Raw genomic sequence first — 144,179 nt, 5'->3', positions numbered from 1 at the left:
CGTAATACAGAGAGCGTAATACACAGGGCGTAATACACAGAGCGTAATATACAGAGCGTAATACACAGAGCGTAATACACAGAGTGTAAGACAAAGGTTAAGACAGAGCGTAAGACAGAGTGTAAGACAGAGAGCGTAAAACAGAGCATAAGACAGAGCATGACAGAGAATGTGTAACAGAGTGTGGTACAGAGTGCGTGGTACAGTGTGCGTGGTACAGTGTGCGTGGTACAGAGTGCGTGGTACAGAGTGCGTGGTACAGAGTGCGTGGTATAGAGAGTGTGGTAAAGAGTGTATGGTATAGAGAGTTTTGTACAGAGAGAGAGTGTATGTACAGAGAGTGTATGTACAGAGAGCGTGGTACAGAGAGCGTGGTAAAGAGAGCGTGGTACAGAGAGCGTAGTAGAGAGAGCGTTGTACAGAGAGCGCATGGTACAGAGAGCGTAATACAGAGAGCGTAATACAGAGAGCGTAATACAGAAAGCATAATACAGAGAGCGGATTTGTGGGGCGTAACTTTTTGCTGTTCTTTAGACAGTGTCGTTATGTGTCACTCAGAACCACAAAAGTACGGCCCCAGCTCTGAAAATGGCCGTAGTTTTGTAAATGCCATTTTGCGCTGATCATCTCCGCAAAAAGTTTCTGCGAACTCCTTTCAACAGTATGTATGCTTGCATTTTTTTTATGTAAGATGTTTTGCAAATCATTATTTCCTTTTTTCTAGGTCCAATATGGCCAGTGGCGTCTCCCTGCAGCGATGTGCACCACTGTGCATGAAGTAGTTTGGATATGGGGATCTTTTGCAGTTTGAGGTAAGCTATCTTTTCAATTTTACTAATGCTATGTTTTCTCTCTCTTTTCTAGGTCCAACATGGCTCGTGGCGTCTGCCTGCAGCCGTGTGCACTACTGTGCAAAAAGTTGTTCAGACAGGTATGTATATTGGTGTTGTTTTCATTTAGAGGTAAGCCATTTTTTGTTGTTGCTATTCTTATGTTTATTCTCTATTTTCTAGGTGCAACATGGCCCATGGCGTCTCCCTGCAGTAATGTGCACCGCTGTGCACGAATTTGTTACGATATGCTGTTCTTTTGCAGTTTGAGGTAAGCTATCTTTTCTATTTTGCTAATCTTATGTCTATTCTCTCTTGCTCTCTGTACAACGCTCTCTGCACCACACTCTCTGCACCACGCTCTCTGCACCACGCTCTCTGCACCATTTTTGTAGTGTATAAAGAGTGTATGTAGAGAGAGTGTATGTAGAGAGAGTATGTATAGAGAGTGTATGCACAGAGTGTGGAGTACAGAGAGTGTGGTACAGAGAGAGTGGTATGAGAGTGTGGTAGAGTGTAATACAAAGAGTGTAATAAAGAGAGTGTAATACAGAGAGTGTCTTAGAGAGCGTGTCTTATAGAGAGTATATTAAAGTGTCTCTGTGTGTGTTAGAGAGTGCATTTTTAAAGAAAGTGTGTGTAAAGAGTGAAGGTGTAAAAAGAGCATGTGTAGTGAGTGCATGAGAGTGACTCTATGTGTATGCGTGCGTAGAGAGTGTGTCTATAGAGCGCATGTTGTTAAAGATTAGAAGTAAAGAGCATGTGTACTGTTATTAAAAGCAAATCAAAGAAAACCTAATGTACGTTGTGAAAAAGAGATGCTTACATAAGTTATTGAACACACTGCAGCATTTCAATACTTTGTAAAATTAAAAGAGGTGTATAAACGATTTGCTAAATTGCATGTCATCAATTGGCTTTACTGTTATTAAATAATACATATTGTAAATTAGTGCACTGGCTTTACTGTTAATAAATAATACATATTGTAAAGTAGTGCACAGGGATATGGTGTTACAGAGTTGTAATTTGAAATAGATATTTTATGTAAAAAGATGTGAAAAAGTTGACAATGCCTAACGTAAGCAATACAAGTGGAGTTTACAGATCGGTTCTCACCTGCACTCACTTTATCATAATTAGCTATTGCCAACTTATAGTGCACCACACTCTATGCATCAAGCTCTCTGCACCACGCTCTCTGCACCACGCTCTCTGCATCTGCACCACGCTCTCTGCACCATGCTTTCTGCACCACGCTTTCTGTATTATGCTTTATGCACCATGCTCTCTGCAACACGCTCTCTGTTTCACACTTACAGTGTGGTCCAGAGAATGTGGTACAGAGAGCGTAATACAGAGAGCGTAAGACACAGAGCGTAAGACACAGAGCGTAAGACAGAGAATGTGTAACAGAGTGTGGTACAGAGAGCGTGGTACAGAGAGCGTGGTATAGAGAGCGTGGTACAGAGAGCGTGGTATAGAGAGTGTGGTACAGAGAGTGTGAGCCTAATACAAAGAGTATAATAAAGAGAGTGTAATACAGAGTGTGTTTTTTATAGACTATGTCTTAAAGAGAGTGCATTAAAGTGTCTGTGTGTGTTAGAGAGTGTGTGTGTATGCATGTGTAGAGAGTGCATTTATAGAGTGCATGTGTGAAAAAAGTAGATGTAAAAAGTTTGTGTACAGAGTGTATGTAAAGAATATTTAGTGAAAGTGTGTGTTAGAGAGTATTATTAGAGTGGTAGTAGTGTATTATTAGTGTGATAATATAGATTTAGAAAGTGAAAAGATGTAAAAAAGTTGACAATGCCTCACGTAAGCAACCCAATTGGAGTTTGCAGATTGGTTCTCACCTGCACTCACTTTATCATCATTAGCTATTGCCAACTTATAGTACACCACACTCTCTGCATTACACTCTCTGCACCACGCTCTCTGCACCACACTCTCTGCACCACACTTACATTGTGGTCCAGAGAATGTGGTACACAGAGTATGGTACAGAGAGCGTAATGTAGAGAGCATAATACACAGAGTGTAATACACAGAGCGTAATACACAGAGAGTAAGACACAGAGCGTAAGACGGAGCATAAGACAGAGCGTAAGACAGAGCGTAAGACAGAGAGCGTAATAAAGAGAGCATAAGACAGAGAGCATGACAGAGAATGTGTAACAGAGTGTGGGGTACAGAGTGCGTGGTACAGAGTGCGTGGTAGAGAGTGCGTGGTGGAGAGTGCGTGGTACAGAGTGTGTGGTACAGAGTGCGTGGTACAGAGTGCGTGGTATAGAGAGTTTTGTACAGAGAGTGTATGTACAGAGAGTTTTGTACAGAGAGTGTATGTAGAGAGAGTGTGGTACAGAGAGTGTGGTACAGAGTGTGTGGTACAGAGTGTGTGAGCATAATACAAAGAGTATAATAAAGAGAGTGTAATACAAAGTGTGTTTTTTATAGACTATGTCTTAGAGAGAGTGTATTAAAGTGTCTGTGTGTGTTAGAGAGTGTTTGTGTAGAGAGTGTGTGTGTATGTATGTGTAGAGAGTGCATTTATAGAGTGCATGTGTGAAAAAAGTAGATGTAAAAAGTTTGTGTACAGAGTGCATGTGAAGAATATTTAGTGAAAGTGTGTGTTAGAGAACATTAGTAGAGTGGTAGTAGTGTATTATTAGTGTGATAATATAGATTTAGAAAGTGAAAAGATGTGAAAAAGTTGACAATGCCTCACGTAAGCAACCCAATTGGAGTTTGCAGATTGGTTCTCACCTGCACTCACTTTATCATCATTAGCTATTGCCAACTTATAGTACACCACACTCTGCATCACGCTCTCTGCACCAATAATACAAGAGCGTAATACAGAGAGCGTAATACAGAGCATATGACAGAGTGTAAGACAGAGTGTAAGACAGGGCGTAAAAAAGAGAGCATAAGACAGAGAGCATGACAGAGTATGGTACAGAGTGCGTGGTACAGAATGTGTGCTACAGTGTGTGTGGTACAAAGTGTGTGGTACAAAGTGTGTGGTACAAAGTGCGTGGTACAAAGTGCGTGGTACAAAGTGCGTGGTACAAAGTGCGTGGTACAAACTGCGTGGTACAGAGAGCGTGGTACAGAGAGCGTGGTACAGAGAGCAAAGTACAGAGAGCGCATGGTACAGAGAGCGTAATACAGAGAATGTAATACAGAGAGAATAATACAGAGAGCATAATACAGAGAGCATAATACAGAGAGCATAATACAGAGAGCGCATTTGGGGTGCGTAAGTTTTGCTGTTCTTTAGACTGTGTCGTTATGTGTTGCTCAGAACAACAAAAGTACGGCCCAGACTCTGAAAATGGCCGTAGTTTTGTAAATTACATTTTGCGCTGATCGTCTCAGCAAGACGTTTCAGAGTACTCCTTTCAACGGTATGTATGCTTGCTTGTATATTTTTTTTAATGTAAGATTTTTGGCTAATATTTATTTTCTTTTTTCTAGGTCCAATATGGCATGAAGTAGTGATATGCGGCTCTTTTGCAGTTTGAGGTAAGCTCTCTTTTCTATTTTACTAATGCTATGTTTTCTCTCTCTTTTGTAGGTCCAACATGGCTTGTGGCGTCTGCCTGCAGCCGTGTGCACTACTGTGCACGAAGTTGTTCAGACGGGTATGTATGTTGCTGTTTTTTCCGTTTAGAGGTAAGCCATTTTGGTTTTTTTTTGCTATTCGTATGTTTATTCTCTTTTTTTTAGGTCCAACATGTCCCATGGCGTCTCCCTGCAGTAATGTGCACCGCTGTGCACGATTTTGTTACGATATGCTTTTTTTTTGCAGTTTGAGGTAAGCTATCTTTTCTATTTTACTAATCTTATGTTTATTCTCTCTTGCTCTCTGTATAACGCTCTCTGCATCATGCTCTCTGCACCATGCTCTCTGCATCACGCTCTCTGCACCATGGTTGTAGTGTATAAAGAGTGTATGTAGAGAGAGTGTATGTAGAGAGAGTATGTATAGAGAGTGTATGCACAGAGTGTGGCGTACAGAGAGTGTGGTACAGAGAGTGGTCCGAGAGTGTAATACAAAGAGTGTAATAAAGAGAGTGTAAACAGAGAGTGTCTTAGAGAGCGTGTCTTATAGAGAGTATATTAAAGTGTCTCTGTGTGTGTTAGAGAGTGCGTGTGTAAAGAAAGTGTGTGTAAAGAGTGAAGGTGTAAAAAGTGGCTGTGTAGTGAGTGCATGTGTAGAGAGTGCATGAGCCTGACTGTATGTGTATGCATGCGTAGAGAGTGTATCTATAGAGCGCATGTTGTTAAAGATTCGAAGTAAAGAGCATGTGTACTGTTATTAAAAGCCAATCAAAGAAAACATAATGTACGTTGTGAAAAAGAGATGCTTACATAAGTTATTGAACACACTGCAGCATTTCAATACTTTGTAAAATTAAAAGAGGTGTATAAACGATTTGCTAAATTGCATGTCCTCAATTGGCTTTACTGTTATTAAATAATATATATTGTAAATTAGTGCACTGGCTTTACTGTTATAAAATAATACATATTGTAAAGTAGTGCACAGGGATATGGTGTTACAGAGTTGTAATTTGAAATAGATAGCAGTGAGACACGCGTTGGCGTGAAATCTTGTTACAAACTGAAGTGTTCTAATAACGCCCACCCACATTACTCAGTACATTGCTTTGAAATTAGGCTCTGTTTACAAAGTTTACCACGCAGCTGACAGACTTGTATTTTGAAATACAGATGGACATGTTTACATAATAAGCAGTATTTTCTGTAAGGGCAATGTCAGCTGCTTGCCAGAGTTAAGCTCACTTGAGGACTCCTACTTATAAAAGGCACCTTAAGTACACCTTAAGTACTATTATGCAGCGTAGGGGCTTTGCATTAGGACAACACCTCCCATAATGCAGTAGTTTAATGAACTGAGAAACACAATGGTCGTGATAACTTGAAGGCACTTACTTCCCTGGAAATAGAGTGATGTGATTTAACTTGTCCCCTCATTTGAAATTCAGTAAATATAATGACTTAAATACACGTCTAACTAATTTAACTAGATAATATAACTAGATAATATTTTATCGGTAATGTCCGCCCCCCAAAAAAAAACCTACCTCTTTGTTTTCTCATTTTTTTGGCATGTTAGTCCCCATAGAAATGCATTTTAGTAACTGCCACCACATGTGGTTTAAAAAAAGTGTACTAAGGAAGAAACAGAAGTGTAGCATTGGGTATTGTTGAATAGATGTTGAAGGATGGCGTACGAGGAGACGAGTGCTTTACGTAAGGAGTCCGTGGCTACCGCATCTACCCCCCTCCCCCCCCCCCCGCCCAGCACAGCAAAGCTATAGGGCCCTTTCCCGCATTGCTAATTTTACGGCTTAAGCTTTTACGAACACTGGTACTGCTATTTAAGGATATTTTTGGAAGGATTGAAAGAACATGAAGTTATGGCAAGAGTTGCATGATGTGGAACGCTCTTCACAACAAAGTATTGAAATGTGATAGAAAGTGTTTAATAAAATACAAAGTGCACGTACATTCAACAAATAAAAGCTAAAGGTATAACATTGTTACATATATCGAAAGTAAATATATAAGTGAAGTTAAAAAAGGTAAAACGTAAAAAGTCAAGCATTATGTAATTTTCAATGTATGAAGTTACTTACTGTTCAGTAACAGAGATATATCAGCTCTCGAAGTATACGGCCTGGCTACCTTCCAAAAAATGTTCAGATTGTTCGCTCGAGTGCTTCAAATACTGGGAAATAAAAAAATAATGTCAGTTACTTGAATTAAATAAGAAAATAAGTGTGGCATTGGGCACTGTTGAATAATTGTTGACAGATGGCGGACGAGGAGACGGATGCTTTACGTAAGGAGACCGTGGCTTCCGCATCCACCCTCCAACCCCCCCCACGCCCACGCACAGCAAAGCTACAGGGCTGTTTTCGCGAACACTAGTGCTGCTATTTAAGGATTTTCTAGAAAGGATAAGGTCTTTGAAATACACTCCTTTCTTTCACTGCATCTATTAAAGAACATTAGATATGGCAACAGTTGCATGATGTTGAACGCTCTACACAACAAATTATTTTAATGTGCTAGAAAGTGTTTAATAAAATACAAAGTGCACGTAAATTTGACAAATAAAAGCTAAAGGTATAACAGTTACATATATTGAAAGCAAATATAAGTGAAGTTAAAAAAGGTAAAACGTTAAAAGTAAAGCATTATTTTATTTCCAATGTATGAAGTTACTTACAGTTCTGTAACAGAGATAGATATTCTCTTGAAGTATACCGCCTGGCTTCCTTTCAAGAAATGTTCAGAATGTTCGCTCGTGTGTTTCAAATACTGAGAAAGAGAAAAATAATGTCAGTTACTTGAATTAAATAAGATAAAGATGACCACATGTAGTGTAGAAAAACAGCATGTAGGTAAGATAAGTGGATTTAATTTATAAATAAAATCAATGTACACTTGCAAGTATAGTAGCATGCATACAATTTTAAAGATTAGCTGTAAAAATCAGACTACTACATTTTTTTGTCAATTTTTTTGTTATCATCTTTCCAATGTGTCCCTGTGCACTTAGCCAAAGGCCTGTATCCACCCCCCCCACACCCTACCCCCCTGTGCCCCAGAGACGCGCTGGAGAGGGGCGCTCTGGAGGTGGTCACCTTCGGGGATAGGCCCCGAGCAGGGAGGGGGTGCGCGAGCAGGGTGGGGTAGCTTGACTGTTCGTGTGCCGTCACAAATGAGACACGCTTTGGTGCGCAATCTGTTGACAAACAGAACGGTAGTAATAAAGCGCAATTACTTTACTCAGATTTTTACTTTAGGCTCATTTTAAAAATTGTATCCCGCATGTCACCGAGTTAGACTATGAAATACAGATGGGCATTTTTACAGAAAGAGCAGTTGTTTCGCGGAAGAGAATGTCATCAGTTTGCTAAAGTAAAGGTCGCCCCATGACTTCTTGTAATAAGGGACACCGATGTTGGCAGATGGCACACGAGGAGACGGGTGCTTTACGTAAGGAGTCCGGCGTTACAGCATCCCCCTCCCGCTCCCCACAGCAAAGCTACAGGACCCTTTTCCGCATGGCTACTATTTACTGCTTAAGCTTTTACGAACACTGGTAGTACTCTTTATGGAGTTACTACGAAGAATTATATCTTTTAAATACACTCCCTTCTTAACCTGCAGCTACCAAAAAACATGAGATATGGCAAAAGTTGCATGATGTTGAACGCTGTTAGACAACAAAGTATTCAAATGTGCTTCAAAGTGTTTCATAAAATACAATGTGCACGTACATTCTACAAGTAAAAGCTAAAGGTATAACATTGTTATTAATATATAAAGGTAATAAAAAAAAAGTTAAAAAATGTAAAACGGTAAAACTAAAGCATTCTCCGATTCCCAATGTAAGCGGTTACTTACCGTTTTGTAGCAGAGATAGATCAACTCTCGAAGTATACCGTCTGGCTTTCTCCCAAGAAATGTTCAGAAAGTTCGCTCGTGTGTTTTAAATAGTGCGAAAGGTAAAAAAGGTCATTGCTTGAATTAAATAACAAAAGAAGACCACATGTAGTGTTGAAAAACAGCAAGTAGGTAAGATGTTGTCGTGTAGCTGTATGTTAATGTTTGGGTGCGGTGCTTCCTTCTAGCAATGAAAGGGCTGTCTGGCAAGAAGTGTATTCCATTGTGAGTGAAGAGGTGCGAATTCCGTGTGAAGTGGACGCGAAGGCCTGTCCCCCACTGTGCCCTGGAGATGCGCTGGCGAGTGGCGCTCTACTGTGCTACAACATTACAGCATACACCCACCCTCCCCCCACATCCCCAGCCCAGGTACATGGGCATTTTCCGCATAAGAGTGCATGACTTCCTACGAATGCTGGTAGTACTGTTTATGGAGTTTCGATGAAGTATTAGGTCTTTTAAATACACCCCCTTCTTACACTGCAACTACCAAAGAACATGAAATATGGCAACAGTTGCATGATGTTGAACGCTGTTCGACAACAAAGTATCCAAATGTGCTTCAAAGTGTTTTAGAAAATATAAGCAGCACGTAAATTCTACTGATAAAAGGTAAAGGTATAACATTGTTGCAGATATAAAAATGTTCGCTCTTATACTTAAAAATGGCAGTAGCAAGAATTAAATAACAAAAGAAGACCACATGTAGTGTTTAAAAAAAAAGCACGTAGATAAGATGTTGTCGTGTAGCCGTATGTTAATGTTTGGGTGCGGTGCTTCCTTCTAGCAATCAAAGGGCTGTCTGGCAAGAAGTGTATCCTATTGTGAGGCAAGATGTGGCAATTACCTGTGAATTGAATGTGAACGCGCGCGGATGCAACAGACAGTTTCCCACCCCCCTAAAAAAATTTAAAGTGGCACCAAGTTGTCTGGGCATTTACTACAAAGTTGTGCGTCCAGTAAAAATAATATGCAAGTGCACTGTAAATTTTCCTAGAATAAAAACGCAGTATCATCAAAGTGTGTTAAATAATCATGCAGTCTTACCTTAATGTTTGTTTTTCACGGCTTTGTAATTTACATAGAAATTATGCTAGTAACTAAATGAACATGAGCTACATATAGCTTTAAAAACCAAACAAAACGTAATCAAATTGACCGTACTCTTGCAAGCATAACAGTAGGCATTCAATTGGAAACGGTATCTCTGAAATTAAGGCTACGACAAATGTGGCCAAAATATTTTTGTTTAATCTTACCAATATGGCGCTCTGCACGTAGGGTGTATCTGTCTAGCCCCATGTTAATTTGAAGTCGGAACACGTCCCTAATGTTGAAAGGACTTTAAAGATAACTTACCTTAGCCATGCCCTTACACAGAGGTGAAGCAAGGAGTACGCAAGCCGTGGGCCAAGGTAGACCTGTAAATGAAACATAAAAATATATTATAGACGCACAAAACAGAATATAGCTTACTGTACTTGAAAAAGCAACCCAAAAAAACGCAATGATACTATGGCAGAACACAAGATGGCTTACCTGACTCACGCAACCAGCAGATGCTTTAGAGAGGATATATACCCGGGTTGGGGTAGACCTGGAAAAAAATACAAAGGTAAAATAAACATAAGGCGAGTACCAAACATAAGATGTCTTACATAGCTTATAACAGCATTCACTACTACATTAGAGAACGGCTAAACACAACAAATGTTACACAACACGTGCAAAGAGCACAAGAGGGACACAAGATGGCGTAGACCTAGAAATAACGCAAATTAAAAGCATTATAAATGAATAAATGCAATGTAAAACGTAAAAAACTAATTCTGCAATACAGAGACGACCGTAGCAGGAAACACGAGATGTGGTAGACATTAGCGCAAACATCAGGCAATGCATGGCTACGACACGAGCTGACTTTACAAAAGCCAAAAGCATAGTACAGGACCCGGCTAGCAGCAGAACACGCGCAAACATTAGTGATAGCATGGAGACGACACGAGGCAGAGAGGAGCCAGACACGAGCCAGGTGCGAACTCAAAAAAATAACCTGAAAAGTAAATGAGAGGAGCCCATGAAGTCAATTGTTTACTTTACAGAAGGCCAAAGTACAGTAAACGATCGGAATACGAGTAGACCACGCGCAAATAGCAAACGATGCACAGCAACAACACGAGCCAAAAACGAGCCAAGTGCATTATTACATCAACATCACACAAAAGAACTCGATACAATGTAGTGTAAAAAAGAACAAACAAACAATTGAAATATATAAAAATATAGCACTCACCTGTCGGTCGCAGCAGCACGGTCAGTGAAGTGTAGAAATCTCACAAATGTTACACAAAGAGAACATGGACAGTGCATACATATAAAGTTTTTAAAAAAAAGAGGAAACCATCAGTAAACACCATCCAATGCATAGCGACGAAACGAGCCAGACATGAGCCAAACAGGAGCCAAACACGAGCCAGGTGCAAGTTAAAAGTCAAAGAGAGAACTACATTAAAGGAGCACCAAAAACTCGATTGTTGACTTAACAGAAGCCAAAAGCAGAGTACAGGACCCGGATACCAGCAGAACACGCACAAACATTAGTCATAGCATGGAGACGACACGAGGCAGCGACGAGCCAGACACGAGCCAGGTGCGAACAAAAAAAAAAGTAACGTAAAAAGTAAATGAGAAGTAAATGAGAGGAGCCCATAAAGTCAATAGTTTACTTTACAGAAGGCCAAAGTACAGTAAACGATCGGAATACGAGTAGACCACGCGCAAATAGCAAACGATGCACAGCAACAACACGAGCCAAAAATGAGCCAAGTGCATTATTACATCAACATCACACAAAAGAACTCAATACAATGTAGTGTAAAAAAGCACAAACAAACAATTGAAATATATAAAAATATAGCACTCACCTGTCGGTCGCAGCAGCACGGTCAGTGAAGTGTAGAAATCTCACAAACGTTACACAAAGAGAACATGGACAGTGCATACATATAAAGTTTTTAAAAAAAAGAGGAAAACATCAGTAAACATCATCCAATGCATAGCGACGAAACGAGCCAGACACGAGCCAAACAGGAGCCAAACACGAGCTAGGTGCAAGTTAAAAATCCAAGAGAGAACTACATTAAAGGAACACCAAAAACTCGATTGTTGACTTAACAGAAGCCAAAACCAGAGTACAGGACCCGGATACCAGCAGAACACGCACAAACATTAGTCATAGCATGGAGACGACACGAGGCAGAGACGAGCCAGACACGAGCCAGGTGCGAACAAAAAAAAGTAACGTGAAAAGTAAATGAGAGGAGACCATAAAGTCAATAGTTTACTTTACAGAAGGCCAAAGTACAGTAAACGATCGGACTACGAGTAGAACACGCGCAAATAGCAAACGATGCACAGCAACAACACGAGCCAAAAACGAGCCAAGTGCAATATTACATCAACATCACACAAAAAAAACACGATACAATGTAGTATGAAAAAGCACAAACAAACAATTGAAATATATAAAAATATAGCACTCACCTGTCGGTCGCAGCAGCACGGTCAGTGAAGTGTAGAAATGTCACAAACGTTACACAAACACGAACATCCCAATAAATTGGACACAATGCAAAAGACTCAAATACTAGTCAGGTACATTATTAGATCCATATTACAGATCCTTAACTCGCTAGAAAGTAGTGGAGCAACACCAAGAACGCAATATGAAAATCTATGAGAAAAAAATGGGAATTACCTGTATGTCGCATCAAAACAGTCACAAGCTGTAGCCAAGCCGGACCGGACAGTGAATAGCTGCAAATGTACAAAAAATTGTGAAAGACGTCCACAAAAACATAAATGCATTACATCAACAGACAAAAGTGGCTCTTAGCTGTAGAAGTTTCCGGAAGAAATCGGTAACTGAAGTTTACGTGAAAAACGTGCCCCACCCTGCCGTATTAAAATAAGGTACTCCCCGTAATAAACTATGAATCGCACTTTCATCAAATAAATTAAGTACAATTTCAGCAAAACATTCTTAACAAATCAGATTGCAGCTAAGGCAAGACAATAAGTAATACCCAATATAATAAAAAGATACATAAAAATATATTTAAAAAAACCAAACGTACCTGTATGTCGCAGAAACACGGCCATTGAAGTGTAGAAATATCACTAACAGTACACAAACAGAACATGGACAGTGCAGACATATAACGTTTTCAAAAAAAGAGAAAAACATCCGAAATAATAAATTATTATTTTAACATCCACAAACAAAAGTTTCTCTTACCTGTAGAACTTCCCGGAAGCTATGGGTACCTGAAGTTGACGTGAAAAACATGCCCCACCCTGTACTCTAAAAATCAGGAAATCCCCTTAAGAAAGTATTATCAGCACTTTCATCAAAAGCATAAAGTACAAATGTCGGAAAACATTACTAATAAATAAAACTGCATCTATAAGGAAAAACAAAAATAATTACACAATATAATACAAAGATAGACAAAATATGCAAAAATAGCACTTACCTGTATGTTGCAGGAACACGGGCAGCTCGCTAGAATGTAGTGGAACAACACCAAGAACGCAATCTGGAAATATATAAGAAAAAAATCGGAATTACCTGAATGTCGCATCAAAACGGTGAGTGAAGTATAGAAATGTCACAAGCGGTAGCCAAGCAGGACCGGACAGTGAATAGCTGCACATGTAAAAATTATTAAAAGTTGTCCACAAAAAGTAACATAAATGCATTACATCAACAGACAAAAGTTGCTCTTACCTGTAGAACTTTCCGGAAGATATCGGTAACTGACGTTTACGTGAAAAACGTGCCCCACCCTGCCGTATTAAAATAAGGTACTCCCCGTATTAAACTATGAATCGCACTTTCGGCAAACAAAGGAAGTACAAATTTCGCAAACAATTCGTAAGAAATCCGATTGCAGCTATAAGGGAAAAGAATAAGTAATAGACAATATAATAAAAAGATAATATATGTAAAAAAAAAACGTACCTGTATGTCGCAGCAACACGTCTAGAAATCGCACTAACACTACACAAACAGAAGATGGACAGTGCATACATATAAAGTTTTTTAAAAAAATGGAAAAATATCAGAAATAATAAATTATTACTTTAACATCCACAAACAAAAGTTTCTCTTACCTGTCGAACTTCCCGGAAGCTATAGGTACCTGAAGTAAACGTGAAAAACATGCCCCATCCTGTCCGCTGAAAATCTGGTAATCCCCTTAATAAAGTATTATCAGCACTTTCGTCAAAAGCATCAAGTACAAATGTCGGAAAACATTACTAATAAATTCAATGTCATCTATAAGCAAAAACAAAAAAAAAATTCACAATATAATACAAATCCAGACAAAATATGCAAAAATAGCACTTACCTGTAAGATGCAGGAACACGGGAAGTGAAGTCTAAATATCTAACAAACAAGACACAAACATTAAATACTCGCAAAGTTTTACAAAATTAAAACTACAGCAGAAAATAAAACATTATTACATTAATTGTAACACACAAAAGTTGCTCTTACCTGTTGAACTTGCCGGAAGACATCGGTAACTGACGTTTACGTGTAAAACGTGCCCCACCCTCTCGTATTAAAATAAGGTACTCCCAAAAATACATTAATAACAGCACTTTCGTCAAAAACACGAAGTAGAAATATCGTTAAACAATATAAAAAAAAAAAGATTTCAGCTATGAGGCAAAAAAAGAACTAATAGACACTCTAAAATAATACAACACTAATTAGCATGAAAAACATAGTGCAATAACATAGTGAGTGATAGATATGGGATTTAAAAACATACATATACCATCTACAAAAATCCAAACACCATTTACTATAACAATTGTATACAATTATAAAAAAATTTACACTTACCTGTATCTCGTAGCATCAAGGACGATAAATTTCAGAGTCAACTAAAGATATCGCTACATGGAGTTGAAATGTAAAATGTGCACACACAGTCATATTGTTTTCAATACATTACTATCCCCTAAGCACTTTTATCCTAAGGAATCAATTTATAAAACAGGTAAACAATATCTATATATCTTAAAGAAACAAATAGCAATTATTTTTTATCGTCAAAATCTAATGTCAAAAACAGAAACGGCATATACAAACCTAACAAAATGTAGCACTTACCTGTACACCGTAAATCAAGAAATCGCAATTATTTACTTGCAAAAAATATAATGTAAAAAAACAGAAACGCAATCTTCCACCACATAAAAATGTAGCACTTACCTGTCCACGTCACAGCAGCAGGGACGTGAAGTGTATCAAAGTCACGGACGGTACCCAAACAGAACACAGACAAGGAATACCTAAAAAGTGTAAAAAGAAAAACATTATATCGGAAAGAAAAACATTAACATTAACATCACAGAAAAGGTGTTCTTACCTGCCGAAGTTGCCGGAAGTTCTCGCCAACTGACGTGTCTGTGAAAAACGTGCCCCGCCCGCACGTATTCAAAGAAGGTAATCAACGTAATCAACGCTTTACTGCACTTTCGACAAAAACATCAAAAACAAATACATATGGAAATTAATACTAGATAATAAATAAATTAGCAGCTATAAATAAATACTGTATATAATCTAATAAATAAAGCTATAAACACTGTAAAAAAATGTACACTTACCTTAACAGACATACATATAATATCTTCACACAAATGCCAAAAACTTAAAAAATACAAAAGGTATAATATTTGTCGCTAAACTTCACTAACCTGTATATAGTAACAGCATTTATACCAGTAGTGCACACGGCTGCAGGGAGATGCCACGAGCCATGTTGGACCTAAAAAAGAGAGAAAAAACAAATACATTAGTAAAATGGAAAAGATAGCTTACCTCCAACTGCAAAAGAGCCACGTTCCAAAAGTACTCCGTGCACACAGGTGCACATCGCTGCAGGGAGACGCCACGGGCCACGTTGGACCTAGAAAATAGAGAATAAACATAAAATTAGCCAAAAAAAAACAAAATGGCTTAGCTCTAAACAAAAACAACAACAACATACATACCCGTCTGAACAACTTCTTGCACAGGAGTGCACACGGCTGCAGGGAGACGCCACGAGCCATGTTGGACCTAGAAAAGAGTTAAAAAACATTACATTAGTAAAATAGAAAAGATAACTTACCTCCAACTGCAAAAGAGCCTCATATCGGAACCACTCCGTGCACAGCGGTGCACATCGCTGCAGGGAGACACCACGGGCCATGTTGGACCTAAAAAACAGACAAAAAACATTACATTAGTAAAATGGAAAAGAGATCTTACCTCCAACTGCAAAAAAGCCGTGTTCCGTAAGTACTCCGTGCACAGAGGTGCACATCGCTGCAGGGAGATGCCACGGGCCACGTTGGACCTAGAAAAGAGAAAATAAACATACAATTAGCACATAAAAAACAAATGGCTTACCTCTAAATGAAAACAACAAAAACATACATACCCATCTGAACCACTCCGTGCACAGCGGTGCACATCGCTGCAGGGAGACACCACGGGCCATGTTGGACCTAGGAAAGAGTTAAAAAAACATTACATTAGTAAAATAGAAAAGATAGCTTACCTCCAACTGCAAAAGAGCCGCATATCGGAACCACTCCGTGCACAGCGGTGCACATCGCTGCAGGGAGACACCACGGGCCATGTTGAACCTAAAAAATAGACAAAAAAGATTAGATTATTAAAATGGAAAAGAGATCTTACCTCAAACTGGAAAAAAGCCTCATATTGGAACCACTCCGTGCACAGCGGTGCCACCAAGGGCCATGTTGGACCTAAAAAACAGACAAAAAACATTACATTAGTAAAACGGAAAAGATAGCTTACCTCCAACTGCAAAAGAGCCGCGTTCCGTAAGTACTCCGTGCACAGAGGTGCACATCGCTGCAGGGAGACGCCACGGGCCACGTTGGACCTAGAAAAGAGAAAATAAACATAAAATTAGCAAAAAAAACAAAATGGCTTACCTCTAAACATGCAACAAAAACATACATACCCGTCTAAACCACTCCGTGCACAGCGGTGAGCATCGCTGCAGGGAGACACCACGGGCCATGTTGGACCTAAAAAACAGACAAAAAAGTTTAGATTAGTGAAATGGAAAAGAGATCTTACCTCAAACTTGAAAAAAAATGCATAACGGAACCACTCCGTGCACAGCGGTGCACATCGCTGCAGGGAGACACCACGGGCCATGTTGGACCTAGAAAAGAGAGAATAAACATAACATTAGCACAAAAAAAAATGGCTTACCTCTAAACGAAACCAACAACAACATACATACCCGTCTGAACAACTTTGTGCACAGTAGTGCACACGGCTGCAGGGAGACCCCACGAGCCATGTTGGACCTAGGAAAGAGTTAAAAAACATTACATTAGTAAAATAGAAAAGATAGCTTACCTCCAACTGCAAAAGAGCCGCGTTCCGTAAGTACTCCGTGCACAGAGGTGCACATCGCTACAGGGAAACGCCACGGGCCACGTTGGACCTAGAAAAGAGAAAATAAACATAAAATTAGCACAAAAAAAACAAAATGGCTTACCTCTAAACGAAAACAACAAAAACATACATACCCGTCTGAACCACTCCGTGCACAGCGGTGCACATCGCTGCAGGGAGACACCACGGGCCATGTTGGACCTAAAAAACAGACAAAAAAGATTAGATTAGTGAAATGGAAAAGAGATCTTACCTCAAACTTGGAAAAAAACGCATATCGGAACCACTCCGTGCACAGCGGTGCACATCGCTGCAGGGAGACACCACGGGCCATGTTGGACCTAGAAAAGAGAGAATAAACAACATTAGCAAAAAAAAATAAAAAATGGCTTACCTCTAAACGAAAAGAACAACAACATACATACCCGTCTGAACAACTCCGTGCACAGTAGTGCACACGGCTGCAGGGAGACGCCACGAGCCATGTTGGACCTAGGAAAGAGTTAAAAAACATTACATTAGTAAAATAGAAAAGATAGCTTACCTCCAACTGCAAAAGAGCCGCATATCGGAACCACTCCGTGCACAGCGGTGCACATCGCTGCAGGGAGACACCACGGGCCATGTTGGACCTAAAAAACAGACAAAAAAGATTCGATTATTAAAATGGAAAAGAGATCTTACTTGAAACTGGAAAAAAGCCGCATATCGGAACCACTCCGTGCACAGTAGTGCACACGGCTGCAGGGAGACACCACGGGCCATGTTGGACCTGAAAACAGACAAAAAACATTACATTAGTAAAATGGAAAAGATAGCTTACCTCCAACTGCAAAAGAGCCGCGTTCCATAAATACTCCGTGCACAGAGGTGCACATCGCTGCAGGGAGACGCCACGGGCCACGTTGGACCTAGAAAAGAGAAAATAAACATAAAATTAGCACAAAAAAAACAAAATGGCTTACCTCTAAACGAAAACAACAATAAAATACATACCCGTCTGAACAACTTTGTGCACAGTAGTGCACACGGCTGCAGGGAGACACCACGAGCCATCTTGGACCGAGAAAATAGAGAAAAAAAACATAACATTAATAAAATGGAATAAATAGCTTACCTAAAACTGGAAACAAGCATATATACGGTCGGAAGAGGTACTCAGCGACTTCTTGCCAAGACGATCAGCGCTAAATGCCATTTACAATACTACGGCCATTTTCGGACTTGGGGGCGTGGTTTTGAGGTTCTGAGTGACAGACAACGTCACTGTCTAAAGAACAGCAAAACTGACGCCCCCAAATCCGAAAAAGACGGGGCTAAATCGGAGTGACACATCTCTCCTCCAATGGCTGGCCTCCGTTTAGGAAGCCAGCCAATGGAGGATAGACGGGCCAGGGAGGCGGGTTCTAAAGCCCTACTAAGAAACATTAAATCTCCGACCCTAGACTGCGCAAGCGCAGCCTTTAGGTCCGAGACCTAAAAACGACTTTGCTACAGGCAAATGAGTAAAAACAACTTTGCCTCTACAAGAGAGTAAACGAAAAACAAACTATGATAGCTCTGAAAAACAGATCTACAAATGCAGTATTAGTGAATACAAAACTCTTATCTGAAAATAAAAAGTTTTGTACATTACTCATGAAATCGAGTCTTCGAAAACTTTCTCCAAAGAGCTGTTCAAAACAGTGAAAAACTGGCTTATCTTCCAGAAAAACCCCAATATCACTAATCAATCTTTCTGTAATACCTTAGCCTCATTTTTTCAAGCGAAGTTAAAATATGTGTACTACATCTTTACTGCTAATAATCAGCAAGCATTTTACTCTCATGACGATTCTGTTCCCCTCAGTAAAACAGATTTGTCAGATCTATCTTTCTGCCTCCAGGATGTATCCCCCTTCTTCTAGCACTCCCACGATACTGACTTCTTTCTCACAACTTACATCTGAGTAGGTTTAGGGCCACATGTATGAAAGTATCACTTGCGATTACCAATTAGCAATTTTTAAGAAATCGCTGTTCGGTAATCGCAAAATGTAATGTAACAAAAGAGACAGGAAATAGTAATTCCCTATTTCCGATCTCTTAAAAATCGCAAACACAATTAGGGAATCTCTATTTGTAATTGAGACTCCATTTGTTCCTATGGGCCTCAAGGCCCATAGGTGCGAATGGTCTTGCATTACCTAATTGTGATTATCTAATGACCTAATTGGTAATCGGAAATTAGGTAATGCAAAAGCAATGGTGCCCAGGGGCCTAAGGCCCCACTGAAGCATCCCTAACAAATGAAAGGTGCACAAGTAAGGTGCACACATGCCTCTAGGGACATGTGTGCGCCACATGGCACTTTGAAAAATGCAGTTCAGTGCATTTTTCAAAGTTTGCACATGGTTACCATCAACTTGACCCTACCTAATACTATTAAATCGGGCTCCCCATTGTATCTCTGTCCTTTGGAAATAATTCAATTGGCCCCAGACATTACATCCTTACATCTAAACAAAATTTTAATCTGATGTTTAGCTCTGGCTATTTTCCCAAGGAATGTAAAAAAAGCTTCAATGCTGGCACTACTGAAAAAATCTAATCTTGATGCTTTAAATCCTAGCCACTGTAGATCTATCTCATGCCTTCCTTTTCCTGTGAAAATTGTTGAAAAAGCAATGAATCAAGAACTTGCTTCCTTTATTAATAATGGCTGTCTCCTTGAACTGACTCAATTCGGGTTTAGAAGTGAGCACAGTACAAAAGTGGCTCTGATTGCAGCATCTGAAGAAATAAGACTGACTCTGGACAAAGGAGGAAATGCAACTTTGAGCCTGTTAGACCTCTCAGAGGTATTTGACAACATCAAACACAATTTGTTGCTTGAACGCCTTCACTCCATTGGAATCAGAGGAGTGCTGCTTGCTCTCCTAAGATCTTTTCTTTCAGAGCGAGAGCAATTCATCACATTTGATTAATTTACATCCGCCCCCCTCTCCTCCTCCCTTCTCACTACCATGTGGGGTGAGGCAGGGATCCTCCTTAAGTCCTACCCTTTTTAGGTTTCGCCCTGGCCGTAGCACTGCGTAGCAGTGCTCGCCCAGGGCGAAATCTTATGATCCTACAGTGTGGGGCTTTGTCCCGCCTTCTCTTCCATTGGCTAGCTCCATAAATGGAGGCTAGCCATTAGAAGAGATGGTTGTCAATCACTCTTTCCCCGTCCCGATGCGATTCAGGGGCGTTTCTGTGTCTTTTTTTAAGTCCCGCCCTCTCCTCTTCCCATTGGCTGGAATTTTACCTTCCAGCCAATGGGAAGGGGAGAGCACGAAAAACACGCCCCCGAATCCCAAAGTGACCTTGTTTTTAATGTATTTAACATAAATATATCTTTAAAATTTGACGAGGATATAAAACACACCACAAGGTGGAAACATCCCATTCCGCATCTTGCTACATTGGGGAGTAGCCAGGGGGCCCTGGTTCACAAGGTTGTTAATGGGGCCGGAATCAGAGGATCCAGTTATTTATTATTAATCTGAAGGTACTGCTATTGGACTGCAGGCCCACTTTTGAAATGTGCTCCTTTTGTTCTATTTTAAGATTGTCGTTATTTCAAGATGCAAGTCTCGGCCGCCATCCTGCGCTCACGCTGCCACTCTGTTGCCACACTGGCCGCGTGCTCTCTCCACTTGGGCCCCCTCTCACAGTCTGGCCTCTTTTCTTGCCCTCGTTCTTCCCTGTCGCCGCTCACCCACTGGTCACATCTCTTCGCTCTTCAGAAACGTAGCGCTTCGGATAGCATGGCTCCCTTCAAGACCAGAGCGCAGAGCAGTAGAGTTGTCTTGGTCCGTGACATCACACACCTCCTGCCTAAACGGGACGCACGGCGGGCGCTCGTGGAAGATTTTTTAAAAAATTGTCTTTATTAAGCTCGTTCACCAAAGCCACGTATATATTTAGAACAGTACACACATTAGAAGATGTCTGTAGAAACCGAAAATAATAATTAAGCATGTGTCACGGAGACGTGATAATTTAAGCGATCACCGGACCGGACTCCCGTCGACTGGCAGCAAAGCTCTGAGGCGTTCAGACAGTAAGAGTCGCACCGGTGTGGAAGGGAAGAGAAATGGAAAAATCTCCCCCCCCCCCGTCTGTGTTCCGTTGTTGACACCCCCGGGGAGAAGCGCCCTTGCGGCCTCTGTAGGAGGCGCTCTGGGACACTTGTATATATTATTAGAACGAAGTCCAGGAAGAAGCGGTGGCGGGCGCGGGGCTTCTGCGTGAAGTCACGCAGCGTCAGGAAGAGTGAGCTTTGCGCGCCTAAATCGAACCGAGCTTCAGTCCGCAAAGGAACCAGCAGCAAGCTGATAGTGACAGCGGCAGTCCGAGCCATGGCCACTCCTCCCAAAAGAAGCTGCAGGGGCACCGTGGAGCCCAAGAGGATCTCCGTGGAGGGCAATATTGGTGAGAAGGATCGGTGCATGTGTTTAGGGGGTTATGAAGCACCATATTACCACCCATCTGTTAGGGCTAGATTCTGACGGGTTTCCACTGGCCGCAATATGTGCAGATATTTATGCAACAGTGTAATTTGTATTTGTCACTTTCATCTCTAAGATCCCACCCAGACTTTATTTCCCTGACGACTGAATGCACACCACTCTTGTTATATTTTTAATGAATGGGTGCTATGACAGTGATGCTGACTGAACTCGAACTAGCCATGTAAACGTAGTGCAGTGAGTATCAATTTGGGATTTTTCGCTACCGCTTCTAAATCATCCGAGGATGAAATTGATACTTTTCGCTCCAGAGCTTCTTACAGGTTCCCAAGTCTCTACAGAGCACAGTGTAATACAATTTTGACTCTTGTGTGGTGCACCGCTACTAAAGACAACAGTCCTAAGTGCCATACAATATCACGCATTTTTATTTGTAATAATGGTTTTGTAGCCTTGCGATTGTTGTACTTTTAGGCGCTTTACAACTAAATATCCGTTTTAACAGGTTATCGAGAGAGCTTTGCACCTATATTGGTGTGATATTGTATTGTATTTGTAATAATCCCGCACTTGTCGCAGTCCCTGGCAGCTGGTCTGTCACGCCTCGTTTCATTGTTGCATTATTCATGAAAGGGGAGGCTTTGGTAACTTTAATACATCCGTTGTAGTTCAGAATCTCTAAGCCTGTAACCGCCCTGCTCCTGGTGAGTACATGCCTTCTCTTACAGTGCTGCCCGCAGCTTTAAGGAGCTGTGCCCCCTGCCCCAGCACTGAGAGGAGTGAGTGCAGCGGGCACTTTGCAGGGGGAGTCGTCCTGTCAGGATGGGTGCACGCTGTCACGACGACAGCATCTGTCAAGGAGAGTCTCAGAGTAACTTGTTTTACATTGTTTTGGGACCTTTGTTCACCTTGAGTCAGCAACAGACCAATGGGGTGCCCCCTGTGGAGGGAAGTTCCACCCGACTAAAGCGCCTCGCTCGCAGAGGGACAAAAACGCTACAAAAACTTGAAAATTGATTTCCGAATGGAGAAGTGTCGGGGGTCGCTTTCCACCGGGACCTGTCACGGCTCCCTGGAGGAGAAGAAAGGGCAACTGATTCCCAACGGAGGTGGGCACGATGCCGACGTGTGTGCCAACGGGTCTGCCAAGCTGTCCGGAAGGTACCCCCCGCCGGGGCTGCGCCCCGGCGGATGGACTTCACCATGTCCTGCGTGGGCTTCGCCGTGGGCCTAGGCACCGGGACCTGTCACGGCTCCCTGGAGGAGAAGAAAGGGCAACTGATTCCCAACGGAGGTGGGCACGATGCCGACGTGTGTGCCAACGGGTCTGCCAAGCTGTCCGGAAGGTACCCCCCCGCCGAGCGCGCCACCTGGACCCGGCAGATGGACTTCACCATGTCCTGCGTGGGCTTCGCCGTGGGCCTAGGCAACGTGTGGCGCTTCCTGTACCTGTGCTACAAGAACGGCGGAGGTAGGTGTGCGCCCCTGGCGCCTGGAGGCCTTTCTGGCATACTTGTGCCATTTGCAGCGCTTTCTGTCCTACTCGCGTCTCCCTAGTCACGGCTCCTTGGAGCTGTCTCGCACCCTCTGCTCTTGTGCACGAGCCTGTTTTAAACCGTGCACACCCAGCTTCCACCTGTGCATGGGGCATCCTGTACCCCCTCCCTCACTCACAGGGCCGGCGCTAGGCATGGGCAGCGTGGGCAGCTGCCCAGGGCCTCGCACCAGCATGGGGCCACGCACTGGTGATGTGTCCTGTCGGTTCCCTGACGATCCATTTCAGACCCCCCCCTGGCCTCTCAGGGATGGTATCTGGATACATAAGGGAGGGAGACGCTCCCTTCAATTGAAAGGAGACCCATTCACAGACACTGTTGGAGACCCATTGTCCATCATTTTGGCGCCCCCCACAGTTTTAACTTTTAGCCCACAAGCAATTCTTACACCTATCGGACTGAAGGTGTGAGAAATGCTTGGGGGCTCAAAGTTAAAACTGTGGGGGGCGACAAAATGCTGGACAATAGGCCTCCCACAGTGTCTGTGAATGGTCTCGTTGCAAGGGGCCACTTATCTACATTAGAGGGGCGTCGCACATTCCCCTTTAGCCCAGGGCCTCGCAAATCCTAGAACCGGCCCTGCTCACCCAGACTGCAGCAGGCGTTGTTTTTTGATCGGTTTTCCCGCGGTCTGGCCTGCGCGGCATTAACCCAGCTATTTGCCCTGTTTGAATTCCCTCTTCCTGCCTGATAACTGTGCATGCTCTTGAATGGTGCTGCACCAGGGCGTTGGTACCTTTGCCCTGGTAATGGTATCGTGGTAGCATCTGGTACCCATATGTTTCCTCCTATCACAAGCCATTCGTCAGTGAAATAGCGACCGCTGGAAGTTACACTTCAGCAGTGCAGTACATGTGTTCTAGCAGACGCATGTCTCCCCCTAGTGCAATTGTAAGGAATTCTTATTCACACTCTCGCCGCAAAGTCTTCTCGCTGTCCCTCCCTCGCCAGGACAGTGGGCACTGTCTCATGGGGTGAGGGATGGTCATCGGTACAGGACAGTGACGAACGTGCCACCACCACCATACAGGGGTCAGAGACGTGTTTGCCTCAGGGGACAATGTGTTACTGGGCCTGTGCCCACAGAAGGTAGTTATTTGGTTCACTGAACAGTAGGCTCTATGGTCAAAGTGCACCACTGGTTGATACAGAGAGAGAGTGTAGTGTGCCACGAAGCGGTGGGGGCTTGTGTTGTTAGGCGCGGGGAGAGTGGGTGTGTGTGTGTGTGGCTCTGGGTGTGTGTGTGTGTGGCTCTGGGTATGTGTGTGTGTGTGTGGCTCTGGGTGTGTGTGTGTGGCTCTGTGTGTGTGTGTGTGTGTGTGTGTGTGGCTCTGGGTGTGTGTGTGTGTGGCTCTGGGTGTGTGTGGCTGGCTCTGGGTGTGTGTGGCTGGCTCTGGGTGTGTGTGTGTGGCTCTGGGTGTGTGTGTGTGGTAGTAATTGCTGTCTGCTGAGCTCGTCCGTAGGGTACAATAGGTCTCACATTTGCGAGAGATTAAGCTATTGGCAATGTAAATGACAATGCCATTTATTTATCTGTTTTCAAAACCAACACATAAATACAAATTTTGTCATTTACAAAACCAATAGCTCTAACTTTTCCAAAGGCAAAACCGTTGCATTGTAAATGCTTGTTTTATTCATTATGTTACTCCTCTCACCAGTCTTATAAAAACCTGTTACTCCTCTCGCCAGTCTTATAAAAACCTTTGGTTTTTCTGTTCTATCCGATGCAGACGATACTCAGATTGTGGTCTCAGTGGCTAGCGACCCGAGGACACTGCAATTAGATTCCACAACTGTACGTCACATATTGGCAAGTGGATGAACAATAGTTGCCTAAAATTAAATGTGGGAAAAACCAAAGTTCTTCTGTTCGGAAAGAACAACTCTTTCTGGTACCCTAGGTGTTGGCCTCAGGAACCTGGCATCGTACCCACACCTGTCACTAAAGTGAAGAACTTAGGGATCTTATTGGATAACAAACTTTCATTTGAAAATCAGATTAATGCTAGTTCTTCATCTTCCTTCTTCACTTTGAAGATACTAAAAAAAAGTGTTCCCTTTCATTCCACAGGAGTTGCAGAAGACCATGGTCTCTGCTTTCGTATTGTCCAAGTTAGACCACTGCAACACTCTTTTTATTAATCTGCAAAAAAACTTCCAAACAAACTACAGATTGTGCAGAAAACTGCAGCCCGTCTCTGCTAGGAATCCCCAGGCATCAGTCAGATTCACAAGCCCTGATTCAACATCATTGGCTGCCTATGAGGAAGCGCATTGATTTAAAAGCACTCTGCTTAGCGTTTAAGGCACTTCATGACTCCGGTCCTGATTATATTAGAAGCTGTTTCTCATGGTACACTCCTTCCAGGCTATTACACTCATTCAACATAACTGTTCCTAAGTTTAGAAGACCTAACTTGGGCGGCAGAAGCTTCACTGCCTGCAGCAAACTTTGGAATACTCTTCCTTCTAATCTGTAGAAAATGACAGGCTTTCTCCCTTTTAGGAAAGCACTTTACACGTGGCTTTTCAGTCAATAGGCATTTGAATCTGTTCCAAATGAAGAGTCTATAATTTGCTACTTTCCTTCTGCTCTTGGCAGCACCTAGACACCTCTGGGCATTAGTGCACTTTATAAATATCAATTAATTTTATCTACCACTGACACATCTACTTTTGTCTCTGGCACCACCCACTTGCACGGCCCAGCGATGGATTGCAATGAGCAAGGAATCCCATCTACCTACATGAAGGTGGGTTTGATGGGGAGAGGGGGTTCACCTCTTGGAAAATTCTTTAAAAATGATGTCAAATAATACATTTTACAATCCGATTTTGACTCCACTTTGCTGAAAAGCTAAAGGACTTGAGGTGAATCTGTCCTGTCTAATGCCACATTGTGCAGAGTTCTAAGGTGTGATGTGCTTAGCCCTGTACCAGAATGCACATGGGCACGCTATCCAGGGTGGATTGAGATATATTCATCAGTGTTTCAAACGTTTGTGGAGAGAGAGTGTGGGTGTGTGGTGGTTTCATTATAGACATGCTCCTCTTCCAGGAGCTGCATTCTTACATACAGCCCTCCTAATGTATCTCAATCAAAACCTACAATCTTGTTACTCTTGTTGACATGCCCACAATGTACCTCAATTTTACCTAGTAGCTCAATGGATATTTCTTACTGTTTGTAGCATAAAGCTCTAGAGCATATCTGCTATGCCGCCTCAAGCAACCCATTTGACATGAAAGAATTTAATTCACAGATCCACACACAGCTCTACTTGTGCACCTCAAGCCTGACCATCATTACACTGTTGAGACCTTTTAAACTATTCAGGGGTGGGAGCGCACCGGTGACATGCCCCAACGTAATTACCTCTTGCATGATGGTTCATGTAGTTCCTGATTTCTCGCTCAATACTCAGATCAAAGTGTTCATAGCCAGTGCTGCATTATTAATTTCCAATTCGTATCCCTAGACACGTGTTTCATGATTCCTCAATCGTCAGTAGGGAAAAAACAAACAAAGTTCATAGGTTGCAGGACATGCTGCCGTCATCTCTCAGGACCAGTTCCACTCTCAGCATGCAGGCGCAAGCTCCCGAGCTCGTCAGCTCTACGGAATTTTTAAACTATTCGGGGGTGGGAGAGCACCGCTGACATGCCCCAACGTAATTACCTCTTGCATGATGGTTCATGTAGTTCCTGATTTCTCGCTCAATACTCAGTTCAAAGTGTTCATAGCCAGTGCTGCATTATTAATTTCCAATTCGTATCCCTAGACACGTGTTTCATGATTCCTCAATCGTCAGTAGGGAAAAAACAAACAAAGTTCATAGGTTGCAGGGCATGCTGCCGTCATCTCTCAGGACCAGTTCCACTCTCAGCATGCAGGCGCAAGCTCCCGAGCTCGTCAGCTCTACGGAATTCTTAAACTATTCGGGGGGTGGAAGCGCACCGCTGACATGCCCCAACGTAATTATCTCTTGCATGATGGTTCATGTAGTTCCTGATTTCTCGCTCAATACTCAGTTCAAAGTGTTCATAGCCAGTGCTGCATTATTAATTTCCAATTCGTATCCCTAGACACGTGTTTCATGATTCCTCAATCATCAGTAGGGAAAAAACAAACAAAGTTCATAGGTTGCAGGCATGCTGTCGTCATCTCTCAGGTCCAGTTCCACTCTCAGCATGCAGGCGCAAGCTCCCGAGCTCGTCAGCTCTACGGAATTTTTAAACTATTCGGGGGTGGGAGCGAACCGTTGACATGCCCCAATGTATTTACCTCTTGCATGATGGTTCATGTAGTTCCTGATTTCTCGCTCAATACTCAGTTCAAAGTGTTCATAGCCAGTGCTGCAGTATTAATTTCCAATTCGTATCCTTAGACACGTGTTTCATGATTCCTCAATCGTCAGTAGGGAAAAACCAAACAAAGTTCATAGGTTGCAGGGCATGCTGCCGTCATCTCTCAGGACCAGTTCCACTCTCAGCATGTAGGTGCAAGCTCTCGAGCTCGTCAGCTCTATGGAATTTTTAAACTATTCGGGGGTGGGAGCGCACCGCTCACATGCCCCAACGTAATTACCTCTTGCATGATGGTTCATGTAGTTCCTGATTTCTCGCTCAAAACTCAGTTCAAAGTGTTCATAGCCAGTGCTGCATTACTAATTTCCAATTCGTATCCCTAGACACGTGTTTCATGATTCCTCAATCGTCAGTAGGGAAAAAACAAACAAAGTTCATAGGTTGCAGGGCATGCTGCCGTCATCTCTCAGGACCAGTTCCACTCTCAGCATGCAGGCGCAAGCTCCCGAGCTCGTCAGCTCTACGTAATTTTTAAACTATTTGGGGGTGGGAGCGCATCGCTAACATGCCCCAACGTAATTACCTATGCGCGACGCATGCTGAGAGTGGTAATATCCCTGATAAGATGACGGCAGCATGCACAGGTACCTATGAACTTTTTTCCCTACTGAAGAGAGAAGAATCTCAAAACACGTGTATAGGGATACAGGCACTGGCCATGAAACTTGATGAACTTATCCGAAGCAAGCAACCTTGAAAACTACATTTACCATGATGCAATAAGGTAATCCCGTTGTGCATGTCCGCGGCGGGCCCCACCCCCCTTCAATGTTTAAATTGGCTCCCACGGGCCACGAGCTGACGAGCTCTGGGGTGCGTGACGCATGCTGAGATTGGTAATATCCCTGATAAGATGACGGCAGCATGCACAGGAACCTATGAACTTTTTTCCCTACTGAAGAGAGAAGAATCTCGAAACACGTGTATAGGGATACGGGCACTGGCCATGAAACTTGATGAACTTATCCGAAGTAAGCAACCTTGAAAACTACATTTACCATGATGCAATAAGGTAATCCCGTTGTGCATGTCCGTGGTGTGCCCCACCCCCTTGAATGTTTAAATTGGCTCCCACGGGCCACGAGCTGACGAGCTCTGGGGTGCGCGATGCATGCTGAGAGTGGTAATATCCCTGATAAGATGACGGTAGCATGCACAAGAACCTATGAACTTTTTTCCCTACTGAAGAGAGAAGAATCTCGAAACACGTGTATAGGGATATGGGCACTGGCCATGAAACTTGATGAACTTATCCGAAGCAAGCAACCTTGAAAACTACATTTACCATGACGCAATAAGGTAATCCCGTTGTGCATGTCTGCGGCGTGCCCCACCCCCCTTGAATGTTTAAACTGGCTCCCACGGGCCACGAGCTGACGAGCTCTGGGGTGCGCGACGCATGCTGAGAGTGGTAATATCCCTGAAAAGATGACGGCAGCATGCACCGGAACCTATGAACTTTTTTCCCTACTGAAGAGAGAAGAATCTCAAAACACGTGTATAGGGATACGGGCACTGCCCATGAAACTTGATGAACTTATCCGAAGCAAGCAACCTTGAAAACTACATTTACCATGATGCAATAAGGTAATCCCGTTGTGCATGTCCGCTGCGTGCCCCACCCCCCTTGAATGTTTAAATTGGCTACCACGGGCCACGAGCTGATGAGCTCTGGGGTGCGCGACGCATGCTGAGAGTGGTAATATCCCTGATAAGATGACGGCAGCATGCACAGCAACCTATGAACTTTTTTCCCTACTGAAGAGAGAAGAATCTTGAAACACGTGTATAGGGATACGGGCACTGGCCATGAAACCTGATGAACTTATCCGAAGCAAGCAACCTTGAAAACTACATTTACCATGATGCAATAAGGTAATCCCGTTGTGCATGTCCGCAGCGTGCCCCACCCCCCTTGAATGTTTAAATTGGCTCTCACGGGCCACGAGCTGACGAGCTCTGGGGTGCGCGACGCATGCTGAGAGTGGTAATATCCCTGATAAGATGACGGCAGCATGCACAGGAACCTATGAACTTTTTTCCCTACTGAAGAGAGAAGAATCTCGAAACACGTGTATAGGGATACGGGCACTGGCCATGAAACTTGATGAACTTATCCGAAGCAAGCAACCTTGAAAACTACATTTACCATGATGCAATAAGGTAATCCCGTTGTGCATGTCCGCGGCATGCCCCACCCCCCTTGAATGTTTAAATTGACTCCCACGGGCCACGAGCTGACGAGCTCTGGGGTGCGTGACGCATGCTGAGAGTGGTAATATCCCTGATAAGATGACGGCAGCATGCACAGGAACCTATGAACTTTTTTCCCTACTGAAGAGAGAAGAATCTCGAAACACGTGTATAGGGATACGGGCACTGGCCATGAAACTTGATGAACTTATCCGAAGCAAGCAACCTTGAAAACTACATTTACCATGACGCAATAAGGTAATCCCGTTGTGCATGTCTGCGGCGTGCCCCACCCCCCTTGAATGTTTAAACTGGCTCCCACGGGCCACGAGCTGACGAGCTCTGGTGTGCGCGACGCATGCTGAGAGTGGTAATATCCCTGAAAAGATGACGGCAGCATCCACCGGAACCTATGAACTTTTTTCCCTACTGAAGAGAGAAGAATCTCAAAACACGTGTATAGGGATACGGGCACTGCCCATGAAACTTGATGAACTTATCCGAAGCAAGCAACCTTGAAAACTACATTTACCATGATGCAATAAGGTAATCCCGTTGTGCATGTCCGCTGCGTGCCCCACCCCCCTTGAATGTTTAAATTGGCTCCCACGGGCCACGAGCTGATGAGCTCTGGGGTGCGCGACGCATGCTGAGAGTGGTAATATCCCTGATAAGATGACGGCAGCATGCACAGGAACCTATGAACTTTTTTCCCTACTGAAGAGAGAAGAATCTCGAAACACGTGTATAGGGATACGGGCACTGGCCATGAAACTTGATGAACTTATCCTAAGCAAGCAACCTTGAAAACTACATTTACCATGATGCAATAAGGTAATCCCGTTGTGCATGTCCGCGGCATGCCCCACCCCCCTTGAATGTTTAAATTGACTCCCACGGGCCACGAGCTGATGAGCTCTGGGGTGCGTGACGCATGCTGAGAGTGGTAATATCCCTGATAAGATGACGGCAGCATGCACAGGAACCTATGAACTTTTTTCCCTACTGAAGAGAGAAGAATCTCGAAACACGTGTATAGGGATAATGGCACTGGCCATGAAACTTTATGAACTTATCCGAAGCAAGCAACCTTGAAAACTACATTTACCATGATGCAATAAGGTAATCCCGTTGTGCATGTCCGCGGCGAGCCCCACCCCCCTTGAATGTTTAAATTGGCTCCCACGGGCCACGAGCTGATGAGCTCTAGGGTGCGCGACGCATGCTGAGAGTGGTAATATCCCTGATAAGATGACGGCAGCATGCACAGGAACCTATGAACTTTTTTCTCTACTGAAGAGTGAAGAATCTCGAAACACGTGTATAGGGATACGGGCACTGGCCATGAAACTTGATGAATTTATCCGAAGCAAGCAACCTTGAAAACTACTTTTACCATGATGCAATAAGATAATCCCATTGGGCATGTCCGCGGCGTGCCCCACCCCCCTTGAATGTTTAAATTGGCTCCCACGGGCCACGAGCTGACGAGCTCTGGGGTGCGCGACGCTTGCTGAGAGTGGTAATATCCCTGATAAGATGACGGCAGCATGCACAGGAACCTATGAACTTTTTTCCCTACTGAAGAGAGAAGAATCTCGAAACACGTGTCTAGGGATACAGGCACTGGCCATGAAACTTGATGAACTTATCCGAAGCAAGCAACCTTGAAAACTACATTTACCATGATGCAATAAGGTAATCCCGTTGTGCATGTCTGCGGCGTGCCCCACCCCCCCTTGAATGTTTAAATTGGCTCCCACGGGCCACGAGCTGACGAGCTCTGGGGTGCGCGACGCATGCTGAGAGTGGTAATATCCCTGATAAGATGATGGCAGCATGCACAGGAACCTATAAACTTTTTCCCTACTGAAGAGAGAAGAATCTCGAAACACATGTATATGGATACGGGCACTGGCCATGAAACTTGATGAACTTATCCAAAGCAAGCAACCTTGAAAACTACATTTACCATGATGCAATAAGGTAATCCCGTTGTGCATGTCCGCGGCGTGCCCCACCCCCCTTGAATGTTTAAATTGGATCCCACGGGCCACGCGCTGATGAGCTCTGGGGTGCGCGATGCAATCTGAGAGTGGTAATATCCCTGATAAGATGACGGCACCATGCACAGGAACCTATGAACTTTTTTCCCTACTGAAGAGAGAAGAATCTCGAAACACGTGTATAGGAATACGGGCACTGGCCATGAAACTTGATGAACTTATCCGAAGCAGGCAAACTTGAAAACTACATTTACCATGATGCAATAAGGTAATCCCGTTGTGCATGTCCGCGGCGTGCCCCACTCCCTTGAATGTTTAAATTGGCTCCCACGGGCCACGAGGTGACGAGCTCTGGGGTGCGCGATGCAATCTGAGAGTGGTAATATCCCTGATAAGATGACGGCAGCATGCACAGGAACCTATGAACTTTTTTCCCTACTGAAGAGAGAAGAATCTCGAAACACGTGTATAGGGATACGGGCACTGGCCATGGAACTTGATGAACTTATCCGAAGCAAGCAACCTTGAAAACTACATTTACCATGATGCAATAAGATAATCCCGTTGTGCATGTCTGCTGCGTGCCCCACCCCCCTTGAATGTTTAAATTGGCTCCCACGGGCCACGAGCTGACGAGCTCTGGGGTGCGCGACACATGCTGAGAGTGGTAATATCCCTGATAAGATGACGGCAGCATGCACAGGAACCTATGAACTTTTTTCCCTACTGAAGAGAGAAGAATCTCGAAACACGTGTATAGGGATAAGGGCACTGGCCATGAAACTTGATGAACTTATCCGAAGCAAGCAACCTTGAAAACTACATTTACCATGATGCAATAAGGTAATCCCGTTGTGCATGTCCGCGGCATGCCCTACCCCCCTTGAATGTTTAAATAGGCTCCCACGAGCTGACGAGCTCTGGGGTGCGCGACGCATGCTGAGTGTGATAATATCCCTGATAAGATGACGGCAGCATGCACAGGAACCTATGAACTTTTTTCCCTACTGAAGAGAGAAGAATCTCGAAACACGTGTATAGGGATATAGGCACTGGCCCTGAAACTTGATGAACTTATCCGAAGCAAGCAACCTTGAAAACTACATTTACCATGATGCAATAAGGTAATCCCGTTGTGCATGTCCGTGGCGTGCCCGACCCCCCTTGAATGTTTAAATTGGCTCCCACAGGCCACGAGCTGACGAGCTCTGGGGTGCGCGACGCATGCTGAGAGTGGTAATATCCCTGATAAGATGACGGCAGCATGCACAGGAGCCTATGAACTTTTTTCCCTACTGAAGAGAGAAGAATCTCGAAACACGTGTATAGGGATACAGGCACTGGCCATGAAACTTGATGAACTTATCCGAAGCAAGCAACCTTGAAAACTACATTTACCATGATGCAATGAGGTAATCCCGTTGTGCATGTCTGCGACGTGCCCCACCCCCCTTGAATTTTTAAATTGGCTCCCACGGGCCCTGAGCTGACGAGCTCTGGGGTGCGCGATGCATGCTGAGAGTGGTAATATCCCTGATAAGATGACGGCAGCATGCACAGGAACCTATGAACTTTTTTCCCTACTGAAGAGAGAAGAATCTCGAAACACGTGTCTAGGGATACGGGCACTGGCCATGAAACTTGATGAACTTATCCGAAGCAAGCAACCTTGAAAACTACATTTACCATGATGCAATAAGGTAATCCCGTTGTGCATGTCTGCGGCGTGCCCCACCCCCCCTTGAATGTTTAAATTGGCTCCCACGGGCCACGAGCTGACGAGCTCTGGGGTGCGCGACGCATGCTGAGAGTGGTAATATCCCTGATAAGATGATGGCAGCATGCACAGGAACCTATGAACTTTTTTCCCTACTGAAGAGAGAAGAATCTCGAAACACGTGTATATGGATACGGGCACTGGCCATGAAACTTGATGAACTTATCCGAAGCAAGCAACCTTGAAAACTACATTTACCATGATGCAATAAGGTAATCCCGTTGTGCATGTCCGCGGCGTGCCCCACCCCCCTTAAATGTTTAAATTGGATCCCACGGGCCACGCGCTGATGAGCTCTGGGGTGCGTGATGCATGCTGAGGGTGGTAATATCCCTGATAAGATGACGGCAGCATGCACAGGAACCTATGAACGTTTTTTCCTACCGAAGAGAGAAGAATCCCGAAACACGTGTATAGGGATACGGGCACTGGCCATGAAACCTGATGAACTTATCCGAAGCAAGCAACCTTGAAAACTACATTTACCATGATGCAATAAGGTAATCCCGTTGAGCATGTCCGCGGTGTGCCCCACCCCCCATGAATGTTTAAATTGGCTCCCACGGGCCACGAGCTGACGAGCTTTGGGGTGAGCGATGCATGCTGGGAGTGTTAATATCCCTGATAAGATGACGGCACCATGCACAGGAACCTATGAACTTTTTTCCCTACTGAAGAGAGAAGAATCTCGAAACACGTGTATAGGAATACGGGCACTGGCCATGAAACTTGATGAACTTATCCGAAGCAAGCAACCTTGAAAACTACATTTACCATGATGCAATAAGCTAATCCCTTTGTGCATGTCCGCGGCGTGCCCCACCCCCCTTGAATGTTTAAATTGGCTCCCACGGGCCACGAGCTGACGAGCTCTGGGGTGCGCGACGCATGCTGAGAGTGGTAATATCCCTGATAAGATGACGGCAGCATGCACAGGAACCTATGAACTTTTTTCCCTACTGAAGAGAGAAGAATCTCGAAACACGTGTCTAGGGATACGGGCACTGGCCATGAAACTTGATGAACTTATCCGAAGCAAGCAACCTTGAAAACTACATTTACCATGATGCAATAAGGTAATCCCGTTGTGCATGTCCACGGCGTGCCCCACCCCCCTTGAATGTTTAAATTGGCTCCCAGGGGCCACGAGCTGACGAGCTCTGGGGTGCGCGACGCATGCTGAGAGTGGTAATATCCCTGATAAGATGATGGCAGCATGCACAGGAACCTATGAACTTTTTTACCTACTGAAGAGAGAAGAATCTCGAAGCACATGTATATGGATACGGGCACTGGCCATGAAACTTGATGAACTTATCCGAAGCAAGCAACCTTGAAAACTACATTTACCATGATGCAATAAGGTAATCCCGTTGTGCATGTCCGCGGCGTGCCCCACCCCCCTTGAATGTTTAAATTGGATCCCACGGGCCACGCGCTGATGAGCTCTGGGGTGCGTGACGCATGCTGAGGGTGGTATTATCCCTGATAAGATGACGGCAGCATGCACAGGAACCTATGAACGTTTTTCCCTACCGAAGAGAGAAGAATCCCGAAACACGTGTATAGGGATACGGGCACTGGCCATTAAACATGATGAACGTATCCGAAGCAAGCAACCTTGAAAACTACATTTACCATGATGTAATAAGGTAATCCCGTTGAGCATGTCCGCGGCGTGCCCCACCCCCCTTGAATGTTTAAATTGGCTCCCACGGGCCACGAGCTGACGAGCTTTGGGGTGAGCGACGCATGCTGGGTGTGGTAATATCCCTGATAAGATGACGGCACCATGCACAGGAACCTATGAACTTTTTTCCCTACTGAAGAGAGAAGAATCTCGAAACACGTGTATAGGAATACGGGCACTGGCCATGAAACTTGATGAACTTATCCGAAGCAGGCAAACTTGAAAACGACATTTACCATGATGCAATAAGGTAATCCCGTTGTGCATGTCCGCGGCGTGCCCCACTCCCTTGAATGTTTAAATTGGCTCCCACGGGCCACGAGCTGACGAGCTCTGGGGTGCGCGATGCAATCTGAGAGTGGTAATATCCCTGATAAGATGACGGCAGCATGCACAGGAACCTATGAACTTTTTTCCCTACTGAAGAGAGAAGAATCTCGAAACACGTGTATAGGGATACGGGCACTGGCCATGAAACTTGATGAACTTATCCGAAGCAAGCAACCTTGAAAACTACATTTACCATGATGCAATAAGGTAATCCCGTTGAGCATGTCCGCGGTGTGTCCCACCCCCCTTGAATGTTTAAATTGGCTCCCACGGGCCACGAGCTGACGAGCTCTGAGGTGCGCGATGCATGCTGAGAGTGGTAATATCCCTGATAAGATGACGGCGGCATGCACAGGAACCTATGAACTTTTTTCCCTACTGAAGAGAGAAGAATCTCGAAACACGTGTACAGGGATATGGGCACTGGCCATGAAACTTGATGAACTTATCCGAAGCAAGCAACCTTGAAAACTACATTTACCATGATGCAATAAGGTAATCCCGTTGTGCATGTCTGCGGCGTGCCCCACCCCCCTTGAATGTTTAAATTGGCTCCCACGGGCCACGAGCTGACGAGCTCAGGGGTGCGCGACGCATGCTGATAGTGGTAATATCCCTGATAAGATGACGGCAGCATGCACAGGAACCTATGAACTTTTTTCCCTACTGAAGAGAGAAGAATCTCGAAACCCGTGTATAGGGATACGGGCACCGGCCATGAAACTTGATGAACTTATCCGAAGCAAGCAACCTTGAAAACTACATTTACCATGATGCAATAAGGTAATCCCATTGTGCATGTCCGCTGCGTGCCCCACCCCCCTTGAATGTTTAAATTGGCTCCCACGGGCCACGAGCTGACAAGCTCTGGGGTGCGCGACGCATGCTGAGAGTGGTAATATCCCTGATAAGATGACGGCAGCATGCACAGGAACCTATGAACTTTTTTCCCTACTGAAGAGAGAAGAATCTCGAAACACGTGTATAGGGATATGGGCACTGGCCATGAAACTTGATGACCTTATCCGAAGCAAGCAACCTTGAAAACTACATTTACCATGATGCAATAAGGTAATCCCGTTGTGCATGTCCGTGCCTGCCCCACCCCCCTTGAATGTTTAAATTGGATCCCACGGGCCACGAGCTGACGAGCTCTGGGGTGCGCGACGCATGCTGAGAGTGGTAATATCCCTGATAAGATGACGGCAGCATGCACAGGAACCTATGAACTTTTTTCCCTACTGAAGAGAGAAGAATCTCGAAACACGTGTATAGGGATACAGGCACTGGCCATGAAACTTGATGAACTTATCCGAAGCAAGCAACCTTGAAAACTACATTTACCACGATGCAATAAATTAATCCCGTTGAGCATGTCCGCGGCGTGCCCCACCCCCCTTGAATGTTTAAATTGGCTCCCACGGGCCACGAGCTCACGAGCTCTGGGGTGAGCGACGCATGCTGGGTGTGGTAATATCCCTGATAAGATGACGGCAGCATGCACAGGAACCTATGAACTTTTTTCCCTACTGAAGAGAGAAGAATCTCGAAACACGTGTATAGGGATACGGGCACTGGCCATGAAACTTGATGAACTTATCCGAAGCAAGCAACCTTGAAAACTACATTTACCATGATGCAATAAGGTAATCCCGTTGAGCATGTCCGCGGTGTGTCCCACCCCCCTTGAATGTTTAAATTGGCTCCCACGGGCCACGAGCTGACGAGCTCTGAGGTGCGCGATGCATGCTGAGAGTGGTAATATCCCTGATAAGATGACGGCAGCATGCACAGGAACCTATGAACTTTTTTCCCTACTGAAGAGAGAAGAATCTCGAAACACGTGTACAGGGATATGGGCACTGGCCATGAAACTTGATGAACTTATCCGAAGCAAGCAACCTTGAAAACTACATTTACCATGATGCAATAAGGTAATCCCGTTGTGCATGTCTGCGGCGTGCCCCACCCCCCTTGAATGTTTAAATTGGCTCCCACGGGCCACGAGCTGACGAGCTCAGGGGTGCGCGACGCATGCTGATAGTGGTAATATCCCTGATAAGATGACGGCAGCATGCACAGGAACCTATGAACTTTTTTCCCTACTGAAGAGAGAAGAATCTCGAAACCCGTGTATAGGGATACGGGCACTGGCCATGAAACTTGATGAACTTATCCGAAGCAAGCAACCTTGAAAACTACATTTACCACGATGCAATAAATTAATCCCGTTGAGCATGTCCGCGGCGTGCCCCACCCCCCTTGAATGTTTAAATTGGCTCCCACGGGCCACGAGCTCACGAGCTCTGGGGTGAGCGACGCATGCTGGGTGTGGTAATATCCCTGATAAGATGACGGCAGCATGCACAGGAACCTATGAACTTTTTTCCCTACTGAAGAGAGAAGAATCTCGAAACACGTGTATAGGGATACGGGCACTGGCCATGAAACTTGATGAACTTATCCGAAGCAAGCAACCTTGAAAACTACATTTACCATGATGCAATAAGGTAATCCCATTGTGCATGTCCGCTGCGTGCCCCACCCCCCTTGAATGTTTAAATTGGCTCCCACGGGCCACGAGCTGACAAGCTCTGGGGTGCGCGACGCATGCTGAGAGTGGTAATATCCCTGATAAGATGACTGCAGCATGCACAGGAACCTATGAACTTTTTTCCCTACTGAAGAGAGAAGAATCTCGAAACACGTGTATAGGGATATGGGCACTGGCCATGAAACTTGATGACCTTATCCGAAGCAAGCAACCTTGAAAACTACATTTACCATGATGCAATAAGGTAATCCCGTTGTGCATGTCCGTGCCTGCCCCACCCCCCTTGAATGTTTAAATTTGATCCCACGGGCCACGAGCTCACGAGCTCTGGGGTGAGCGACGCATGCTGGGTGTGGTAATATCCCTGATAAGATGACGGCAGCATGCACAGGAACCTATGAACTTTTTTCCCTACTGAAGAGAGAAGAATCTCGAAACACGTGTATAGGGATACGGGCACTGGCCATGAAACTTGATGAACTTAACCGAAGCAAGCAACCTTGAAAACTACATTTACCATGATGCAATAAGGTAATCCCATTGTGCATGTCCGCGGCGTGCCCCACCCCCCTTGAATGTTTAAATTGGATCCCACGGGCCACGCGCTGATGAGCTCTGGGGTGCGTGACGCATGCTGAGGGTGGTAATATCCCTGATAAGATGACGGCAGCATGCACAGGAACCTACGAACGTTTTTCCCTACCGAAGAGAGAAGAATCCCGAAACACGTGTATAGGGATACGGGCACTGGCCATGAAACCTGATGAACTTATCCGAAGCAAGCAACCTTGAAAACTACATTTACCATGATGCAATAAGGTAATCCCGTTGTGCATGTCCGCGGCGTGCCCCACCCCCCTTGAATGTTTAAATTGGCTCCCACGGGCCACGAGCTGACGAGCTTTGGGGTGAGCGACGCATGCTGGGAGTGGTAATATCCCTGATAAGATGACGGAACCATGCACAGGAACCTATGAACATTTTTCCCTACTGAAGAGAGAAGAATCTCGAAACACGTGTATAGGAATACGGGCACTGGCCATGAAACTTGATGAACTTATCCAAAGCAAGCAACCTTGAAAACTACATTTACCATGATGCAATAAGGTAATCCCGTTTTGCATGTCCGCGGCATGCCCTACCCCCCTTGAATGTTTAAATAGGCTCCCACGAGCTGACGAGCTCTGGGGTGCGCGACGCATGCTGAGTGTGGTAATATCCCTGATAAGATGACGGCAGCATGCACAGGAACCTATGAACTTTTTTCCCTACTGAAGAGAGAAGAATCTCGAAACACGTGTATAGGGATACAGGCACTGGCCCTGAAACTTGATGAACTTATCCGAAGCAAGCAACCTTGAAAACTACATTTACCATGATGCAATAAGGTAATCCCGTTGTGCATGTCCGTGGCGTGCCCGACCCCCCTTGAATGTTTAAATTGGCTCCCACAGGCCACGAGCTGACGAGCTCTGGGGTGCGCGACGCATGCTGAGAGTGGTAATATCCCTGATAACATGACGGCAGCATGCACAGGAGCCTATGAACTTTTTTCCCTACTGAAGAGAGAAGAATCTCGAAAAACACGTGTATAGGGATACAGGCACTGGCCATGAAACTTGATGAACTTATCCGAAGCAAGCAACCTTGAAAACTACATTTACCATGATGCAATGAGGTAATCCCGTTGTGCATGTCTGCGACGTGCCCCACCCCCCTTGAATTTTTAAATTGGCTCCCACGGGCCACGAGCTGACGAGCTCTGGGGTGCGCGATGCATGCTGAGAGTGGTAATATCCCTGATAAGATGACGGCAGCATGCACAGGAACCTATGAACTTTTTTCCCTACTGAAGAGAGAAGAATCTCGAAACACGTGTCTAGGGATACGGCCACTGGCCATGAAACTTGATGAACTTATCCGAAGCAAGCAACCTTGAAAACTACATTTACCATGATCCAATAAGGTAATCCCGTTGTGCATGTCCGCGGCGTGCCCCACCCCCCTTGAATGTTTAAATTGGATCCCACGGGCCACGCACTGATGAGCTCTGGGGTGCGTGACGCATGCTGAGGGTGGTAATATCCCTGATAAGATGACGGCAGCATGCACAGGAACCTATGAACGTTTTTCCCTACCGAAGAGAGAAGAATCCCGAAACACGTGTATAGGGATACGGCCACTGGCCATGAAACCTGATGAACTTATCCGAAGCAAGCAACCTTGAAAACTACATTTACCATGATGCAATAAGGTAATCCCGTTGAGCATGTCTGCGCTGTGCCCCACCCCCCTTGAATGTTTAAATTGGCTCCCACGGGCCACGAGCTGACGAGCTTTGGGGTGAGCGACGCATGCTGGGAGTGGTAATATCCCTGATAAAATGACGGCACCATGCACAGGAACCTATGAACTTTTTTCCCTACTGAAGAGAGAAGAATCTCGAAACACGTGTATAGGAATACGGGCACTGGCCATGAAACTTGATGAACTTATCCGAAGCAAGCAACCTTGAAAACTACATTTACCATGATGCAATAAGGTAATCTCGTTATGCATGTCCGCGGCGTGCCCGACCCCCCTTGAATGTTTAAATTGGATCCCACGGGCCACGCGCTGATGAGCTCTGGGGTGCGTGACGCATGCTGAGGGTGGTAATATCCCTGATAAGATGACGGCAGCATGCACAGGAACCTACGAATGTTTTTCCCTACCGAAGAGAGAAGAATCCCGAAACACGTGTATAGGGATACGGGCACTGGCCATGAAACCTGATGAACTTATCCGAAGCAAGCAACCTTGAAAACTACATTTACCATGATGCAATAAGGTAATCCCGTTGAGCATGTCCGCGGCGTGCCCCACCCCCCTTGAATGTTTAAATTGGCTCCCACGGGCCACGAGCTGACGAGCTTTGGGGTGAGCGACGCATGCTGGGAGTGGTAATATCCCTGATAAGATGACGGCACCATGCACAGGAACCTATGAACTTTTTTCCCTACTGAAGAGAGAAGAATCTCGAAACACGTGTATAGGAATACGGGCACTGGCCATGAAACTTGATGAACTTATCCGAAGCAGGCAAACTTGAAAACTACATTTACCATGATGCAATAAGGTAATCCCGTTGTGCATGTCCGCGGCGTGCCCCACTCCCTTGAATGTTTAAATTGGCTCCCACGGGCCACGAGCTGACGAGCTCTGGGGTGCGCGATGCAATCTGAGAGTGGTAATATCCCCGATAAGATGACGGCAGCATGCACAGGAACCTATGAACTTTTTTCCCTACTGAAGAGAGAAGAATCTCGAAACACGTGTATAGGGATACGGGCACTGGCCATGAAACTTGATGAACTTATCCGAAGCAAGCAACCTTGAAAACTACATTTACCATGATGCAATAAGATAATCCCGTTGTGCATGTCTGCCGCGTGCCCCACCCCCCTTGAATGTTTAAATTGGCTCCCACGGGCCACGAGCTGACGAGCTCTGGGGTGCGCGACGCATGCTGAGAGTGGTAATATCCCTGATAAGATGACGGCAGCATGCACAGGAACCTATGAACTTTTTTCCCTACTGAAGAGAGAACAATCTCGAAACACGTGTATAGGGATAAGGGCACTGGCCATGAAACTTGATGAACTTATCCGAAGCAAGCAACCTTGAAAACTACATTTACCATGATGCAATAAGGTAATCGCATTGTGCATGTCCGCGGCATGCCCTACCCCCCTTGAATGTTTAAATAGGCTCCCACGAGCTGACGAGCTCTGGGGTGCTAGACGCATGCTGAGTGTGGTAATATCCCTGATAAGATGCCGGCAGCATGCACAGGAACCTATGAACTTTTTTCCCTACTGAAGAGAGAAGAATCTCGAAACACGTGTATAGGGATACAGGCACTGGCCCTGAAACTTGATGAACTTATCCGAAGCAAGCAACCTTGAAAACTACATTTACCATGATGCAATAAGGTAATCCCGTTGTGCATGTCCGTGGCGTGCCCGACCCCCCTTGAATGTTTAAATTGGCTCCCACAGGCCACGAGCTGACGAGCTCTGGGGTGCGCGACGCATGCTGAGAGTGGTAATATCCCTGATAAGATGACGGCAGCATGCACAGGAGCCTATGAACTTTTTTCCCTACTGAAGAGAGAAGAATCTCGAAACACGTGTATAGGGATACAGGCACTGGCCATGAAACTTGATGAACTTATCCGAAGCAAGCAACCTTGAAAACTACATTTACCATGATGCAATGAGGTAATCCCGTTGTGCATGTCTGCGACGTGCCCCACCCCCCTTGAATTTTTAAATTGGCTCCCACGAGCTGACGAGCTCTGGGGTGCGCGATGCATGCTGAGAGTGGTAATATCCCTGATAAGATGACGGCAGCATGCACAGGAACCTATGAACTTTTTTCCCTACTGAAGAGAGAAGAATCTCGAAACACGGTTCTAGGGATATGGGCACTGGCCATGAAACTTGATGAATTTATCCGAAGCAAGCAACCTTGAAAACTACATTTACCATGATGCAATAAGGTAATCCCGTTGTGCATGTCTGCGGCGTGCCCCACCCCCCCTTGAATGTTTAAATTGGCTCCCACGGGCCATGAGCTGACGAGCTCTGGGGTGCGCGACGCATGCTGAGAGTGGTAATATCCCTGATAAGATGATGGCAGCATGCACAGGAACCTATGAACTTTTTTCCCTACTGAAGAGAGAAGAATCTCGAAACACGTGTATATGGATACGGGCACTGGCCATGAAACTTGATGAACTTATCCGAAGCAAGCAACCTTGAAAACTACATTTACCATGATGCAATAAGGTAATCCCGTTGTGCATGTCCGCGGCGTGCCCCACCCCCCTTGAATGTTTAAATTGGATCCCACGGGCCACGCGCTGATGAGCTCTGGGGTGCGTGACGCATGCTGAGGGTGGTAATATCCCTGATAAGATGACGGCAGCATGCACAGGAACCTATGAACGTTTTTTCCTACCGAAGAGAGAAGAATCCCGAAACACGTGTATAGGGATACGGGCACTGGCCATGAAACCTGATGAACTTATACGAAGCAAGCAACCTTGAAAACTACATTTACCATGATGCAATAAGGTAATCCCGTTGAGCATGTCCGCGGTGTGCCCCACCCCCCTTGAATGTTTAAATTGGCTCCCACAGGCCACGAGCTGACGAGCTTTGGCGTGAGCAACGCATGCTGGGAGTTGTAATATCCCTGATAAGATGACGGCACCATGCACAGGAACCTATGAACTTTTTTCCCTACTGAAGAGAGAAGAATCTCGAAACACGTGTATAGGAATACGGGCACTGGCCATGAAACTTGATGAACTTATCCGAAGCAAGCAACCTTGAAAACTACATTTACCATGATGCAATAAGGTAATCCCGTTGTGCATGTCCGCGGCGTGCCCCACCCCCTTGAATGTTTAAATTGGCTCCCACGGGCCATGAGCTGACGAGCTCTGGGGTGCCCGACGCATGCTGAGAGTGGTAATATCCCTGATAAGATGACGGCAGCATGCACAGGAACCTATGAACTCTTTTCCCTACTGAAGAGAGAAGAATCTCGAAACACGTGTATAGGGATACGGGCACTGGCCATGAAACTTGATTAACTTATCCGAAGCAAGCAACCTTGAAAACTACATTTACCATGATGCAATAAGGTAATCCCGTTGTGCATGTCCGCGGCGTGCCCCACCCCCCTTGAATGTTTAAATTGGCTCCCACGGGCCACGAGCTGACGAGCCCTGGGGTGCGCGATGCATGCTGAGAGTGGTAATATCCCTGATAAGATGACGGCAGCATGCACAGGAACCTATGAACTTTTTTCCCTACTGAAGAGAGAAGAATCTCGAAACACGTGTCTAGGGATACGGGCACTGGCCAAGAAACTTGATGAACTTATCCGAAGCAAGCAACCTTGAAAACTACATTTACCATGATGCAATAAGGTAATCCCGTTGTGCATGTCCACGGCGTGCCTCACCCCCCTTGAATGTTTAAATTGGCTCCCAGGGGCCACGAGCTGACGAGCTCTGGGGTGCGCGACACATGCTGAGAGTGGTAATATCCCTGATAAGATGACGGCAGCATGCACAGGAGCCTATGAACTTTTTTCCCAACTGAAGAGAGAAGAATCTCGAAACACGTGTATAGGGATACGGGCACTGGCCTTGAAACTTGATGAATTTATCCGAAGCAAGCAACCTTGAAAACTACATTTACCATGATGCAATAAGGTAATCCCGTTGTGCATGTCCGCGGCGTGCCCCACCCCCTTGAATTGTTAAATTGGCTCCCACGGGCCACGAGCTGACGAGCTCTGAGGTGCGCGATGCATGCTGAGAGTGGTAATATCCCTGATAAGATGACGGCAGCATGCACAGGAACCTATGAACTTTTTTCCCTACTGAAGAGAGAAGAATCTCGAAACCCGTGTATAGGGATACGGGCACTGGCCATGAAACTTGATGAATTTATCCGAAGCAAGCAACCTTGAAAACTACATTTACCATGATGCAATAAGGTAATCCCATTGTGCATGTCCGCTGCGTGCCCCACCCCCCTTGAATGTTTAAATTGGCTCCAACGGGCCACGAGCTGACGAGCTCTGGGGTGCGCGACGCATGCTGAGAGTGGTAATATCCCTGATAAGATGACGGCAGCATGCACAGGAACCTATGAACTTTTTTCCCTACTGAAGAGAGAAGAATCTCGAAACACGTGTATAGGGATATGGGCACTGGCCATGAAACTTGATGAACTTATCCGAAGCAAGCAACCTTGAAAACTACATTTACCATGATGCAATAAGGTAATCCCATTGTGCATGTCCGTGCCTGCCCCACCCCCCTTGAATGTTTAAATTGGATCCCACGGGCCACGAGCTGTCGAGCTCTGGGGTGCGCGACGCAAGCTGAGAGTGGTAATATCCCTGATAAGATGACGGCAGCATGCACAGGAACCTATGAACTTTTTTCCCTACTGAAGAGAGAAGAATCTCGAAACACGTGTATAGGGGTACGGGCACTGGCCATGAAACTTGATGAACTTATCCGAAGCAAGCAACCTTGAAAACTACATTTACCACGATGCAATAAGTTAATCCCGTTGTGCATGTCCGCGGCGTGCCCCACCCCCCTTGAATGTTTAAATTGGCTCCCACGGGCCACGAGCTGACGAGCTCTGGGGTGAGCGACCCATGCTGGGTGTGGTAATATCCCTGATAAGATGACGGCAGCATGCACAGGAACCTATGAACTTTTTTCCCTACTGAAGAGAGAAGAATCTCAAAACACGTGTATAGGGATACGGGCACTGGCCATGAAACCTGATGAACTTATCCGAAGCAAGCAACCTTGAAAACTACATTTACCACGATGCAATAAGTTAATCCCGTTGTGCATGTCCGCGGTGTGCCCCACCCCCCTTGAATGTTTAAATTGGCTCCCACGGGCCACGAGCTGACGAGCGCTGGGGTGAGCGACGCATGCTGGGAGTGGTAATATCCCTGATAAGATGACGGCAGCATGCACAGGAACCTATGAACTTTTTTCCCTACTGAAGAGAGAAGAATCTCGAAACACGTGTATAGGGATACTGGCACTGGCCATGAAACTTGATGAACTTATCCGAAGCAAGCAACCTTGAAAACTACATTTACCATGATGCAATAAGGTAATCCCGTTGTGCATGTCTGCGGCGTGCCCCACCCCCCTTGAATGTTTAAATTCTCTCCCACGGGCCACGAGCTGTCGAGCTCTGGGGTGCGCGACGCATGCTGAGAGTGGTAATATCCCTGATAAGATGACGGCAGCATGCACAGGAACCTATGAACTTTTTTCCCTACTGAAGAGAGAAGAATCTCGAAACCCGTGTATAGGGATACGGGCACTGGCCATGAAACTTGATGAACTTATCCGAAGCAAGCAACCTTGAAAACTACATTTACCATGATGCAATAAGGTAATCCCATTGTGCATGTCCGCTGCATGCCCCACCCCCCTTGAATGTTTAAATTGGCTCCCACGGGCCACGAGCTGACGAGCTCTGTGGTGCGCGACGCATGCTGAGAGTGGTAATATCCCTGATAAGATGACGGCAGCATGCACAGGAACCTATGAACTTTTTTCCCTACTGAAGAGAGAAGAATCCCGAAACACGTGTATAGGGATATGGGAACTGGCCATGAAACTTGATGAACTTATCCGAAGCAAGCAACCTTAAAAACTACATTTACCATGATGCAATAAGGTAATCCCGTTGTGCATGTCCGTGCCTGCCCCACCCCCCTTGAATGTTTAAATTGGATCCCTCGGGCCACGAGCTGACGAGCTCTGGGGTGCGCGACGCATGCTGAGAGTGGTAATATCCCTGTTAAGATGACGGCAGCATGCACAGGAACCTATGAACTTTTTTCCCTACTGAAGAGAGAAGAATCTCGAAACACGTGTATAGGAATACGGGCACTGGCCATGAAACTTGATGAACTTATCCGAAGCAGGCAAACTTGAAAACTACATTTACCATGATGCAATAAGGTAATCCCGTTGTGCATGTCCGCGGCGTGCCCCACTCCCTTGAATGTTTAAATTGGCTCCCACGGGCCACGAGCTGACGAGCTCTGGGGTGCGCGATGCAATCTGAGAGTGGTAATATCCCCGATAAGATGACGGCAGCATGCACAGGAACCTATGAACTTTTTTCCCTACTGAAGAGAGAAGAATCTCGAAACACGTGTATAGGGATACGGGCACTGGCCATGAAACTTGATGAACTTATCCGAAGCAAGCAACCTTGAAAACTACATTTACCATGATGCAATAAGATAATCCCGTTGTGCATGTCTGCCGCGTGCCCCACCCCCCTTGAATGTTTAAATTGGCTCCCACGGGCCACGAGCTGACGAGCTCTGGGGTGCGCGACGCATGCTGAGAGTGGTAATATCCCTGATAAGATGACGGCAGCATGCACAGGAACCTATGAACTTTTTTCCCTACTGAAGAGAGAACAATCTCGAAACACGTGTATAGGGATAAGGGCACTGGCCATGAAACTTGATGAACTTATCCGAAGCAAGCAACTTTGAAAACTACATTTACCATGATGCAATAAGGTAATCCCGTTGTGCATGTCCGCGGCATGCCCTACCCCCCTTGAATGTTTAAATAGGCTCCCACGAGCTGACGAGCTCTGGGGTGCGCGACGCATGCTGAGTGTGGTAATATCCCTGATAAGATGCCGGCAGCATGCACAGGAACCTATGAACTTTTTTCCCTACTGAAGAGAGAAGAATCTCGAAACACGTGTATAGGGATACAGGCACTGGCCCTGAAACTTGATGAACTTATCCGAAGCAAGCAACCTTGAAAACTACATTTACCATGATGCAATAAGGTAATCCCGTTGTGCATGTCCGTGGCGTGCCCGACCCCCCTTGAATGTTTAAATTGGCTCCCACAGGCCACGAGCTGACGAGCTCTGGGGTGCGCGACGCATGCTGAGAGTGGTAATATCCCTGATAAGATGACGGCAGCATGCACAGGAGCCTATGAACTTTTTTCCCTACTGAAGAGAGAAGAATCTCGAAACACGTGTATAGGGATACAGGCACTGGCCATGAAACTTGATGAACTTATCCGAAGCAAGCAACCTTGAAAACTACATTTACCATGATGCAATGAGGTAATCCCGTTGTGCATGTCTGCGACGTGCCCCACCCCCCTTGAATTTTTAAATTGGCTCCCACGAGCTGACGAGCTCTGGGGTGCGCGATGCATGCTGAGAGTGGTAATATCCCTGATAAGATGACGGCAGCATGCACAGGAACCTATGAACTTTTTTCCCTACTGAAGAGAGAAGAATCTCGAAACACGGTTCTAGGGATACGGGCACTGGCCATGAAACTTGATGAATTTATCCGAAGCAAGCAACCTTGAAAACTACATTTACCATGATGCAATAAGGTAATCCCGTTGTGCATGTCTGCGGCGTGCCCCACCCCCCCTTGAATGTTTAAATTGGCTCCCACGGGCCATGAGCTGACGAGCTCTGGGGTGCGCGACGCATGCTGAGAGTGGTAATATCCCTGATAAGATGATGGCAGCATGCACAGGAACCTATGAACTTTTTTCCCTACTGAAGAGAGAAGAATCTCGAAACACGTGTATATGGATACGGGCACTGGCCATGAAACTTGATGAACTTATCCGAAGCAAGCAACCTTGAAAACTACATTTACCATGATGCAATAAGGTAATCCCGTTGTGCATGTCCGCGGCGTGCCCCACCCCCCTTGAATGTTTAAATTGGATCCCACGGGCCACGCGCTGATGAGCTCTGGGGTGCGTGACGCATGCTGAGGGTGGTAATATCCCTGATAAGATGACGGCAGCATGCACAGGAACCTATGAACGTTTTTTCCTACCGAAGAGAGAAGAATCCCGAAACACGTGTATAGGGATACGGGCACTGGCCATGAAACCTGATGAACTTATACGAAGCAAGCAACCTTGAAAACTACATTTACCATGATGCAATAAGGTAATCCCGTTGAGCATGTCCGCGGTGTGCCCCACCCCCCTTGAATGTTTAAATTGGCTCCCACAGGCCACGAGCTGACGAGCTTTGGCGTGAGCAACGCATGCTGGGAGTTGTAATATCCCTGATAAGATGACGGCACCATGCACAGGAACCTATGAACTTTTTTCCCTACTGAAGAGAGAAGAATCTCGAAACACGTGTATAGGAATACGGGCACTGGCCATGAAACTTGATGAACTTATCCGAAGCAAGCAACCTTGAAAACTACATTTACCATGATGCAATAAGGTAATCCCGTTGTGCATGTCCGCGGCGTGCCCCACCCCCTTGAATGTTTAAATTGGCTCCCACGGGCCATGAGCTGACGAGCTCTGGGGTGCCCGACGCATGCTGAGAGTGGTAATATCCCTGATAAGATGACGGCAGCATGCACAGGAACCTATGAACTCTTTTCCCTACTGAAGAGAGAAGAATCTCGAAACACGTGTATAGGGATACGGGCACTGGCCATGAAACTTGATTAACTTATCCGAAGCAAGCAACCTTGAAAACTACATTTACCATGATGCAATAAGGTAATCCCGTTGTGCATGTCCGCGGCGTGCCCCACCCCCCTTGAATGTTTAAATTGGCTCCCACGGGCCACGAGCTGACGAGCCCTGGGGTGCGCGATGCATGCTGAGAGTGGTAATATCCCTGATAAGATGACGGCAGCATGCACAGGAACCTATGAACTTTTTTCCCTACTGAAGAGAGAAGAATCTCGAAACACGTGTCTAGGGATACGGGCACTGGCCAAGAAACTTGATGAACTTATCCGAAGCAAGCAACCTTGAAAACTACATTTACCATGATGCAATAAGGTAATCCCGTTGTGCATGTCCACGGCGTGCCTCACCCCCCTTGAATGTTTAAATTGGCTCCCAGGGGCCACGAGCTGACGAGCTCTGGGGTGCGCGACACATGCTGAGAGTGGTAATATCCCTGATAAGATGACGGCAGCATGCACAGGAGCCTATGAACTTTTTTCCCAACTGAAGAGAGAAGAATCTCGAAACACGTGTATAGGGATACGGGCACTGGCCTTGAAACTTGATGAATTTATCCGAAGCAAGCAACCTTGAAAACTACATTTACCATGATGCAATAAGGTAATCCCGTTGTGCATGTCCGCGGCGTGCCCCACCCCCTTGAATTGTTAAATTGGCTCCCACGGGCCACGAGCTGACGAGCTCTGAGGTGCGCGACGCATGCTGAGAGTGGTAATATCCCTGATAAGATGACGGCAGCATGCACAGGAACCTATGAACTTTTTTCCCTACTGAAGAGAGAAGAATCTCGAAACCCGTGTATAGGGATACGGGCACTGGCCATGAAACTTGATGAATTTATCCGAAGCAAGCAACCTTGAAAACTACATTTACCATGATGCAATAAGGTAATCCCATTGTGCATGTCCGCTGCGTGCCCCACCCCCCTTGAATGTTTAAATTGGCTCCAACGGGCCACGAGCTGACGAGCTCTGGGGTGCGCGACGCATGCTGAGAGTGGTAATATCCCTGATAAGATGACGGCAGCATGCACAGGAACCTATGAACTTTTTTCCCTACTGAAGAGAGAAGAATCTCGAAACACGTGTATAGGGATATGGGCACTGGCCATGAAACTTGATGAACTTATCCGAAGCAAGCAACCTTGAAAACTACATTTACCATGATGCAATAAGGTAATCCCGTTGTGCATGTCCGCGGCGTGCCCCACCCCCCTTGAATGTTTAAATTGGCTCCCACGGGCCACGAGCTGACGAGCCCTGGGGTGCGCGATGCATGCTGAGAGTGGTAATATCCCTGATAAGATGACGGCAGCATGCACAGGAACCTATGAACTTTTTTCCCTACTGAAGAGAGAAGAATCTCGAAACACGTGTCTAGGGATACGGGCACTGGCCAAGAAACTTGATGAACTTATCCGAAGCAAGCAACCTTGAAAACTACATTTACCATGATGCAATAAGGTAATCCCGTTGTGCATGTCCACGGCGTGCCTCACCCCCCTTGAATGTTTAAATTGGCTCCCAGGGGCCACGAGCTGACGAGCTCTGGGGTGCGCGACACATGCTGAGAGTGGTAATATCCCTGATAAGATGACGGCAGCATGCACAGGAGCCTATGAACTTTTTTCCCAACTGAAGAGAGAAGAATCTCGAAACACGTGTATAGGGATACGGGCACTGGCCTTGAAACTTGATGAATTTATCCGAAGCAAGCAACCTTGAAAACTACATTTACCATGATGCAATAAGGTAATCCCGTTGTGCATGTCCGCGGCGTGCCCCACCCCCTTGAATTGTTAAATTGGCTCCCACGGGCCACGAGCTGACGAGCTCTGAGGTGCGCGACGCATGCTGAGAGTGGTAATATCCCTGATAAGATGACGGCAGCATGCACAGGAACCTATGAACTTTTTTCCCTACTGAAGAGAGAAGAATCTCGAAACCCGTGTATAGGGATACGGGCACTGGCCATGAAACTTGATGAATTTATCCGAAGCAAGCAACCTTGAAAACTACATTTACCATGATGCAATAAGGTAATCCCATTGTGCATGTCCGCTGCGTGCCCCACCCCCCTTGAATGTTTAAATTGGCTCCAACGGGCCACGAGCTGACGAGCTCTGGGGTGCGCGACGCATGCTGAGAGTGGTAATATCCCTGATAAGATGACGGCAGCATGCACAGGAACCTATGAACTTTTTTCCCTACTGAAGAGAGAAGAATCTCGAAACACGTGTATAGGGATATGGGCACTGGCCATGAAACTTGATGAACTTATCCGAAGCAAGCAACCTTGAAAACTACATTTACCATGATGCAATAAGGTAATCCCATTGTGCATGTCCGTGCCTGCCCCACCCCCCTTGAATGTTTAAATTGGATCCCACGGGCCACGAGCTGTCGAGCTCTGGGGTGCGCGACGCAAGCTGAGAGTGGTAATATCCCTGATAAGATGACGGCAGCATGCACAGGAACCTATGAACTTTTTTCCCTACTGAAGAGAGAAGAATCTCGAAACACGTGTATAGGGGTACGGGCACTGGCTATGAAACTTGATGAACTTATCCGAAGCAAGCAACCTTGAAAACTACATTTACCACGATGCAATAAGTTAATCCCGTTGTGCATGTCCGCGGCGTGCCCCACCCCCCTTGAATGTTTAAATTGGCTCCCACGGGCCACGAGCTGACGAGCTCTGGGGTGAGCGACGCATGCTGGGTGTGGTAATATCCCTGATAAGATGACGGCAGCATGCACAGGAACCTATGAACTTTTTTCCCTACTGAAGAGAGAAGAATCTCGAAACACGTGTATAGGGATACGGGCACTGGCCATGAAACCTGATGAACTTATCCGAAGCAAGCAACCTTGAAAACTACATTTACCACGATGCAATAAGTTAATCCCGTTGTGCATGTCCGCGGTGTGCCCCACCCCCCTTGAATGTTTAAATTGGCTCCCACGGGCCACGAGCTGACGAGCGCTGGGGTGAGCGACGCATGCTGGGAGTGGTAATATCCCTGATAAGATGACGGCAGCATGCACTGGAACCTATGAACTTTTTTCCCTACTGAAGAGAGAAGAATCTCGAAACACGTGTATAGGGATACTGGCACTGGCCATGAAACTTGATGAACTTATCCGAAGCAAGCAACCTTGAAAACTACATTTACCATGATGCAATAAGGTAATCCCGTTGTGCATGTCTGCGGCGTGCCCCACCCCCCTTGAATGTTTAAATTCTCTCCCACGGGCCACGAGCTGTCGAGCTCTGGGGTGCGCGACGCATGCTGAGAGTGGTAATATCCCTGATAAGATGACGGCAGCATGCACAGGAACCTATGAACTTTTTTCCCTACTGAAGAGAGAAGAATCTCGAAACCCGTGTATAGGGATACGGGCACTGGCCATGAAACTTGATGAACTTATCCGAAGCAAGCAACCTTGAAAACTACATTTACCATGATGCAATAAGGTAATCCCATTGTGCATGTCCGCTGCATGCCCCACCCCCCTTGAATGTTTAAATTGGCTCCCACGGGCCACGAGCTGACGAGCTCTGGGGTGCGCGACGCATGCTGAGAGTGGTAATATCCCTGATAAGATGACGGCAGCATGCACAGGAACCTATGAACTTTTTTCCCTACTGAAGAGAGAAGAATCCCGAAACACGTGTATAGGGATATGGGAACTGGCCATGAAACTTGATGAACTTATCCGAAGCAAGCAACCTTGAAAACTACATTTACCATGATGCAATAAGGTAATCCCGTTGTGCATGTCCGTGCCTGCCCCACCCCCCTTGAATGTTTAAATTGGATCCCTCGGGCCACGAGCTGACGAGCTCTGGGGTGCGCGACGCATGCTGAGAGTGGTAATATCCCTGTTAAGATGACGGCAGCATGCACAGGAACCTATGAACTTTTTTCCCTACTGAAGAGAGAAGAATCTCGAAACACGTGTATAGGGATACGGGCACTGGCCATGAAACCTGATGAACTTATCCAAAGCAAGCAACCTTGAAAACTACATTTACCACGATGCAATAAGTTAATCCCGTTGTGCATGTTCGCAGCGTGCCCCACCCCCCTTGAATGTTTAAATTGGCTCCCACGGGCCACGAGCTGACGAGCTCTGGGGTGAGCGACGCATGCTGGGAGTGGTAATATCCCTGATAAGATGACGGCAGAATGCACAGGAACCTATGAACTTTTTTCCCTACTGAAGAGAGAAGAATCTCGAAACACGTGTAAAGGGATACTGGCACTGGCCATGAAACTTGATGAACTTATCCAAAGCAAGCAACCTTGAAAACTACATTTACCATGATGCAATAAGGTAATCCCGTTGTGCATGTCTGCGGCGTGCCCCACCCCCCTTGAATGTTTAAATTGACTCCCACGGGCCACGAGCTGACGAGCTCTGGGGTGCGCGACGCATGCTGAGAGTGGTAATATCCCTGATAAGATGACGGCAGCATGCACAGGAACCTATGAACTTTTTTCCCTACTGAAGAGAGAAGAATCTCGAAACCCGTGTATAGGGATACGGGCACTGGCCATGAAACTTGATGAACTTATCCGAAGCAAGCAACCTTGAAAACTACATTTACCATGATGCAATAAGGTAATCCCATTGTGCATGTCCGCTGCGTGCCCCACCCCCCTTGAATGTTTAAATTGGCTCCCACGGGCCACGAGCTGACGAGCTCTGGGGTGCGCGACGCATGCTGAGAGTGGTAATATCCCTGATAAGATGACGGCAGCATGCACAGGAACCTATGAACTTTTTTCCCTACTGAAGAGAGAAGAATCTCGAAACACGTGTATAGGGATATGGGCACTGGCCATGAAACTTGATGAACTTATCCGAAGCAAGCAACCTTGAAAACTACATTTACCATGATGCAATAAGGTAATCCCGTTGTGCATGTCCGTGCCTGCCCCACCCCCTTGAATGTTTAAATTGGATCCCGCGGGCCACGAGCTGACGAGCTCTGGGGTGCGCGACGCATGCTGAGAGTGGTAATATCCCTGATAAGATGACGGCAGCATGCACAGTAACCTATGAACTTTTTTCCCTACTGAAGAGAGAAGAATCTCGAAACACGTGTATAGGGATACGGGCACTGGGCATGAAACTTGATGAACTTATCCGAAGCAAGCAACCTTGAAAACTACATTTACCACGATGCAATAAGTTAATCCCGTTGTGCATGTCCGCGGCGTGCCCCACCCCCCTTGAATGTTTAAATTGTCTCCCACGGGCCACGAGCTGACGAGCTCTGGGTTGAGCGACGCATGCTGGGAGTGGTAATATCCCTGATAAGATGACGGCAGCATGCACAGGAACCTATGAACTTTTTTCCCTACTGAAGAGAGAAGAATCTCGAAACACGTGTATAGGGATACGGGCACTGGCCATGAAACTTGATGAACTTATCCGAAGCAAGCAACCTTGAAAACTACATTTACCTTGATGCAATAAGGTAATCCCGTTGTTCATGTCGACGTCGTGCCCCACCCCCCTTGACTGTTGAGACCTTTGCCTGGATTTATGGCCTGATTTGCAGATACAACCGCAGCCCTAGCAACTGTACCTGTAGAAGATTAAAGAGAGTTGATGGAAGGAAAGGTTGGGTATGGCACCACCCTCCTCATTGTATTGATGGTTGATATGTTTTTTATCATAGCTTATGAGTCAAGAGCCAGTCTTTCTGTCCTAAGACGTTCTTCAATCTAATACCCTCCTCTAACCCTTTGATGTGCACAGTGTGCTGTAGGGAAAGAGAAAGGGTGAAAGTGTAAACCCGTTTCCCAGGTGACAGCTGGCTCTGTTGTAGGATCACGCCATGCATGACGTGATCATGCAACACTATTAGTCCTGATAAGCGCAAATGGAATGCATATTGTGATGAGCCTCACAATACTGTATGCTAATATAACTAACAGCACTGGGACGCCCAGTTGCTGGGGCAGCCATGCGCTTTTACAAATATTTTAACATAACAACCAACCACCCCTGTCAACTGTATTAAAATCATTGCAATCTCCCTTGTGAAGTATCCCACATTTCAAAAGTCCACCCCTCAAATATCTCACCTAAGCTGTTGCGCCTGTAAATCATGAAGGACCTCGCAGCAGGAGCCACCCCTTTGTACTCTGGATGTGCAACAACTGTGTGGCAAGAGTAGAGAACCACAGACAGTGCTTCATTTGTATAATAAAGTAAGAGCCAAGGCCCTCATCGGGAGGCCACTGCAGCTTGAACCACCCATTGCCCCTGATAGTGCTGCCAATATCAGTACCAACACAACTCCTAATCAACACACTCTTAAAGAGTGACAATTGAGAGTATTACAGACCGCAAAGCTATAAGAATGGCTTGGGCTGCAGGTATCAGTCATTTTCAAAGTAGTTTGAATCAATAAACAACTGTGAATGTGCACATCCCTAAATTAGACAAACATTGTCACCATGTGGATGTCTGTCATAAGTACCAGTGTTAACAATTAAGTGCTGGTGCTGAGCAAGGAAAAAAATGGAAATGCAATAGGTCTCGCAGCATTAGAGTTTGTGCTTTTAGAATTGTTTATGGGTTTTTTTTTAAAATCTTTAGCATTTTTGTTTCCTGTAGGCAATGCTAAAGAATTACAAAGAAAAAAAGCCATAAACAAATCTAAAAGCTCTAACTCAAATGCTCCGAGACCTATTGCACTGTGTGAGGGTGAGGGGTTGAGGGTGAATGCAATAGGTCTCGCATTAGGAAAGTTTGACCTATTGGTATTGTAAATGACACATTTTGTATTTATGTGTTGGTTTTGAAAATAGCAAAATTAATAGCTTTGTCATTTACAATGCCAATAGTTTTAACTTTCGCAAATGTGACACCTATAGCATTTGTAATGCAATATGTGTTGTATTTACGTGACTTAGATGTATTGATATTACAAATAACAATGGCTTTTAATTTTTTAAATAATTAATACTTAAATAAAAGGTATTGTAATTTATAATGGCAATAGCTTAAACTTTTGTAAATAACTTTTGTGAAGATTATGTTCAGTGTATTTTATTGTGACAAAAATCCAAGAACAGAAGTGAAAAAATGTAACATCTTTTTATGACATTTTGTAATAAAGCTTGAAACATTGACAGAACATATTTGAACCAGTTGTTGTTGAATGGTTGCACAGATTGATGCTGTGGTGGCGCTGAGTGATGTTGTGGTGGCAACGAGTGAGGGCGGTAGAGTGAGGGTGGTAGAGTGAGGGCGGTAGAGTGAGGGTGTGAGGGCGGTAGAGTGAGGGCTGTAGCATGAGGGTGGTAGAGTGGTAGAGTGAGGGCGGTAAAGTGGTAGAGTGAGGGTGGTAGAGTGAGGGCGGTAGAGTGGTAGAAGTACAGGCTTACCTGACTCTTCGCATGCACCCATTCAGTTGTTGGCCTCTCAGCTGAGTCTGCCAACTAGACAACAAAGTGGAGGTGGGGCGGTTAACTAATGAGGCAGTAAAAAAAAAAGTGCGTTCTGAATTAGTGAGACCGTGGCAGAAGTGCAGGCTACCTGACTCTTCGCATGCACCCATTCAGTTGTTGGCCTCTCAGCTGCGTCTGCCAACTAGACAAAAAAGTGGAGGTGGAGCGGTTAACTAATGAGGCAGTAAAAAAAAATGCGTTCTGAATTAGTGAGACCGTGGCAGAAGTGCAGGCTACCTGACTCTGAACTATCCCACAAAGTGGGTCATCACACTGCCCTCCAAAAACTAACAAAGGGAGCTAAGCATGAATGCCGAGAGGCGAGTGAGATACTAGCGCTGCCTGCTCTGTAAGCATTAGAAACAAAAGTGCGTGGCAGAAGTACAGGCTACCGGACTCTTCGCACGCACCCATTCAGTTGTTGGCCTCTCAGCTGAGTCTGCCAACTAGACAAAAAATCTCAATTTACTAAACTACCCATAAAACGGTAATGGGATCCATGCCTCGTGCGGCGGGGATTATTCAAGCAGAGTCCCGCTCGCGGGCAGATGTCAGAGGGGGCGGGGGTGGGATGCGCGCGCTCTGGATGAAGTCGGCCGAGCTCTTCCTGAGCCCTCGGGTCCCGCTCGTGCAATCAGGACATGCCGTGGATCACATAACATGAGCAAGACCAGCAAGTAGCACAAATTGATGCGGAGACCACAAGACGCAGCCGAGGGCCTGAGTGCATTTCTTCTTAGAGGGTGGATTTTAAGTGAAGCACGTAGGAGGTTACCATGGGTAACATGAGGGAATGAGGTAGCATGAAATGGAGGAAATCAAGCAAATGTGCAATAGCAAATGTGACACCTATAGTATTTGTAATGCAATATGTGTTGTATTTATGTGAGACTTGGATATATTGATATTACAAATAACAATGGCTTTTTTTAAAATAATAATAATAATACTTAAATAAAAGTTGTGTAGAGAGAGAGAGTGCGAGAGAGGTGTGTAGAGAGAGAGAGAGATAGTAAGAGTACGCGAGGTGTGTAGAGAGAGAAAGATATGCATATAGAGAGAGAGAGATGCATATAGAGAGAGAGAGGTGTGTAGAGAAAGAGAGAGAGAGAGGTGTGTGGAGAGAGAGTTAGAGAGAGCGATGTGTAGAGAGAGAGCTTGTGCTCTCCTGGCTCCTCGGGTCGGTTTAGTGTTAACACGTAATTGACAAACCCATCGTCAAGCAGGATGCCTCTGTCTATGTTGTTGCCCACTGGCGCCTGTTGTCTGTTTCAAGCAGAAGAGCTGGAGAAGGCGGATGCACATGCTGCTAAGGGAGAAGGGAGGGGGTACCCCCATAAGAATGGCTCTGTCTGCCTTGTCCCCAGTGGCGCCAGTTGTCGGTTCCAAAGTAACACTTGCTAATTAATAATTGTAGCAGAGAAAATGAAAAAAAACGACACAGATGTGTACCAACAGAGTGTAGAACCGGTATTTCTGTAACAAAATGCACAACCACGCAAATGTTTTTCCCTTCAGTAAATACTTAATGTAATAAAAGCGCTTGTTTTTTGAAAATTACCTTGCACCTCGCAAACAGAATTCCTTAATGCACGCGCTCTATATATTGTGGAACAAGCATACTAAGCCCTGTTGAGTTTTCAAACCACATGTAATATAATTGGGCATGTATGAAAATGAACTGTGCTTCCCTTGTGTACTTGTACACAAATGTAAAGGAGTAGTGCGAAATAATTCCAGGCTGTATCCTGAAAAGCGATCTTTACAGGTTATAGGTTGAATCCCTTCAATCTTGTACGTTTGTTTCGGTACGTTTGTTTCGCTACCAAGTGAAATGTTGGTGGTTTGCATGTAAGAAGGGATAGATGTTATATTTGTCTCAAAATACGTAGCAAAATAATTAGATGTATTAATTTAGTGTAAACTTTTAAAGCTTGTAGAGATTTCCCTGCATTGGGTTCTTCATTATGCGCCGTTAGTTATTGTCACACCTCTCGGTTTTAGTAAAAAAAAAAAAATTTCATCCACCCCAGAGACTTAATTGCAATTAAATAAAACTTCTAAATTCACCGATGCACAGAGACATACAAACGCGCAAGCACAGATGAAAAAAAAACGTGCAAACACAGACCAGGCACACCTTTGGAAACCCATCCACTTGCAGCCGTATACACTGATGTATGCAACTACACATGCATGCAGCGACCAGCACATACAAACCTACACACGCACATAAATATACACACAAAAAAAGCATGCACAAACATATAGGGCATTAGCAATTTACACACACATAAACAAGCACACATATGCAGGCACTCCTACATACCTACACATATTCACACTCAAACACACATGCATGGAGGCATGCTCCCGCACATTTACACGCACACGCTCTTGTCTGTGAAGCGACTTTAATGAAACATTTATTTTAATCCTTCAAAAAATGCAACATTTTAAAGTGCTAATACGGTGGCAGCATGTGGGAATGCCCTCTGTGTGGGAGTACACATACTAAACGTGGTTAGTGGGCATGTGAAGCGTACGCTGTGTGGGAGGCGGGTTCAAATAAAGGCATGGACACATGCTCCCGCACATATATACAAACACTCTCTTGTCTGTCATGCGACTTTAATTAAAAATGTATTTTAGCCCTTTAATAAATGCAAACTTTTACATTGCTAAGACGGTGGCAGTGGGTGGGCATGTCCTCTGTGGGGGAGTACACAAAGTAAACGGGGCAGTGGGCGGGTGGAAGCGTCAGATGTGTGGGAGGTGGGTGCAACTAAAGGCACTGAGGCATGCTCACGCACATATACACTCACACGCTCTCGTCTAAAATGCGTCTTTAAATAAATGTTTATTTTAAGACTTTATAATTTTAAGACTTTAAAATATTTAAACTTTGACAGTGCTAAAACGGTGGCAGCGGGTGTAAATGGCCTCTGTCTGGATGGACGCAGGGGCAGTGGGCGGGTGGAAGCGTCCGCTGTGTGGGAGGCGGGTGCAAGTAAAGACAGGGCAGCTGGTGGAAATAAAACTGCTAAAATGAAATGGAAGAAGGGAGTAGGTGCATGCGAGATGGTAGCGTCCGCTGTGTGGGAGGCGGGTGCAAGTAAAGACAGGGGAGCTGGTGGAAATAAAACTGCTAAAAGGAAATGGAAGAAGGGAGTAGGTGCACGCGAGATGGAAGCGTCCGCGGTGTGGGAGGCGGGTGCGAGTAAAGACGAGAGCTGCTAAAAGGGAAACTGCTGAGAGGGATTGGGATAAAGGAGGGGGTACATGCGAAACAAGACGGAGGGAAGAGAGGGGAGGGGGGAGGAGAAATGCGAGGGGCCAGAGCGGGTAAAATAAACAAGACGGAGGGAAGAGAGGGGAGGGGGGAGGAGAAATGCGACACGGCGGGAAGGGGCAGGCAGGATGACTCAGGGGAGGGGGCGGAGCGGGGCAGAGCGGCATGTGGGTGTGAAGAAGCCGGGCCTTTGAAGTGAAGCTAAGCTTCACTTCAAAGGTGTCGGAGGAATGCGGGCGGCTGTGCACGCGCTTTTAAGCTCAATGCACATGCGCATTGAGCTTAAAAGTCACGGGCACTGCAAGGAATCGCCACGATTCCTTGCAAGTTAGATAAAGAGTCGATGAGCCCCTATAGTCTCGCTTGCTCGATGCGCATGCGCATCGACAGGCGAGACCTAAAAACCGGCTCAAATTAAGCACTGACCGCAGGTTAAGAACCACAGTCATAGAAGATATGGTTGCGAGTGTGGACCACAGCAATCATGTTGTGGGCAGATTTTAAGTTTTTTGTTGGAACCTATATCCCTCTGATTCATTCTTAGTTTTACAGTGAGAGAGACTCCTGTATACACCATGTTTACTTCATCAACATTGTTACAGAGAGATGTCTTACGTCTTCTACTTGTTCATTTTTAATTTAAGGAATCATGTCCTATGAGAAATTCCCAACCATATATGTGTGTGCCATGAAATAAACTGACCAAAATCTAGAATTGTCTGGTATCTAGTATTGCCATCGAGCAACTGTATCTATCTTTGTTCCTAATCTTTTGTTCTAGGTGAAATTACTATTGGCTGATTCTTTTACATTTGCCTTTCTGGTTGATATGGAGTGCTGAGTTAAATCATATTAGTGCATACACTCCACTGTATCATTCAGTCCCATCCTTTCAAATGAAAGAATGCATCCTTGAGCTCCATGGAAGAGATGATTTTTCAAATGTTGTTTCTCCATTCTATTTTGTAATTTCTCAGTTACCGTCCAGTGTATATCAATGGCTGCATATTGTTTCTCCCAGACACCTGTGACTACTTTTAATGTTGGCTTCTCACATCTGATATTTGGCGCCAGATTTAATAACGTTTCATGCAATTCAGCACAGCAAAGGAACTAGCTGCACTGCTTTGCATGAAACAGACAGAGCAAAAATGCACCATATCTACTAAGATATGGTGCACTTTGCTCCTTCAATACATTGGCGTACTGAATGCTTCCTAGCACGAATGAAGGCACCCTGGGCCTGAACTACGAATACAATTGTATTTGTGAAGGAAAAAACACCTTCCTGCGCAAAAACAATCCTTAAAGGCTGGTTCCCCTTCCTGATGTGCTGCAGAATATAGAACACATCGAAAGAGGAAATAACGAGGAGAAATAAAGCTATTTCTCCTTGTTACACCTTTCCGTGGTAGGCCTACCATTTTGGTGCAATCCTAGGTTTCTGCTTTTAGTAAATCTGGATTGTGTCAAATTCCATGGGTGGATGCACAAGAATGCCTATGCTCTATTCATAGAACACCTACCACAAAACAATGTAATACAACACAGTGCGCTTAAATTTCTTTACAAAGTCATGCAAGGTGTCACAAATTGAACCTTGCATGACTTTGTAAATCCCATTTAAGGACTTGTGTTGCCTTTCAATGACTCGTGTCATGCAAGAACAACACAAGTCCTTGTTAAATATGCCCCTTGACTTATTTTCAAATAGTTTGGTTTTGATTTCCTTTGTTGTCATCCCCGGTTGTATGACAGAGGCACGCATGGCTAAATGACATGCGCCTCTACCATGCAGCCTGAACCATTAATGCATCGTAACCACGCATTCCTTTACCATGCATGCCTTTACCATGCATTTTGTTGTTAAGGCATGAATGGGAAGCGGGTATGCGTGGTTAAGGTTGGCTACTACTCCGACCTCCGCCCCATGCCCAAAGCCCTAAAATTTGAATCCATTGCCTCGCCCCCCACCCTTAAAGCTACCACTTCCCCACTCCCTGCCATGAGCCTAAAACCATGCCTCTTACCAAACACTACCATGCCTCCCTGCCCTAAAAACTACAATTCAAACCCCCTACTTCGCCTCCCACCTGCCCTGAGGCCTAAACCTGCCCTGCCCTGCCCTTAAAAGTACTCCTTCTCCTCCCCCTGCCTTCAGGCCTAAAACCATGCCTCTTACTAAATACTACCCCGCCCGCCCCCCATCCCTAGAAGTAACTCGACTCCTCCCCCGCCCTGAGCCTAAAAAACCACCACCTTCCAAAACTACCCCAATTACTTCCACTGCCCTGAGGCCTAAAACCCTAAACTATCCCGATACCCCCGCCCTGAGCTACAAAACCACCCCTACCCCTAAAAACGCCCCCTCAAACTCAACACTTACAATTGCCCTGATCCCCTCCACTGGCCTGAGCCCTAAAAACCTTCCTCCTTTCCAAAAGTACATCCACCACCATGCCCTAACCTCTAAAAGTGACCTCCCCCCTAAAAAATACCCCCAAACCCGGCCCCAGCCCCACTCACCTGTTTTGCCTCCAGAGCTTCATGTTACAATGCTTCCCCGTCCATCCTGAACACTAGAGAGCTACCTTAAGCATGCATGTGCGTGGTTAAGGCAGATGCGTTGTTCAGGCAAGCCTGGTTACGTTTGCTGTGATATGGAATGCGTGTCTCTGACTGCTTTGTTATGAGCATTCCCCATCATCCCCTCATATTTCAGGTTATGAGAACAGGACATTCTGTGAATGTGTTGTACGTGCACAAACGGTGCATCAGCTACTAAGGAAATGTCCTGAAATTATTGGGGAACGACCTAAGGGCCTAATGGAAAATGAGATTTAGCTCTGGTCAAATTTCTGGTGTGGACAGCCTCATCCCAAATATTTCTTCTTCTTTTAAAAGAAAATAAAGGTTTTTGAAAGTTTAAAGGTGCCTTGAGTAAAGTGTGTTCTTTTGAGTATATTATTAACCATAGTACAGTTTATTTGTATGTTGGAAACCCTATTGCTTGGCTATATAAAGATGGGAGGAAGTTCCATGATGTTCTTTATTGTTTATCTCTCTCCCCAGTTTTTGTTTTTGTGGCAACGTTGTATTGAACCATTAATTAGCCATCTTCTCTTTTGCACTGAAGGGTAGCCATTATGTTTAGCTTTCTTGTGATTTCGATATTAAGACCTTTGAAGAGGAGATTAATCGACACTACATGGAATCTGTCTGGATGGACCTTTCTAAGTTACTATAGCTGCGTTGGTTTACCCATGTGAGGAGATTCCAACTTTTGTATGATTTATATCAGATCTTCTAGTGAGTGTGATTTCACAGCCCCCCAAAAAATGTATGTTGTTAAAGGTCAGCTCCATGTTGATCTGGATCACAATAAAAGAAGTTCCGTAGGTGTTAGAAAGTGGGTTATTGGTTGAGGGGGTGAAACACTACTCAAGCAGGAACCACAATCCTTGTCAGGGTGAAGTCACAACCAAACCTTAAATTAACATTTGCTTGACCCTTGGGTAGCTTGGCACAGAGCATTCAGGCTTAACTCAGAGGCAATGTGTAAAGTATTTCTGCAATGCTTCAAACAGTAACATGGTGAAAAACACACCACACAAAGGATCCCACACCAGATTACAAACATAGAGTACATTTTAATAAATAAAATAAGGCTAAAATGACAAAAATCCAATCAGTAGAACTGGAAAGATGCAATTTTGAAGATTTAAGTCAAAATAGCTAAAAAAAAGTGTCAACTGGGAATATCTGGTTACGCCGGGCTGGGACAAAGTCACAAGTTCAAGCCAACCGTGATGGGGTGTGGGCTGGCTACAGGGATTCAGTTAGGCCTATGAATCAAGAGAACCAGAAATCCTGTTTGGAGAGATTTGTGAGGTTCCCTGATGAGGATGCGTCGCTCAGCTGAGGCAATGAGTCAGTTCTGAGGAGCTGCAAAGCTGCGATGCGAGGTCCTGCATTGTTGTTCGAAGAGACCTTCGATGAGGGAAGCTTGCACTGGAAAGTCCTGCATGGAGGATGCACTACGCAGCAGCTAGCTCCGCAAATACTGCAGAGCTAGCAAAGCAAATTCCTGCGTCATCGTCAAGGTTGCCGTCGACTAGAGGCTTGCGAAGAGATGGCCTCCATCAGAGATGTGCCCGTTCCGATGCAGTCTGCAAGCTCGATGAGGGGTCCTTGCGCTGGAAGAATCAATGCAGCAGAGGCGATGCATTGGTTCTGCCCGGGTGTTGCTCCACTTTGCAGGGATGATGCATCAGTTCTGCTGGATCCACAGATGGGCTGGCAGAACACCTTCTGACCCACTTCCAAGAGTCCAGGACTGCGGGGGCACCACTTAGAGGGTAGTACTCACAGTTGCAGAGTCCAAGTGCTAGGATTCAAAAGACTAGCCCTTAGAGTCACTGTGGTGGTCCCGGACTCAAGTTACAAGTCCAGTCCTACTTACCCAGGAAAGTGGCCAGCAGGCAGCAGGTCAGCACAGCAAGCAGGAGTCCTTCAGGCTAGCAGTCCAAAAGAGTGGCATGCCTTATAGCAGCACAGCGCTTCTTCTTTCTAGCAGAATCTTCCACAGGGTCAGAAGTGTACTGAAGAGTTGGTGACTGAGGTCCAATATGTATAGCTGGTGCCTCCTTTGACGATTCTAGAGTTTTTCCTTTAGAGCGTACAGGTGCCCTGCCTCCTTTGCCCTGGCTTCAGACTAACTATAAGTGGTATGCAATTGTCTGTGTTAAGGCAAGATAAAGCCTATTCCAGTGTAAGTGGGCCTATGCCTAACTCCGATCGTGCCAGTGATGGTCCATCCAGGCACACCTAAGCTCTCTATTGTGTGTGGCTGTCTAGAAAGAATATACAAAGACCAACTGCCCACTACACCTAGTCATGTTACCCAGTGACAAGCTACAGGCACTAAATGGCTAAGGCAGGAAAATGTCAACTTTCTAAAAGTGGCATTTTCTAAATTGTAACTCAAAATCCAACTTTACAATAAAAGAGTATTTTCCATTACAATTCCAAAGACGTCAAATGTGAACTGCTTACCTGTTCCCATTTGGAAGTTACTAGTGCCAGTGTTATCCTATGGGAGAAGTAGGCTTTGCAATAGTGAAAAACAAAAGTAAGAATCTTTCACTATCAGGATATTTAAAACTTATAAGTACATGCCCTACCTTTTAAATAAATTAAACCCTGCCCTTTGTGCTGTTAAGTGCCTACCCTTGGTGTAACTTATATGTATTTAAAAGGATGATTTAGGCCTGGCAAATGTATTATTTGGTTGTTTAACACTACCCAAACAGACTGGAATGGCAGGCCTAAAACATGTTTAAAGGACTACTTAAGCAGGTGGCACTATCAGTATTGCAAGCCAACTAGCAGCATTTATTTTACATGCCCTGAGCACTTATAGTATCACTTTACTAGGCACTTATAAGTAAATGAAATGCCAGTTTGGTGTGAGTTAATTCTACCATGTTTAGAGAAGAGACCACAAGCACTTTAACACTAGTCAGTAGTGGTAAGGTGCACAGAGTCCAACAAAAACAAGATCAGAAAAATAAGGAGGAGTAAGGCAAACAATTAGCGGGAAGACCACCCTAAAGCTAGGCATGTGCAATATCAATACATGCCAGAATCTCAGCAATATTAGACCCATCTTTCACCCTGAGGTAAGCGCCCACTGATCAGAGTGAACTATACCAACCATTATCTGTTCATTGTGGATGCCAATACCATCAGAAAGATTTTAGCTCCACAATTAACCAGAATGCATTAGGCGTTACGAGGCAAGAGGCGCAGGGTCCTTGTCTCTCTTAGGAAAAATACTAATAATAGGCACTTGCATTTTGCAGGGCCAACCTGGAGCCCTAGATAGAATTGAAAGCCACCTCCAATAAAGGCAAAGAATGCCCTAAAAAAGTTTATACAATTCTGATGATAAGGCACCTGGACCTGCAGCCTTCACCTGCCTCTTAATCCCAACTACCTCATGAACCTCTATCAGTGTGAGCTCAATCGATGGTCAATCCTCAATTAAGTATTTGTCCCCTTATATACCGACTAGTGTTGAATTGTTAAAATGTCTTAAAAATATCCTATTTTCTAGATAGAGTCTGCCTTCCTACCTGCTGTCTTTTAATCAGATTATGGCCATTCATTGCTCTTGCCTGAATGGTAAGCACACAGCATAGAATTCTGTGGATTCTTACTGCTTCATTCCAGTATCACTTTGGCATAGTCTGCAGCACTAAGCCCCCGTAGAAATACATGGAACCTTGAACCTATGTTGTTCCTTGCTCCTGTACTATTAGCGGTACAAAAGGGGGTGGTGATGGACGGAGCATCTGAACCAATCAAACACTCACAACCAGTCAAAAGATCTGGGTTTGATCCATCACCGTTCTTTAGCCCACTCTGCCACCCCAGTTCAGACATGGCTATATGCAAATCAGTCTGACCCTGTGCCTCATGGGAACAGTCCAGCCCGAACTGCCAAGCCATGCCTTCCCTGGACCGGAAACAAGCTTCAGAGGACCGGTTTCTGGCATTACAGCCGTCTTCAGCCGGGCTTGCTTGAATCCAGTGGCAAAGTGAGCAAGGGATTCATGTCTGAGCATACCCTGCCACACTTATGGCGGCCAAAGCGGTACAAAAGGGGGTGGTGATGGACGAGCATCTGAACCAATCAAACACTCACACCCAGTCAAAAGATCTGGGTTTGATCCATCACCGTTCTTTAGCCCACTCTGCCACACCAGTTAAGACATGGCTATATGCAAATCAGTCTGACCCTGTGCCTCATGGGAACAGTCCAGCCCGAACTGCCAAGCCATGCCTTCCCTGGACCGGAAACAAGCTTCCGAGGACCGGTTTCTGGCATTACAGCCGTCTTCAGCCCGGCTTGCTTGAATCCAGTGGCAAAGTGAGCAAGGGACTCACATCTGAGCATACCCTGCCACACTTATGGCGGCCAAAGCGGTACAAAAGGGGGTGGTGATGGACGGAGCATTTGAACCAATCAAACACTCACACCCAGTCAAAAGATCTGGGTTTGATCCATCACCGTTCTTTAGCCCACTCTGCCACCCCAGTTCAGACATGGCTATATGCAAATCAGTCTGACCCTGTGCCTCATCGGAACAGTCCAGCCCGAACTGCCAAGCCATGCCTTCCCTGGACCGGAAACAAGCTCCCGAGGACCGGTTTCTGGCATTACAGCCATCTTCAGCCCGGCTTGCTTGAATCCAGTGGCAAAGTGAGAAAGGGACTCACGTCTGAGCATACCCTGCCACACTTGTGGCAGCCAAAGCGGTACAAAAGGGGGTGGTGATGGACAGAGCATCTGAACCAATCAAACACTCACACCCAGTCAAAAGATCTGGGTTTGATCCATCACCGTTCTTTAGCCCACTCTGCCACCCCAGTTCAGACAGGGCTATATGCAAATCAGTCTGACCCTGTGCCTCATGGGAACAGTCCAGCCCGATCTGGTAAGCCATGCCTTCCCTGGATCGGAAACAAGCTTCCGAGGACCGGTTTCTGGCATTACAGCCGTCTTCAGCCCGGCTTGCTTGAATCCAGTGGCAAAGTGAGCAAGGGATTCATGTCTGAGCATACCCTGCCACACTTATGACGGCCAAAGCGGTACAAAAAGGGGGTGGTGATGGACGGAGCATCTGAACCAATCAAACACTCACACCCAGTCAAAAGATCTGGGTTTGATCCATCACCGTTCTTTAGCCCACTCTGCCACACCAGTTCAGACATGGCTATAAGCAAATCAGTCCGACCCTGTGCCTCATGGGAACAGTCCAGGCCGAACTGCCAAGCCATGCCTTCTATGGACCGGAAACAAGCTTCCAAGGACCGGTTTCTGGCATTAGAGCCGTCTTCAGCCCGGCTTGCTTGAATCCAGTGGCAAAGTGAGCAAGGGACTCACGTCTGAGCATACCCTGCCACACTTATGGCGGCCAAAGCGGTACAAAAGGGGTGGTGATGGACGGAGCATCTGAACCAATCAAACACTCTCACCCAGTCAAAAGATCTGGGTTTGATCCATCACCGTTCTTTAGCCCACTCTGCCACCCCAGTTTAGACATGTCTATATGCAAATCAGTCTGACCCTGTGCCTCATGGGAACAGTCCAGCCCGAACTGCCAAGCCGTGCCTTCCGTGGACCGGAAACAAGCTTCCGAGGACCGGTTTCTGGCATTACAGCCGTCTTCAGCCCGGCTTGCTTGAATACAGTGGCAAAGTGAGCAAGGGACTCACGTCTGAGCATACCCTGCCACACTTATGGCAGCCAAAGCGGTACAAAATGGGGTGGTGATGGACGGAGCATCTGAACCAATCAAACACTCACACCCAGTCAAACGATCTGGGTTTGATCCATCACCGTTCTTCAGCCCACTCTGCCACCCCAGTTAAGACATGGCTATATGCAAATCAGTCTGACCCTGTGCCTCATGGGAACAGTGCAGCCCGAACTGCCAAGCCATGCCCTCCCTGGACCGGAAACAAGCTCCCGAGGACCGGTTTCTGGCATTACAGCCGTCTTCAGCCTGGCTTGCTTGAATCCAGTGGCAAAGTGAGCAAGGGACTCACGTCTGAGCATACCCTGCCACACTTATGGTGGCCAAAGCGGTACAAAAGGGGGTGGTGATGGACGGAGCATCTGAACCAATCAAACACTCACACCTAGTCAAAAGATCTGGGTTTGATCCATCACCGTTCTTTAGCCCACTCTGCCACCCCAGTTCAGACATGGCTATATGCAAATCAGTCTGACCCTGTGCCTCATGGGAACAGTCCAGCCCGAACTGCCAAGCCATGCCTTCCCTGGACCGGAAACAAGCTTCCGAGGACCGGTTTCTGGCATTACAGCCGTCTTCAGCCCGGCTTGCTTGAATCCAGTGGCAAAGTGAGCAAGGGACTCACATCTGAGCATACCCTGCCACACTTATGGCGGCCAAAGCGGTACAAAAGGGGGTGGTGATGGACGGAGCATTTGAACCAATCAAACACTCACACCCAGTCAAAAGATCTGGGTTTGATCCATCACCGTTCTTTAGCCCACTCTGCCACCCCAGTTCAGACATGGCTATATGCAAATCAGTCTGACCCTGTGCCTCATCGGAACAGTCCAGCCCGAACTGCCAAGCCATGCCTTCCCTGGACCGGAAACAAGCTTCCGAGGTCCGGTTTCTGGCATTACAGCCATCTTCAGCCCGGCTTGCTTGAATCCAGTGGCAAAGTGAGAAAGGGACTCACGTCTGAGCATACCCTGCCACACTTGTGGCAGCCAAAGCGGTACAAAAGGGGGTGGTGATGGACGGAGCATCTGAACCAATCAAACACTCACACCCAGTCAAAAGATCTGGGTTTGATCCATCACCGTTCTTTAGCCCACTCTGCCACCCCAGTTCAGACAGGGCTATATGCAAATCAGTCTGACCCTGTGCCTCATGGGAACAGTCCAGCCCGATCTGGTAAGCCATGCCTTCCCTGGATCGGAAACAAGCTTCCGAGGACCGGTTTCTGGCATTACAGCCGTCTTCAGCCCGGCTTGCTTGAATCCAGTGGCAAAGTGAGCAAGGGATTCATGTCTGAGCATACCCTGCCACACTTATGACGGCCAAAGCGGTACAAAAAGGGGGTGGTGATGGACGGAGCATCTGAACCAATCAAACACTCACACCCAGTCAAAAGATCTGGGTTTGATCCATCACCGTTCTTTAGCCCACTCTGCCACACCAGTTCAGACATGGCTATATGCAAATCAGTCCGACCCTGTGCCTCATGGGAACAGTCCAGGCCGAACTGCCAAGCCATGCCTTCTATGGACCGGAAACAAGCTTCCAAGGACCGGTTTCTGGCATTAGAGCCGTCTTCAGCCCGGCTTGCTTGAATCCAGTGGCAAAGTGAGCAAGGGACTCACGTCTGAGCATACCCTGCCACACTTATGGCGGCCAAAGCGGTACAAAAGGGGTGGTGATGGACGGAGCATCTGAACCAATCAAACACTCTCACCCAGTCAAAAGATCTGGGTTTGATCCATCACCGTTCTTTAGCCCACTCTGCCACCCCAGTTTAGACATGTCTATATGCAAATCAGTCTGACCCTGTGCCTCATGGGAACAGTCCAGCCCGAACTGCCAAGCCGTGCCTTCCGTGGACCGGAAACAAGCTTCCGAGGACCGGTTTCTGGCATTACAGCCGTCTTCAGCCCGGCTTGCTTGAATCCAGTGGCAAAGTGAGCAAGGGACTCACGTCTGAGCATACCCTGCCACACTTATGGCAGCCAAAGCGGTACAAAATGGGGTGGTGATGGACGGAGCATCTGAACCAATCAAACACTCACACCCAGTCAAACGATCTGGGTTTGATCCATCACCGTTCTTCAGCCCACTCTGCCACCCCAGTTAAGACATGGCTATATTCAAATCAGTCTGACCCTGTGCCTCATGGGAACAGTGCAGCCCGAACTGCCAAGCCATGCCCTCCCTGGACCGGAAACAAGCTCCCGAGGACCGGTTTCTGGCATTACAGCCGTCTTCAGCCCGGCTTGCTTGAATCCAGTGGCAAAGTGAGCAAGGGACTCACGTCTGAGCATACCCTGCCACACTTATGGTGGCCAAAGCGGTACAAAAGGGGGTGGTGATGGACGGAGCATCTGAACCAATCAAACACTCACACCTAGTCAAAAGATCTGGGTTTGATCCATCACCGTTCTTTAGCCCACTCTGCCACCCCAGTTCAGACATGGCTATATGCAAATCAGTCTGACCCTGTGCCTCATGGGAACAGTCCAGCCCGAACTGCCAAGCCATGCCTTCCCTGGACCGGAAACAAGCTTCCGAGGACCGGTTTCTGGCATTACAGTTGTCTTCAGCCCGGCTTGCTTGAATCCAGTGGCAAAGTGAGCAAGAGACTCACGTCTGAGCATACCCTGCCACAATTATGGCAGCCAAAGCGGTACAAAAGGGGGTGGTGATGGACGGAGCATTTAAATCAATCAAACACTCACACCCAGTCAAAAGATCTGGGTTTGATCCATCACTGTTCTTTAGCCCACTCTGCCACCCCAGTTCAGACATGGCTATATGCAAATCAGTCTGACCCTGTGCCTCATGGGAACAGTCCATCCCGAACTGCCAAGCCATGCCTTCCCTGGACCGGAAACAAGCTTCCGAGGACCGGTTTCTGGCATTACAGCCGTCTTCAGCCCGGCTTGCTTGAATCCAGTGGCAAAGTGAGCAAGGGATTCATGTCTGAGCATACCCTGCCACACTTATGGCGGCCAAAGCGGTACAAAAGGGGGTGGTGATGGACGAGCATCTGAACCAATCAAACACTCACAATCAGTCAAAAGATCTGGGTTTGATCCATCACCGTTCTTTAGCCCACTCTGCCACACCAGTTAAGACATGGCTATATGCAAATCAGTCTGACCCTGTGCCTCATGGGAACAGTCAAGCCCGAACTGCCAAGCCATGCCTTCCCTGGACCGGAAACAAGCTTCCGAGGACCGGTTTCTGGCATTACAGCCGTCTTCAGCCCGGCTTGCTTGAATCCAGTGGCAAAGTGAGCAAGGGACTCACATCTGAGCATACCCTGCCACACTTATGGCGGCCAAAGCGGTACAAAAGGGGGTGGTGATGGACGGAGCATTTGAACCAATCAAACACTCACACCCAGTCAAAAGATCTGGGTTTGATCCATCACCGTTCTTTAGCCCACTCTGCCACCCCAGTTCAGACATGGCTATATGCAAATCAGTCTGACCCTGTGCCTCATCGGAACAGTCCAGCCCGAACTGCCAAGCCATGCCTTCCCTGGACCGGAAACAAGCTTCCGAGGACCGGTTTCTGGCATTACAGCCATCTTCAGCCCGGCTTGCTTGAATCCAGTGGCAAAGTGAGAAAGGGACTCACGTCTGAGCATACCCTGCCACACTTGTGGCAGCCAAAGCGGTACAAAAGGGGGTGGTGATGGACGGAGCATCTGAACCAATCAAACACTCACACCCAGTCAAAAGATCTGGGTTTGATCCATCACCGTTCTTTAGCCCACTCTGCCACCCCAGTTCAGACAGGGCTATATGCAAATCAGTCTGACCCTGTGCCTCATGGGAACAGTACAGCCCGATCTGGTAAGCCATGCCTTCCCTGGATCGGAAACAAGCTTCCGAGGACCGGTTTCTGGCATTACAGCCGTCTTCAGCCCGGCTTGCTTGAATCCAGTGGCAAAGTGAGCAAGGGATTCATGTCTGAGCATACCCTGCCACACTTATGACGGCCAAAGCGGTACAAAAAGGGGGTGGTGATGGACGGAGCATCTGAACCAATCAAACACTCACACCCAGTCAAAAGATCTGGGTTTGATCCATCACCGTTCTTTAGCCCACTCTGCCACACCAGTTCAGACATGGCTATATGCAAATCAGTCCGACCCTGTGCCTCATGGGAACAGTCCAGGCCGAACTGCCAAGCCATGCCTTCTATGGACCGGAAACAAGCTTCCAAGGACCGGTTTCTGGCATTACAGCCGTATTCAGCCCGGCTTGCTTGAATCCAGTGGCAAAGTGAGCAAGGGACTCACGTCTGAGCATACCCTGCCACACTTATGGCGGCCAAAGCGGTACAAAAGGGGTGGTGATGGACGGAGCATCTGAACCAATCAAACACTCTCACCCAGTCAAAAGATCTGGGTTTGATCCATCACCGTTCTTTAGCCCACTCTGCCACCCCAGTTTAGACATGTCTATATGCAAATCAGTCTGACCCTGTGCCTCATGGGAACAGTCCAGCCCGAACTGCCAAGCCGTGCCTTCCGTGGACCGGAAACAAGCTTCCGAGGACCGGTTTCTGGCATTACAGCCGTCTTCAGCCCGGCTTGCTTGAATCCAGTGGCAAAGTGAGCAAGGGACTCACGTCTGAGCATACCCTGCCACACTTATGGCAGCCAAAGCGGTACAAAATGGGGTGGTGATGGACGGAGCATCTGAACCAATCAAACACTCACACCCAGTCAAACGATCTGGGTTTGATCCATCACCGTTCTTCAGCCCACTCTGCCACCCCAGTTCAGACATGGCTATATGCAAATCAGTCTGACCCTGTGCCTCATGGGAACAGTGCAGCTCGAACTGCCAAGCCATGCCCTCCCTGGACCGGAAACAAGCTCCCGAGGACCGGTTTCTGGCATTACAGCCGTCTTCAGCCCGGCTTGCTTGAATCCAGTGGCAAAGTGAGCAAGGGACTCACGTCTGAGCATACCCTGCCACACTTATGGCGGCCAAAGCGGTACAAAAGGGGGTGGTGATGGACAGAGCATCTGAACCAATCAAACACTCACACCTAGTCAAAAGATCTGGGTTTGATCCATCACCGTTCTTTAGCCCACTCTGCCACCCCAGTTCAGACATAGCTATATGCAAATCAGTCTGACCCTGTGCCTCATGGGAACAGTCCAGCCCGAACTGCCAAGCCATGCCTTCCCTGGACCGGAAACAAGCTTCCGAGGACCGGTTTCTGGCATTACAGTTGTCTTCAGCCCGGCTTGCTTGAATCCAGTGGCAAAGTGAGCAAGAGACTCACGTCTGAGCATACCCTGCCACAATTATGGCAGCCAAAGCGGTACAAAAGGGGGTGGTGATGGACGGAGCATTTAAATCAATCAAACACTCACACCCAGTCAAAAGATCTGGGTTTGATCCATCACTGTTCTTTAGCCCACTCTGCCACCCCAGTTCAGACATGGCTATATGCAAATCAGTCTGACCCTGTGCCTCATGGGAACAGTCCATCCCGAACTGCCAAGCCATGCCTTCCCTGGACCGGAAACAAGCTTCCGAGGACCGGTTTCTGGCATTACAGCCGTCTTCAGCCCGGCTTGCTTGAATCCAGTGGCAAAGTGAGCAAGGGACTCACGTCTGAGCATACCCTGCCACACTTATGGCGGCCAAAGCGGTACAAAAGGGGGTGGTGATGGACGGAGCATCTGAACCAATCAAACACTCACACCCAGTCAAAAGATCTGGGTTTGATCCATCACCGTTCTTTAGCCCACTCTGCCACCCCAGTTCAGACATGGCTATATGCAAATCAGTCTGACCCTGTCCCTCATGGGAATAGTCCAGCCTGAACTGCCAAGCCATGCCTTCCCTGGACCGGAAACAAGCTTCTGAGGACCGGTTTCTGGCATTACAGCCGTCTTCAGCCCGGCTTGCTTGAATCCAGTGGCAAAGTGAGCAAGGGACTCACGTCTGAGCATACCCTGCCACACTTATGGCGGCCAAAGCGGTACAAAAGGGGTGGTGATGGACGGAGCATCCGAACCAATCAAACACTCACACCCAGTCAAAAGATCTGGGTTTGATCCATCACCGTTCTTTAGCCCACTCTGCCACCCCAGTTCAGACATGGCTATTGGCAAATCAGTCTGACCCTGTGCCTCATGGGAACAGTCCAGCCCGAACTGCCAAGCCATGCCTTCCCGGGACCGGAAACAAGCTTCCGAGGACCGGTTTCTGGCATTACAGCCGTCTTCAGCCGGGCTTGCTTGAATCCAGTGGCAAAGTGAGCAAGGGACTCACGACTGAGCATACCCTGCCACACTTATGGCCGCCAAAGCGGTACAAAAGGGGGTGGTGATGGACGGAGCATCTGAACCAATCAAACACTCACACCCAGTCAAAAGATCTGGGTTTGATCCATCACCGTTCTTTAGTCCACTCTGCCACCCCAGTTCAGACATGGCTATATGCAAATCAGTCTGACCCTGTGCCTCATGGGAACAGTCCAGCCCGAACTGCCAAGCCATGCCTTCCCTGGACCGGAAACAAGCTTCCGAGGACCGGTTTCTGGCATTACAGCCGTCTTCAGCCCGGCTTGCTTGAATCCAGTGGCAAAGTGAGCAAGGGATTCATGTCTGAGCATACCCTGCCACACTTATGGCGGCCAAAGCGGTACAAAAGGGGGTAGTGATGGACGAGCATCTGAACCAATCAAACACTCACAACCAGTCAAAAGATCTGGGTTTGATCCATCACCGTTCTTTAGCCCACTCTGCCACACCAGTTCAGACATGGCTATATGCAAAACAGTCTGACCCTGTGCCTCATGGGAACAGTCCAGCCCGAACTGCCAAGCCATGCCTTCCCTGGACCGGAAACAAGCTTCCGAGGACCGGTTTCTGGCATTACAGCCGTCTTCAGCCCGGCTTGCTTGAATCCAGTGGCAAAGTGAGCAAGGGACTCACGTCTGAGCATACCCTGCCACACTTATGGCGGCCAAAGCGGTACAAAAGGGGGTGGTGATGGACGGAGCATCTGAACCAATCAAACACTCACACCTAGTCAAAAGATCTGGGTTTGATCCATCACCGTTCTTTAGCCCACTCTGCCACCCCAGTTCAGACATGGCTATATGCAAATCAGTCTGACCCTGTGCCTCATGGGAACAGTCCAGCCCGAACTGCCAAGCCATGCCTTCCCTGGACCGGAAACAAGCTTCCGAGGACCGGTTTCTGGCATTACAGCCCTCTTCAGCCCGGCTTGCTTGAATCCAGTGGCAAAGTGAGCAAGGGACTCACGTCTGAGCATACCCTGCCACACTTATGGCAGCCAAAGCGGTACAAAAGGGGGTGGTGATGGACGGAAAAAATGAACCAATCAAACACTCACACCCAGTCAAAAGATCTGGGTTTGATCCATCACCGTTCTTTAGCCCACTCTGCCACCCCAGTTCAGACATGGCTATATGCAAATCAGTCTGACCCTGTCCCTCATGGGAATAGTCCAGCCTGAACTGCCAAGCCATGCCTTCCCTGGACCGGAAACAAGCTTCTGAGGATCGGTTTCTGGCATTACAGCCGTCTTCAGCCCGGCTTGCTTGAATCCAGTGGCAAAGTGAGCAAGGGACTCACGTCTGAGCATACCCTGCCACACTTATGGCGGCCAAAGCGGTACAAAAGGGGGTGGTGATGGACGGAGCATCTGAACCAATCAAACACTCACACCCAGTCAAAAGATCTGGGTTTGATCCATCACCGTTCTTTAGCCCACTCTGCCACCCCAGTTCAGACATGGCTATATGCAAATCAGTCTGACCCTGTGCCTCATGGGAACAGTCCATCCCGAACTGCAAAGCCATGCCTTCCCTAGACCGGAAACAAGCTTCAGAGGACCGGTTTCTGGCATTACAGCCGTCTTCAGCCTGGCTTGCTTGAATCCAGTGGCAAAGTGAGCAAGGGACTCACGTCTGCGCATACCCTGCCACACTTATGGCGGCCAAAGCGGTACAAAAGGGGGTGGTGATGGACGGAGCATCTGAACCAATCAAACACTCACACCAAGTCAAAAGATCTGGGTTTGATCCATCACCGTTCTTTAGCCCACTCTGCCACCCCAGTTCAGACATGGCTATATGCAAATCAGTCTGACCCTGTCCCTCATGGGAACAGTCCAGCCTGAACTGCCAAGCCATGCCTTCCCTGGACCGGAAACAAGCTTCTGAGGACCGGTTTCTGGCATTACAGCCGTCTTCAGCCCGGCTTGCTTGAATCCAGTGGCAAAGTGAGCAAGGGACTCACGTCTGAGCATACCCTGCCACACTTATGGCGGCCAAAGCGGTACAAAAAGGGGTGGTGATGGACGGATCATCCCAACCAATCAAACACTCACACCCAGTCAAAAGATCTGGGTTTGATCCATCACCGTTCTTTAGCCCACTCTGCCACCCCAGTTCAGACATGGCTATATGCAAATCAGTCTGACCCTGTGCCTCATGGGAACAGTCCAGCCCAAACTGCCAAGCCATGCCATCCCTGGACCGGAAACAAGCTTCCGAGGACCGGTTTCTGGCATTACAGTTGTCTTCAGCCCGGCTTGCTTGAATCCAGTGGCAAAGTGAGCAAGAGACTCACGTCTGAGCATACCCTGCCACAATTATGGCAGCCAAAGCGGTACAAAAGGGGGTGGTGATGGACGGAGCATTTAAATCAATCAAACACTCACACCCAGTCAAAAGATCTGGGTTTGATCCATCACTGTTCTTTAGCCCACTCTGCCACCCCAGTTCAGACATGGCTATATGCAAATCAGTCTGACCCTGTGCCTCATGGGAACAGTCCATCCCGAACTGCCAAGCCATGCCTTCCCTGGACCGGAAACAAGCTTCCGAGGACCGGTTTCTGGCATTACAGCCGTCTTCAGCCCGGCTTGCTTGAATCCAGTGGCAAAGTGAGCAAGGGACTCACGTCTGAGCATACCCTGCCACACTTATGGCGGCCAAAGCGGTACAAAAGGGGGTGGTGATGGACGGAGCATCTGAACCAATCAAACACTCACACCCAGTCAAAAGATCTGGGTTTGATCCATCACCGTTCTTTAGCCCACTCTGCCACCCCAGTTCAGACATGGCTATATGCAAATCAGTCTGACCCTGTCCCTCATGGGAACAGTCCAGCCTGAACTGCCAAGCCATGCCTTCCCTGGACCGGAAACAAGCTTCTGAGGACCGGTTTCTGGCATTACAGCCGTCTTCAGCCCGGCTTGCTTGAATCCAGTGGCAAAGTGAGCAAGGGACTCACGTCTGAGCATACCCTGCCACACTTATGGCGGCCAAAGCGGTACAAAAGGGGTGGTGATGGACGGAGCATCCGAACCAATCAAACACTCACACCCAGTCAAAAGATCTGGGTTTGATCCATCACCGTTCTTTAGCCCACTCTGCCACCCCAGTTCAGACATGGCTATATGCAAATCAGTCTGACCCTGTGCCTCATGGGAACAGTCCAGCCCAAACTGCCAAGCCATGCCTTCCCTGGACCGGAAACAAGCTTCCGAGGACCGGTTTCTGGCATTACAGCCGTCTTCAGCCCGGCTTGCTTGAATCCAGTGGCAAAGTGAGCAAGGGACTCACGACTGAGCATACCCTGCCACACTTATGGCCGCCAAAGCGGTACAAAAGGGGGTGGTGATGGACGGAGCATCTGAACCAATCAAACACTCACACCCAGTCAAAAGATCTGGGTTTGATCCATCACCGTTCTTTAGTCCACTCTGCCACCCCAGTTCAGACATGGCTATATGCAAATCAGTCTGACCCTGTGCCTCATGGGAACAGTCCAGCCCGAACTGCCAAGCCATGCCTTCCCTGGACCGGAAACAAGCTTCCGAGGACCGGTTTCTGGCATTACAGCCGTCTTCAGCCCGGCTTGCTTGAATCCAGTGGCAAAGTGAGCAAGGGATTCATGTCTGAGCATACCCTGCCACACTTATGGCGGCCAAAGCGGTACAAAAGGGGGTAGTGATGGACGAGCATCTGAACCAATCAAACACTCACAACCAGTCAAAACATCTGGGTTTGATCCATCACCGTTCTTTAGCCCACTCTGCCACACCAGTTCAGACATGGCTATATGCAAATCAGTCTGACCCTGTGCCTCATGGGAACAGTCCAGCCCGAACTGCCAAGCCATGCCTTCCCTGGAACGGAAACAAGCTTCCGAGGACCGGTTTCTGGCATTACAGCCGTCTTCAGCCCGGCTTGCTTGAATCCAGTGGCAAAGTGAGCAAGGGATTCATGTCTGAGCATACCCTGCCACACTTATGGCGGCCAAAGCGGTACAAAAGGGGGTGGTGATGGACGAGCATCTGAACCAATCAAACACTCACACCCAGTCAAAAGATCTGGGTTTGATCCATCACCGTTCTTTAGCCCACTCTGCCACACCAGTTCAGACATGGCTATATGCAAATCAGTCTGACCCTGTGCCTCATGGGAACAGTCCAGCCCGAACTGCCAAGCCATGCCTTCCCTGGACCGGAAACAAGCTTCCGAGGACCGGTTTCTGGCATTACAGCCGTCTTCAGCCCGGCTTGCTTGAATCCAGTGGCAAAGTGAGCAAGGGACTTACGTCTGAGCATACCCTGCCACACTTATGGCGGCCAAAGCGGTACAAAAGGGGGTGGTGATGGACGGAGCATCTGAACCAATCAAACACTCACACCTAGTCAAAAGATCTGGGTTTGATCCATCACCGTTCTTTAGCCCACTCTGCCACCCCAGTTCAGACAGGGCTATATGCAAATCAGTCTGACCCTGTGCCTCACGGGAACAGTCCAGCCCGTACTGGTAAGCCATGCCTTCCCTGGATCGGAAACAAGCTTCCGAGGACCGGTTTCTGGCATTACAGCCGTCTTCAGATGAAGAAAGAAGGGGGTTCCCCAGTGGGATTTAATGATGGGGGCAGGCAACAGGGGGAAAAAACACTTAAAATAGAACATGAAAGAGCAACCCTGCCCATATGATATGATCGTCCCCGAGGGGATCCAGCAAATTTTTATAGGGTGATTTATCTAGGAGCCAATATTGCACAACACACAAGTCAGTTCAGTCTAGATATACTCAGAGATGATATTTTATTTTTAAACATGAAGTTATTTATTCTTTATCTTGGAGTTTTTTTTGTATCAAATGGTGTAAACAGAATTTACATTCTTTAGATCCACATTATATATACAATATACAGTACAAATGATAGAAAAGGATAAAAATAGACAGTGATGGGCCTACACCTGTATCAAATTCTACCCAGTAACATACCACATAACATTCATTCTCTAACATTCACTCATTCCAATTCAATCACTATAGTGTTCTTTCATTCCACTTGTATTCACTAATATGGGCCCAGTGCTTGCAACATAAAGATGTTTAAATTTGTTGCATAGATCAGGGTATTGTTCCAGGGGAGGACGACTTGAAGGGATCCTGATGAATATGGAATATTATGTCGTCTTCCTGGAAGCGCAAGCCGACGCGCGTTTCGGTGATTGGCCAGGGGGGCCACACCTTCTTCAGGGCTCGGGGTGGTTAACTAGGAGGGGGACAGGCCTGAAATCTAGGGATAAAAACAATGTCTTAGATCTTCATTCAGAATACAGGTTCAAAACATACATATATACATTTTCTATTTATTTTACGAATACCAATAACATTAAAACATGTCCTTTTTACTTTGTTTTTACCCAAACATTATTTCTAGATGGATAGATCTATGGTTAAATTCCTGTGACTGTGCAAAACTGGACTACCTATGAGCACTCCTTGGAAAAGACTTCCCGTTCGGTGAGGTCTACTAAAGGCAACTTGATAGCCTTATCTAGGCAAACCATTGGATACATATCATAATTTTTCATATATTATGACTATTTACACTTCCCTCATACATACACACATTTATTAAAAGGCGCGTAGATTCAGTTTACCTAATAGGGGATATCATGTGACATTCTTATTCCCATTATTATGGCGGTCAGACAATTCATTTTTGATGCCCAGTTAAACACAGCTTAATTGGCCCTATCTAATATTAAGTTTTACTGCTGGCGTAGTACTTACATAGTGTTGGTAACAATATGTTTGATTGTTCACTAGATTCACAAGGGACTTCACTTTCTACACCGGACGCCAGCTAGAGATAAGTAAACATGACACGTTGAGCTTTCACATGCTGTCTATACTATGGTAAGGTTTAGCTGCTAGTGACGGGAGGATACTATTTAGGGGTCAGTATTAAGTGTAACAGATGGATAACAAGATCATTAAATGCCGATAATAATGCATAAATGGGTAGCAGGTTACCAGGGTTTGTTTAAAGCATTACCTCTATGTTAGTGGAGAGGGGGAACTAGGGCTTCCGTATTAATCTCATGTGAGCGTATGACTGGTTTCTGCATGGAGGCTCCATGGTCTTATTAGAATATTCATCGAAGTTAGGGTAGGTCTGTGAATACAACATCCTATGGATTCAACATCCTATACTGGCAAATGGTTATTTCACAACACGGAGGCTGCTTACCCAGAAAGATTTCAGGTTGTTTTTCCGGGGCGGAAAAAGGGAGGTGACTTTAGGGTTTTCACAAATGGTGTTCACTTCCGCGAATAGGAGTTTCTAGCGGATGAAAAAGAGACCGTTTTTAATAAGAGTGGCCATTTATTCTTGATATAAGATGATTTAACCTAGACTTCTGTGGCCCAGGTAGATGAAACAGCCCCCAGCTGGGTAGTGGATCGCTTACCGGAGCGCGATAGAAAGCTGCTCCCCTTCTGCGAAGTTCAAAATTAGCGGTACCATAGGTCCATGCCGATGTTATCGATAGAGGTTCCTGTCAAAGAACAGGAAAACTAATTTTACACACGGTTTTAGTAGGTGGCATTGGCTCTCACTAAGCGCTAAAATATGTGCACGCAGAGGTAGGGATCCTTACCAAGAATTTCGGATAATTCCTCCTTTCATGGGGTGACGTCGGCTCCAATCCGACCGTCCAACCGTGGTAGAGGGCAGGTACCTTACTCAGTCTCAGGCATATCACATTTAAATAGGATGCCGGTATGATCGATAGAGGTTCCTGTCATAGAGGTTCCTGCCAAAGAACAGGAAAACTAATTTTACACACGGTTTTAGCAGGTGGCATTGGCTCTCACTAAGCGCTAAAATACGTGCCCTCAGAGGTAGGGATCCTTACCAAGAATTTCGGATAATTCCTCCTTTCATGGGGTTCCGTCGGCTCCAATCCGACCGACCAACCGTGGTAGGGGGCAGGTACCTTACTCAGTCTCAGGCATATCACATTTAAATAGGATGGCAGTTCCGATAATTATGATCAGCTGTGTTCTGGCTGTCGACATAGAGGACAGACACGTATAATGCAGTAGACGGATGGACGCCATCTTGGAACGGGGAATCACGTTATCGTGGAAATAAACAAATTACTTCCATTTACTGTTTTAAAGGTTTTTTGTTATTGATATTGTTCCCCAGGGAAGAGTTCTACCCCTTTCCTTCAAAAAAACACAATTCTTTCTTTATGCATATACATATATATGAAGTGTCTTGATACTAGCAAGAAAATATATATATATAAATTGTCATGGTACTAGCCTGACGTTTATTGGAACGCCTATGAGATATACTATTTTGTTATTTATTTTCAAAAAAGGGGGGAATTTTTTTACCGCATGGTGGTCCAAGTGAATATAATTACAAGAGCCCCGAGTAGAGGGGGTATAAATCGTGGAGTGGCTGGAAATCCAATCTTGTATGATGTGCATGGTTGAGTCTCGTCCAGGGGGTACAAGTCTCATTATGTATTCACTCAGTGAATCCCATAGAGATAGTTTTCCCCTTTGTTTCACAGCTCATTTTCTGGGGATCACTTTATAAGAATGCCTGGTGCCAAGGGCAATCTTCGTTCAATCCCTCCGTCACAGCATTCAAAAAAAGATCCAAAAGACCTCTCGTTTTTTCCGGAGGCCAACAGGGTCACTTCCTGGTGTGGCCTTTATTTTTTCCAGAATGAACCAGCGCAGTTCAGATTCATTAAGATCTTTTTCCAACCAATGTGCTACAATGGGGGCTGCGGTTTTCTTATTCCTGATGTTAGACTTGTGCTCCCCTATTCGTACCCGACATTCTCTGCCTGTTTCCCCAACATAGGGGAGGTTACAAGGACAGAGTATCAGGTAAATGATGTTGCTGGTGCGGCAGTTGGTCATGGTGGCATTGCGCCGTACGGACACAGTACGAGTCTTGGTATTGACATTTTCACCCACAATGGCTTGTGGGCAAGCATGGCATGTCCCACATTATATTGTATATATAATGTGGATCTAAAGAATGTAAATTATGTTTACACCATTTGATACAAAAAAAACTCCAAGATAAAGAATAAATAACTTCATGTTTAAAAAAAATATATCATCTCTGAGTATATCTAGACTGAACTGACTTGTGTGTTGTGCAATATTGGCTCCTAGATAAATCACCCTATAAAAATTTGCTGGATCCCCTCGGGGACGATCATATCATATGGGCAGGGTTGCTCGTTCATGTTCTATTTGAAGAATTACAGCCGTCTTCAGCCCGGCTTGCTTGAATCCAGTAGCAAAGTGAGCAAGGGATTCATGTCTGAGCATACCCTGCCACACTTATGACGGCCAAAGCGGTACAAAAAGGGGGTGGTGATGGACGGAGCATCTGAACCAATCAAACACTCACACCCAGTCAAAAGATCTGGGTTTGATCCATCACCGTTCTTTAGCCCACTCTGCCACCCCAGTTCAGACATGGCTATATGCAAATCAGTCTGACCCTGTGCCTCATGGGAACAGTCCAGCCCGAACTGCCAAGCCATGCCTTCCCTGGACCGGAAACAAGCTTCCGAGGACCGGTTTCTGGCATTACAGCCGTCTTCAGCCCGGCTTGCTTGAATCCAGTGGAAAAGTGAGCAAGGGACTCACGACTGAGCATACCCTGCCACACTTATGGCGGCCAAAGCGGTACAAAAGGGGGTGGTGATGGACGGAGCATCTGAACCAATCAAACACTCACACCCAGTCAAAAGATCTGGGTTTGATCCATCACCGTTCTTTAGTCCACTCTGCCACCCCAGTTCAGACATGGCTATATGCAAATCAGTCTGACCCTGTGCCTCATGGGAACAGTCCAGCCCGAACTGCCAAGCCATGCCTTCCCTGGACCAGAAACAAGCTTCCGAGGACCGGTTTCTGGCATTACAGCCGTCTTCAGCCCAGCTTGCTTGAATCCAGTGGCAAAGTGAGCAAGGGACTCACGTCTGAGCATACCCTGCCACACTTATGGCAGCCAAAGCGGTACAAAAGGGGGTGGTGATGGACGGAAAAAATGAACCAATCAAACACTCACACCCAGTCAAAAGATCTGGGTTTGATCCATCACCGTTCTTTAGCCCACTCTGCCACCCCAGTTCAGACATGGCTATATGCAAATCAGTCTGACCCTGTGCCTCATGGGAACAGTCCAGCCCGAACTGCCAAGCCATGCCTTCCCTGGACCGGAAACAAGCTTCCGAGGACCGGTTTCTGGCATTACAGCCCTCTTCAGCCCGGCTTGCTTGAATCCAGTGGCAAAGTGAGCAAGGGACTCACGTCTGAGCATACCCTGCCACACTTATGGCAGCCAAAGCGGTACAAAAGGGGGTGGTGATGGACGGAAAAAATGAACCAATCAAACACTCACACCCAGTCAAAAGATCTGGGTTTGATCCATCACCGTTCTTTAGCCCACTCTGCCACCCCAGTTCAGACATGGCTATATGCAAATCAGTCTGACCCTGTCCCTCATGGGAACAGTCCAGCCTGAACTGCCAAGCCATGCCTTCCCTGGACCGGAAACAAGCTTCTGAGGACCGGTTTCTGGCATTACAGCCGTCTTCAGCCCGGCTTGCTTGAATCCAGTGGCAAAGTGAGCAAGGGACTCACGTCTGAGCATACCCTGCCACACTTATGGCGGCCAAAGCGGTACAAAAGGGGGTGGTGATGGACGGAGCATCTGAACCAATCAAACACTCACACCCAGTCAAAAGATCTGGGTTTGATCCATCACCGTTCTTTAGCCCACTCTGCCACCCCAGTTCAGACGTGGCTATATGCAAATCAGTCTGACCCTGTGCCTCATGGGAACAGTCCATCCAGTCCATAGAAACCGCCAAAAACTCCAGCAAACAGTTATATCACATTGCCAAAACTCTTGCTGGCAATGCCCCGGATCTTAACCCACCTCCATCGCAAACACTATGTGACGCTTTATCGGAATTCTTTTTTGCAAAAGTTAACGACATTTATCAAGTATTCAACTCCGATCAGGTTAGTAGTAGCGCTACTACCCCCATGATCACTCCCAGAACCACCATGACCTGCTTTAGTCCCCTCACCACTGATCAAATCAAGGGCATAGTAACAACGATCAAAGCTGGATCCGCCATGGATCCCTGCCCATCCTCCGTACTTGCCAAGGTATCAGATATAGTAATCCCAATCATTACCATGGTCTGCAATACAATCCTGGCGTCCGGATCTTATCCTGACTCACTAAAATACACCCTGATTAAGCCTCTCCTCAAGAAGCCTGGTCTGGACAAAGGAGAACTGAAAAACTATCGCCCTATAGCTAACCTCCCTTTTCTAGCTAAGGTCATAGAAAAGGCTATGAACCAGCAGCTATCAGCCTACTTAGAAAACAACAACCTGCTAGATGATACACAGTTCGGTTTCCGCAAACACCATGGAACGGAAACCGCTCTCATCAAAGCAGCTGACGACATAAGAGTCATCCGTGACCAAGGAGGAACTGCTTTGCTAATTCTCCTTGACTTGTCAGCTGCTTTCGACACGGTTGACCACAAGATCTTGGTCGACCGTGTCGAGAGGATGGGCATTACGTTCACGGCCAGGGATCTACTGGCTTCTTTCCTGGCCAACAGAACTCAGGCGGTCACAGTGGGCCCTTTCCAGTCGGCTGACTTGTCGTTGCCGTGTGGGGTTCCTCAAGGCTCATCCCTAAGTCCGACACTATTTAATATATATGTGTCGGACCTTGCCAGTGTCATCAAAGCACATGGGATGGGCCTAACCTCATACGCTGACGACACTCAGTTGGTGCTGGCGATAAAGGGCGACGGACAAAGGGTGGCAGAAAGATTCCAAAGTGGGATGATTGCTATCGGCGAGTGGATGGCAAAGAATTGCCTAAAGCTCAACTCCAATAAAACTGAGGTGGTCATCTTTGGTAATCTCTCTCCAGCGTGGTCGGCTACTTGGTGGCCATCGACCTTGGGCACACCTCCCAGTCCCACGGTCAAAGTCAGAAACTTAGGGGTTACTTTCGATGACCAGCTTAACTTTATGGCCCATGCAAACAAGGTGGCAGCTAACGCCCATTTTAAGCTAAGGATGGTAAGAAAAATTACACCCTACCTACCAGACTCCGCAGCAAAAACTCTAGTCACCTCCTTAGTGCTTACTTCCCTAGATTACTGCAACGGTCTGATGCTCAATGCTCAGAGCAGAGTTACCAAAAAACTACAGACCGTGCAGAATGCTGCCGCTCGCGTTCTGTCAAAAAAAAACAAGTTTGCACCTATTTCAGACATGCTCAAAAGCTACCATTGGCTGCCCATTCACAACCGGGTAAAATTTAAATCTCTGTGCACAGTTTATAAATCCTTACAGGATCAAGGACCTCGTCACCTCAAACATCAACTGATTCCTTACAATCCATCCAGAACTCTCAGATCCACTTCTCTTAACCAATTAGTGGTTCAACGAAGCCGAACAGTCTCCTGGGGCGACCGCCGCTTTTCTATTGCAGCCCCTAGACTCTGGAACACTTTACCTAACCATATAAAAGCAAGTCCCACACTTCTTCAGTTCAGAAAAAACCTGAAAACATGGTTATTCAATCAGTGATCCATTACCGTACTTCCTGATCAAGGTGAGACCTCAATGCACTTTCTAGGGCCGAGACGCCCAAGGGTAATTGTACGCGCTCTATAAATGGCAGTAATAAATAAATAAATAAATAAATAAATAAATAAACTGCAAAGCCATGCCTTCCCTGGACCAGAAACAAGCTTCCGAGGACCGGTTTCTGGCATTACAGCTGTCTTCAGCCCGGCTTGCTTGAATCCAGTGGCAAAGTGAGCAAGGGACTCACGTCTGAGCATACCCTGCCACACTTATGGCGGCCAAAGCGGTACAAAAGGGGGTGGTGATGGACGGAGCATCTGAACCAATCAAACACTCACACCCAGTCAAAAGATCTGGGTTTGATCCATCACCGTTCTTTAGCCCACTCTGCCACCCCAGTTCAGACATGGCTATATGCAAATCAGTCTGACCCTGTGCCTCATGGGAACAGTCCAGCCCGAACTGCCAAGCCATGCCTTCCCTGGACCGGAAACAAGCTTCCGAGGACCGGTTTCTGGCATTACAGCCGTCTTCAGCCCGGCTTGCTTGAATCCAGTGGAAAAGTGAGCAAGGGACTCACGACTGAGCATACCCTGCCACACTTATGGCGGCCAAAGCGGTACAAAAGGGGGTGGTGATGGACGGAGCATCTGAACCATTCAAACACTCACACCCAGTCAAAAGATCTGGGTTTGATCCATCACCGTTCTTTAGTCCACTCTGCCACCCCAGTTCAGACATGGCTATATGCAAATCAGTCTGACCCTGTGCCTCATGGGAACAGTCCAGCCCGAACTGCCAAGCCATGCCTTCCCTGGACCGGAAACAAGCTTCCGAGGACCGCTTTCTGGCATTACAGCCGTCTTCAGCCCGGCTTGCTTGAATCCAGTGGCAAAGTGAGCAAGGGATTCATGTCTGAGCATACCCTGCCACACTTATGGCGGCCAAAGCGGTACAAAAGGGGGTGGTGATGGACGGAAAAAATGAACCAATCAAACACTCACACCCAGTCAAAAGATCTGGGTTTGATCCATCACCGTTCTTTAGCCCACTCTGCCACCCCAGTTCAGACATGGCTATATGCAAATCAGTCTGACCCTGTCCCTCATGGGAACAGTCTAGCCTGAACTGCCAAGCCATGCCTTCCCTGGACCGGAAACAAGCTTCTGAGGACCGGTTTCTGGCATTACAGCCGTCTTCAGCCCGGCTTGCTTGAATCCAGTGGCAAAGTGAGCAAGGGACTCACGTCTGAGCATACCCTGCCACACTTATGGCGGCCAAAGCGGTACAAAAGGGGGTGGTGATGGACGGAGCATCTGAACCAATCAAACACTCACACCCAGTCAAAAGATCTGGGTTTGATCCATCACCGTTCTTTAGCCCACTCTGCCACCCCAGTTCAGACATGGCTATATGCAAATCAGTCTGACCCTGTGCCTCATGGGAACAGTCCATCCCGAACTGCAAAGCCATGCCTTCCCTGGACCGGAAACAAGCTTCCGAGGACCGGTTTCTGGCATTACAGCCGTCTTCAGCCCGGCTTGCTTGAATCCAGTGGCAAAGTGAGCAAGGGACTCACGTCTGAGCATACCCTGCCACACTTATGGCGGCCAAAGCGGTACAAAAGGGGTTGGTGATGGACGGAGCATCTGAACCAATCAAACACTCACACCCAGTCAAAAGATCTGGGTTTGATCCATCACCGTTCTTTAGCCCACTCTGCCACCCCAGTTCAGACATGGCTATATGCAAATCAGTCTGACCCTGTCCCTCATGGGAACAGTCCAGCCTGAACTGCCAAGCCATGCCTTCCCTGGACCGGAAACAAGCTTCTGAGGACCGGTTTCTGGCATTACAGCCGTCTTCAGCCCGGCTTGCTTGAATCCAGTGGCAAAGTGAGCAAGGGACTCACGTCTGAGCATACCCTGCCACACTTATGGCAGCCAAAGCGGTACAAAAAGGGGTGGTGATGGACGGAGCATCCGAACCAATCAAACACTCACACCCAGTCAAAAGATCTGGGTTTGATCCATCACCGTTCTTTAGCCCACTCTGCCACCCCAGTTCAGACATGGCTATATGCAAATCAGTCTGACCCTGTGCCTCATGGGAACAGTCCAGCCCGAACTGCCAAGCCATGCCTTCCCTGGACCGGAAACAAGCTTCCGAGGACCGGTTTCTGGCATTACAGCCGTCTTCAGCCCGGCTTGCTTGAATCCAGTGGAAAAGTGAGCAAGGGACTCACGACTGAGCATACCCTGCCACACTTATGGCGGCCAAAGCGGTACAAAAGGGGGTGGTGATGGACGGAGCATCTGAACCAATCAAACACTCACACCCAGTCAAAAGATCTGGGTTTGATCCATCACCGTTCTTTAGTCCACTCTGCCACCCCAGTTCAGACATGGCTATATGCAAATCAGTCTGACCCTGTGCCTCATGGGAACAGTCCAGCCCGAACTGCCAAGCCATGCCTTCCCTGGACCGGAAACAAGCTTCCGAGGACCGCTTTCTGGCATTACAGCCGTCTTCAGCCCGGCTTGCTTGAATCCAGTGGCAAAGTGAGCAAGGGATTCATGTCTGAGCATACCCTGCCACACTTATGGCGGCCAAAGCGGTACAAAAGGGGGTGGTGATGGACGGAAAAAATTAACCAATCAAACACTCACACCCAGTCAAAAGATCTGGGTTTGATCCATCACCGTTCTTTAGCCCACTCTGCCACCCCAGTTCAGACATGGCTATATGCAAATAAGTCTGACCCTGTCCCTCATGGGAACAGTCTAGCCTGAACTGCCAAGCCATGCCTTCCCTGGACCGGAAACAAGCTTCTGAGGACCGGTTTCTGGCATTACAGCCGTCTTCAGCCCGGCTTGCTTGAATCCAGTGGCAAAGTGAGCAAGGGACTCACGTCTGAGCATACCCTGCCACACTTATGGCGGCCAAAGCGGTACAAAAGGGGGTGGTGATGGACGGAGCATCTGAAGCAATCAAACACTCACACCCAGTCAAAAGATCTGGGTTTGATCCATCACCGTTCTTTAGCCCACTCTGCCACCCCAGTTCAGACATGGCTATATGCAAATCAGTCTGACCCTGTGCCTCATGGGAACAGTCCATCCCGAACTGCAAAGCCATGCCTTCCCTGGACCGGAAACAAGCTTCCGAGGACCGGTTTCTGGCATTACAGCCGTCTTCAGCCCGGCTTGCTTGAATCCAGTGGCAAAGTGAGCAAGGGACTCACGTCTGAGCATACCCTGCCACACTTATGGCGGCCAAAGCGGTACAAAAGGGGTTGGTGATGGACGGAGCATCTGAACCAATCAAACACTCACACCCAGTCAAAAGATCTGGGTTTGATCCATCACCGTTCTTTAGCCCACTCTGCCACCCCAGTTCAGACATGGCTATATGCAAATCAGTCTGACCCTGTCCCTCATGGGAACAGTCCAGCCTGAACTGCCAAGCCATGCCTTCCCTGGACCGGAAACAAGCTTCTGAGGACCGGTTTCTGGCATTACAGCCGTCTTCAGCCCGGCTTGCTTGAATCCAGTGGCAAAGTGAGCAAGGGACTCACGTCTGAGCATACCCTGCCACACTTATGGCAGCCAAAGCGGTACAAAAAGGGGTGGTGATGGACGGAGCATCCGAACCAATCAAACACTCACACCCAGTCAAAAGATCTGGGTTTGATCCATCACCATTCTTTAGCCCACTCTTCCACCCCAGTTCAGACATGGCTATATGCATATCAGTCTGACCCTGTGCCTCATGGGAACAGTCCAGCCCGAACTGCCAAGCCATGCCTTCCCTGGACCGGAAACAAGCTTCCGAGGACCGGTTTCTGGCATTACAGCCGTCTTCAGCCCGGCTTGCTTGAATCCAGTGGCAAAGTGAGCAAGGGACTCACGACTGAGCATACCCTGCCACACTTATGGCGGCCAAAGCGGTACAAAAGGGGGTGGTGATGGACGGAGCATCTGAACCAATCAAACACTCACACCCAGTCAAAAGATCTGGGTTTGATCCATCACCGTTCTTTAGTCCACTCTGCCACCCCAGTTCAGACATGGCTATATGCAAATCAGTCTGACCCTGTGCCTCATGGGAACAGTCCAGCCCGAACTGCCAAGCCATGCCTTACCTGGACCGGAAACAAGCTTCCGAGGACCGGTTTCTGGCCTTACAGCCGTCTTCAGCCCGGCGTGCTTGAATCCAGTGGCAAAGTGAGCAAGGGATTCATGTCTGAGCATACCCTGCCACACTTATGGCGGCCAAAGCGGTACAAAAGGGGGTGGTGATGGACGAGCATCTGAACCAATCAAACACTCACACCCAGTCAAAAGATCTGGGTTTGATCCATCACCGTTCTTTAGCCCACTCTGCCACACCAGTTCAGACATGGCTATATGCAAATCAGTCTGACCCTGTGCCTCATGGGAACAGTCCAGCCCGAACTGCCAAGCCATGCCTTCCCTGGACCGGAAACAAGCTTCCGAGGACCGGTTTCTGGCATTACAGCCGTCTTCAGCCCGGCTTGCTTGAATCCAGTGGCAAAGTGAGCAAGGGACTCACATCTGAGCATACCCTGCCACACTTATGGCGGCCAAAGCGGTACAAAAGGGGGTGGTGATGGACTGAGCATCTGAACCAATCAAACACTCACACCCAGTCAAAAGATCTGGGTTTGATCCATCACCATTCTTTAGCCCACTCTGCCACCCCAGTTCAGACATGGCTATATGCAAATCAGTCTGACCCTGTGCCTCATCGGAACAGTCCAGCCTGAACTGCCAAGCCATGCCTTCCCTGGACCGGAAACAAGCTTCCGAGGACCGGTTCCTGGCATTACAGCCATCTTCAGCCCGGCTTGCTTGAATCCAGTGGCAAAGTGAGAAAGGGACTCACGTCTGAGCATACCCTGCCACACTTGTGGCGGCCAAAGCGGTACAAAAGGGGGTGGTGATGGACGGAGCATCTGAACCAATCAAACACTCACACCCAGTCAAAAGATCTGGGTTTGATCCATCACCGTTCTTTAGCCCACTCTGCCACCCCAGTTCAGACAGGGCTATATGCAAATCAGTCTGACCCTGTGCCTCATGGGAACAGTCCAGCCCGTACTGGTAAGCCATGCCTTCCCTGGATCGGAAACAAGCTTCCGAGGACCGGTTTCTGGCATTACAGCCGTCTTCAGCCCGGCTTGCTTGAATCCAGTAGCAAAGTGAGCAAGGGATTCATGTCTGAGCATTCCCTGCCACACTTATGACGGCCAAAGCGGTACAAAAAGGGGGTGGTGATGGACGGAGCATCTGAACCAATCAAACACTCACACCCAGTCAAAAGATCTGGGTTTGATCCATCACCGTTCTTTAGCCCACTCTGCCACACCAGTTCAGACATGGCTATATGCAAATCAGTCTGACCCAGTGCCTCATGGGAACAGTCCAGCCCGAACTGCCAAGCCGTGCCTTCCGTGGACCGGAAACAAGCTTCCGAGGACCGGTTTCTGGCATTACAGCCGTCTTCAGCCCGGCTTGCTTGAATCCAGTAGCAAAGTGAGCAAGGGATTCATGTCTGAGCATTCCCTGCCACACTTATGACGGCCAAAGCGGTACAAAAAGGGGGTGGTGATGGACGGAGCATCTGAACCAATCAAACACTCACACCCAGTCAAAAGATCTGGGTTTGATCCATCACCGTTCTTTAGCCCACTCTGCCACACCAGTTCAGACATGGCTATATGCAAATCAGTCTGACCCTGTGCCTCATGGGAACAGTCCAGGCCGAACTGCCAAGCCATGCCTTCTATGGACCGGAAACAAGCTTCCAAGGACCGGTTTATGGCATTACAGCCGTCTTCAGCCCGGCTTGCTTGAATCCAGTGGCAAAGTGAGCAAGGGACTCACGTCTGAGCATACCCTGCCACACTTATGGCGGCCAAAGCGGTACAAAAGGGGGTGGTGATGGACGGAGCATCTGAACCAATCAAACACTCTCACCCAGTCAAAAGATCTGGGTTTGATCCATCACCGTTCTTTAGCCCACTCTGCCACCCCAGTTTAGACATGGCTATATGCAAATCAGTCTGACCCAGTGCCTCATGGGAACAGTCCAGCCCGAACTGCCAAGCCGTGCCTTCCGTGGACCGGAAACAAGCTTCCGAGGACCGGTTTCTGGCATTACAGCCGTCTTCAGCCCGGCTTGCTTGAATCCAGTGGCAAAGTGAGCAAGGGACTCACGTCTGAGCATACCCTGCCACACTTATGGCAGCCAAAGCGGTACAAAATGGGGTGGTGATGGACGGAGCATCTGAACCAATCAAACACTCACACCCAGTCAAACGATCTGGGTTTGATCCATCACCGTTCTTCAGCCCACTCTGCCACCCCAGTTCAGACATGGCTATATGCAAATCAGTCTGACCCTGTACCTCATGGGAACAGTGCAGCCCGAAATTCCAAGCCATGCCTTCCCTGGACCGGAGACAAGCTCCCGAGGACCGGTTTCTGGCATTACAGCCGTCTTCAGCCCGGCTTGCTTGAATCCAGTGGCAAAGTGAGCAAGGGACTCACGTCTGAGCATACCCTGCCACACTTATGGCGGCCAAAGCGGTACAAAAGGGGGTGGTGATGGACGGAGCATCTGAACCAATCAAACACTCACACCCAGTCAAAAGATCTGGGTTTGATCCATCACCGTTCTTTAGCCCACTCTGCCACCCCAGTTCAGACAGGGCTATATGCAAATCAGTCTGACCCTGTGCCTCATGGGAACAGTCCAGCCCGTACTGGTAAGCCATGCCTTCCCTGGATCGGAAACAAGCTTCCGAGGACCGGTTTCTGGCATTACAGCCGTCTTCAGCCCGGCTTGCTTGAATCCAGTAGCAGAGTGAGCAAGGGATTCATGTCTGAGCATTCCCTGCCACACTTATGACGGCCAAAGCGGTACAAAAAGGGGGTGGTGATGGACGGAGCATCTGCACCAATCAAACACTCACACCCACTGCAGGGATTGCTTTCCCTTGTTTTGTCAATCACTTGTGCCTGTATTGCTTAACTTCGCCCAACTTCTCTTTTTCCTGTGTTTTTGTTGATCATTTGTGCCTGTATTGCTATCTCCGTCTAACTTCTCTTTTTCCCGTGTTTTTGTCGATCATTTGTGCCTGTATTGCTATCTCCGTCTAACTTCTCTTTTTTCCCGTGTTTTGTCATTAATTTGTGCCTGTTTTAGTGTAACTTCGCTTAATTTCATTTTGCCCGCGTGTTTTGGCTCTCCTTCCTCGTTGTCCGCCTAACTCGCCGCCCTCCGCCCTCCCTTCCCGCCACCGCCGCTTGTCCCCGCCCCTTTTTTCTCTTCTGTAACCCTCCCCGCTCCCGCCTCCCAGCTGCTCCGCCCACCCGCGCACTTGGCCTTAAATGGAGACCGTGCGACGCAGGTGAGTGTGACCCACTTGTGGGACACCCCTGCGCCGCACGGCCACCAGCTGCTGCGTGTGCCCCCTGCCTACCCTCTGCCCCGCTGCTGCCTCGTCTGCCGGTTGCCGGCTGCCCCCGCTGCAGGGATTGCTTTCCCTTGTTTTGTCAATCACTTGTGCCTGTATTGCTTAACTTCGCCCAACTTCTCTTTTTCCCGTGTTTTTGTCGATCATTTGTGCCTGTATTGCTATCTCCGTCTAACTTCTCTTTTTCCCGTGTTTTTGTCGATCATTTGTGCCTGTATTGCTATCTCCGTCTAACTTCTCTTTTTTCCCGTGTTTTGTCATTGATTTGTGCCTGTTTTAGTGTAACTTCGCTTAATTTCATTTTGCCCGCGTGTTTTGGCTCTCCTTCCTCGTTGTCCGCCTAACTCGCCGCCCTCCGCCCTCCCTTCCCGCCACCGCCGCTTGTCCCCGCCCCTTTTTTCTCTTCTGTAACCCTCCCCGCTCCCGCCTCCCAGCTGCTCCGCCCACCCGCGCACTTGGCCTTAAATGGAGACCGTGCGACGCAGGTGAGTGTGACCCACTTGTGGGACACCCCTGCGCCGCACGGCCACCAGCTGCTGCGTGTGCCCCCTGCCTACCCTCTGCCCCGCTGCTGCCTCGTCTGCCGGTTGCCGGCTGCCCCCGCTGCAGGGATTGCTTTCCCTTGTTTTGTCAATCACTTGTGCCTGTATTGCTTAACTTCGCCCAACTTCTCTTTTTCACGTGTTTTTGTCGATCATTTGTGCCTGTATTGCTATCTCCGTCTAACTTCTTTTTCCCGTGTTTTTGTCGATCATTTGTGCCTGTATTGCTATCTCCGTCTAACTTCTCTTTTTTCCCGTGTTTTGTCATTGATTTGTGCCTGTTTTAGTGTAACTTCGCTTAATTTCATTTTGCCCGCGTGTTTTGGCTCTCCTTCCTCGTTGTCCGCCTAACTCGCCGCCCTCCGCCCTCCCTTCCCGCCACCGCCGCTTGTCCCCGCCCCTTTTTTCTCTTCTGTAACCCTCCCCGCTCCCGCCTCCCAGCTGCTCCGCCCACCCGCGCACTTCGCCTTAAATGGAGACCGTGCGAACGCGCAGCGGTGACGCGCAGCGGGCGCGCCGATTGTGCGCCGAAGGCGCGCCAAAGGTAAGCCCGTCTGCGCCCGTCCGCGCCTGGACCGCGCCCAGTGCCAGGACCCCTGTCCCCCACCGACGGAAGCCGACCCGACGAACCTACAACGCCACGGAACTCCTCGCACTCAACTCCGGCCGAACCCCAGGATGCTACCGAGCCACTCCGAAGCACACCCACGGAGCCTTCAGCTGCCACGCCTGCAAGTTCTCCTGCATCCGGACCTGCCTCGCACCAGCACCAGCCAAGCAGAACACCAGCAGCACCCACCTCAAGTGCATCCTGCTCAACACCCGCTCCGTCCACAGACACGCCATCGAGCTCTGGAACCTGCTCGACACCACAGCCCCTGACGTTGCCTTCCTCACGGAGACCTGGATGAACGCCTCTTCAGCTCCCGACATCGCCATCGCCATCCCGGAGGGCTACAAGATCGTCCGGAGGGACCGAAACGCCAACCAAATGGGAGGAGGCATCGCCATCATCCACAGGAGCACCATCCGTCTCACGACCAGCACCGACAACACCCTGACCAGCGCCGAACACCTGCACTTCCAGATCCACACCAACCCGAACACCACCCTCAGAGGCACCCTGATCTACCGACCCCCTGGACCACGCACGCAATTCAGCGAGGACATCGCCGACTTCGTCAGCCCGCATGCCCTCCCCTCCGCTGACTACATCCTCCTGGGAGACCTCAACTTCCATCTGGAGAACAACAACGACCGCAACACCAGCACCCTGCTCGACAACCTCGCCAATCTTGGACTCAAGCAACTGGTGTCCACCCCCACCCACCTCGCCGGACACACACTCGACGCCGTCTTCTCATCCAGCACAGACATCGACTTCAGCCACACCACAGAGCTTCAATGGACGGACCACAGCTGCGTCCACTTCACCTTCAAGAGAACGACGACCCACCAACACCAGCAACAGGCCGCCCGCAGAAGCTGGAACAAGATCACAGCAGACCAGCTCGCCACCTCCCTGAGCCAGCACCCTCCTGCCAGCACAGCGAACCCCAGCCAGGCCGCCGACAACCTCACGAAGTGGATCAGCAACTGCGCGGACGAACTCGCCCCACTGAGGGCCCCGCCTAGCAGACCCGGCAGCAAGAAGGCACCATGGTTCACCGACGAACTCAAGAGCTCCAAGAAGAACTGCCGAGCCCTCGAGAAAGTCTGGAAAAGGGAACCGACACCGGACAACAGGACCTCCTACAAACTTGCCACCCGGAAACACCACCAGCTGATCCGCACCGCCAAGAAAACAGCATACAAGGACCGGTTGGACAACAACGCACACAACTGCAAGGAACTCTTCAACATCGTGAAAGAGCTTTCCAACCCCAGCGCAGGAAACAACGACATCACCCCTTCGCAAGACCTCTGCAACTCCCTCGCTGCATACTTCCACAACAAGATCACGGACATACACAGCAGCTTCAACAACCAACCAACGCACACCATGACCGAACAACCACCCCCCACCACCACCCTCCACGCCTGGACCCCGATCAGCACCGAAGACACCATCCGCACGATGAACTCCATCCACTCCGGATCACCGACCGACCCCTGCCCTCACCACGTCTTCAACAAGGCCGACGCTGTCATCGCACCCCACCTGCGAGACATCATCAACACATCCTTCGACACCACCATCTTCCCTGAGAGCTGGAAACACGCCGAACTCAGCGCTCTACTCAAGAAACCAACAGCGGACCCCACCGACCTCAAGAATTACCGCCCCATCTCGCTTCTCCCGTTTCCAGCCAAAGTCATCGAGAAGACCGTCAACAAGCAGATGGCCGCCTTCCTCGAGACGAACGGATCCCTCGACCCCTCACAGTCCGGCTTCCGAGCCAACCACAGCACCGAGACCGCCCTCATCGCCGCCACCGATGACATCCGAGCCCTGATGGACAATGGAGAAACAGCGGCCCTCATCCTCCTAGACCTCTCCGCGGCATTCGACACGGTCTGCCACCGCACCCTAGTACGGCGCCTCAGCAACATCGGAATCCAGGACAAGGCGCTGGAATGGATCATCTCCTTCCTCGACGGAAGAACACAGAGAGTCCGCCTACCACCGTACAAATCAGAGGCCTCTGAAGTCATCTGCGGCGTCCCCCAAGGATCATCTCTGAGCCCCACCCTCTTCAACGTCTACATGAGCCCCCTCGCGGCCATCGTACGCAAGCACAACCTTAGCATAATCTCCTACGCCGACGACACCCAGCTGATCCTCTCCCTGACCAACGACCCCGCCGCCGCCAGAGCCAACCTGCACGAAGGGATGAAAGAGGTAGCCGAGTGGATGACGACCAGCCGCCTGAAACTGAACTCGGACAAGACGGAGGTCCTCATCCTGGGCTCCTCGCCCTCCGCCTGGGACGACTCCTGGTGGCTCCCCGCCCTGGGCACCGCACCCAAACCGACAGACCATGCACGCAACCTGGGCTTCATCCTGGACTCCTCCCTCTCCATGACCAGGCAAGTCAACAACGTCTCCTCGGCGTGCTTCAACATCCTACGCATGCTACGGAAGATCTTCTGGTGGATCCCCACCGAGACCAGGAAGACCGTCACCCAGGCCCTCGTCACCAGCCGACTGGACTACGGCAACGCCCTCTACGCCGGCACCACCGCCAAGCTCCAGAAAAGACTCCAGCGGATCCAGAACGCCTCAGCCAGACTCATCCTCGACATCCCACGAACCAGCCACATCTCCGGACATCTGAGAGACCTTCACTGGCTCCCCGTCAACAAAAGAATCACCTTCCGCCTCCTCACCCACGCACACAAAGCCCTACACGACCAAGGCCCGAGCTACCTCAACAGCCGAGTCAACTTCTACGCTCCCAAACGCCACCTCCGATCAGCCAACCACGCCCTCGCCGCCGTCCCCCGCATCCGAAGAGCGACTACAGGAGGAAGGTCCTTCTCCTACCTGGCCGCCAAGACCTGGAACTCCCTCCCTCCCGACCTGCGCCTGACCCAAGACCACCTCTCCTTCAGGAAGAAGCTGAAGACCTGGCTGTTCGAGCAGTAGCGGCACCCCCCCCCCCCCCCCCCCCCCAGCGCCTTGAGACCCTATGGGTATGTAGCGCGCTCTATAAGTGTCACTGATTGATTGATTGACCCAGTCAAAAGATCTGGGTTTGATCCATCACCGTTCTTTAGCCCACTCTGCCACACCAGTTCAGACATGGCTATATGCAAATCAGTCTGACCCTGTGCCTCATGGGAACAGTCCAGGCCGAACTGCCAAGCCATGCCTTCTATGGACCGGAAACAAGCTTCCAAGGACCGGTTTATGGCATTACAGCCGTCTTCAGCCCGGCTTGCTTGAATCCAGTGGCAAAGTGAGCAAGGGACTCACGTCTGAGCATACCCTGCCACACTTATGGCGGCCAAAGCGGTACAAAAGGGGGTGGTGATGGACGGAGCATCTGAACCAATCAAACACTCTCACCCAGTCAAAAGATCTGGGTTTGATCCATCACCGTTCTTTAGCCCACTCTGCCACCCCAGTTTAGACATGGCTATATGCAAATCAGTCTGACCCAGTGCCTCATGGGAACAGTCCAGCCCGAACTGCCAAGCCGTGCCTTCCGTGGACCGGAAACAAGCTTCCGAGGACCGGTTTCTGGCATTACAGCCGTCTTCAGCCCGGCTTGCTTGAATCCAGTGGCAAAGTGAGCAAGGGACTCACGTCTGAGCATACCCTGCCACACTTATGGCAGCCAAAGCGGTACAAAATGGGGTGGTGATGGACGGAGCATCTGAACCAATCAAACACTCACACCCAGTCAAACGATCTGGGTTTGATCCATCACCGTTCTTCAGCCCACTCTGCCACCCCAGTTCAGACATGGCTATATGCAAATCAGTCTGACCCTGTACCTCATGGGAACAGTGCAGCCCGAACTGCCAAGCCATGCCTTCCCTGGACCGGAGACAAGCTCCCGAGGACCGGTTTCTGGCAATACAGCCGTCTTCAGCCCGGCTTGCTTGAATCCAGTGGCAAAGTGAGCAAGGGACTCACGTCTGAGCATACCCTGCCACACTTATGGCGGCCAAAGCGGTACAAAAGGGGGTGGTGATGGACGGAGCATCTGAACCAATCAAACACTCACACCTAGTCAAAAGATCTGGGTTTGATCCATCACCGTTCTTTAGCCCACTCTGCCACCCCAGTTCAGACATGGCTATATGCAAATCAGTCTGACCCTGTGCCTCATGGGAACAGTCCAGCCCGAACTGCCAAGCCATGCCTTCCCTGGACCGGAAACAAGCTTCCGAGGACCGGTTTCTGGCATTACAGCTGTCTTCAGCCCGGCTTGCTTGAATCCAGTGGAAAAGTGAGCAAGGGACTCACGACTGAGCATACCCTGCCACACTTATGGCGGCCAAAGTGGTACAAAAGGGGGTGGTGATGGACGGAGCATCTGAACCAATCAAACACTCACACCCAGTCAAAAGATCTGGGTTTGATCCATCACCGTCTTTAGCCCACTCTGCCACCCCAGTTCAGACATGGCTATATGCAAATCAGTCCGACCCTGTGCCTCATGGGAACAGTCCAGCCCGAACTGCCAAGCCATGCCTTCCCTGGACCGGAAACAAGCTTCCGAGGACCGGTTTCTGGCATTACAGCCGTCTTCAGCCCGGCTTGCTTGAATCCAGTGGCAAAGTGAGCAAGGGACTCACGTCTGAGCATACCCTGCCACACTTATGGCAGCCAAAGCGGTACAAAAGGGGGTGGTGATGGACGGAAAAAATGAACCAATCAAACACTCACACCCAGTGAAAAGATCTGGGTTTGATCCATCACCGTTCTTTAGCCCACTCTGCCACCCCAGTTCAGACATGGCTATATGCAAATCAGTCTGACCCTGTCCCTCATGGGAAGAGTCCAGCCTGAACTGCCAAGCCATGCCTTCCCTGGACCGGAAACAAGCTTCTGAGGACCGGTTTCTGGCATTACAGCCGTCTTCAGCCCGGCTTGCTTTAATCCAGTGGCAAAGTGAGCAAGGGACTCACGTCTGAGCATACCCTGCCACACTTATGGCGGCCAAAGCGGTACAAAAGGGGGTGGTGATGGACGGAGCATCTGAACCAATCAAACACTCACACCCAGTCAAAAGATCTGGGTTTGATCCATCACCCTTCTTTAGCCCACTCTGCCACACCAGTTCAGACATGGCTATATGCAAATCAGACTGACCCTGTGCCTCATGGGAACAGTGCAGCCCGAACTGCCAAGCCATGCCTTCCCTGGACCGGAGACAAGCTCCCGAGGACCGGTTTCTGGCATTACAGCCGTCTTCAGCCCGGCTTGCTTGAATCCAGTGGCAAAGTGAGCAAGGGACTCACGTCTGAGCATACCCTGCCACACTTATGGCGGCCAAAGCGGTACAAAAGGGGGTGGTGATGGACGGAGCATCTGAACCAATCAAACACTCACACCTAGTCAAAAGATCTGGGTTTGATCCATCACCGTTCTTTAGCCCACTCTGCCACCCCAGTTCAGACATGGCTATATGCAAATCAGTCTGACCCTGTGCCTCATGGGAACAGTCCAGCCCGAACTGCCAAGCCATGCCTTCCCTGGACCGGAAACAAGCTTCCGAGGACCGGTTTCTGGCATTACAGCCGTCTTCAGCCCGGCTTGCTTGAATCCAGTGGAAAAGTGAGCAAGGGACTCACGACTGAGCATACCCTGCCACACTTATGGCGGCCAAAGTGGTACAAAAGGGGGTGGTGATGGACGGAGCATCTGAACCAATCAAACACTCACACCCAGTCAAAAGATCTGGGTTTGATCCATCACCGTCTTTAGCCCACTCTGCCACCCCAGTTCAGACATGGCTATATGCAAATCAGTCCGACCCTGTGCCTCATGGGAACAGTCCAGCCCGAACTGCCAAGCCATGCCTTCCCTGGACCGGAAACAAGCTTCCGAGGACCGGTTTCTGGCATTACAGCCGTCTTCAGCCCGGCTTGCTTGAATCCAGTGGCAAAGTGAGCAAGGGACTCACGTCTGAGCATACCCTGCCACACTTATGGCAGCCAAAGCGGTACAAAAGGGGGTGGTGATGGACGGAAAAAATGAACCAATCAAACACTCACACCCAGTGAAAAGATCTGGGTTTGATCCATCACCGTTCTTTAGCCCACTCTGCCACCCCAGTTCAGACATGGCTATATGCAAATCAGTCTGACCCTGTCCCTCATGGGAAGAGTCCAGCCTGAACTGCCAAGCCATGCCTTCCCTGGACCGGAAACAAGCTTCTGAGGACCGGTTTCTGGCATTACAGCCGTCTTCAGCCCGGCTTGCTTTAATCCAGTGGCAAAGTGAGCAAGGGACTCACGTCTGAGCATACCCTGCCACACTTATGGCGGCCAAAGCGGTACAAAAGGGGGTGGTGATGGACGGAGCATCTGAACCAATCAAACACTCACACCCAGTCAAAAGATCTGGGTTTGATCCATCACCCTTCTTTAGCCCACTCTGCCACACCAGTTCAGACATGGCTATATGCAAATCAGACTGACCCTGTGCCTCATGGGAACAGTCCAGCCCGAACTGTCAAGCCATGCCTTCCCTGGACCGGAAACAAGCTTCCGAGGACCGGTTTCTGGCATTACAGCCGTCTTCAGCCCAGCTTGCTTGAATCCAGTGGAAAAGTGACCAAGGGACTCACGACTGAGCATACCCTGCCACACTTATGGCGGCCAAAGCGGTACAAAAGGGGGTGGTGATGGACGGAGCATCTGAACCAATCAAACACTCACACCCAGTCAAAAGATCTGGGTTTGATCCATCACTGTTCTTTAGCCCACTCTGCCACCCCAGTTCAGACATGGCTATATGCAAATCAGTCTGACCCTGTGCCTCATGGGAACAGTCCATCCCGAACTGCAAAGCCATGCCTTCCCTGGACCGGAAACAAGCTTCCGAGGACCGGTTTCTGGCATTACAGCCGTCTGCAGCCCGGCTTGCTTGAATCCAGTGGCAAAGTGAGCAAGGGACTCACGTCTGAGCATACCCTGCCACACTTATGGTGGCCAAAGCGGTACAAAAGGGGGTGGTGATGGACGGAGCATCTGAACCAATCAAACACTCACACCCAGTCAAAAGATCTGGGTTTGATCCATCACCGTTCTTTAGCCCACTCTGCCACCCCAGTTCAGACATGGCTATATGCAAATCAGTCTGACCCTGTCCCTCATGGGAACAGTCCAGCCTGAACTGCCAAGCCATGCCTTCTCTGGACCGGAAACAAGCTTCTGAGGACCGGTTTCTGGCATTACAGCCGTCTTCAGCCCGGCTTGCTTGAATCCAGTGGCAAAGTGAGCAAGGGACTCACGTCTGAGCATACCCTGCCACACTTATGGCGGCCAAAGCGGTACAAAAGGGGGTGGTGATGGACGAGCATCTGAACCAATCAAACACTCACACCCAGTCAAAAGATCTGGGTTTGATCCATCACCGTTCTTTAGCCCACTCTGCCACACCAGTTCAGACATGGCTATATGCAAATCAGTCTGACCCTGTGCCTCATGGGAACAGTCCAGCCCGAACTGCCAAGCCATGCCTTCCCTGGACCGGAAACAAGCTTCCGAGGACCGGTTTCTGGCATTACAGCCGTCTTCAGCCCGGCTTGCTTGAATCCAGTGGCAAAGTGAGAAAGGGACTCACGTCTGAGCATACCCTGCCACACTTGTGGCGGCCAAAGCGGTACAAAAGGGGGTGGTGATGGACGGAGCATCTGAACCAATCAAACACTCACACCCAGTCAAAAGATCTGGGTTTGATCCATCACCGTTCTTTAGCCCACTCTGCCACCCCAGTTCAGACAGGGCTATATGCAAATCAGTCTGACCCTGTGCCTCATGGGAACAGTCCAGCCAGTACTGGTAAGCCATGCCTTCCCTGGATCGGAAACAAGCTTCCGATGACCGGTTTCTGGCATTACAGCCGTCTTCAGCCCGGCTTGCTTGAATCCAGTAGCAAAGTGAGCAAGGGATTCATGTCTGAGCATACCCTGCCACACTTATGACGGCCAAAGCGGTACAAAAAGGGGGTGGTGATGGACGGAGCATCTGAACCAATCAAACACTCACACCCAGTCAAAAGATCTGGGTTTGATCCATCACCGTTCTTTAGCCCACTCTGCCACACCAGTTCAGACATGGCTATATGCAAATCAGTCTGACCCTGTGCCTCATGGGAACAGTCCAGGCCGAACTGCCAAGCCATGCCTTCTATGGACCGGAAACAAGCTTCCAAGGACCGGTTTCTGGCATTACAGCCGTCTTCTGCCCGGCTTGCTTGAATCCAGTGGCAAAGTGAGCAAGGGACTCACGTCTGAGCATACCCTGCCACACTTATGGCAGCCAAAGCGGTACAAAATGGGGTGGTGATGGACGGAGCATCTGAACCAATCAAACACTCACACCCAGTCAAACGATCTGGGTTTGATCCATCACCGTTCTTCAGCCCACTCTGCCACCCCAGTTCAGACATGGCTATATGCAAATCAGTCTGACCCTGTGCCTCATGGGAACAGTGCAGCCCGAACTGCCAAGCCATGCCTTCCCTGGACCGGAAACAAGCTCCCGAGGACCGGTTTCTGGCATTACAGCCGTCTTCAGCCCGGCTTGCTTGAATCCAGTGGCAAAGTGAGCAAGGGACTCACGTCTGAGCATACCCTGCCACACTTATGGCGGCCAAAGCGGTACAAAAGGGGGTGGTGATGGACGGAGCATCTGAACCAATCAAACACTCACACCTAGTCAAAAGATCTGGGTTTGATCCATCACCGTTCTTTAGCCCACTCTGCCACCCCAGTTCAGACATGGCTATATGCAAATCAGTCTGACCCTGTGCCTCATGGGAACAGTCCAGCCCGAACTGCCAAGCCATGCCTTCCCTGGACCAGAAACAAGCTTCCGAGGACCGGTTTCTGGCATTACAGCCCTCTTCAGCCCGGCTTGCTTGAATCCAGTGGCAAAGTGAGCAAGGGACTCACGTCTGAGCATACCCTGCCACACTTATGGCAGCCAAAGCGGTACAAAAGGGGGTGGTGATGGACGGAGCATCTGAACCAATCAAACACTCACACCCAGTCAAAAGATCTGGGTTTGATCCATCACCGTTCTTTAGCCCACTCTGCCACCCCAGTTCAGACATGGCTATATGCAAATCAGTCTGACCCTGTGCCTCATGGGAACAGTCCAGCCCAAACTGCCAAGCCATGCCTTCCCTGGACCGGAAACAAGCTTCCGAGGACCGGTTTCTGGCATTACAGCCGTCTTCAGCCCGGCTTGCTTGAATCCAGTGGAAAAGTGAGCAAGGGACTCACGACTGAGCATACCCTGCCACACTTATGGCGGCCAAAGCGGTACAAAAGGGGGTGGTGATGGACGGAGCATCTGAACCAATCAAACACTCACACCCAGTCAAAAGATCTGGGTTTGATCCATCACCGTTCTTTAGCCCACTCTGCCACCCCAGTTCAGACATTCCTATATGCAAATCAGTCTGACCCTGTGCCTCATGGGAACAGTCCATCCGGAACTGCAAAGCCATGCCTTCCCTGGACCGGAAACAAGCTTCCGAGGACCGGTTTCTGGCATTACAGCCGTCTTCAGCCCGGCTTGCTTGAATCCAGTGGCAAAGTGAGCAAGGGACTCACGTCTGAGCATACCCTGCCACACTTATGGCGGCCAAAGCGGTACAAAAGGGGGTGGTGATGGACGGAGCATCTGAACCAATCAAACACTCACACCCAGTCAAAAGATCTGGGTTTGATCCATCACCGTTCTTTAGCCCACTCTGCCACCCCAGTTCAGACATGGCTATATGCAAATCAGTCTGACCCTGTCCCTCATGGGAACAGTCCAGCCTGAACTGCCAAGCCATGCCTTCCCTGGACCGGAAACAAGCTTCTGAGGACCGGTTTCTGGCTTTACAACCGTCTTCAGCCCGGCTTGCTTGAATCCAGTGGCAAAGTGAGCAAGGGACTCCCGTCTGAGCATACCCTGCCACACTTATGGCGGCCAAAGCGGTACAAAAGGGGGTGGTGATGGACGGAGCATCTGAACCAATCAAACACTCACACCCAGTCAAAAGATCTGGGTTTGATCCATCACCGTTCTTTAGCCCACTCTGCCACCCCAGTTCAGACATGGCTATATGCAAATCAGTCTGACCCTGTGCCTCATGGGAACAGTCCAGCCCGAACTGCCAAGCCATGCCTTCCCTGGACCGGAAACAACCTTCCGAGGACCGGTTTCTGGCATTACAGCCGTCTTCAGCCCGGCTTGCTTGAATCCAGTGGCAAAGTGAGCAAGGGACTCACTACTGAGCATACCCTGCCACACTTATGGCGGCCAAAGCGGTACAAAAGGGGGTGGTGATGGACGGAGCATCTGAACCAATCAAACACTCACACCCAGTCAAAAGATCTGGTTTGATCGATCACCGTTCTTTAGTCCACTCTGCCACCCCAGTTCAAACATGGCTATATGCAAATCAGTCTGACCCTGTGCCTCATGGGAACAGTCCAGCCCGTACTGCCAAGCCATGCCTTCCCTAGACCGGAAACAAGCTTCCGAGGACCGGTTTCTGGCATTACAGCCGTCTTCAGCCCGGCTTGCTTGAATCCAGTGGCAAAGTGAGCAAGGGATTCATGTCTGAGCATACCCTGCCACACTTATGGCGGCCAAAGCGGTACAAAAGGGGGTGGTGATGGACGGAGCATCTGAACCAATCAAACACTCACACCCAGTCAAAAGATCTGGGTTTGATCCATCACCCTTCTTTAGCCCACTCTGCCACACCAGTTCAGACATGGCTATATGCAAATCAGTCTGACCCTGTGCCTCATGGGAACAGTCCAGCCCGAACTGTCAAGCCATGCCTTCCCTGGACCGGAAACAAGCTTCCGAGGACCGGTTTCTGGCATTACAGCCATCTTCAGCCCAGCTTGCTTGAATCCAGTGGAAAAGTGACCAAGGGACTCACGACTGAGCATACCCTGCCACACTTATGGCGGCCAAAGTGGTACAAAAGGGGGTGGTGATGGACGGAGCATCTGAACCAATCAAACACTCACACCCAGTCAAAAGATCTGGGTTTGATCCATCACTGTTCTTTAGCCCACTCTGCCACCCCAGTTCAGACATGGCTATATGCAAATCAGTCTGACCCTGTGCCTCATGGGAACAGTCCATCCCGAACTGCAAAGCCATGCCTTCCCTGGACCGGAAACAAGCTTCCGAGGACCGGTTTCTGGCATTACAGCCGTCTGCAGCCCGGCTTGCTTGAATCCAGTGGCAAAGTGAGCAAGGGACTCACGTCTGAGCATACCCTGCCACACTTATGGTGGCCAAAGCGGTACAAAAGGGGGTGGTGATGGACGGAGCATCTGAACCAATCAAACACTCACACCCAGTCAAAAGATCTGGGTTTGATCCATCACCGTTCTTTAGCCCACTCTGCCACCCCAGTTCAGACATGGCTATATGCAAATCAGTCTGACCCTGTCCCTCATGGGAACAGTCCAGCCTGAACTGCCAAGCCATGCCTTCTCTGGACCGGAAACAAGCTTCTGAGGACCGGTTTCTGGCATTACAGCCGTCTTCAGCCCGGCTTGCTTGAATCCAGTGGCAAAGTGAGCAAGGGACTCACGTCTGAGCATACCCTGCCACACTTATGGCAGCCAAAGCGGTACAAAAGGGGGTGGTGATGGACGAGCATCTGAACCAATCAAACACTCACACCCAGTCAAAAGATCTGGGTTTGATCCATCACCGTTCTTTAGCCCACTCTGCCACACCAGTTCAGACATGGCTATATGCAAATCAGTCTGACCCTGTGCCTCATGGGAACAGTCCAGCCCGAACTGCCAAGCCATGCCTTCCCTGGACCGGAAACAAGCTTCCGAGGACCGGTTTCTGGCATTACAGCCGTCTTCAGCCCGGCTTGCTTGAATCCAGTGGCAAAGTGAGAAAGGGACTCACGTCTGAGCATACCCTGCCACACTTGTGGCGGCCAAAGCGGTACAAAAGGGGGTGGTGATGGACGGAGCATCTGAACCAATCAAACACTCACACCCAGTCAAAAGATCTGGGTTTGATCCATCACCGTTCTTTAGCCCACTCTGCCACCCCAGTTCAGACAGGGCTATATGCAAATCAGTCTGACCCTGTGCCTCATGGGAACAGTCCAGCCAGTACTGGTAAGCCATGCCTTCCCTGGATCGGAAACAAGCTTCCGATGACCGGTTTCTGGCATTACAGCCGTCTTCAGCCCGGCTTGCTTGAATCCAGTAGCAAAGTGAGCAAGGGATTCATGTCTGAGCATACCCTGCCACACTTATGACGGCCAAAGCGGTACAAAAAGGGGGTGGTGATGGACGGAGCATCTGAACCAATCAAACACTCACACCCAGTCAAAAGATCTGGGTTTGATCCATCACCGTTCTTTAGCCCACTCTGCCACACCAGTTCAGACATGGCTATATGCAAATCAGTCTGACCCTGTGCCTCATGGGAACAGTCCAGGCCGAACTGCCAAGCCATGCCTTCTATGGACCGGAAACAAGCTTCCAAGGACCGGTTTCTGGCATTACAGCCGTCTTCTGCCCGGCTTGCTTGAATCCAGTGGCAAAGTGAGCAAGGGACTCATGTCTGAGCATACCCTGCCACACTTATGGCAGCCAAAGCGGTACAAAATGGGGTGGTGATGGACGGAGCATCTGAACCAATCAAACACTCACACCCAGTCAAACGATCTGGGTTTGATCCATCACCGTTCTTCAGCCCACTCTGCCACCCCAGTTCAGACATGGCTATATGCAAATCAGTCTGACCCTGTGCCTCATGGGAACAGTGCAGCCCGAACTGCCAAGCCATGCCTTCCCTGGACCGGAAACAAGCTCCCGAGGACCGGTTTCTGGCATTACAGCCGTCTTCAGCCCGGCTTGCTTGAATCCAGTGGCAAAGTGAGCAAGGGACTCACGTCTGAGCATACCCTGCCACACTTATGGCGGCCAAAGCGGTACAAAAGGGGGTGGTGATGGACGGAGCATCTGAACCAATCAAACACTCACACCTAGTCAAAAGATCTGGGTTTGATCCATCACCGTTCTTTAGCCCACTCTGCCACCCCAGTTCAGACATGGCTATATGCAAATCAGTCTGACCCTGTGCCTCATGGGAACAGTCCAGCCCGAACTGCCAAGCCATGCCTTCCCTGGACCAGAAACAAGCTTCCGAGGACCGGTTTCTGGCATTACAGCCCTCTTCAGCCCGGCTTGCTTGAATCCAGTGGCAAAGTGAGCAAGGGACTCACGTCTGAGCATACCCTGCCACACTTATGGCAGCCAAAGCGGTACAAAAGGGGGTGGTGATGGACGGAGCATCTGAACCAATCAAACACTCACACCCAGTCAAAAGATCTGGGTTTGATCCATCACCGTTCTTTAGCCCACTCTGCCACCCCAGTTCAGACATGGCTATATGCAAATCAGTCTGACCCTGTGCCTCATGGGAACAGTCCAGCCCAAACTGCCAAGCCATGCCTTCCCTGGACCGGAAACAAGCTTCCGAGGACCGGTTTCTGGCATTACAGCCGTCTTCAGCCCGGCTTGCTTGAATCCAGTGGAAAAGTGAGCAAGGGACTCACGACTGAGCATACCCTGCCACACTTATGGCGGCCAAAGCGGTACAAAAGGGGGTGGTGATGGACGGAGCATCTGAACCAATCAAACACTCACACCCAGTCAAAAGATCTGGGTTTGATCCATCACCGTTCTTTAGCCCACTCTGCCACCCCAGTTCAGACATTCCTATATGCAAATCAGTCTGACCCTGTGCCTCATGGGAACAGTCCATCCCGAACTGCAAAGCCATGCCTTCCCTGGACCGGAAACAAGCTTCCGAGGACCGGTTTCTGGCATTACAGCCGTCTTCAGCCCGGCTTGCTTGAATCCAGTGGCAAAGTGAGCAAGGGACTCACGTCTGAGCATACCCTGCCACACTTATGGCGGCCAAAGCGGTACAAAAGGGGGTGGTGATGGACGGAGCATCTGAACCAATCAAACACTCACACCCAGTCAAAAGATCTGGGTTTGATCCATCACCGTTCTTTAGCCCACTCTGCCACCCCAGTTCAGACATGGCTATATGCAAATCAGTCTGACCCTGTCCCTCATGGGAACAGTCCAGCCTGAACTGCCAAGCCATGCCTTCCCTGGACCGGAAACAAGCTTCTGAGGACCGGTTTCTGGCATTACAACCGTCTTCAGCCCGGCTTGCTTGAATCCAGTGGCAAAGTGAGCAAGGGACTCACGTCTGAGCATACCCTGCCACACTTATGGCGGCCAAAGCGGTACAAAAGGGGGTGGTGATGGACGGAGCATCTGAACCAATCAAACACTCACACCCAGTCAAAAGATCTGGGTTTGATCCATCACCGTTCTTTAGCCCACTCTGCCACCCCAGTTCAGACATGGCTATATGCAAATCAGTCTGACCCTGTGCCTCATGGGAACAGTCCAGCCCGAACTGCCAAGCCATGCCTTCCCTGGACCGGAAACAAGCTTCCGAGGACCGGTTTCTGGCATTACAGCCGTCTTCAGCCCGGCTTGCTTGAATCCAGTGGCAAAGTGAGCAAGGGACTCACTACTGAGCATACCCTGCCACACTTATGGCGGCCAAAGCGTTACAAAAGGGGGTGGTGATGGACGGAGCATCTGAACCAATCAAACACTCACACCCAGTCAAAAGATCTGGTTTGATCGAGCACCGCTCTTTAGTCCACTCTGCCACCCCAGTTCAAACATGGCTATATGCAAATCAGTCTGACCCTGTGCCTCATGGGAACAGTCCAGCCCGTACTGCCAAGCCATGCCTTCCCTAGACCGGAAACAAGCTTCCGAGGACCGGTTTCTGGCATTACAGCCGTCTTCAGCCCGGCTTGCTTGAATCCAGTGGCAAAGTGAGCAAGGGATTCATGTCTGAGCATACCCTGCCACACTTATGGCGGCCAAAGCGGTACAAAAGGGGGTGGTGATGGACGAGCATCTGAACCAATCAAACATTCACACCCAGTCAAAAGATCTGGGTTTGATCCATCACCGTTCTTTAGCCCACTCTGCCACACCAGTTCAGACATGGCTATATGCAAATCAGTCTGACCCTGTGCCTCATGGGAACAGTCCAGCCCGAACTGCCAAGCCACGCCTTCCCTGGACCGGAAACAAGCTTCCGAGGACCGGTTTCTGGCATTACAGCCGTCTTCAGCCCGGCTTGCTTGAATCCAGTGGCAAAGTGAGCAAGGGACTCACATCTGAGAATACCCTGCCACACTTATGGCGGCCAAAGCAGTACAAAAGGGGGTGGTGATGGACGGAGCATCTGAACCAATCAAACACTCACACCCAGTCAAAAGATCTGGGTTTGATCCATCACCGTTCTTTAGCCCACTCTGCCACGCCAGTTCAGACATGGCTATATGCAAATCAGTCTGACCCTGTGCCTCATCGAAACAGTCCAGCCCGAACTGCCAAGCCATGCCTTCCCTGGACCGGAAACAAGCTTTCGAGGACCGGTTTCTGGCATTACAGCCATCTTCAGCCTGGCTTGCTTGAATCCAGTGGCAAAGTGAGAAAGGGACTCACGTCTGAGCATACCCTGCCACACTTGTGGCGGCCAAAGCGGTACAAAAGGGGGTGGTGATGGACGGAGCATCTGAACCAATCAAACACTCACACCCAGTCAAAAGATCTGGGTTTGATCCATCACCGTTCTTTAGCCCACTCTGCCACCCCAGTTCAGACAGGGCTATATGCAAATCAGTCTGACCCTGTGCCTCATGGGAACAGTCCAGCCCGAACTGGTAAGCCATGCCTTCCCTGGATCGGAAACAAGCTTCCGAGGACCGGTTTCTGGCATTACAGCCGTCTTCAGCCCGGCTTGCTTGAATCCAGTGGCAAAGTGAGCAAGGGATTCATGTCAGAGCATACCCTGCCACACTTATGACGGCCAAAGCGGTACAAAAAGGGGGTGGTGATGGACGGAGCATCTGAACCAATCAAACACTCACACCCAGTCAAAAGATCTGCGTTTGATCCATCACCGTTCTTTAGCCCACTCTGCCACACCAGTTCAGACATGGCTATATGCAAATCAGTCTGACCCTGTGCCTCATGGGAACAGTCCAGGCCGAACTGCCAAGCCATGCCTTCTATGGACCGGAAACAAGCTTCCAAGGACCGGTTTCTGGCATTACAGCTGTCTTCAGCCCGGCTTGCTTGAATCCAGTGGCAAAGTGAGCAAGGGACTCACGTTTGAGCATACCCTGCCACACTAATGGCGGCCAAAGCGGTACAAAAGGGGGTGGTGATGGACGGAGCATCTGAACCAATCAAGCACTCACACCTAGTCAAAAGATCTGGGTTTGATCCATCACGGTTCTTTAGCCCACTCTGCCACCCCAGTTCAGACATGGCTATATGCAAATCAGTCTGACCCTGTGCCTCATGGGAACAGTCCAGCCCAAACTGCCAAGCCATGCCTTCCCTGGACCGGAAACAAGCTTCCGAGGACCGGTTTCTGGCATTACAGCCCTCTTCAGCCCGGCTTGCTTGAATCCAGTGGCAAAGTGAGCAAGGGACTCACGTCTGAGCATACCCTACCACACTTATGGCAGCCAAAGCGGTACAAAAGGGGGTGGTGATGGATGGAAAAAATGAACCAATCAAACACTCACACCCAGTCAAAAGATCTGGGTTTAATCCATCACCGTTCTTTAGCCCACTCTGCCACCCCAGTTCAGACATGGCTATATGCAAATCAGTCTCACCCTGTCCCTCATGGGAACAGTCCAGCCTGAACTGCCAAGCCATGCCTTCCCTGGACCGGAAACAAGCTTCTGAGGACCGGTTTCTGGCATTACAGCCGTATTCAGCCCGGCTTGCTTGAATCCAGTGGCAAGGTGAGCAAGGGACTCACGTCTGAGCATACCCTGCCACACTTATGGCGGCCAAAGCGGTACAAAAGGGGGTGGTGATGGACGGAGCATCTGAACCAATCAAACACTCACACCCAGTCAAAAGATCTGGGTTTGATCCATCACTGTTCTTTAGCCCACTCTGCCACCCCAGTTCAGACATGGCTATATGCAAATCAGTCTGACCCTGTGCCTCATGGGAACAGTCCATCCCGAACTGCCAAGCCATGCCTTCCCTGGACCGGAAACAAGCTTCCGAGGACCGGTTTCTGGCATTACAGCCGTCTTCAGCCCGGCTTGCTTGAATCCAGTGGCAAAGTGAGCAAGGGACTCACTACTGAGCATACCCTGCCACACTTATGGCGGCCAAAGCGGTACAAAAGGGGGTGGTGATGGACGGAGCATCTGAACCAATCAAACACTCACACCCAGTCAAAAGATCTGGGTTTGATCGATCACCGTTCTTTAGTCCACTCTGCCACCCCAGTTTAAACATGGCTATATGCAAATCAGTCTGACCCTGTGCCTCATGGGAACAGTCCAGCCCGAACTGCCAAGCCATGCCTTCCCTAGACCGGAAACAAGCTTCCGAGGACCGGTTTCTGGCATTACAGCCGTCTTCAGCCCGGCTTGCTTGAATCCAGTGGCAAAGTGAGCAAGGGATTCATGTCTGAGCATACCCTGCCACACTTATGGCGGCCAAAGCGGTACAAAAGGGGGTGGTGATGGACGAGCATCTGAACCAATCAAACATTCACACCCAGTCAAAAGATCTGGGTTTGATCCATCACCGTTCTTTAGCCCACTCTGCCACACCAGTTCAGACATGGCTATATGCAAATCAGTCTGACCCTGTGCCTCATGGGAACAGTCCAGCCCGAACTGCCAAGCCACGCCTTCCCTGGACCGGAAACAAGCTTCCGAGGACCGGTTTCTGGCATTACAGCCGTCTTCAGCCCGGCTTGCTTGAATCCAGTGGCAAAGTGAGCAAGGGACTCACATCTGAGCATACCCTGCCACACTTATGGCGGCCAAAGCAGTACAAAAGGGGGTGGTGATGGACGGAGCATCTGAACCAATCAAAAACTCACACCCAGTCAAAAGATCTGGGTTTGATCCATCACCGTTCTTTAGCCCACTCTGCCACCCCAGTTCAGACATGGCTATATGCAAATCAGTCTGACCCTGTGCCTCATCGGAACAGTCCAGCCCGAACTGCCAAGCCATGCCTTCCCTGGACCGGAAACAAGCTTCCGAGGACCGGTTTCTGGCATTACAGCCATCTTCAGCCTGGCTTGCTTGAATCCAGTGGCAAAGTGAGAAAGGGACTCACGTCTGAGCATACCCTGCCACACTTGTGGCGGCAAAAGCGGTACAAAAGGGGGTGGTGGTGGACGAAGCATCTGAACCAATCAAACACTCACACCCAGTCAAAAGATCTGGGTTTGATCCATCACCGTTCTTTAGCCCACTCTGCCACCCCAGTTCAGACAGGGCTATATGCAAATCAGTCTGACCCTGTGCCTCATGGGAACAGTCCAGCCCGAACTGGTAAGCCATGCCTTCCCTGGATCGGAAACAAGCTTCCGAGGACCGGTTTCTGGCATTACAGCCGTCTTCAGCCCGGCTTGCTTGAATCCAGTGGCAAAGTGAGCAAGGGATTCATGTCTGAGCATACCCTGCCACACTTATGACGGCCAAAGCGGTACAAAAAGGGGGTGGTGATGGACGGAGCATCTGAACCAATCAAACACTCACACCCAGTCAAAAGATCTGCGTTTGATCCATCACCGTTCTTTAGCCCACTCTGCCACACCAGTTCAGACATGGCTATATGCAAATCAGTCTGACCCTGTGCCTCATGGGAACAGTCCAGGCCGAACTGCCAAGCCATGCCTTCTATGGACCGGAAACAAGCTTCCAAGGACCGGTTTCTGGCATTACAGCCGTCTTCAGCCCGGCTTGCTTGAATCCAGTGGCAAAGTGAGCAAGGAACTCATGTTTGAGCATACCCTGCCACACTAATGGCGGCCAAAGCGGTACAAAAGGGGGTGGTGATGGACGGAGCATCTGAACCAATCAAGCACTCACACCTAGTCAAAAGATCTGGGTTTGATCCATCACGGTTCTTTAGCCCACTCTGCCACCCCAGTTCAGACATGGCTATATGCAAATCAGTCTGACCCTGTGCCTCATGGGAACAGTCCAGCCCAAACTGCCAAGCCATGCCTTCCCTGGACCGGAAACAAGCTTCCGAGGACCGGTTTCTGGCATTACAGCCCTCTTCAGCCCAGCTTGCTTGAATCCAGTGGCAAAGTGAGCAAGGGACTCACGTCTGAGCATACCCTACCACACTTATGGCAGCCAAAGCGGTACAAAAGGGCGTGGTGATGGACGGAAAAAATGAACCAATCAAACACTCACACCCAGTCAAAAGATCTGGGTTTAATCCATCACCGTTCTTTAGCCCACTCTGCCACCGCAGTTCAGACATGGCTATATGCAAATCAGTCTCACCCTGTCCCTCATGGGAACAGTCCAACCTGAACTGCCAAGCCATGCCTTCCCTGGACCGGAAACAAGCTTCTGAGGACCGGTTTCTGGCATTACAGCTGTATTCAGCCCGGCTTGCTTGAATCCAGTGGCAAGGTGAGCAAGGGACTCACGTCTGAGCATACCCTGCCATACTTATGGCGGCCAAAGCGGTACAAAAGGGGGTGGTGATGGACGGAGCATCTGAACCAATCAAACACTCACACCCAGTCAAAAGATCTGGGTTTGATCCATCACCGTTCTTTAGCCCACTCTGCCACCCCAGTTCAGACATGTCTATATGCAAATCAGTCTGACCCTATGCCTCATGGGAACAGTCCATCCCGAACTGCAAAGCCATGCCTTCCCTGGACCGGAAACAAGCTTCCGAGGACCGGTTTCTGGCATTACAGCCGTCTTCAGCCCGGCTTGCTTGAATCCAGTGGCAAAGTGAGCAAGGGACTCACGTCTGAGCATAACCTGCCACACTTATGGCAGCCAAAGCGGTACAAAAGGGGGTGGTGATGGACGGAGCATCTGAACCAATCAAACACTCACACCCAGTCAAAAGATCTGGGTTTGATCCATCACCGTTCTTTAGCCCACTCTGCCACCCCAGTTCAGACATGGCTATATGCAAATCAGTCTGACCCTGTCCCTCATGGGAACAGTCCAGCCTGAACTGCCAAGCCATGCCTTCCCTGGACCGGAAACAAGCTTCTGAGGACTGGTTTCTAGCATTACAGCCGTCTTCAGCCCGGCTTGCTTGAATCCAGTGGCAAAGTGAGCAAGGGACTCGCGTCTGAGCATACCCTGCCACACTTATGGCGGCCAAAGCGGTACAAAAAGGGGTGGTGATGGACGGAGCATCCGAACCAATCAAACACTCACACCCAGTCAAAAGATCTGGGTTTGATCCATCACCGTTCTTTAGCCCACTCTGCCACCCCAGTTCAGACATTGCGATATGCAAATCAGTCTGACCCTGTGCCTCATGGGAACAGTCCAGCCCGAACTGCCAAGCCATGCCTTCCCTGGACCGGAAACAAGCTTCCGAGGACCGGTTTCTGGCATTACAGCCGTCTTCAGCCCGGCTTGCTTGAATCCAGTGGCAAAGTGAGCAAGGGACTCACGACTGAGCATACCCTGCCACACTTATGGCGGCCAAAGCGGTACAAAAGGGGGTGGTGATGGACGGAGAATCTGAACCAATCAAACACTCACACCCAGTCAAAAGATCTGGGTTTGATCCATCACCGTTCTTTAGTCCACTCTGCCACCCCAGTTCAGACATGGCTATATGCAAATCAGTCTGACCCTGTGCCTCATGGGAACAGTCCAGCCCGAACTGCCAAGCCATGCCTTCCCTGGACCGGAAACAAGCTTCCGAGGACCGGTTTCTGGCATTACAGCCGTCTTCAGCCCGGCTTGCTTGAATCCAGTGGCAAAGTGAGCAAGGGATTCATGTCTGAGCATACCCTGCCACACTTATGGCGGCCAAAGCGGTACAAAAGGGGGTGGTGATGGACAAGCATCTGAACCAATCAAACACTCACACCCAGTCAAAAGATCTGGGTTTGATCCATCACTGTTCTTTAGCCCACTCTGCCACACCAGTTCAGACATGGCTATATGCAAATCAGTCTGACCCTGTGCCTCATGGGAACAGTCCAGCCCGAACTGCCAAGCCATGCCTTCCCTGGACCGGAAACAAGCTTCCGAGGACCGGTTTCTGGCATTACAGCCGTCTTCAGCCCGGCTTGCTTGAATCCAGTGGCAAAGTGAGCAAGGGACTCACATCTGAGCATACCCTGCCACACTTATGGCGGCCAAAGCGGTACAAAAGGGGGTGGTGATGGACGGAGCATCTGAACCAATCAAACACTCACACCCAGTCAAAAGATCTGGGTTTGATCCATCACCGTTCTTTAGCCCACTCTGCCACCCCAGTTCAGACATGGCTATATGCAAATCAGTCTGACCCTGTCCCTCATGGGAACAGTCCAGCCTGAACTGCCAAGCCATGCCTTCCCTGGACCGGAAACAAGCTTCTGAGGACCGGTTTCTGGCATCACAGCCGTCTTCAGCCCGGCTTGCTTGAATCCAGTGGCAAAGTGAGCAAGGGACTCACGACTGAGCATACCCTGCCACACTTATGGCGGCCAAAGCGGTACAAAAGGGGGTGGTGATGGACGGAGCATCTGAACCAATCAAACACTCACACCCAGTCAAAAGATCTGGGTTTGATCCATCACCGTTCTTTAGTCTACTCTGCCACCCCAGTTCAGACATGGCTATATGCAAATCAGTCTGACCCTGTGCCTCATGGGAACAGTCCAGCCAGAACTGCCAAGCCATGCCTTCCCTGGACCGGAAACAAGCTTCCGAGGACCGGTTTCTGGCATTACAGCCGTCTTCAGCCCGGCTTGCTTGAATCCAGTGGCAAAGTGAGCAAGGGATTCATGTCTGAGCATACCCTGCCACACTTATGGCGGCCAAAGCCGTACAAAAGGGGGTGGTGATGGACGAGCATCTGAACCAATCAAACACTCACACCCAGTCAAAAGATCTGGGTTTGATCCATCATCGTTCTTTAGCCCACTCTGCCACACCAGTTCAGACATGGCTATATGCAAATCAGTCTGACCCTGTGCCTCATGGGAACAGTCCAGCCCGAACTGCCAAGCCATGCCTTCCCTGGACCGGAAACAAGCTTCCGAGGACCGGTTTCTGGCATTACAGCCGTCTTCAGCCCGGCTTGCTTGAATCCAGTGGCAAAGTGAGCAAGGGACTCACATCTGAGCATACCCTGCCACACTTATGGCGGCCAAAGCGGTACAAAAGGGGGTGGTGATGGACGGAGCATCTGAACCAATCAAACACTCACACCCAGTCAAAAGATCTGGGTTTGATCCATCACCGTTCTTTAGTCCACTCTGCCACCCCAGTTCAGACATGGCTATATGCAAATCAGTCTGACCCTGTGCCTCATGGGAACAGTCCAGCCCGAACTGCCAAGCCATGCCTTCCCTGGACCGGAAACAAGCTTCCGAGGACCGGTTTCTGGCATTACAGCCGTCTTCAGCCCGGCTTGCTTGAATCCAGTGGCAAAGTGAGCAAGGGATTCATGTCTGAGCATACCCTGCCACACTTATGGCGGCCAAAGCGGTACAAAAGGGGGTGGTGATGGACGAGCATCTGAACCAATCAAACACTCACACCCAGTCAAAAGATCTGGGTTTAATCCATCACCGTTCTTTAGCCCACTCTGCCACACCAGTTCAGACATGGCTATATGCAAATCAGTCTGACCCTGTGCCTCATGGGAACAGTCCAGCCCGTACTGGTAAGCCATGCCTTCCCTGGATCGGAAACAAGCTTCCGAGGACCGGTTTCTGGCATTACAGCCGTCTTCAGCCCGGCTTGCTTGAATCCAGTAGCAAAGTGAGCAAGGGATTCATGTCTGAGCATACCCTGCCACACTTATGACCGCCAAAGCGGTACAAAAAGGGGGTGGTGATGGACGGAGCATCTGAACCAATCAAACACTCACACCCAGTCAAAAGATCTGGGTTTGATCCATCACCGTTCTTTAGCCCACTCTGCCACACCAGTTCAGACATGGCTATATGCAAATCAGTATGACCCTGTGCCTCATGGGAACAGTCCAGGCCGAACTGCCAAGCCATGCCTTCTATGGACCGGAAACAAGCTTCCAAGGACCGGTTTCTGGCATTACAGCCGTCTTCAGCCCGGCTTGCTTGAATCCAGTGGCAAAGTGAGCAAGGGACTCACGTCTGAGCATACCCTGCCACACTTATGGCGGCCAAAGCGGTACAAAAGGGGGTGGTGATGGACGGAGCATCTGAACCAATCAAACACTCTCACCCAGTCAAAAGATCTGGGTTTGATCCATCACCGTTCTTTAGCCCACTCTGCCACCCCAGTTTAGACATGGCTATATGCAAATCAGTCTGACCCTGTGCCTCATGGGAACAGTCCAGCCCGAACTGCCAAGCCGTGCCTTCCATGGACCGGAAACAAGCTTCCGAGGACCGGTTTCTGGCATTACAGCCGTCTTCAGCCCGGCTTGCTTGAATCCAGTGGCAAAGTGAGCAAGGGACTCACGTGTGAGCATACCCTGCCACAATTATGGCAGCCAAAGCGGTAGAAAATGGGGTGGTGATGGACGGAGCATCTGAACCAATCAAACACTCACACCCAGTCAAACGATCTGGGTTTGATACATCAACGTTCTTCAGCCCACTCTGCCACCCCAGTTCAGACATGGCTATATGCAAATCAGTCTGACCCTGTGCCTCATGGGAACAGTGCAGCCCGAACTGCCAAGCCATGCCTTCCCTGGACCGGAAACAAGCTCCCGAGGACCGGTTTCTGGCATTACAGCCGTCTTCAGCCCGGCTTGCTTGAATCCAGTGGCAAAGTGAGCAAGGGACTCACGTCTGAGCATACCCTGCCACACTTATGGCGGCCAAAGCGGTACAAAAGGGGGTGGTGATGGACGGAGCATCTGAACCAATCAAACACTCACACCTAGTCAAAAGATCTGGGTTTGATCCATCACCGTTCTTTAGCCCACTCTGCCACCCCAGTTCAGACATGGCTATATGCAAATCAGTCTGACCCTGTGCCTCGTGGGAACAGTCCAGCCCGAACTGCCAAGCCATGCCTTCCCTGGACCGGAAACAAGCTTCCGAGGACCGGTTTCTGGCATTACAGCCCTCTTCAGCCCGGCTTGCTTGAATCCAGTGGCAAAGTGAGCAAGGGACTCACGTCTGAGCATACCCTGCCACACTTATGGCAGCCAAAGCGGTACAAAAGGGGGTGGTGATGGACGGAAAAAATGAACCAATCAAACACTCACACCCAGTCAAAAGATCTGGGCTTGATCCATCACCGTTCTTTAGCCCACTCTGCCACCCCAGTTCAGACATGGCTATATGCAAATCAGTCTGACCCTGTCCCTCATGGGAACAGTCCAGCCTGAACTGCCAAGCTATGCCTTCCCTGGACCGGAAACAAGCTTCTGAGGACCGGTTTCTGGCATTACAGCCGTCTTCAGCCCGGCTTGCTTGAATCCAGTGGCAAAGTGAGCAAGGGACTCACGTCTGAGCATACCCTGCCACACTTATGGCGGCCAAAGCGGTACAAAAGGGGGTGGTGATGGACGGAGCATCTGAACCAATCAAACACTCACACCCAGTCAAAAGATCTGGGTTTGATCCATCACCGTTCTTTAGCCCACTCTGCCACCCCAGTTCAGACATGGCTATATGCAAATCAGTCTGACCCTGTGCCTCATGGGAACAGTCCAGCCCGAACTGCCAAGCCATGCCTTCCCTGGACCGGAAACAAGCTTCCGAGGACCGGTTTCTGGCATTACAGCCGTCTTCAGCCCGGCTTGCTTGAATCCAGTGGAAAAGTGAGCAAGGGACTCACGACTGAGCATACCCTGCCACACTTATGGCGGCCAAAGCGGTACAAAAGGGGGTGGTGATGGACGGAGCATCTGAACCAATCAAACACTCACACCCAGTCAAAAGATCTGGGTTTGATCCATCACCGTTCTTTAGCCCACTCTGCCACCCCAGTTCAGACATGGCTATATGCAAATCAGTCTGACCCTGTGCCTCATGGGAACAGTCCATCCCGAACTGCAAAGCCATGCCTTCCCTGGACCAGAAACAAGCTTCCGAGGACCGGTTTCTGGCATTACAGCCGTCTTCAGCCCGGCTTGCTTGAATCCAGTGGCAAAGTGAGCAAGGGACTCACGTCTGAGCATACCCTGCCACACTTATGGTGGCCAAAGCGGTACAAAAGGGGGTGGTGATGGACGGAGCATCTGAACCAATCAAACACTCACACCCAGTCAAAAGATCTGGGTTTGATCCATCACCGTTCTTTAGCCCACTCTGCCACCCCAGTTCAGACATGGCTATATGCAAATCAGTCTGACCCTGTCCCTCATGGGAACAGTCCAGCCTGAACTGCCAAGCCATGCCTTCCCTGGACCGGAAACAAGCTTCTGAGGACCGGTTTCTGGCATTACAGCCGTCTTCAGCCCGGCTTGCTTGAATCCAGTGGCAAAGTGAGCAAGGGACTCACGTCTGAGCATACCCTGCCACACTTATGGCGGCTGTTAGACCTGGCATCATTGGCATGAGTCTCTCCTCCATTTTTTTCTGTTTGCCTCCTCTGTTACGATGTTTTTGCTGGTAAATGCTTTGGGCACTGTGCCACTGCTGATCAGTGCCACAGTGCAAGTGCTCCCTATGTGAAATTGCTGTATTGATTGAATTCCATGTTTGGCTTATTTGGTTTACTGTCAGTCCCTAGTAGAGTGCACCAGGAGTGCCAGGGCTTGTAAATACAAATGCTGCTAGTGGGCCTGCAGCACGTGTTGTGCCACCCACAAGAGCGGCCTAGTAAAAGTATGTCTGAAGGTCTACCATTGCTAGACCACGTGCAGTCTGGTACTGTCACGCAGACTGCGCAAGTACACCTACTTGCCAGTCCCTAAACCTTCCCTTAAACTTCATGTTAGTCACCCCTATGGGAGGCCCACGGGCAGGGTGCATTGTAAGCATAAGGTAGGACAAGCCTGACAAGGTTGGCATGTCCTAATAGTGAATTACAGCCATATTCGTTTTTCACTAGTGTAAGGTAACCTGCTTTCCATCAGTTAGAATGGGCTGCCAGGATTATTAAGGCTATAATCCTAGCGGGCTCGGGGAGCATGGTGCAATGTCAAGTTTGGTATCCCTGAACTCAGGGTTTAATAACGCATCCGTTTGTGTTGATGGTTTTTGGACTCTGTGTTTGAAAATAGCACTTTTAGAAAGTAGCTATTTTCTTGTCTAACTGTCTACCGGTCTCTGCTGGTTCTGGTGTGCGTGTGACAGGAGCTGGGTGGCTCCAGAGGTCTGTATGAGTCAGTGTGGGATGAGTGGGGCATTTGCATTGAGAGTAGGGGAAGAGTAGCTCCTGATAGCCTGCCCTGCCTGATCCAATGCTGGCTCCGCTCCCCTGCCAGGCGACTGATGACTCTGTGCCTGCCTGGGACATTCCTGGCCCACCTCCTGCCGGGCAACTGATGGCCCTGCCCCTGCCAGTGACAATGCTGGCTCCGCTCCTGCTGGGCGGCTGAAGACTCTGCCCTGCACAGTGAATAGGCCAGGTGCTTCGGCCTGGCAACACCCACAACAAACCCAAGATGGGGGGAAATTCCCCTGCATGGACAAAGGGATCAAAGCCAAAAAGGGGTATAAGAGAAGGACCCCTGAACCAAGAATTTAGATCACTTCTGACAAGGAAACCTGAACCAAGGACAAGAAGCCTGCTGATCTAAGGACTGCCTACCCCTTCTGCCAGAGTGCTGTTTGTTGGGGGAATCCTGCATTGCTTCTTTATTTTTGCCAAGGAACCAGGAGAGAGGAACTGTGTGTGTACTCTCAATCTTTGCTAAGAAAATCTCCAAGGGCTGGAAGAGTGCCAGTCTCCTGTTGAAGTCACAGGGCTAAAGGACTTCATCTGCTTAAAGTGCTGTTTGCTGGAAATTGTGAATCCAGCACCTCTGAAAGAATCCAGCAATCTCGACGCCGACGGACGCCGCCGAATCCAGCTCGACATCGTGAGTAACGGCTCCAGTGTCCCGCTTCCTCGACGCCGGCCGCCGGGCCCGATCGACGCCAGCAACAACGCCAGTGAGTAGTGAGTTCGGCTCCAGCTCCAAGTGACCTCGTGTCTGCCCCGCTGCTGATCGCATCGACTTCGAGCCCTCTCGACGCCGTGAGTGCTGCTCACTCTTGCAACATCGACATCGACGACGCCGTATCCTGCTTCCCCTCGTGAGCGCTGCTCCCGCCTGACTTCGGTCGACGCCGCTGCAGATCGCCCCGACTCCGAGGCCCGATCGACGCCGAAGACGCGACGCCGGACATCTCGATGCCGCTGATCATCGAGTGCTTCACTTTTCCAAGGTACTGTGTTGTGGGGGTCTGTGCGACTCCGGGCTCGACGTAGCGCTCTTCGCGGTCGACGCCGAACCTTTGGATTAACTTTGCCTCGACGTCGTGTGACTCCCGTGTGGGTTACATTGTTGCCAAGAACTTTGATTTAAAGAAGAAGAGTTGCTATTGATACTAAAGACTTTGTGCTAAGAAGAAACCGTGCTTGAACTATTATTTTTCCTTCCAAGAGTATTTATTGAGACTGTGGTATATTTTTGTCCTTATTTGGTCTTGTGCTAAGCCTTATATAAATATTCTTATTTTTATAATACTACTGTGTCGTGTCCATTTGTAGTGTATTCACTTTATTACTGTATGTGGTCATAAATGCTTAACGCACTGCCTCTGAGATAAGCCTGCCTGCTTTGCCAAGCTACCAAGGGGGTGAGCAGGGGTTATCTAAGTGTGTGATACCCTTGCCCTGACTAGAAAAGGTGTGTCCCTATTTGTCAGAAGTGTATACCTCTGCCAACTAGAGACGGCCGCTTCTAACATTGGTGGGTCAGCGGTGAGGATTTGAACTTTGCATTTATGACCCATGTGCAGTGATTAGTGTACGCTACATAGTGAAAGCAGACCATAGCGCAGCCACAATCTGTTTTGGTTGGATATTCTATTTTTGTTCTCCGCTTTCCTGGAACTTGATTTTTGAAACTGCCAGTTTTGACCATGAGTAATGCTGGAGGCACTACACCTGTTGTTGAGGAGGAATTTGATAGGAGTAAGATCAACGACTATCAGTTAAAGGATCTGAAATCCTTTTGCAAGCAATTTAAAGTTCCTACCACAGGCTGCAAAAACAAACCAGAATATCTCAAAGCATTGCAGGCCTGGGTAGAAGCCAGAGATCCCTCTGATGCGGTGGTGGTACCGCCAGGGGAAGGGGAGGAGGAGGTGCCAGTGAATGGGCCCGCATCCTCTCCTGGCAGCAGTGTTTCCTCCAAAGGTCTTTCTCCTGAAGAAAGAGAAGAAAGGGAGAAAGAGCGAGCTTACAACATGGAAATGGCAAAACTTAAGATAAATGGGCAGTTGGAAATAGAGAATGCAAGAGGCAGGAGAGAAGCTGATATGGAGATCAAAAGGTTAGAGTTTGAAAGAGAGAAGTTAGCTTTTGAGCGTGATACCAGGATGAGGGAGTTGGAGCTCAAAGCTAAAGAGTTAGAATTGAATCCCTCTGGTGGCAGCATCCCATCTGTGCCTGCAGAAAGTAGGTTTTATTTTCCCAAAGATGTGAACAAAGATTTTCAGAAGAATGAGGATATTGGTCAATGGTTTAAAGCATATGAGTTAGCATTGTTGGCCCACCGGGTCCCTGAGAAGGATTGGGGAGCGGGGTTGTGGGGTCGCTTTGTGAATGAGGGAAGAGATACCCTGTTAGACATGCCTGTTGAGGATAGGATGTCTTATGCTCATATGAAAGATGCTTTAATGTTAAGGTATGGCCTAACCCCAGAAAAGTACAGACAGGCCTTTAGAGAATGTAAGAAGTTGCCTGGTACAACGTGGGTGGAATATGTATCATATTTTTGCAGAGCCATGGATGGTTGGGTAAAGGGCAGCAAAGTGGAAAGTTATGATGCTCTTTATGATTTGTTTGCTTGGGAGCACTTGTCTAATAACTGTTTTCCAGAGCTGCGCCAGCACCTTATTGATAGCAAGATATCTAACCCTAGAAAACTTGCTGAGGAGGCGGACCGCTGGGTCAGTACCAGGGTCCACAAGGGTCCAGTGGGAGACTCAGCCAAAGGTGGGCAGGGTCCCCAGCAGAAGAGTGGGGGGGACAAGGGTAAACAGAGGGAGTTCCAGAAAGGGCCCCAAAGTAATCCCCAAGGGAACCAAGGGAAGGGTTCCCAGCCTCCCCAGATAAGAAATCAGAGGCCCCGACAGGTAAACCTGTTCGTAGGGGCCCCATGACCAGCTTCGCTTGTAAGCAGGTGGGACACCGTTTTTATGATCCTCAGTGTCCCTTGAAGAACTCTACTGCACCACCACGTGCAGCTCCCCGTCAGTTGGCGAGTGTAGCCCTGGGAGGGGAGGAGATGGTTGCCCATGGTGGGGAGGGTCCCGCAGAGATGTCCCTGGTCTCTCTAGGAGACATGGAATTGGTCCCTCCACCCCCTCTGCCTAGTAACACTAAGAAATATAGGCAGTGGGTGACCATTAATGGCCATAGAGTGGAAGCTCTCAGAGACACCGGAGCGAGTGTGACAGCTGTCAAGTGTCACTTGGTGTCCAGAGAGCAGGTTGTTCCCCACGCATTCTACCCTGTGATAGCTGCTGACAACTCCCAGAGAGAGTGTGAGGTAGCTCAAGTTTCCTTTGAATGGGGGGGAGTTTCAGGTACTCTTCAAGTTGCTGTAAGGCCCGCCATGCCTGTTGATTGTCTCCTGGGCAATGATTTAGAAGACTCCCCTTGGGCTAAGGTGGAGAGGGAGACACATTTGAAAATGTTGGGTGTGCCAGAGTGGGTGTGTGCAACCACTCGATCCATGACAGCAAGTAAGGGTGTTGATGGGGTTCTGGAGCCTGAAAGTATGGCCCAGGACCCAGCTGTGAAGAGAAGAGGCAGGGGGCACGGGAAACCGTCCCCCGTAGTTCCCGTGGTCCAGGAGGAGGCAGACCTTGAGGGGTATGCCCTGGAACCCACAGGTGAACAAGTTGCTGAACTGGGAGACCTGCCCGAGCTGACCCACTGGCAGCAGGATGGTGGTCCCTCCAGGGAGGAATTCTGTGCAGAACAGAAAGTGTGCCCTTCTCTTGTGGGTATGAGGCAGCAGGCCTCAGCCCAAACCTCAGGTGATCAGTCAGGGTCACATTTTGTTTACTGGGAGAATGACCTCCTGTATAGCGAGCCTAAGGCTGCTGAGCCTGGGTCAGCCCGTGTGCTGGTGGTACCCCAGCGCTTCAGAGCCTTCCTACTGGATTTGGCTCATGACGTTCCGTTAGCTGGACATCTGGGGCAGGACAAGACCTATGACAGGCTTGTCACCCATTTTTATTGGCCTCAGATGAGAAGGGATACAGATATCCATTGCAAGACCTGTCAAACTTGCCAGGCAAGTGGGAAAAGCGGGCGGAAGCAGAAGGCTCCCCTCCAACCTTTTCCCGTGGTCAGTACCCCCTTTGACCGGGTGGGGATCGACATTGTTGGGCCCCTGGACCCCAAGACAGCCCTGGGCAACAGGTTCATCCTGGTCTTGGTGGACCATGCCACACGGTACCCGGAAGCCATCCCTCTCAGAACGGTGACGGCCCCCGTGGTGGGACGGGCACTGATGGGTGTTTTCTCCAGAATGGGGTTCCCCAGAGAGGTGCTGTCAGACCGGGGCACCAACTTCATTTCCAACTATATGAAGTCTTTGTGGAAGGAGTGTGGGGTAACTTACAAGTTCACCACTCCTTACCACCCTCAAGGTAATGGGTTGGTTGAAAGATTCAACCGTACCCTTAAAGGCATGATTATGGGTCTTGAAGAACCAATGAGGCGTAAATGGGACGTCCTCTTGCCATGCCTGTTGTTTGCTTACTGTGAGGTGCCACAAAAGTCTCTAGGGTTCAGCCCCTTTGAGCTCTTGTATGGTCACCCGGTAAGAGGACCTTTGAGTCTGGTCAAAGAAGGCTGGGAGCAATCTCCCAGGAAACCTCCCCAGGATGTATACAGTTACATGCTGGCCTTTAGGAACCAGACTAGGCGCTTCAGAGATCTTGCTCAGGCAAATCTGGAGGCCAGCCAGGAGGAGATGAAGCGGTGGTACGACCAGAAGGCCACTCTGGTAGAGCTTCAGCCTGGACAGAAAGTTTGGGTTGTGTCCCCTGTAGAACCTTGTGCGCTCAAGGACAGGTGGACTGGACCATTTGAGGTTGTGGAGAAAAAGAGCGATGTCACCTACATGGTGGACTTGAAGTCTCCCAGGAACCCCTTGCGGGTCCTGCATGTCAACCGTTTAAAGCCCCACTTAGAAAGGTCCGAAGTGGGCATGCTCCTAGCTACAGATGCTGGAATGGAGGAGGAGAGTGAGCCTCTTCCTGACCTCCTGTATGCAAAAGAGCAAGATGGGTCAGTGGATGGTGTTGTCCTCTCTGACACACTGACCCCTGAACAGCAGCAGGATTGTCGCCAATTGTTGGGACAATTCCCTGATCAGTTTTCCTTGATTCCTGGTGTCACTCAGTGGTGTGTCCATGATGTGGACACCGGGGACAGCACTCCTGTGAAGCACAAGGCTTACAGAGTGACTGACAAGGTCAGAGCATACATCAAGGAGGAGGTCTCCAAAATGTTTGCCTTAGGGGTGGTTGAGTCCTCTAGCAGTCCTTGGGCCAGCCCAGTGGTCTTGGTCCCAAAGGCTGCAGCGCCTGTTGCTTCACCGGAACTTCGGTTCTGTGTGGATTACCGAGGACTCAATTCAGTCACCAAGACTGACGCGCACCCCATCCCCAGAGCTGATGAGCTCATAGATCGGTTAGGGGCTGCCCGGTACCTTAGTACGTTTGACCTAACGTCTGGGTACTGGCAGATCGCCTTGACTGATGGGGCAAAAGAGAGGTCAGCATTCTCCACACCAGATGGGCACTACCAGTTCCGGGTGATGCCCTTTGGGATGAAGAATGCCCCTGCCACCTTCCAGAGGTTGGTCAACCAGGTCTTGGCTGGACTGGAGGATTTCAGTGCCGCCTACCTGGACGACATCGCAGTGTTCAGCGCCAGCTGGGAGGAACACTTGTGCCACCTCCAGGAAGTGTTGTTGGCCCTGCGCAGAGCAGGCCTCACAATCAAAGCCAGTAAGTGCCAGATTGGGCAGGGTTCGTTGGTGTACTTGGGGCACCAAGTAGGGAGTGGCAAGGTGGCCCCCCTGCAACCCAAGATTGATACCATCCTGGCATGGGCACCGCCCAAAACCCAGACTCAGGTGAGAGCCTTCTTGGGTCTCACGGGTTATTACAGGAGGTTCATCAAGGATTATGGTAACATTGTGCACCCCTTGACTTCGCTGACTTCCAGGAAGCAGCCACGACTTGTGATCTGGACTGACGCCTGTCAGACGGCCTTTGACACCCTGAAAACTGCAATGTGCACAGCACCCATACTCCAGGCACCCGACTTTTCTAAAGAATTTGTTGTCCAGACGGACGCTTCAGAGCATGGCGTGGGGGCTGTTCTAGTTCAGGTGAATGAAGAGGGCCGAGACTTACCTGTAGCCTTCATCAGTAGGAGGTTACTTCCCAGGGAACAGAGGTGGAGTGCGATAGAGAGAGAAGCATTTGCTGTGGTTTGGGCGCTGAAGAAGCTAAGACCCTACCTGTTTGGGACTCACTTCCGGGTTCAGACAGACCACAGGCCCCTCAGATGGTTGATGCAGATGAGGGGTGAGAATCCAAAGCTGTTGAGGTGGTCCATTTCCCTACAGGGGATGGACTTCACGGTGGAACACCGCCCTGGCACAGATCACGCCAATGCTGATGGTCTGTCCAGATTTTTCCGCCTTAGTGATGAGGACTCCCTAGGGTAAGGGTAGTTCTCCCCACATTTCAGCTGGAGGGGACACGTGTTAGACCTGGCATCATTGGCATGAGTCTCTCCTCCATTTTTTTCTGTTTGCCTCCTCTGTTACGATGTTTTTGCTGGTAAATGCTTTGGGCACTGTGCCACTGCTGATCAGTGCCACAGTGCAAGTGCTCCCTATGTGAAATTGCTGTATTGATTGAATTCCATGTTTGGCTTATTTGGTTTACTGTCAGTCCCTAGTAGAGTGCACCAGGAGTGCCAGGGCTTGTAAATACAAATGCTGCTAGTGGGCCTGCAGCACGTGTTGTGCCACCCACAAGAGCGGCCTAGTAAAAGTATGTCTGAAGGTCTACCATTGCTAGACCACGTGCAGTCTGGTACTGTCACGCAGACTGCGCAAGTACACCTACTTGCCAGTCCCTAAACCTTCCCTTAAACTTCATGTTAGTCCCCCCTATGGGAGGCCCACGGGCAGGGTGCATTGTAAGCATAAGGTAGGACAAGCCTGACAAGGTTGGCATGTCCTAATAGTGAATTACAGCCATATTCGTTTTTCACTAGTGTAAGGTAACCTGCTTTCCATCAGTTAGAATGGGCTGCCAGGATTATTAAGGCTATAATCCTAGCGGGCTCGGGGAGCATGGTGCAATGTCAAGTTTGGTATCCCTGAACTCAGGGTTTAATAACGCATCCGTTTGTGTTGATGGTTTTTGGACTCTGTGTTTGAAAATAGCACTTTTAGGAAGTAGCTATTTTCTTGTCTAACTGTCTACCGGTCTCTGCTGGTTCTGGTGTGCGTGTGACAGGAGCTGGGTGGCTCCAGAGGTCTGAATGAGTCAGTGTGGGATGAGTGGGGCATTTGCATTGAGAGTAGGGGAAGAGTAGCTCCTGATAGCCTGCCCTGCCTGATCCAATGCTGGCTCCGCTCCCCTGCCAGGCGACTGATGACTCTGTGCCTGCCTGGGACTTTCCTGGCCCACCTCCTGCCGGGCAACTGATGGCCCTGCCCCTGCCAGTGACAATGCTGGCTCCGCTCCTGCTGGGCGGCTGAAGACTCTGCCCTGCACAGTGAATAGGCCAGGTGCTTCGGCCTGGCAACACCCACAACAAACCCAAGATGGGGGGAAATTCCCCTGCATGGACAAAGGGATCAAAGCCAAAAAGGGGTATAAGAGAAGGACCCCTGAACCAAGAATTTAGATCACTTCTGACAAGGAAACCTGAACCAAGGACAAGAAGCCTGCTGATCTAAGGACTGCCTACCCCTTCTGCCAGAGTGCTGTTTGTTGGGGGAATCCTGCATTGCTTCTTTATTTTTGCCAAGGAACCAGGAGAGAGGAACTGTGGGGTATATTACCAACAACTAGCGATAATTTTTGTCTCTAACTTGTTTAGAGACAAAAATTATCGCCGCACATCGGCGATTTTTATCGCAGATAAACCTTGCTATTAGCAAGGTTTATCGCAAATGCGATAAAAAACGGCCGCAATGCATGAATATCGCTGAAAAGTCAGCGATATTCATACATTATCGAGCAAATGCTCTTAGCCATGTTATCCACCTCCCATTGGATAACATGGTGAAGAACTGCTCAGGGCAGGTGTTAGCTTTTGGAGATATTCGCGCTTAGCGCGAATATCTCCAAAAGTTGGTAATAGGAGATAGCGATGTTAGCGACTGTTTCCAGTCGCTAACATCTTGGCACGCCCACTTTGCATGTCATTAGTGATAAATATCACTGACATGCAAAGCAGGGCCCAAGATGGTCGCTATCTCCTATTAGCTGTCACTAACTGGTGTTAGCGACAGCTTGGTAATAGGGAGATAATTTTATCTCCGCTTTCTTGGCTTTTAAAGCCAAAAAAGCGGAGATAAACCCCTTGATAATATACCCCTGTGTGTGTACTCTCAATCTTTGCTAAGAAAATCTCCAAGGACTGGAAGAGTGCCAGTCTCCTGTTGAAGTCACAGGGCTAAAGGACTTCATCTGCTTAAAGTGCTGTTTGCTGGAAATTGTGAATCCAGCACCTCTGAAAGAATCCAGCAATCTCGACGCCGACGGACGCCGCCGAATCCAGCTCGACATCGTGAGTAACGGCTCCAGTGTCCCGCTTCCTCGACGCCGGCCGCCGGGCCCGATCGACGCCAGCAACAACGCCAGTGAGTAGTGAGTTCGGCTCCAGCTCCAAGTGACCTCGTGTCTGCCCCGCTGCTGATCGCATCGACTTCGAGCCCTCTCGACGCCGTGAGCGCTGCTCACTCTTGCAACATCGACATCGACGACGCCGTATCCTGCTTCCCCTGGTGAGCGCTGCTCCCGCCTGACTTCGGTCGACGCCGCTGCAGATCGCCCCGACTCCGAGGCCCGATCGACGCCGAAGACGCGACGCCGGACATCTCGACGCCGCTGATCGTCGAGTGATTCACTTTTCCAAGGTACTGTGTTGTGGGGGTCTGTGCGACTCCGGGCTCGACGTAGCGCTCCTCGCGGTCGACGCCGAACCTTTGGATTAACTTTGCCTCGACGTCGTGTGACTCCCGTGTGGGTTACATTGTTGCCAAGAACTTTGATTTAAAGAAGAAGAGTTGCTTTTGATACTAAAGACTTTGTGCTAAGAAGAAACCGTGCTTGAACTATTATTTTTCCTACCAAGAGTATTTATTGAGACTGTGGCATATTTTTGTCGTTATTTGGTCTTGTGCTAAGCCTTATATAAATATTCTTATTTTTATAATACTACTGTGTCGTGTCCATTTGTAGTGTATTCACTTTATTACTGTATGTGGTCATAAATGCTTAACGCACTGCCTCTGAGATAAGCCTGCCTGCTTTGCCAAGCTACCAAGGGGGTGAGCAGGGGTTATCTAAAGTGTGTGATCCCCTTGCCCTGACTAGAAAAGGTGTGTCCCTATTTGTCAGAAGTGTATACCTCTGCCAACTAGAGACGGCCGCTTCTAACAGCGGCCAAAGCGGTACAAAAGGGGGTGGTGATGGACGGAGCATCTGAACCAATCAAACACTCACACCCAGTCAAAAGATCTGGGTTTTATCCATCACCGTTCTTTAGCCCACTCTGCCACCCCAGTTCAGACATGGCTATATGCAAATCAGTCTGACCCTGTGCCTCATGGGAACAGTCCAGCCCGAACTGCCAAGCCATGCCTTCCCTGGACCGGAAACAAGCTTCCGAGGACCGGTTTCTGGCATTACAGCCGTCTTCAGCCCGGCTTGCTTGAATCCAGTGGCAAAGTGAGCAAGGGACTCACGACTGAGCATACCCTGCCACACTTATGGCGGCCAAAGCGGTACAAAAGGGGGTGGTGATGGACGGAGCATCTGAACCAATCAAACACTCACACCCAGTCAAAAGATCTGGGTTTGATCGATCACCGTTCTTTAGTCCACTCTGCCACCCCAGTTCAGACATGGCTATATGCAAATCAGTCTGACCCTGTGCCTCATGGGAACAGTCCAGCCCGAACTGCCAAGCCATGCCTTCCCTGGACCGGAAACAAGCTTCCGAGGACCGGTTTCTGGCATTACAGCCGTCTTCAGCCCGGCTTGCTTGAATCCAGTGGCAAAGTGAGCAAGGGATTCATGTCTGAGCATACCCTGCCACACTTATGGCGGCCAAAGCGGTACAAAAGGGGGTGGTGATGGACGAGCATCTGAACCAATCGAACACTCACACCCAGTCAAAAGATCTGGGTTTGATCCATCACCGTTCTTTAGCCCACTCTGCCACACCAGTTCAGACATGGCTATATGCAAATCAGTCTGACCCTGTGCCTCATGGGAACAGTCCAGCCCGAACTGCCAAGCCACGCCTTCCCTGGACCGGAAACAAGCTTCCGAGGACCGGTTTCTGGCATTACAGCGTCTTCAGCCCGGCTTGCTTGAATCCAGTGGCAAAGTGAGCAAGGGACTCACATCTGAGCATATCCTGCCACACTTATGGCGGCCAAAGCAGTACAAAAGGGGGTGGTGATGGACGGAGCATCTGAACCAATCAAACACTCACACCCAGTCAAAAGATCTGGGTTTGATCCATCACCGTTCTTTAGCCCACTCTGCCACCCCAGTTCAGACATGGCTATATGCAAATCAGTCTGACCCTGTGCCTCATCGGAACAGTCCAGCCCGAACTGCCAAGCCATGCCTTCCCTGGACCGGAAACAAGCTTCCGAGGACCGGTTTCTGGCATTACAGCCATCTTCAGCCCGGCTTGCTTGAATCCAGTGGCAAAGTGAGAAAGGGACTCACGTCTGAGCATACCCTGCCACACTTGTGGCGGCCAAAGCGGTACAAAAGGGGGTGGTGATGGACGGAGCATCTGAACCAATCAAACACTCACACCCAGTCAAAAGATCTGGGTTTGATCCATCACCGTTCTTTAGCCCACTCTGCCACCCCAGTTCAGACAGGGCTATATGCAAATCAGTCTGACCCTGTGCCTCATGGGAACAGTCCAGCCCGAAATGGTAAGCCATGCCTTCCCTGGATCGGAAACAAGCTTCCGAGGACCGGTTTCTGGCATTACAGCCGTCTTCAGCCCGGCTTGCTTGAATCCAGTGGCAAAGTGAGCAAGGGATTCATGTCTGAGCATACCCTGCCACACTTATGACGGCCAAAGCGGTACAAAAAGGGGGTGGTGATGGACGGAGCATCTGAACCAATCAAACACTCACACCCAGTCAAAAGATCTGCGTTTGATCCATCACCGTTCTTTAGCCCACTCTGCCACACCAGTTCAGACATGGCTATATGCAAATCACTCTGACCCTGTGCCTCATGGGAACAGTCCAGGCCGAACTGCCAAGCCATGCCTTCTATGGACCGGAAACAAGCTTCCGAGGACCGGTTTCTGGCAAATATAGCCGTCTTCAGCCCGGCGTGCTTGAATCCAGTGGCAAAGTGAGCAAGGGACTCACGTCTGAGCATACCCTGCCACACTTATGGCAGCCAAAGCGGTACAAAATGGGGTGGTGATGGACGGAGCATCTGAACCAATCAAACACTCACACTGTTATATTCTGGTCATCTCTTTCCCTGCTGCTCAGCCTGTGTGTGTGTGATGTCATTAGAATGTTCGTGTATGCATGGTTTGAATGTGTGGTCAGTTTGTATGAGTGGGGCTGAGCAGCTGGATGCTGCTCCCGGTGGGGCCTTCCTTTCTACCAACTTTAAATAATAAATTTAATTAAGAACATCAACGGCTACTGGATCTACTTATATTACAAGTACCATTTATCATTGTAACAATGGCGACGAGGGAGAAGGAACTACGTGTGCAGGAACTACATTTGGAACATGGAACTACAAAGATGAGAAGTAAAGCTTTTAAAAGAAGACAAGCAACGCTTTTGATGCCCCACCGGTGTCATGTTACATCTGACAGCCTACTGAAGACATCCATAAAGGTATGTTTCAAGCGTTGGACTTTGAGTGGCTAATTGAGTTTTAAAATAGCAGATTTATTAACGAGACTGTCGAAATTTCAAAGTTAAGAATGAACGTCAGAGTGAAGCAGTGGAAGCCTTTAATGCCTTTTGAGCTACGATGTTAAAGTCCCAACTTAAAATGACTATTTATATTATCAGAGGCAAAGATCAGAACCCATATTAAATTAAAAAAGATGAACCTTTCAGCAGCTTATATGAGGCGGCAAACATTGCATATGTTAATTGCTGTTATCGGGGGTTAACATCGAGCCCCGGAGTATTAATTGCTGGCTTAGTGAAAATTTTGACCCTGCACTCTGTTACCATATATAAATTACTGTATTTTACTCACCGTATTTCCAACGGTCATTCTCATTAGCTGAAGATCTGTTTCTTGGTCGGCTGGATGCTGAATGATGACGCAACAGAATACTGCCACGGTATTGGTGATTCTGTAGAACGCGCCGTCATCTATGAACGTACATCAGCGTCATGAAGGGTCAAGTTCACGCAGTGTTTATGCGCACGTACGTGCATCATTGGCAACAACTGTCATGGCAAGGTCAAGGAGCATCGAGATTACGAATGACTGACTGCTTAAGTTCTTTCATTATGCTCCTGTCTCCTCAATAACATCGAGCGCAATTTCAAAGTGTTCTTCATGAGAAAGGTACTGTTAATAGACATTTTGACTGAAATTGATTTTGAAACTGCCACAGATTCTATGTCAGTCCACGGAGGCTCAGATTATGCTTCTCTTTACTTTACTGACATAAACAGCAGCCAATAAAAACTTTAAACTGGCATGACCCCGGAAGGACAACCCCCTCCAACAGTCTGCACCAATCAGTATCAAGTCCCTTGTATAATTGTCCATGCACATAATACGACCTCCTCTTTCTTTGCTGCTGCAGCAGCGAGTTCAGTGCCCTTCTATTTTACTTCTTTCTTGGGGGTAATGTGTGTAAGGGCGGTGGTTGTAGACGGCGCGCGCGCGCGTCAGTGATGATATGTGCTGAGCGGACCTCCGCTCGTGGTTGAGGTGTTTTGGTGACTTTGTGGTTATTATTGCCTTTTCAGCGTTTTATTGTTTATTGGCCCGCGCGGGCGTTTTCTGCTTTCAGCGCGTAGCGCGACAGGCGGTGTACCGGTAGGGGGCGGTGGAGCAGGAGGAGGCAGACGCGAGACGCTCGCGCGCAGGAGGCAGTCGAGCCCGGCCCCCACACGCACTGCGCATGCGCGAGGAGCCGACTTTCGTTTTTCACTTTACCGGCTCCTCACGCATCGCGCTTTCAGACTGCATCAATCCTGGCCTCAGTAGAACGCTAAACGGAGCGCATCCGCATTAGAGCTCTGCTCTAGGGGAGCTTACAGTGTGCAAAATAGGGGTCTCCTTCCACCTGATATTCAGCCTCATTGCCTGTAGTGATTTTGGTTGTTTGAGTTTGTGTGTGTGTTGGAGGCTCCCCTGGGCTACTCCCCCCCTTGAAGTTCCTCCACACCTCCCTGCTTCAGAGCTATGGCGTACTACGCCGAGGAGGATAACCAGTGGGCAGAATATGATGAATATGTAGACTATGAGCCACAAGAAGAGCATTTGGAGGAGAATTTGGTAGAGGCCCTGGATTCCCACGTCCAAGGGTCAGTGAAGACTGCACTAGTCCAGGCTCTTAAGCCTTTTGCTAAGCCCCTTAAAAATTACGGAAAGAGAAAGTTCAAATCTGCCGGGAAGGGCGGTACCTCTTCTCAGTCCTCGGCCCAGGTGTTGGCCCGAATGGCCAGGAATGTCCTGAAGGACCATGGCTCAATGGCGAATGACACGTCTGGGGATTCTTCCCCGACTCCGCCGGATTCATCTGATTCGGAGGTGGAATCAGTGGCCCCCAGGAAGAGATCTAGGAAGGTGAAGCACACCCAAAAGGCGGACGATGGTCAGGTACCCAGGAATCTTCTTTTTAACCCAAACAATATTGTGCACCCTCGGTCCACTGAGTGGATACCGTGCCCTGAGGTGGCACAATATGTGAGCAACAAGCTGCGTCAGGGTTTCGATAATGGAGTGAGGGCCACGTTGCGCTCCGAATGCCCCAGGCCATCCTTGACAGGGAAGGTGGCTGACACACCGGATTTAGATCCCACAATGGCGGCGTTTATGCGCAAGTTTGCGAAGGATCCAAAGAAGGGGCTGGATAGAGCATGGAGAGGTGTCCAAGACAAAATGTTGGATGTCACCGGTCCCCTAACGAAGATTCTGGACGCGGCAGTGATAGCCAAGGATAGGAATGTGCCGCTGGATGTGTCGGAGGTTCTGGAATGGGCACAGCGTGCCATGTGCTTTTTAGGTAATGCAAATGTGGCCGTGTCTACAGAGCGGAGGCGCTCTTTTCTTATGAGACTTGACTCCCAGCTGGCGGAGATGGCCCCTTCCGAACCTGGTGTCCTAGCTAATGGTATGCTATTCGGAGACAAATTTGTCAGGGAGATGGGCAAATATGTTGCCACCTTCTCCGCATTGGACAAGGCCCAGTCCAACATCAAGAGGGTTCTCCATGGTGGTGTTTTTGATAGGGCCGGACGCCCAAGAGGTCGAGGGTCCGGCCGAGGTTATGCACAGACCTCACGTGGAGCAGAGCAGAGAGGCAGAGGTAATCGACGCCCCAACTTCTACCCCTCCCGTGATAGAGGAGGTCGTGGCAAGGGGCACAGAGGAAACTATCGTGGACAACAGGCGAACTCAGGAGACTACTCCTATTCAGGTACGACTTCTATGCCCATCAGAGCATATGGTGGGGGGCAGACTGTCACTTTTTCTCCACAGGTGGCGCCAACTCACGAACGACCCTTGGGTGTTGCAAACGGTACAGGGTTTCCACATAGAATTTTATGCCTCCCCGATGCAGCGGCGGAGACCAGGTCCACTGTGTTTTTCCCAAACAGAGCAGAGTTTCATCGATGCAGAGATATGCTCCTTGATCCAGAAGGGGGCGATTGTGGAATCCTCCCCACACGAGCTAGGCTTCGTCAGCACCGTCTTTGTGGTCCCGAAGAAGGACCAAGGGTATCGACTGGTGTTGAATCTCAAGGAGTTCAATGGCTGGGTCGTTTATCGACACTTCAAAATGGAGGGGATACACCTCCTGAGAGATATACTATTGGAACAGGATTGGATGGTGCGTCTGGATTTAAAGGACGCCTATTTAGCAGTGGCCATCTATCCTCCACACAGGCGGTTCCTGCAGTTTCAATGGCGCGATCGGTGGTTCGAATTTTCCGCCATGCCCTTTGGACTGTCGTCCGCTGCATGGTGTTTCACCAAGCTGATGAAACCCATCGTGCAGAAGTTGAGGGAACGGGGTGTTCGCCTCATTATTTACCTCGACGACATCTTGATCTTAGGTCAGTCACCGGAGGTGGTGTCGCTCCATCTGTCGTGGACGATCCACCTCCTTCAGGACTTGGGTTTTCTCCTGAACATACAGAAGTCGATCTTGCAGCCTTCTCAGGTGATGGAGTTCCTGGGTTTCCAGGTGGACTCGGTGAAAGCTCAATTACTCTTGCCCCTCAAGAAGAGGGTGGCGGTGAGGAAGGAGTTGAGGAGAGCGCTTGCCTCTCCGACAATCTCCTTGAGGACGTTGGCACGCCTGGTAGGGCTTCTGGCTTCTTCGATCCAGGCGATCTTTCCGGGTCCTTTGCATTACAGGGCCCTGCAGCGTTTGAAGGCCTTGCATTTGCGCAAGGGCCTGACCTATGCCCAACAGATTTCTCTTTCTGCGGAGGCACGTACGGAGATAAACTGGTGGTTAGAGCATATGGATGCGTGGAACGGCAGAGCCATTTTCGCGGCCACCCCGGAAGTGGTGATAGAGTCGGATGCCAGCCGGTGGGGCTGGGGAGCCCGTTGCGGCTCGGTGGAGACCGGGGGCCGGTGGTCCCGCGAGGAGTTGAGTCTCCACATCAACTGTCTGGAACTCCTGGAGGGTTCTTTTGCGATCCGCACTCTGTCCCCTCAGGGAGTTTCGTGTTGTATTCTCCTCCGCATGGACAATGTGTCCGCGGTACGCTACATAAATCGCCTGGGAGGCACCAGGTCGCGTCTCCTCGCGGAGATAGCCAAGGACTTTTGGCATTATTGCCTGGCCCATCAAATTTCGGTGACGGCGGAGTATATACCGGGATCCGCCAATGTGACGGCGGATTGGAACTCTCGATACTTGAGAGATGCCAGCGATTGGAGGTTGCACCCCCGGATCTTCAGGGCACTGGATCACAAATGGGGTCCGTGTGTGGTGGATCTGTTTGCCTCGCGGCTCAACAGACAAGTGCCCCAGTTTTACAGTTGGCGGCCGGATCCGTTGGCGATCAGCTCGGACGCCTTTCTTCAGTCATGGACGACGGGCATTCTATATGCGTTTCCTCCATTTATCATGATCCCGAGGGTTCTGGCTCAGGTTCGGAGGCAGAAGGCGGAGATGATATTGATCTCCCCGTGCTGGAAGGCGCAAGCATGGTTCCCAGAAGCGATGAGTCTCGCCTGTGCACCGCCGGTGCGGATCTCGTCGTTCCCGGATCTTCTGACGGACCCGGTGGGTCTTTACCATCCGCTGGTCCTTCAGGAGCAGTTGTCTCTTATGGCGTGGAGACTTTCCGGCGCCGTTGGCAAATGCCGGGAGTTTCGCAAGACGCTCTCTTTTTCTTATCTCAGGCATGGGCACCTTCCACTCACAAGCGGTATGAGTCAGCTTGGAGACGGTGGGTCGGTTGGTGTGCTGAACGACAGGGTGATCCAATGGGATCCGATATCACTGTGATAGTGAACTTTCTCTCTGAATTGGCGCGGTCAGGAATGGCTTACAGATCGGTGAATAATTTCCGGTCGGCTATTTCGGCGGGACATCCGCATGTTGAGGGCAAGCCGGTGGGGGAGCATCCCCTGGTTTGTAAAGTAGTTAGGGGGATTCGCCTGGTGAATCCTCCTCAGCCACGGTACACTGAACTTTGGGACGTGTCAGTGGTCCTTCGTTTTTTGACGGCCTGGCCGGCTAATGAGGGGCTGTCTCGCAAGCAGCTCTCGGCGAAGCTTGCACTTTTGCTCTGTTTGATCTCGTGCAGGCGAGTATCGGATATTCGCGCCTTGGATTTGGCAGGTAGAGTGTTCACTCCCTCGGGAGTTTCTTTTACGATTTCTAAACGTACTAAGACGCATACAAAATGTATTGCTTATCCTGCTTTTCCTCATCACAGTAAATTGTGTGTTGTTCAATGTCTTAAGGTATATGAGGATTGTACTAGAGAGTTTAGGACTGGTTTTGGTCAATTGTTAATTTCCTTGCAGAGACCTTTCCGCCCAGTCGCCTGTGCGACTCTGGCCAGGTGGGTTACCTGGTTGTTGGACCTTGCCGGTATTGATACCTCTAAATTTGGAGCTCATTCTGTGAGGGGAGCTATGGCATCTAAGTCATTTGGGGCCGGTTCTCGGCTTCAGGATATTATGACTGCGGCGGATTGGTCTTCTGAATCCACATTCAAGACATTTTATCATAAGCCTATTGTGGATGTAGCCTCAGTGGTGGTGGAGAAACTTTAAACTAGCATAATCTGAGCCTCCGTGGACTGACATAGAATGAAAAATTGTCTAGCAGACGCGACAAAGAATTTTCAATTCTATTAAGGACACGGAGGCGAGGATTATCCCACCCGGGCTTGCAGACTTGTGATGTCATGCATTATTGGTTGATTTTATGATGTACTGTACCCACCCGAATGTTTATGATGGCTTGATTGTATTTCCAGTTTGAGGAATGGCCATTACGACGTATATTCTTGTTTCAGGTGATCAACAGAAGCAGACTTGAGTCGACCAGCCTATGATCTGGAATGTTTGCAGTTATGCGGAGGATGACTTCCTCGACTTGGATGCGATGGTTGCCATGTTGGCCTCCGGTCACGTTGGACGGATGATGTATTCGCAAAGAAAGAGGAGGTCGTATTATGTGCATGGACAATTATACAAGGGACTTGATACTGATTGGTGCAGACTGTTGGAGGGGGTTGTCCTTCCGGGGTCATGCCAGTTTAAAGTTTTTATTGGCTGCTGTTTATGTCAGTAAAGTAAAGAGAAGCATAATCCTCGCCTCCGTGTCCTTAATAGAATTGAAAATTCTTTGTCGCGTCTGCTAGACAATTTTTCATTGCTCACTGGAGCTATTTTCTTCGGAAATTTCCAACATTACGTACTGCATACATTAATTCTGTTTCATCTTCGCCATCTAGTGTCCATTTTTCATTATGGCACGACTACAGGAAAATATATCCATTCGATTTAGACATTTTGGATTCAATTCTGTGAATGTCATTTACCTGCCTTGCTGAAGAAGTGGAACAGTTTAACATGACAACGGTGACTACTTTTATTGTTTTAGTTTCTTGTTTTGAATTATTTGCTAATCACATATGCACTTGTGATTATATATTTACGCTAGTTTACATGTTATGTTCAGAGAGTCTGATTTGATTTACTGTTACTATATGAACTTTTTATATGTTGAGACCTTTGTTAATGTGCTCCTTTACTGTCAATTTAATTGGTTAATTTACGCTTACTGAATTTAGCCACTTATGTATTGAATTTTTAGTGGTCATGTTTTACTATGCAAAGTCGTGAAAGTGCTAAATTTTTTTATGGAAATGAACCACATTTGTGCTCAATTTATTTGAGGAGTTCATTCTTTGTAGTATTGGCTTTAATTGGTTAAGCCATAGGAGTGCGTTATTTGAGTTGAGATGCTCAATTTTAATTAATTCTAGTGATTCTTACTAGGAGCGTTTGGAACTACTATTGGTAGATGTTGAAATTTATTTTGGTGTATGTTTTTGATGAACCACTTTTTCTTAGTGCTCTATTCTAATAGAGGAGTTCACAAAACCTTTTACTGTGAGGAGTTGTGTAGGTGCTACATTTTCTTCTATTGCATTGAACCATTTTTAGTGCTCAAAATATTTTGAGGTGTTCAATCCTAGTGTGAATTTTCTGAAGATTAGTTTTTCAAGTTTGGATTTTTAGTGTGTATCTTTTGCGGAGCCACATAGGTGCTCATTGATTGAGGTGCTCCATCTGTTTCAGGTTAAATTATATGGGGCTGCAGAGTCCTCAGTTCTGTTCATTCATGATTTATATTGTTGAACCACACAAGTGCTCTATTCAGTTAAAGGTGTTCAGTTTTACAGAGAGCCGCTGAGGAGTCATGTACCTCGTGCGAAATGTTATAATTTTACATTAACTTGGGGTGTCATGTACCTCAAGCACTGGGAGTTATGCGCCTTGTGCTGTGTGTTTGATTGTAAGTATGTTTCGGGTAGCGTGTGGGTACTTCTGCATCCTATTTTTGTTATTCTATTGGGACGTCATTTTATCTAGTTTGGTTCCCTGTCTATTGCTTTTTGTGACAGTCTTGGCCAACTGGCATGATCTGTGATATTTAGGGTTTTAGTTTGTGATAGGAGATGATGGTTATGTGAGGTCTAATATGTCAGATTGTATTGTTATGAGATGTCTTTTGCATTCGTTTTATGCGAAGTGATATTAGGCCTCTTTTCATGTTTTGTACAAGTATTTCCATATTATGCTATATTTCTATTGCATAATTTTATTTGTAGTCATCCATTTATTTGTGTTGACTACTTACTTGAAATCCTGACCTTGTCATCGTCAGGGTATACTATATTTATTTTCTCTTGCTTTCTTTTGTGTTCTTTGTTTTAAAAGAGGGAGATGTGTTATATTCTGGTCATCTCTTTCCCTGCTGCTCAGCCTGTGTGTGTGTGATGTCATTAGAATGTTCGTGTATGCATGGTTTGAAAGTGTGGTCAGTTTGTATGAGTGGGGCTGAGCAGCTGGATGCTGCTCCCGGTGGGGCCTTCCTTTCTACCAACTTTAAATAATAAATTTAATTAAGAACATCAACGGCTACTGGATCTACTTATATTACAAGTACCATTTATCATTGTAACACACACCCAGTCAAACGATGTGGGTTTGATCCATCACCGTTCTTCAGCCCACTCTGCCACCCCAGTTCAGACATGGCTATATGCAAATCAGTCTGACCCTGTGCCTCATGGGAACAGTGCAGCCCGAACTGCCAAGCCATGCCTTCCCTGGACCGGAAACAAGCTCCCGAGGACAGGTTTCTGGCATTACAGCCGTCTTCAGCCCGGCTTGCTTGAATCCAGTGGCAAAGTGAGCAAGGGACTCACGTCTGAGCATACCCTGCCACACTTATGGCGGCCAAAGCGGGACAAAAGGGGGTGGTGATGGACGGAGCATCTGAACCAATCAAACACTCACACCTAGTCAAAAGATCTGGGTTTGATCCATCACCGTTCTTTAGCCCACTCTGCCACCCCAGTTCAGACATGGCTATATGCAAATCAGTCTGACCCTGTGCCTCATGGGAACAGTCCAGCCCGAACTGCCAAGCCATGCCTTCCCTGGACCGGAAACAAGCTTCCGAGGACCGGTTTCTGGCATTACAGCCATCTTCAGCCCGGCTTGCTTGAATCCAGTGGCAAAGTGAGCAAGGGACTCACGTCTGAGCATACCCTGCATCACTTATGGCAGCCAAAGCGGTACAAAAGGGGGTGGTGATGGACGGAAAAAATGAACCAATCAAACACTCACACCCAGTCAAAAGATCTGGGTTTGATCCATCACCGTTCTTTAGCCCATTCTGCCACCCCAGTTCAGACATGGCTATATGCAAATCAGTCTAACCCTGTGCCTCATGGGAACAGTCCAGCCCGTACTGCCAAGCCATGCCTTCCGTGGACCGGAAACAAGCTTCCGAGGACCGGTTTCTGGCATTACAGCCGTCTTCAGCCCGGCTTGCTTGAATCCAGTGGAAAAGTGAGCAAGGGACTCACGACTGAGCATACCCTGCCACACTTATGGCGGCCAAAGCGGTACAAAAGGGGGTGATGATGGACTGAGCATCTGAACCAATCAAACACTCACACCCAGTCAAAAGATCTGGGTTTGATCCATCACCGTTCTTTAGCCCACTCTGCCACCCCAGTTCAGACATGGCTATATGCAAATCAGTCTGACCCTGTGCCTCATGGGAACAGTCCAGCCCGAACTGCCAAGCCATGCCTTCCCTGGACCGGAAACAAGCTTCCGAGGACCGGTTTCTGGCATTACAGCCATCTTCAGCCCGGCTTGCTTGAATCCAGTGGCAAAGTGAGCAAGGGACTCACGTCTGAGCATACCCTGCATCACTTATGGCAGCCAAAGCGGTACAAAAGGGGGTGGTGATGGACGGAAAAAATGAACCAATCAAACACTCACACCCAGTCAAAAGATCTGGGTTTGATCCATCACCGTTCTTTAGCCCATTCTGCCACCCCAGTTCAGACATGGCTATATGCAAATCAGTCTAACCCTGTGCCTCATGGGAACAGTCCAGCCCGTACTGCCAAGCCATGCCTTCCGTGGACCGGAAACAAGCTTCCGAGGACCGGTTTCTGGCATTACAGCCGTCTTCAGCCCGGCTTGCTTGAATCCAGTGGAAAAGTGAGCAAGGGACTCACGACTGAGCATACCCTGCCACACTTATGGCGGCCAAAGCGGTACAAAAGGGGGTGATGATGGACTGAGCATCTGAACCAATCAAACACTCACACCCAGTCAAAAGATCTGGGTTTGATCCATCACCGTTCTTTAGCCCACTCTGCCACCCCAGTTCAGACATGGCTATATGCAAATCAGTCTGACCCTGTGCCTCATGGGAACAGTCCATCCCGAACTGCCAAGCCATGCCTTTCCTGGACCGGAAACAAGCTTCCGAGGACCGGTTTCTGGCATTACAGCCGTCTTCAGCCCGGCTTGCTTGAATCCAGTGGCAAAGTGAGCAAGGGACTCACGTCTGAGCATACCCTGCCACACTTATGGCGGCCAAAGCGGTACAAAAGGGGGTGGTGATGGACGGAGCATCTGAACCAATCAAACACTCACACCCAGTCAAAAGATCTGGGTTTGATCCATCACCGTTCTTTAGCCCAGTCTGCCACCCCAGTTCAGACATGGCTATATGCAAATCAGTCTGACCCTGTACCTCATGGGAACAGTGCAGCCCGAACTGCCAAGCCATGCCTTCCCTGGACCGGAGACAAGCTCCCGAGGACCGGTTTCTGGCATTACAGCCGTCTTCAGCCCGGCTTGCTTGAATCCAGTGGCAAAGTGAGCAAGGGACTCACGTCTGAGCATACCCTGCCACACTTATGGCGGCCAAAGCGGTACAAAAGGGGGTGGTGATGGACGGAGCATCTGAACCAATCAAACACTCACACCCAGTCAAAAGATCTGGGTTTGATCCATCACCGTTCTTTAGCCCACTCTGCCACCCCAGTTCAGACATGGCTATATGCAAATCAGTCTGACCCTGTGCCTCATGGAAACAGTCCAGCCTGAACTGCCAAGCCATGCCTTCCCTGGACCGGAAACAAGCTTCCGAGGACCGGTTTCTGGCATTACAGTTGTCTTCAGCCCGGCTTGCTTGAATCCAGTGGCAAAGTGAGCAAGGGACTCACGTCTGAGCATACCCTGCCACACTTATGGCAGCCAAAGCGGTACAAAAGGGGGTGGTGATGGATTGAAAAAATTAACCAATCAAGCACTCACACCCAGTCAAAAGATCTGGGTTTGATCCATCACCGTTCTTTAGCCCACTCTGCCACCCCAGTTCAGACATGGCTATATGCAAATCAGTCTGACCCTGTGCCTCATGGAAACAGTCCAGCCTGAACTGCCAAGCCATGCCTTCCCTGGACCGGAAACAAGCTTCCGAGGACCGGTTTCTGGCATTACAGTTGTCTTCAGCCCGGCTTGCTTGAATCCAGTGGCAAAGTGAGCAAGAGACTCACGTCTGAGCATATCCTGCCACAATTATGGCAGCCAAAGCGGTACAAAAGGGGTTGGTGATAGACGGAGCATCTGAACCAATCAAACACTCACACCCAGTCAAAAGATCTGGGTTTGATCCATCACCGTTCTTTAGCCCACTCTGCCACTCC

This window comes from Lissotriton helveticus, chromosome 1_2, assembly GCF_964261635.1.
Source record: "Lissotriton helveticus chromosome 1_2, aLisHel1.1, whole genome shotgun sequence".
NCBI lineage: Eukaryota > Metazoa > Chordata > Amphibia > Caudata > Salamandridae > Lissotriton > Lissotriton helveticus.
Note: the sequence above shows the minus strand (reverse complement) of the source record.